This window comes from Rhipicephalus microplus, chromosome 3 (genome assembly GCF_043290135.1).
Source record: "Rhipicephalus microplus isolate Deutch F79 chromosome 3, USDA_Rmic, whole genome shotgun sequence".
Taxonomy (NCBI): domain Eukaryota; kingdom Metazoa; phylum Arthropoda; class Arachnida; order Ixodida; family Ixodidae; genus Rhipicephalus; species Rhipicephalus microplus.
In genome coordinates this window covers 5,787,418-5,915,000 of record NC_134702.1, presented here as the reverse complement: position 1 = coordinate 5,915,000, position 127,583 = coordinate 5,787,418, and the positions used below count along the sequence as shown (strand labels likewise).

The window sequence follows — 127,583 nt, the reverse complement described above, 5'->3', positions numbered from 1 at the left end:
CGTAGCCTATTCACTTGAGCGCGCTCGCTCACGTCAAGCAGTGTTCTTACTTTTATTCTTCGAGCACCTTAATTATGGTCACTTATCATCATCAGCAGCGAAATGATTAAAGCAACTAGCACGCTTCGCGTAACGCCGGCAAAACCACGAACAAAATAGAGAAATAGGAAGCAAGCGCCAAATGAAAAGAGAACGAAAGGGAAAGTATAATAATAATAGCTGCTGTTTTACATCACAAAATAAAGATATGATCATGAGAGTCGTCGCAGCGGAGAACTCCGGCAGTTTATACCATCTGGTGTTCTTCAACCTGCACTGACATAGCACACTGGCCTCTTCGCCTCCATCGAAATGCCGTCGCCAGAATCGAACCTGCAACCTTCGGTTAGCAGCCGAGCACCATGGCTCCACCACAAAAGGGGAAAATGGGAAGAGAAAGAGCAAGAAAGGAAGCAGCAAATAAACTGAGAAAAAACAGCGAAACCCGGAAAAGGCGAAAAATAAATACAGGAGGAAAAAATTCGCAGCGTATCCACTGAGTGAATGAGGATGAGTTGGTTGAAGCGTCCATCCGTCCGTCCAACTATCGGTCTGTCTGTCCATCCGTATGTCAGACAGACAGACGGACCGGCAGACAGGTACGGTCATGTACCAAGATATACAAGGGATGCACAGACCCGCTGTGATTCACCCCTTAAACGAGTAAACAGAATTGAAACAATGACGGCTGACCAGCTCCGTACTTCTTTCATGCTAGGCAACCATAGTGCAAGGCTTTTTTATTTGTTGATTTATTTACGAGATACCTGCGTCGCCTCGAGGGCATTATCGCAGATAAGACAGCTTTTGTGCCATGTTGGTACATGTTTTACAGTAATAACACGATAAGCGACAAAAGTATACAAAACAAGAGAGAGAGAGAGAATGAAATGAGGGAAAGGCAGGGAGGTTAACCAGAAAATGGAGCATCCGGTTGGCTACCCTGCACTAGGGGAAGGGGGAATGGGGAAGAAAGATGGGAAAGAAAGCGAAGAGGGAAATGGACGCGCGCAAAAAAAAAGGGGGGGGGGGCTGAGGTGTTATAGTCTATACAATAGGCCACTGCCACGCAAAAAGTGCAGTAAGGTCTTCACTGATTTTCTGTGAGCACACAAATCATGTCGCCTTTCAAGCACTGATTGTTTAGACAAAGGTCTGTCGTCAAGGCGAGCTAACGCAGCAGCTAGTTGCCGTCTTTGCACGCTGTAACGAGGGCAGTGACAGAGAACGTGCTCTATAGTTTCATCGCTGCCGCAATGACCGCAAGCAGCACTGTCTTCCCTGCCGATTCGGAAGGCGAAAGATTTGGTGAAGGCGACACCAAGCCATAGTCGGCAAAGCACCGTTGTCTCGAGTCGAGAGAGTCCAGACGGAGGCCGGAGTCGGCGAGACGTGTCCAGTCTATGCAGTCACGTGTGCCGTAAGCACTCGGCGTTCCACAGGGATTTTAATTCTGCATTAGCGATTTTTCGGATTGTAATTGCAGCATCAGTCCTTGAAAATGGTATAGATTTTTCTTCACCATCTTCGTGTGCTGATCGAGCAGCTGCATCGGCACGTTCGTTGCCCAATATGCCGCAGTGACTTGGAAGCCACTGAACGTGATTCTGTGTCCTTCGTCGAAGAGGTGGTGAAGCAGCTCTCTAATTTCCAGCTCTAGTTGTTCATGAGGTCCCGGGCGTAAGCGAATATCAAACACTGTAGTGCTGCCTTATAGTCCATAAACACGCTCCATTTCTTGGCTTCTTGGTGCTTAATGACTTTAACTGCGCTACGTAGAGCAGCAAGTTCCGCAGCTGTCGATGATGTCTGGTCGGATAACCGAAACTTCACCATTGTCGCTGTTGCAGGAAAGATCACCGACCCTGCAGACCCATCCACTTCAGTTGAAGCGTCAGTATTTAGATGAGTATGCCCACTGTACTTCTCATATAACAAGAGAAGAGAAAGCTCCTTTAGCACTGGAGACGAAAGCCGGGCTTTTGAGCCTATGCCTGGAACCGTGAGTTCAACATGTGCATAAGTCATACTCCATGGGGGAGTTGAAATTCTGGATGGAGTTGTATATCCCGTAGGAATGCGTGTGCGATATGACAAGAGTGTGGCGAAATGAGGCACGAGGTCGGTCTTCTGGCAGTGAAGCTAGATGATGCGCAGGGGCGCGAGTAAGATGCCTCACGTGTGCTCTGAGCACTTCCATTATGATATGCGTCTTGAGCGGGTAGTCATTAGCGATCTCTATTGTCTCAGCTGTTGATGAACATCGCGGTAGCCCCAGACAAACTCGCAGAGCCATAGCCTGGATGCTTTCGAGAGTCCGAATGCTGGTTCTACAGGTATTGGTCAACACAGGCAAACTGTAGCGCAAATAGCCAAGAAAAAGCGTCTTGTACAAGTGAATCATTGCATGTACTGAAGTCCCCCAGGTTTTTCCTCCAAGACACTTGAATAAGTTAGCGATTTCTGTCAGCCTCTTCATCAAGTGGGCCACATGTGGGCCCCAGCAGAGGTCTCTATCAATGAATTCGCCTAGAAATCTGTGCGTCCTGACATATGGTATGACTTGGCCGTCGATAGATATAGTGTATCGTCTCATTGGCTTTCAACTAAAAGCAATCAATGCGCATTTCGCTGGCGAGATTTTCAGACCCTGTTCCTTGAGGTGCACTGATACCAACGTCACAGCTTTCTGAAGTCTTGCGCGCACCTGAGGTCTTGTCAAGCGAGATGCCCAGACGCAGATGTCGTCAGCGTACATGAATAACTTGACCACACTTGGTAGTCGTTCTACAAGACCAATGAGAACGAGGTTGAAGAGGGTTGGACTCCAGACGCCACCTTGCGGAACTCCACGATGCGTTGGGTGTTGGGAGGTTGGACCATCTGCAGTGTTCACAAATAAGGTACGCCCTTGTAAATAACTGCGTGTCCAACAATACAGTTGTCCGCCTAGGCCCACTGACTCAATGGCTTCGAGGATGGCGTCATGAAGAACGTTGTCGTATGCTCCTTTTACGTCAAGGAACATGGCAGCAGATAGTCGTTTACATGCCTTTTGATGCTGGACATATGTGACGAGATCTATAACATTGTCGATCGAACATCGGTGACGGCGAAAACCAGCCATGGCGTTCGGATATATGTCATAGTATTCCAGGTACCATTCAAGCCTGGCCAAGATCATTCTCTCCATTACCTTTCCTACGCAATTTGAAAGTGCGATTGGTCGGTAAGAGGTAATGTCCAGGGGAGATTTGCCAGGCTTAAGAATCGGTACCAAGCGGTTAATCTTCTAATCTTGCAGAACGACACCAGCTTGCCAGGAATCATTAAGTTGTTAAGGAGTGCTTCTCGTGCCCGTTTACCAAGGTGGAACAGCATCCTGTATGAGATGTCATCCGGGCCAGTCGACGGCGACTTATTACATAAAACGAGCGCTGCATCGAGCTCCTGTGATGTAAACGACAGATCCATGCGCGGGTCCCATGAGTGAGGAACATGATTCAATGCATATAGGCTTGTTTAGAAAATTGAAATTGCTCCAGCCACAGTTCAAATAGAGTCCGACGTTTCGAGACCGACTCGGTCCCTTCCTCAGGGGGTGACTGTCTTGGTCATGGAAGTGTCGTCGCGTCGTGTTCTCTCACCACGGCTCCGGCTTTCCCTTTCCACCACGTTTCGGAGACCGTGAACGTACACGGTCTCGCTCGCTTGCTACCGCGGCCGAAAGACCGACCTCCGAGGGAGCTCTTGCAAGAGGCTCTTGCTCGAGTCTTGGCACATTCAGCATACGCCTGCCAACGTGAACCGCTCGCTGGGAACAATCCCTTCGGTGTACGTTCACGGTCTCCGAAACGTGGTGGAAAGGGAAAGCCGGAGCCGTGGTGAGAGAACACGACGCGACGACACTTCCATGACCAAGACAGTCACCCCCTGAGGAAGGGACCGAGTCGGTCTCGAAACGTCGGACTCTATTTGAACTGTGGTTGGAGCAATTTCAATTTTCTAAACTTTTCCACCCAGCCAGACAGATTGCTGTCAAAATGTTTACGTTTAAATATAGGCTTGTGTACGCTGTCTGGCCCACGGTCATAGCGCAGAAATCTTCTGCTACCTCCATTTCGTGCCGGCGATGAAAAAGTGCAAGAGCTTTGAAGGGAAAGGGCTGCTCTGGAACAGAACGTAGGCCTCGCACGATTCTCCATATCTGAGACAGTGGTTTATGAGGATCTAGCGACGTACAAAGTTTCCTCCATCGTTGGGTGTCTAATTTGTCGAGGCACCGTTGTATCTTCTTTTGGATGCGCCGGGCTGTTCGTAGATCGTCAGTGGAATTGGTGCGTCGGTATCGTTTTTCGGCACGACGGCGGATCGCACGAAGTCGCTCCAGCTCGAGGTCAAACTCAGAGTACTTCGAAGAGCATATTATTTTGCGCATAGCCGCATGTGCAGTTTCCTTAATAGCTTGCTGAAGGCCATTGGACAGGCGTTCTTCACAAGCATCCTCAAAACAAGGTTATCATCAAGGTTAACACGGCGAAAAAGACAATGGGCTAACATTTTCAACGGTAACAGACAACTCAAACACGGCAAGGGCTTAAACAACACTTCATTTATTAAATATTGATTGCTGGGCGACCTTTTGAAAACAACGGCACAAGAGAGAAAAAAGCGACAACGTATATTCCGTAGGCCTAGTATATGTGTTACACAGTGCCTAACAGGCCTGTAAGAAATTTCAAATAAACAAATAAACACCTATTATTACAAATGAAGCAGGCATCTTACGATTCCTCCAGCTATTTGATGCTAAAGGATGCTGGCGCCATTCAGAACAGCAGGGCGCCTGTAATCGTAGCATGCGTTCTTTGTGCAGCCGATATGGGTGTCGCGTAGCCTTCGGAAACATCGCGAGAACTCGAAATCGGTTATCTGCATCGATAATGACCTAATGACATGATAATGGCATCGAAGTAACTAGAAGAATAAGAATGGGGTGGAGCACATTTGGCAAGCACTCTCACATTATGACAGGTAGATTGCCACTATCCCTCAAGAGAAAGGTATATAACAGCATTATCTTGCCGGTACTTAGCTACGGAGCAGAAACCTGGAGACTTACAAAGAGGGTTCAGCTTAAATCGAGGACGACGCAGCGAGCAATGGAAAGAAAAATGGTAGGTGTAAGAGACAAGAAGAGAGCAGAGTGGATTAGGGAACAGACGGGGGTTAAGGATATCATAGTTGAAATCAAGAAGAGGAAATGTACATGGGCCGGGCATGTAGTGCGTAGACAGGATAACCGCTGGTCATTAAGGGTAACTGACTGGATTCCCAGAGAAGGGAAGCGGGTTAGGGGGAGACAGAAGGTTAGGTGGGCAGATGAGATTAAGAAGTTTGCGGGTATAAATTGGCAGCAGCAAGCACAGGACCGGGTTAACTGGCGGAACAAGGGAGAGAGAGGCCTTTGTCCTGCAGTGGACGTAGTCAGGCTGATAATGATGATGATGAATGACATTAAACGACTGTCTCATAACTTCTGTAAGACACGTAAGGCGAACACGGGGGAAGCTCTACTTTCCACTGAGATTTTAATAATGGCAACACCAACCTTGGCCACCAGCAAGACTAGACAACAACAACAAAAAGAACTATCGAAAAAAAAGCGTGCAGCACCCTATCTTGCGGGTATATATACACGCGTCAAGAGCGCAAGCAAGCGTGTTTTACACATATGGCTTATAATTATGGTTCCGTGTTTTCAGATAATTCCGAAAAAGTCCCATAAACACCCACTGGTAAAATGTAAAACTTTAACGCTTTAATGTTGCATCTCGAGTATCATGCTACAGCGATAGCTTTGTTGGTTTGAAATTGGAGTCATCGATCACTTATTCCATTAGGTATTTTGCTTCTGGAACTAACACTCTACTTGTCATGCCTTGGTAATACCACTTCGTCTCCAATTGCAGCAGTCAATGACTTCCTAATCACAGAACATCATCCCATTTTTACTAACCTTGCCAGAAATGTGCCTCAATGCAACAAAAGTTATTTAACTTCGACAGTGATAACTTTGTTAATGCGATAAGCGGGGTAGATTGGTCATCAGTGTGCGCCCAGTGTGACCCTGAAATGGCTCGAGATGATTGCCGCTCTCCATTTCTGAAAGCCATGTAGTCGTACACTTTAACTGTTAAATGAAAAAAAAAAAAACGCTAGGCCTGCGCGGTAGGCGTAGCAAAGTCACAGCGAAAGCTATAGAAGAGCGGCCTTTCAGAGCCTTTTCGAAACACTCATTGGGTACTTGCTTGGTACCCACTAGGGCATCAATAATAAACTTTTGGGCAGTAGGTCGGCATTCGCTAGGCTATTTTTTGTCATTCTTCTGAGAAGCACGGTATATCCGCTAAACACTTGCAAGGAATTTTGTGCCGATTGTCCATGCAGTGGCTGACGACGATGAGGAATTAACGCTGAAGTGGGTATGCGCCCCAGTTATTAGGGAAACAAGAACAAGCTTTTGTAATGGGTCGCAGCATTGGACGGCCCACTCATTACGCTATTCGCATGGTGCGACAACTGGTTGTTTTTCACTGTTGTAAAACGCTTTAAAAGTCGTATTAACGCGATTGCTTTCCAGACATCAAGCCTCTCTGAGGCAAGTTTGACAATAACTCACAAGCACCCGTGCAGCCAGAGAGGAAATTAGATTTGCAATAACAACGTTGCAGAAAAACAAAACTCCTGGCCCAGATGGCCTTAGTGGCGAATTTTACATAGCTTTTCAGGAACTTCTGATACCTTTCCTTGAGCAACTTTTTAAAGAGGCTTATGACCGTAGTGAACTTCCTCCTTCTTTCTATCAGAGCCGTACAACATTAATCCCAAAAAGTGCTGATCCTAACGCATTAAAGAGAGTTAACAAATACAGGCCTATATCGTTATGTAACGTTGACTACAAAATATTTGCTAAATTGTTGACAAATCGGCTACAGACAGTGATTACCAAATGTGTAGGTGACCACCAAACATGTGGAATTCGTGGTCGCTCTATACAGACAAACATTCATATTGCACGTTCAGTTCTTGAGTGTATAGATGGTAGCATGGACCAAGTAGCCCTACTTCAAATAGACCTTGCAAAAGCATTTGATAAGGTACAGCATGCTTTTTTGTTCCGGCTCCTAAGACACCTGCAATTGGGTGATGTACTATACAATGGTATCTCACTCTGTTATAAGAAGTGCACAACTAGGCTAATTGTAAATCACACACTTTCCAATATAATAGAGTTAAATTCATCTGTACGTCAGGGATGTCCGCTGTCACCTTTGCTTTTTGCAATTTATCTGGAATCATTATGTTTAAGTGTGCTATAAAGTTCAGCATAAGAGGCTACCGATATGATGCTGAGGAAGTTAAAGTTCTGGCTTATGCAGATGACATTTCCTTTTTTTTGCGCTGATAAACCCAGCGTTCAAGAAGCAGTCAACACTACTTTACGTTTCTGTGAAGTCGCTGGCGCCAGCATAAATTTTGATGAAAGTAGTGGATTCCGGCTAGGCATGTGGGCTACAACTCCTTCAGTCTTCGCAAATATTCATTGGAATGCGACTCCTATGAAATACCTTGGTGTGCCTCTCGTTAACTATCGTAACAGCGGCCCACACTGGACCACTGCGATAACTACGATCCGCCGAAAGGTGGCAACATGGCACGGACGGGAGCTTTCCATTTTTGCCAGAGCGAAAGCGTGCAATCTATTCCTTGTATCGAAGCTTATTTATATTCTGCAGGTGTTGCATTGCTCTCGGGTACACATTCAAGCCTTTCATAGGATATTTGCCTGCTTTATTTGGAGCTCTTCCTGGGAACCCATGAGAAGAGACAATCTTTTTCTTCCACTCGAAAAGGGTGGCCTCGGCCTTGTGCATTTGTTCGTGCGACAGTTGTTGCGATTTTTCTACCTCAAGGATGTGTGTCGCCCATTTCTATTAGCGGTTCTTCGTAACCGTCTATGTTACCACCTTCCTTTTATTCATGTCACAACAAGCGTTGCTAAGGAATTGCCGTTGCGGGGATTCCTAAAAGAAATTGTTCATACTGTCAGTTTTTTTGAAAGCCAGGTTTACCTTAGAGTATTTGTATACTATTGACAGAACAAATTTAACCGCTGCACTTGTGAATAACCTTTTCCCCGAACCTGTTTATCGAAAGCCATATTCGCTTCTGTCTAGTCACGATGTATTATTTCGCGTACGTAGAATGTGTATATCTCCTTCAGCCAAAACATTTTTCTTTAAACTGCACACTTCCACACTGCCGGTGAAAACGTGGCTGAATGAAAAATCAATATACGTACCATGGACAGTGAATTGTAGACTCTGCAACCAACCTGAGACTATAGAGCATTGTTTTATTCATTGTCTCGATGCTTTTTTATTTTTGGGACATTCTAAAAAGAACGTTAAGAAAAGAACTTCCGATCACAGCCCATGGTATTAGGTTCCTTCCGTTCAAAAAGAGTCTGACTGATAGTACTCCTAATGACTTGTTTGTGTTGTTGGGACTTTATTCATTATGGAAAAGTCGCATGATCGATAGACACGCCGAGCCACCACGGTCGACGAGATCTGTCTTCCGAGAAGCAGCTGCTCAAGTGCACAGTGTTGTCGAGACTTTTGACCCGGTTCCGGAGTGGCTTCCCGTTTTTGACGCTTGTGTGTGTTTGCCTGACTTCTGATGAAGTATGTTCTGTGCACTTTACTGGTGATAATTTCATTCATTAAAGAAAAAAAAGCACCCGTGTAGCTCAGTGGTAGAATACTAAGCTGGCACCCAGCGGACCCGGGTTCGAGCCCCACTGCGCCATTGGTGCTAAGTCATGCCTTCCTAAGGCAAGTTTGACAAGTTACAAGCACCAGGTAACTCAAATGTAGAATATTGGGCTGGTACCCTGCGGACTCGGGTTCAAGCGCCACTGTTTTTTTAAGTTATCTCATAACAGCTTTTTCTGTGAAAGGTGTAAATTCGTTGACAATCCCTGGATGAAAAATGGTTCGCTAGCCAGGTGGCTAAAAAAATATAACCTATACAAAAAAAACTAATAAACCAACATTGTAGTGTAAAGCTGCTGCAGTACTATAAAAACAACAATACTTTGCTGAACAATTTGCTAAAAAAATCTAAAAAGCTTACTACGAAAAGAAAATGTTCCATCAAGCTAACAACAAAAAGCCATGGCAACATTTCAAATAGTTCTCTGAACTCACCAAAGGGTAACGGCGCAATATATAAAGTATTCTCAGTATCCAGTATTGCAAATATGATAACCTATACCCCGACGCGGAGGGAGTTGAGGCTTCAGTGATTAGCAACCACGCGTTTAAACAACTCGCCGTTGCCGGACCTAATCGCAGAGGCCACAGAAGATATCCTCAACACCCTCCGTATCACGCTAGGTGACGCTGCGATGCAGTTTTTCGTGGAGTAACTGTACTATATGGTCTCCGTAGGGACCATATAGAGTTACTCTATTTTTTTGTAACGCCCTTATTCGCACGACACCCTCCTCAACTTCGGTTCTTTCCTCCTCCATACCCTCACTCAACGAGCCGAGCCTTCTCTCTCCCGATAGGACATATCCTCTCCCGAGCAGCCGCAGTGCGAGCGCTGCATTTCGCCAAGGCCCTGCGCCGTGCTCCCGACCGGGTTGCAGAAATTAGGTGCCTTTTCTCATCTTCTAACCACTACCACCATTTCGCCACTTTTATATCAAGAATGCGATGCCACGCCGATAACACGCGCAATGTTCGTGACGGCCCAAGAGGCGGCAGGGCAGACTGCGCAGCGCGGCGGCTCGGTTAAGAGAACGACGGTAATTAAAAATATATATATGGACCCCGTAGGGAACCTTGGTGGGATGCGAAGAAGCAGCGGTGCACACGGCGTTGACATGGTTGAAACGGGCGTCGACGCGGGTGCTGGAAAAACGGTTGAGCTCTGGAAGTTCCGGCGGGCGAGTCGGGTAACGGCAACCACGCGTGAAACTCATCGTCGGAACCTTGCCCGACGTTAACGACTCCTTGCAAGTGGCGCAGACGGCCAAGTCGGACGGGTCCGCGCCGAACTCGCGTCGAATCGCTTCGGTCGCCACCTCCAGCTGCTACTGGTTACGAACGGAACCGACGTTGGACAAACGGTTGTCGAACCACAGAGAGTCGCACGCGCGGCAACTGCAACCGAAGCTACGTTAGAGGAACTCTCGTCAGCCCTGGCATTGCTGGTGGCGTCGCGGACGGCTCTCGCCACTGTTATGCATGGGAGTCCACACCGTACGTCAATGCCTCTGCAAATGATATCTGTGTCAAAGCCAGCGATCGGGCCCACCTGACGCGATCAACTCAACGGCGTCATCAAGCGGCGGCGCCGGTCTGTCTTACGCAACGCACAGCGAGCTCCCTCAGCCCACGAGCCCGATGAAGCAATCGGCGCCTTCCAGTGTGGCAAGTCTTACGCAGTGCATGGAACATCACTCATCCTTGGGTGCAACCCCGCGCAGCAGCTCCGGATTTCATGATCATGACACAGCCCAGTGGCGGGTCCCCATTGGAGGATTCTGACATCACGGCCAGCGGCGTTTCTGGTTGGACGTTCGTGACGCAAAGATCCACCCGGCGCCAATAAAAAGCCAAGCGGCGCGTCGCTAGCAGTTAACCTATGCGTCAGAGAGAAGCCTCTCGTTGCTTGCCTTTTCGCTGTCGGCGAGGCCGGTGTCCTAATTTGTAAGCGGCGAGGTTCGTGGCGCCCTTCGTAACCTCGTCGGCGGCACGCTTCGTAACAGTGGAAGGCAGCTGCGGGATCAGCCGGCATCAGCGACATCGATGGGGTCAGTGCCTGATGTTTTCCCCTCAGTTCACCAGACTACTCTAGCTCAGGTTATAGCAGTTTAGAGAAGGTCTGTGTGAAGCATTAGTGAGTGAGCTTTGATTGTTTCAAGCCAAGTCGGAGCGCTTTGAAACCAAAGTTTATGCGGAGGGTGTAAACATGGTAGTGTTAAAAATTACTTGCGCGTCTTGCTAGTAGGCTTATAGTAAATACGGCAAGTATATTCTTAACAGGGCAAACAGCAAGAGGCTAGTGTGAACCATGGAGAACCTTAAAGTGAAGGAACTCATCGAAGTTTGTGAGGAACTTGGCATTACTTTGGGCCGTGCGAAACGAAAGCAAGCGATCCTTGAGATCATGAAGGATGAAGGAGTGTCGGCTGAGGAAGTCGATGAGGCCTGGACGAATATCAAAGCACCCGCGAGGGGGCTGAAAGGCGAGAAGTAGAAGTTCGCGAACGTGAAGAAGCTGAAAGACGAAAACGTCGCGAGCGTGAGGAGGCCGAGAGACAGGAGCTCCTCGAGTTGAAACGAATAGAATTGGCAATCCTACAGCGTTCGCGGTCGCCTAGCGTAGCTTCTGCGACGGTCCAAGTCAGCGGTCACAGAATTCAGGACCAACTGCCACCATTCGTAGTCCGCGAGGACATGGCGAAGTATCTCGTCAAGTTCGAACACGTATGTGAGCGAACTGTCTTGGAGCAGTCTCTTTGGGCGCAGAACCTGTAAGCTGTTCTTCCCGGTGAAGTGTCCGACGTGACAACGTGCTTGTCGAGGGAAGCGTTCGAGAGCTATGACGAGGTTATAGGGAAGTGCTCTTGAGACGTTATAGGTTGTCACCCGAGGCTTTCCGACAAAGGTCCGGTACGCAAAAAAGGGCAATGAGTATCACGTTGACTTCGCGTTTTGTCTTAAAGCCAATTTAATTGAATGACTCAAGGGCGAAGGTGTTTATGACGATCGCGATAAAGTGGTAGAATGCATTGCATTGGAGCAATTCTACCGCTGCTTTGAGGAGGATGTCAAGCTTTGGCTGCAGGACAAACTTGGTGAAGTACAGCTAAACAAGGCAGCAGAGTTAGCTGAGGAGTATTATACTCGCCGAAAGTTGCATAGCAGGGCAGTGCGAGTTGAAAAGGGTGAAAGGAAAGAGGGCTTTTAAAGAAACGTGATCAACGGGAACCCGCTCCGCACCGTAATTTCAAGAAAGACCCGTCTTTTACGAAGGACGCTGTCGGGGAAAGACAAAGAGAAGCGGAGAAATCAAGTGAGGTCCCTAAATAACGCACTAATACCACACGGCCGTTTGAATCACGGAAGCCACTAATCTGCTACAACTGTAATAAGGAAGGGCACATCGTAGTAACCTGTAAACAAAAGTTTGCTTTTTCAATGATCCGAGAATCGGAAAAGAACATGCGGTTGTTAGAGCAGTATCTCCAAGAAATTAGTGTGAATGGGAAAACGTGACGAGCACTTCGAGACTCAGCGGCAACCATGGACGTTGTCCATCTTTCGTTGGTGTCTCCAGTCGACTTTACAGGAGAATGCGCGTGGATCAGGCAAGTCGCCGAGGAGCAGAGTGCTTGCTTACCAATCTATATGCTTGTCATTGAAGGCCCGTTCGGTAAGCTTTGCACCGAAGCGGCTCTGTCTGCACCGCTTCCCGATAGTTTTCCTTATCTTTTTTTCTAATGACTCTAAAAGCTTCTCAAAGAGCAGGGTAAATAGTTCTTCCCCAACCTAGCGTACATGGCCCTCACGCGATCGCAAGCGCGGAAGCTATCGCAGGAACTTGATCTTGTTTAATGTGGTGAAGCACCACCTGCAAACGCTGCTGATCTGTGTGACCTTGGCGGCGAGTCGACGGAACCTCAGACAGGAAATTCTCCGTGTGGGTCATTTGAGCAGTCACTCGAGCAGCCCGTCGCCGAAGCGACTGGCGCGGCCTCTGTCGGCGGAGGAGACGACGTGGCGCCATTGAGTCGGAGCGAGAGGGGTGCAACGCTCCGCCTGTAGCGGAAAGTTGGAGTGAGCTGTTGAGGGTTGATCGAGAAACGACCATTCGAGAGCAGCGTGAGGACCTCTCGATTAAAGTGCTAATGGAAAGCGTAAACTTGGGAAAAAAGAAATGTTTTTTTTTCTTTCTTTTTTTGAGAAGGCAGGGCTCCTGTATCGGAGCTACACAAATGCGCAAGGTCGCAAGTATGAGCAGCTCTTGGTACCACATAGTTATCGTCGCCCAAAGTGGCCATTTACTGAGGTGGAGCATGATACTACAACAGCACAACTTTGACATTCACTACAAAAAAAAATGAAAGCTAAACGCTAATCTAGACGCACTGAGCCGTGCGTTTTAGTTAGTACCTTCTCCACCTTTCGGTCTTTCACTGGCGAGTCGGGGCGAAATTTTGTCTTCATCACGGCCTTAGCATAACGCTCTCGTCCAGAGTAATCTGAAAGGACCATCTTTATGTTGCATTTTATTTCCCTACATTGTTGTACGTGCAAAAATTTCAGTTCTCACTTTAACAGTCTTGTGTTCCACATGTGCTTCTTGATGTAGAGGGAACGAAATTCCGATAGACACGTAGCTGTGTATATGTTGTACTATACTTTGTCTGGTGTTCTGTCGGGTAACCGAGGGCACTTGCTTGTGTTGTGTGTTGTCTGATGTCGAACCGTTCTTAACAAGTTGCGGAACCATCGACAAGTGCTGAGGCCAAAAATCGTCAGAAGAGACGAGCGAAGCTGGCCGACAAGTTGTGGCGACAAGCAAGTGGAGCTGGGATCCATGCTCAAGAATGGGATGTGTTCACGGAACTGAGCCTGGAGCTACATTCTCCCCATGGCCCTGGAGGCAAACCTGGAGGGACCTGGCGAACGAGCGCGCCTGACATCCGAGCAACGTGGAAGCAGCTCGCCTTTCCGGCTCATTGTCTGGCGGCGGGGGTGCTGTTACGCCTGGGAGTCCGCACTGAACGCCAATGCCTTTGCAAAGGCAATCAGTGTCAAGGCCAGCGATCTAGCCCGCCTGACGCGATAAACTCAACGACGTCATCAAGCGGCGGCGCCGGTCTGTCTTACGCAACGCACAGCAAGCTCACTCAGCCCACGAGCCCGATGAAGCAATCGCCGCCTTCCAGTCTGGCGAGTCTTACGCAATGCGTGGCAACATCACTCGTCCTTGGGTGCAACCCCACGCAGTGGCTCCGGATTTGATGATCATGACGCAGCCAAGCTGCACTTCTGGTTGGACGTTGGTGACGCAAAGATCCACCCGGTGCCTATAAAAAAAGCCAAGCGGCGCGCCGCCAGCAGTTGACCTATGCGTCAGAGAGAAGCCGACGTGCGCGTCAGAGAAGACATCTCGGCTCTTCGAGCCCCTAAGCGGTCGGCCCCAGTGCCGATTTTGTAACGCCTCTATTTCTATGCTGTACATAAATCTCGCATTAACTTACCGTCGTCTTGTGCGCTCGTCCATCAGCTCTGCGCAGAAGCAGTCGCGAGCTGAGAAACGTACGCTACCAAACGGCTGGTGACCTTGGCGGCGGCGAGTTTCGGAGCAGTGGCACCTTCGGGACCGTGTTGGCGTCGCGCCTTCGTAACACCACGCGCGGACGCCATCGGCGTTACGACGACGAGACTCCTCCGGATCGACAGGCGGAGGGCGCGCGGCGCTTTAGAGACGTTGCCGACGATGGCAACGTCGAGGATTGACCAGCGTTGGTCTTTCACTGTCGGCGCTTCTGCTCGGCTGCCTTGGCTCGTCTCGTCGGTGTGGCCGACGCGTTGAAGACGCGCGCTGTCTTCATTCTCGAACGTGATCGGCATGCTTAACTCGTACCTTGTCGATGTCGTTGGTTTTACACAACCGACGCTCGCGTTCGGCTTCTTTGTCTCGTGTCTCGTTAGCGTTACAGGCACGACGTCGCCATTCGCGAACGTGATCGGCTTTGCTTACCCTCGCAACGCCAGCGACGGCCGAGTTAGGCCAAATACTTTCCGCGTATGTTTCGGCGGGCGAAGGAGCTTCACTTTCCGGCGCCCTCTACATCGCAGATAAACGAGCCGAAAGAGTACTCACTCGATGTGCGCTCGAACGTTGCGAGCAATTTAGAGGGTGAAGCAAGAGAGAGAAGTCACACGCGGCGAGCGCACGGCAGGCGAGGGAGAAAGCAAAGTCACCGCACACTGCGAGGGAAGCGAAGACCTACTTGGCATCACCCCAACACCTGCGGCGAGGAAAGCGCGGTGCGGCGCGTTGGCACGGAGACGCGGACGGACAACGTTACACAGGCTAGTCAGAAAGCTGATTCGCATCTAATATACAGGGTCTTCAGTTTTAGATGCGAAACAGCTGTTGGTCGGAGCTTGTCCCTTGTCCTTCGTTGTAACCACCCTGGTACTCGGAGCACCCCCTAGATGACTCTGCAGTAGAGAGCTCACTAAGGTGAGCTCTACGTTGTAGTGATCTCGCTCCACTGCGGCGCGTGCTCTGTCGTGATTAGCGACAGCTAGCGGCGCTGTGCAGCTCTGTATAAAAGCGCTAGCTTACTCCTCTCTCTCCCACACAAACAGCGTATAGTATATGACATGCATATCATGTAATTCATGACTGCACACGCCCATGGTGCGCTCACGGTCGTTTCACTAGTATGAATGGAGACATGAGCAAAGCGGCTGTGCGCGCAGCCATGAACGTCTACGGTAACGAATGAAGAGCGCCTCTTTACAGATGTTTAAGTCGATCCTTGGCTGCTCCGAATACTACTTAGGGTTTCTTTTGCGGGGAGATGTGTGCCATTCTATTTCGACGCTCCACCACGCGCTGCAAATCCCGCAAACTTTCGCGGCCGACTGTACCCTAGCTGGCCTATGAACATGTTTCTGTGCAACAGAATAACAATCTCCAACCAAGGTATCACCGCAAATTAGCACGGCAAACTTGTAGCGCACTGAGGACAGACAACACGGACGAAAAAAGTGAGGACAGGACGCTTCAGTCTTGATTTTCTCCGTATTAGTCCTTAGTCCACTGATACTTTCCCAATATATCTCTACCATAAGCCCATTCCCACATCCTTTCAAATCCACATCATTTACACCTCGTCCCTTTCCACCTCCGCACATAATATCGAAGTTATATACTACTTTTTATCACTACAATTCATTGCCAGTCACAGTCGCTATAAGAATGCCTGAAAGCTCCAGCAGACTAAACGTAATGCATATAACCAGACACGTAAACTTTATAACGTTCTCGCCGAAATAGTCATGCTTACTGGGTGTTCACGATTTCATGTATATGCGCGTTTACTTCGCATTCAGGGCTCCAACATGTATAAGTAAAAGATGGCGACTAATATTGACTGATCTTATCGACAAAAGTTATACACAAATATGTCGCTTAGTGTCGCCATATGTTGATGAAACGATATAATTATCATAATCCTTGCTCACTATTCCCCGGCAGGTATACAGCTATAAAACATTTCGACACTGTGACTTTGCTTATATGCTTGTAAAATTTGCGCGTAGGATCATTTAAGATGAGTTTTGCGGCTCTACCCGTAATACCGCGGTATATACGGGTAGATCACCACGACAACAAAATACAAGCGGTGGCTTGTACTAATTTCTAGACAATGCCAAGACTGGCGTTTCTGTTTGCTACCTGAAACATCCACAATCGAAAATGCAACCCTAGCAATGATGACGACGTTCAAGCAGCAGACTCCGCTTGTAGACCGCATCAAAAAATAAAAAAAAATGAAGAAAGAGAGAAAGTGAGCTGCGTTCTCTCCGCATAGCATACGACAAGCTCATGGTTGGCGACACACCGGGGGCAAGATGGGAAGCCCCGCGATCGGAACAAAAATCGAATTTGTCCCTGCTGCGTGGGCACATTTCCTGGGCTTCCCTCCCTATATCTGCTCTCAGTTGTGGAGGAAATGACGCTATGTCATGCGGCATAGTCTAGCATCTAATGAACGAGCGTGGTGTGGGAAAAACCGCGCTTTGGCGTCTATAAAAACGCCAGAAAAAAAACAGACACAAAAACGAGGATTCACGCCGAAGAGCGACTTCTATTCCACTCGACGTTCTCTTCTTAATTCTTCGTCTTTCCCAATGTCAGCCCCCTACGTGCGGTAGTACCAAACAATTTACAAATCGCACCAACCAGGCTTGCGAGGTGCGCACAATTCGGACAGCTCAAGAAAAAGTCTGAAAAAAATAGCTTAGCCTTCAAAAGTAGAAAGCGGTATCGGGCCCCGTACGCATCGCCTTAAACCGTGCTTAGCTGCATGCACACCGCAAATTCGGTACAGGACATCGAAGGGCACACACAGCTTCACGATAACAGCTCGAAAAAAAAAAAAAAAACACGGCCACGTACAAGCGGCGCTTGCCCCGTCTCTTTCCTGTCAGTGGCCATGTTGCTTTTTTTGACACGTTATTAACCTCAAGTAAGGACAACCAACTATCCCAGCCAGCTACTTTATTGAGCTGCACACACAGCACTTGTAAGCACTAACTCGCAACTGTCTTTACCGCAAAAGAAAATTTTCCTGCATATATATATATATGCACAGTCATCCTGCGTAAGAGCACTGCCTATCATAACCAGATGCACACAAAAATAGACATATCGCAAGAATGCAGATTAGACGTCCAATCTAAACATTAGCCGCCTGGAAAGGACGTCGAAAGACGAAAGTCTTCATTCTGGAAACGCTGCGTGAGATATGGCGCCGTCTGGCAGCAATGTGAACAAACGAAAGTTTTTGAGAGAACGCAGGGCCACTGGTAGGTGGCAGCACCAGGTCGTTTTAGTTAAAGGACCAGTCAACAGGCTCCGACTTCTTTTTTCACACATCCCCAAGCAAGCTCGGCAATTTGTAGAGTAGGCCGCAGCGATCATGTTTTCTGAATATTACACAGCTGCGCACCGTGCAAAGTCTCCATTTCGAAAAACAATCCCCGCGCTCTTTTCCTACGTATGCCAATGCTACTTCCACGCGCAGTGACGCCCCCCCCCCCCCTCCCCCGGCGATCAGCGACAAGACGCAGCACGTAGCTAGTCGATTGGTCTGAACCCGGTCTCAACAAAGAGTTGTGGAGTCAACGACAGTTCCTGTTCCCACCCACAGCTACGACAGAGCTATTCGATCATACGAGCGAAACTCCACATAGGCTCCATGTATCGAAATACGGACACGTCACTGATCCAGCTTTTGGGAGCGAGCCGATTGTCGCGCCACCTCTTGATCAGCACACCCACTATTAAACGCATTATTTGTGTTTTGTGCTGCTGCTCCCAAATGGCGCGACAGTCTGTTCCCGAAAAATCGAATTCTCGAATAATCGGGCCAACTTAATGTCCGGGTATTTGAACGCAGTTTTGATGCAAATCGTTGTCGGCTGCAAATCGAGCGACTGGGCTACGGAGAAGCATCGGCACGGTGTAAACAGCGAACCAGGCATCGCAGCAAGCGGAAGTGCGTTGCGACTGATCATGTTCGCCGATGGCGTCACTTTCTGACGTCTTTTCACGTTGCTGAAGTGGGCGGAGTCACGACGACGGGCTACACCTTCCCCTCTCTCTGAAGAAGAGTGGCGAGGCCATGAGAAAACTTTAAACCAGTTGAAAGCGATGTTTTAGCCCCTGTAACTTCCTTAATGTAGCACGTATTCACCAAGTTTTTTGCGGCAGCAAGTTCACGATGTGAAAGTGCGCATATTTATCTTTTTACCAATTTTTGGACCTTGGGGGTGTTTACTGGTCCTTTAAAGCCCCTGCATTTTCTTTTCTTTTTTTAGCTAAGCGTAGGAAACACCTGCTTTTTCGTTTATAGCATCGCATTGTCAGTGCAGAGTATTAAACCATTCGGTCTTTAGAATTAAGCATGTATGCATTTTTAAATGAAAAGACACCTACGTATTGATGTTGCGCCTCAAATATGCGTAATTTTTGCTTTTCGATTGACAAGGCTCGCAAGTATGAACACAGCCACGAGACATAGATGTGTGGGCTTTGAGCACGCGCTTCACCTTTCACCGGGTGGCTGAATCGTTGAAGACACCAACAGACAAACACAGACTGAGAGACAAAAAAATTTTCTATTGAAGTTCGCGTTCATATACGGACGCGTATAGGTTTTAATTACACCTGTGCGACTTCGCGCTTTCTGGTGGTTTAGCAACTTTAAACTGTCGACTCCTTTATAAACTTCCCACTCTTCGGCTATTCACTTGTTTTGACATCTGATGCCATACAGCGATTCTGCCAAACAGTATTACATCCGTTAGGAGAATCCACCCTCTGCATGGCATAAGCACTGGCGTGGCTCCGTGGTAGATTACCTGCTCGCCAAGCAGAAGGACTGGCCCCTTCCCAAACCAAACATTTGTCATATTTATTTATTTGTATGCATCTCGAATTGACACTCATAAACTAAGCCGATCGTTTGTTCACAACCGGCGTCGCCCATACCAAAATTTCCACGAAATGAACTATTCAACAGAATTGCGTTAAAGTACGGTTCATTTATTTGTCGCAGGAATCGAACACATGCTCTGGACGACTGTTGGCTTTGTCCACCAACGCAGCAGACTAGAATTGTTGGGAAAAAAAAAAAGCAATGGCGAATACCCCGCAGACTCAACACATTCCTCCGTGTAGCTATAGACACGAGATTAGAGGAGGTACTCTCGACATTCGCACGACCTACTTTTAGCCGAAACCGTAAGAACAGACATTCTCTACGTTCAGACAACTTTAAAAAATCACAGCATATCCACGGAGTGAATGATGATGAGTGGGGCGAAGCTTCGAAGGGTTTTATCGGCAAACCGTGAATCATCCGCTGGCCGCGTCCGTCCGTCGAGCCAGCTGTCTGTGTCTGTCTGTCTGTATGTCCATCCGTTTACCCGTGTGTCTGTCTGTCCATCCGTCCATCTTTGTGTATGTGCGTTGGTTTGTCTGTCCACTCATCTGTATGTATGTCGGTCTGTCTATCTGTTCATTCATCGCTCCGCATGTCCGTCCGTCCGTCCGTCCGTCCGTCCGTCCGTCCGTCTAGTGAACAATCCAAGTACCACCATCTCGCATTTTCCATCATATATTCATCATATACGAGTACTGCAATCCATTGGACATTGCAAGGACTAAAACGAGAGATGGCTACTACATACAGGAGACGCACGACCGGCGCCCTTAAGGAGCTTCACCCCTAAAACATGACTTTCCGCATCGGCCTTACAGACCATTAGATGAAGCGACCAGAAGTGTCTTTGGCTTACAACCAGTACGAGTTGTAGGGAACGGCGTTCCAGGAATTAGCTACTTTTTGGAGGAACGCCACCATTGCATTCAGGATGGGTCGGACTGTAACGGTAACTCGTTATGTTTTTTTTTAATTCACGAGCTTTGAGAAAAGCTGTAGAAGAAAGAAAAGAAAACTTGTCTGTCTTTATTGCTTTGCAAATCACGCGCTCTTCCCCGTCCAAACGGCCTCACCAGTCGTCCGCCAGGCGCCCACGCTGCTCCCACAGTGCTTGAACAGTGTAGCCCAGTGTGAACAGCAGCGCCTGCGCGGGCCTCGTCGTGGCCGGCGCGCAGTGCAGGAGGCGGCAGCCGTCCAAGTGGCGCCACAGCGCCTGCGTGTACACCGCCAAGCCGATCGCCGTGGCAGTAGCGCGGACCAGCGACGCGCCATCGTTGTCGCTGCCTGCCTCCCTCTGAGAACACACGATGGACGCAAAGAACAAAAATCAAAGTTGCAATGCGGCCTAGCCATTATGCGGCACGTGTTCTAACACAGTCTCGTGTGCGAATGCTTCGAACCGATTCGGAAAAAAAAAAGAACTTGGAACACACTTGCGCCTTCAAGAGTAGAACGCGACACCGCGCGCATCGCGTCGCTAGCCTGGCTTCGGTTCTCGCTTGACGCCTCGACCAAGCCGTAAGAAAACAAGCGCCTGCGCGCGTAACATTGGCCGCTTGGAACTATCCTCGAACGCATATTGCAAGCACCGTAGCGTACTGCCCACTGCGCCACAATTCGTCGCAAATCAGCGAAGCGCCCACTGCGCGTACGTAAGGCAACACGCGAACATACGTAGTTGCTCCCTTTGTTGATGCTTTTGCTTAGATGATCAATCATGAGTGAGCGCTATGTCACAGATGGGCCTTTAAAACATCCACTTTTTGCCCAATTCGCGTGTTTTGACGCTTGGCCCGATTCTACGCTTCTGCAACGCAATATTACAAGCGTTAAGGAGATTCTCCCACTTCGTGACATTCCTTGCGTGCGTGTGCGTGCGCGCGCGCGTGTGTGTTTCTCGAGAAGATTCGGGCAATGGCGTCGCTCTGTGGCTGAACACCGGTTTGCCGCTAAGAAGGCCTTGGTTCGATCCTCACTTGAACCGAGGGTTTTTATTAGTTTTTTTTTCATTGTTATTAGTTTTTTTCGGTCGCGGACAATGCTGTTTTTTGCTCACAACCAATGACACCGATACAGGAATTTCTCCGAAACGAGCTCCATATACGGCCGTCTTGTCGGGCATGTAGTCCCGTTAACAGAGGGAATACGGCGGCGTGGCAGGGGCGTAGATTGGCACACCACGTGGACTGCGTGACGAGCGGGTGGTTCAAAGCTGTCAATCTAACGGACTAAGCAATCATTCACCAACACCCGCCACCATCTAAGCAAAGTGTGCAGCCATGTTTCTGTGCCTATTGCCTTACAGCAGGCGCCCTAGGCGAGTTTACAAGGGCCACTGTCAAGGACACAGATGTTCCTTCACGGCGCGGTTAAGGTGCAGACCGAGAAGAAAACAAACTGCCAACAAGGTCCATATATCATGCAGAAAAAACTCTGTCGGCAATTTTCCGCTGAACGCCATCAGCACGCATGTATTTCACTACTGTCATGTCCGAAGCCGCCACATACCATGATAAACACACGTAGCTTGAGTTTAAAATCATGTCCATGGACACAAAAGAATATGATATTATACCAGCGGCACTTCTGTTAACACAACGCCCAGTTGAAACCAGTGTTCCGGCTTGTGATGCAGGACAACTGCAGTTTGAGTTATTTGGCCAGCATAAGCGTGTATGTCACTTTTTTAAATGCGAATCATTTCTTGGCGAACTTGGGCGACTTTGAGCATGCATATCTATCTATCTATCTATCTATCTATCTATCTATCTATCTATCTATCTATCTATCTATCTATCTATCTATCTATCTATCTATCTATCTATCTATCTATCTGTCTGTCTGTCTGTCTGGTCTATCTATCTATCTATCTATCTATCTATCTATCTATCTATCTATCTATCTATCTATCTATCTATCTATCTATCTAATCTAATCTATCTATCTATCTATCTATCTATCTCCCGTAGGCCGCGGGATCGAATCCCGGCTGCGGCGGCTGCATTTCCGATGGAGGCGGAAATATTGTAGGCCCGTGTGCTCAGATTTGGGTGCACGTTAAAGAACCCCAGGTGGTCGAAATTTCCGGAGCCCTCCACTACGGCGTCTCTCATAATCATATGGTGGTTTTGGTACGTTAAACCCCACATATCTATCCTATCCTATCTATCTATCTATCTATCTATCTATCTATCTATCTATCTACCTATCTACCTACCAACCTACCTACCTACCTACCTACCTACCTACCTACCTACCTACCTACCTACCTACCTACCTACCTACCATCTATCTATCTATCTATCTATCTATCTATCTATCTATCTATCTATCTATCTATCTATCTATCTATCTATCTATCTATCTATCTATCTATCTATACGACTATTACAGCGAAAGCCGTTATAAGATCACAACTCGGGTCTCACGCAGCGCCGTAGTTGTCTGCCGCCGCCGCCGGTGTCCGTACCCACATCGCGCGAAATTACCAAAAAAAAAAAAACCTAGTACCACTGACACAGAGGGGCTCAAACCCGGGTCCACTGGGCGCCAGCCCAGTATTCTACCACTGAGCGACGCCGGTGCTTGGGACTTGCTGGCAAACCTGCCTTAAGCAGGCTTGATGTCGGGAAAGCAATCGCGTTAATACGACTTATAAAGCGTTTTAAAACAGCGAAAGAACAAGCAGTCGTCGCACAATGCGAATAGCGTAACGAGAGGGTCATTCGATGCTCCTACCCATTACAGGCCCGCAGTGGTGGTCTAGTGGCTTAGGTAATCGGCTGCTGACCCACAGGTCACGGGATCGCGTTTCGGCTGCGGCGGCTGCATTTCCGATGGAGGTGAAAATGCTGTAGGCTCGTGTGCTCAGACTTGGGTGCACGTTGAAGAACCCCAGGTGGTTAAAGTTCCCGGATCCCTCCACTACGGCGTCTTTTGTCATATGGTGGCTTTGGGATGTTGAACCCCACATATCAATCAATCAACCCAACCCATTACAAACGCTTGTTTTTGTTCAGGAGGAGGAGGAATAAATGAGGAAGGACAGGGAGGTTAGACATGTTTTTGTTCAGCTATTAACTGCACCGCACACCCGCTTCAGGCCTCATTCCTCATCGTCGTCAGCCACTGCATGAACGATTAGCACTAAATACATGGCAATAGAGTTTAGCGGATACCACGCTTCTCAAAAGGATGACGAAAAATAGCATAGCGAATGACGGTCTACTACCCTAAAATTTTAATTACAAATGTCGTAGTGAGCATCGGGCAAGTTTGCTTGCAGCAGTTACCCAATGAGTGTAAAGAACAGGCTTTGAAAGGCCGTTCTTCTAGCCGTTGTGACTGTGCTGCGCCTTCCACGCAGGCCTGGCGTTTTTAGCTCTCCAAGCAGTTTCGATAATCGGATCTCTACCAAAATTCGTATGGTATAACATGACTGTAAGACGAGTATAAGCGACTAGTCACAACATGAAAACCATGACGTGTATGTCATAATTTACAGGTCATGTTGTTGCTCCTCTAGCGGTGGTTTCGTTCAGATCACATGTTGCAAAACCAGTATGGTATAGGACATGACTGCATGGCGAACATAAGTGACAGGCTTTAACGTGGAAATCATGACATGTATGTGATGTAAGTCATGATCACACGCCACGGTGATGTTGCGCTCGCGGTCGTTTCCATAGCTTCACATATGCCAAATTTCGTAATACGGGACGTGAATGAATTAAGAAGGTATATGAGTGGTTCAAGCATGATAATCATTATATGCGAATCGCGTAAAGCATGACTACATGCTACGCTCATAGCGAGCTCGCGGCCGTTTGGCTATGGCTTCACACATACCACATTTGGTATTACTTGACGTGAATGAACGATGAACACAAATGCCAGGCGCCAACAAGATAATCATGACATGGAAATCATGTACGGCATAATTTACGTCCGCCTCGTAACATTGTGCTGATTTTAATGTGACATATCAACCTTCCTCATTCGTGCTTCACATTTCATCGATTCCCACTGTACGCGCGATCTGTCATTTTTTTTTTCTTAGAGTGTGTAGACGCATATACAACAGGCATACATGTATGCTGGGATTCGTCCTTCCGTCAACACGGCAAATCACAATGTTAAAGAGTACGTTACATCCACATTGCGGCTTACTTGTGCACAGAAAGTGCTGGTAAAATTATATGCGTAGCTTGAATAAAAATGCGGGAGCCCTTTGGGACCTCCTTTAGAGGTGAGACCACCCTTGCGTTGCGGCGTCACTCACCAGAGAGCACAACCTGAGCAGAGCGGGCACCACGAGGACGACGCGCACCAAGACGCTGATCCAGAACAGAGGGCTCGTCAGCGCACCCATCGCAGACACCGTGCGAGACATAGCGCCTGCGTCAGAAACAACGCTCGGGTTTAATTACCGGGCCGAACTATACGCGGTAAGTTCAAGCGCTGTTTTTTTTTTTTTTTTTTGAAGCACAGTTGTGAAGGGCTTCACCATTTTCATGTGTCGGCGTGTTTGTGATTTTACGTATGGAAATGACTCGGCTTTCTTTTAAAAAAAATATGATCCGCTTTTGCACGAGGATATTGATGAAAGTTTGAAAGAGCGACCTGCTGAAAAGACGTTAGCGTTAGTCTTAGCCACTCACCCCTAACCAAGGTGCACCATTGGGATTGCCACGGTTCAAGTATTCGTCCTGTCAAATAAATAGAAACACTGAATACTAGCTATTCGAAAGTCAAATCGAATTATTCGATTCGAATTCAAAAGTCTAATATTCGCACACCACTAAAACTGCATTTATTAAAGATCGGGAGCCTCTTTTGGAATCCAGCTTGGGCCAGTGCAGCATTTGTGACGTTGGTTGCCTACTTCGCTTCGCCAAGCGGCGGGTGAGCAATACTTCCGTGCTCAAAAACTCAGTTCAGTATCGCAGTCAATCTCCGGAATATCGGCACAGCTCAACCCAGCCTCGAATAACATCGACAGCTTTTCTTTGTCAGCGCTAGAATAGATTGATTGATATGTGGGGTTTAACGTCCCAATACCACCATATGATTATGAAACACTCCGTAGTGGAAGGCTCCGTAAATTTCGACCACCTGGGGTTCTTTAACGTGCGCCCAAATCTGAGCACACGCAGCGCTAGAATAGAGTCACGTGTGCTATGTCTACCATAAGACGGGCTGCAATGTGGCATCAATGTAGACGTTGCACGAAGCAGCAAGCCGTATCGGTTTCGACGCCTCGCTCTCCTTTTTCTGAGGGGGGGGGGGGGAATAGGTGATCAAACTACTGTCGATTCACGAAGTGCACTGAACCCCTCTGACCGTAACAGGACTTTCAATACCGCCTGAAAACAGCAACAACCTAATATAGTAAAATGTACGCCGGAGTTCCACCTTATCGGTGTCAAAAACCACTCTTTATATGTTGTGAAATAATGCTTAAGACGCGAAAAGGGCTGGTCCTGTTTAGTTCTTCTCGTGTATCTTGCACTCCTGAGTACCAAAATTGATCAGTACAAACTCGCCCAAATATATGTGCTTCTAAACAGCAAATCAGACACCACTGTGAATACCTCGGCTATATTGCGATTGTGCGCTGCAAGGGGTACTTACAAGCGAAACGCTAACTTGCCACTTTCTCATGCGCCCTCTCCACATACAGAGGCACGTGCTCTCAGAGCTGCCAGCGGCTGCTGTATGACGTCATACAGCAGAGACCTGCTATTTGCCGATAGCTGACATAAACGAAAAGCGGCGTTTGGATCCGGTGCGACTATTTCCACGGGGCTTCCTTATCCTCCCTCAGACAAAGACCTCCCGAGAGCGCAGGCCTCAATCCTACTCTGCATACAAACTGACCCTATCACCAGCCTTCACAGATTGGCAGTTCTGACTAATGGAGACACCAAACAAAAGTAACGAGATATTCAAAATTCACCAGCTATCGAAGGTGACGTTTTGTGGAGATGCGGGTGATTTGCCCCCTTCAAGTTCGCTCTTTCCACCTCTTCCTCAGCCCTCAATATACGGAAACGCTACGCTCTATGAGGGCGAATGCGACTAGGAAAGCATACTCAGGTGTAGGCACCGAAAAAATAAATTGTCTCAGGCTATGACAACAACAGATCATTTTTTTTTTATTTGTCTGTTTAGGACCCGCCGAACTCCTCGCTCAACCCGAAGAACACTATACCCTCACACACTCCGTGTATAGTAGTAATCGGTGAATTTCGCTGCTCATACCCAACATTACCTACAGCTCGAAACTGACCACCGAAAAAAAGCAATCGTGCAATGTGATGAAAGCGACCAAGAATCCACCAATGGGCGAGATAAAGTTACCAAAATATTAGTGCACAGCTCTCTGCGGCATTTCCTCCTCTAAAGCGCATGCGGAGAAACCTCAACCAGTGGGCGCGCATTCCAGGCTGACGTCGGGAGTCGGACAACTGGTGACCATTGGCAACTGCTGGCCTTCGGAGAACATTGCCGAGTGCACGACCATCTCTCTAGTGGCGATTGGCTGCAACGCATTGGTAATCGGGGAGAGGCCCCTTCAATGGGCCATCCGAATCGAGAAGGCGCAAAGGAAGTACTCCGAAAGTGCCTTGCAGCAAAACGCTGAGACCAGAGACAAAGCAATGCTTCTCGGCAGCCGTGGCCGCGTCAAACGTAATGCACGCATTGGGCGTGGGATATACTTGCCAGCAGTCATGCCAGGAAGGCCGGAGAGCATCCCCAGAAGCGTTCCACTCCATGGCCTGCGGAACAAAACATGACACATGTACGAAACGGCGGCAGCAAGGGGAAGATGGAAGCTTGCGATGAAATCAGTAAACCGGGGTTGTGTGCTCCAGCCGACGTCGGCTGGAGCACACAACCCCAGTTCACTGATTTTTTTTTTCAAGTGCGAAACACCACGGCAAGTTATCTTTTCACCCACTTTTCTTTCTTCACATTTATATTACAATTCGGTCTAATAACTTCCCCTATACTTTCCTTGGCATTATTGTCTGTTAGATCTCATTATTTGTGTCGAAAACACGGAAAAATGAGCTCTTAAGTATACACTTCTGTCCCTTATTCATTAACGAGGGTCTCGTACTGGCAGACTTGGAGCCTTTAGGTTGTATACGAGAAACTATTGGTCACCCACTTTTCTTCACAATTACATTACAATTCGGTCTGATAGCTTCCCCTATACTCTCTTTGGCATTATTCTCCGTTACCTCTCATTATTATTGTGTTAACAATACGGAAAAACGAGCCCTTAAGTGTACACTTCTTTCCTTTATTCATTAACGAGGGTCTCGTACTGGCAGACTTGGTGCCTTTAGGTTATATACAAGGGACTATTGGTCAGCTGCCAGCTAGTTTAATAAGATCACGTGATACGTGACGCCAAACAGGCTCATAAAAAGTGTGTTACACTCGCCGCCATGGCTACTGATGGCGCTGACTGACACTCCCACGTTTAAATTCACATATATACCCACTAAAGTGGCTGGAGGGATAGCCGCCGTGATAGCGAGGGATAGCCGCCGTGGATATTCAACGTAAACCAGAAGAAAAATATACTTCAAGAATTTTCCATTCTTCGACCAACTAAATACGTTGATTCTGAAAGTAAATATCATTATGAATGACGAAGGGTTTATTTTTAGCGCGAAACACGATAACGTTCATTCGCCCGATGCAAGACTCTCGGGGCGTTTTCTCTCTGCTTCAGGAGCCTTCGACGACAAATCTCACACGTGGGGCGCTGCTATCGCATGCACCCTTGGTCCATCAAAAATGGCCCGCTCGTTTCATCCGAGGTTCAGCCGCATTCGTCGCCAGCGCTCGCAAGCTTTCACTAGCTCGCGGAACACACGATTCGTAAGGTCATGTTACCAGTGATGCCAATTTAGCGGATTCCCCGCTAAGTCTGGCGGATTTTATTTTATATTGACGGGGAAAAATCAGTCTAGCGGCTAGCGGATTTTCTGACGGGCCATTTTTGTACATAGCGGGTTTCTGGTGGATACCTCCTCACGCAGTGAACCGATTCAAAATCGCCCTGCAAGAAACCATTTCCGTGTTCTCTAAAAATGCGGAAATTGTTTAACTTCAGAGGCTCCTGTTCACTTGCTCCGCCTATCTCAGACAAACAAATCCGTGAGGTTTCAAAGCGGCGATCGCTTTCTAAGAAATAAATAACGGACGAGCTGCGATGCACCAATCTGTGGACTCTGTGCGCCCTCTGGTGTGAAGTTCACTCCTATAAGGACGCCTGCAGCTAAAACCCATTCGTTGAGCTGGCCGGATTTGCCATGTCTATGCTCGTGTTGCCGCATTCAAATGCCGAAGTAGAGAGGACATTTAGTCAGCTTAACATAGTAAAATCCAAGCTAAGAAACAAGCTGAAGCCGGAAACAACAAATGCCATCCTCGTCGTAAGAGCGGGATTGAAGCGACACCAGAAAAGTTGTTTTGATTACGAACTTCCCGCGGCAGTTGTTAGTGCAATCGGGACAACTACAACGTATGTGCAATCAAGTCACCTGTCTGGTCCCTCAACAAGTACCAGCGGTCCTGTAGAGATGGTGCCAGACGACAACAGCGGCGACAAAGACCTCGATGTGTTTTTCGTTGACCTGTGAGTTGTTTTTTTTTTTTCATCAGTGCGAACATTAATAACGTTTAGCCTCATCTGTGATGAGTTTCACCAATGACGACCACCGCAGCACTGAAGCCTCAAGTGTTTTAGTTAGACTCCTTGAAAGACTATTTTATATGTTATTTCAGCTCTCGTTTTGGGGAGCTTTTAGGAATGATAAAGGTATTTATCATACGAAATTGCAGTGTTTTTGAATAAAATAGGCCCTAGTGGGAAATTTAGCGGATATGTTTTAGAATCTAGCGGGATCTGGCGGATTTCTCATTGCTTTTTAGCGGATGTCTGACGCTCAGCGATGGCAACACTGCATGTTACTTAATTGGACTTTATGAGGAACGTGACGGCGATACTGACAGCAAGAACAAACGTAGCGTGTCCGTATCTATGCTATCACGAAAACAGAAAGAAACGCGTGGGTAGAAAAGATACATGCTATGCAACTGCTCAAGTTGTTATGGTCACGTATTTGCACACGAGAAAAAGCGCTCTACCGTATAGCGAATACCTTCTATTTATTCACGTGACTTCTCAGCCTAATAAACGTAATGAAACGCCTCTTTATTCTTCACAATGCTTGACTTCGCGTTTCATATATGTCTACGGAGCATGGACGATGGTATTTGACCGTAGGTTAAAGAGCTCTAGCAATGTTCAGTCTGCAGGCGCTCATAACATATTACCTAGGGCAGCAGATACATTTCATCCCGCTTGCGGAGAATATATTTTTTCGAAGCACAAAGCAAAACGCAAATGCTCACTGGCCACTTGGCTTGGGCTGAATCTCCAGCTTCCCAAATAAAAAGCATATTTAGGCAAACTAATTATTAAATATTTCTTAACTATCGCTACCCTTGCTTCCCTGCATCAGCCTGTCATGAATGCTCGTTCACGGAAAAAACAACTGCGTAAATGCGTGACCGTAAATGCGTAAATGCATTAGACACGAAATACTCCAATTAACATATAACCTGTCACTCAGGCCGACGGTGTATCTTGTGTAAGTTCATAACGTACGGTACGCAATACTTCATACGGTGTATCACAAATGCATCTTCTGATACACCGCCTGCCAAAGGTATTATCATAGAGGCGCAACATACCCAAAAAGTATCTAAGCTAGTTTCTATGATAAAAAGTTTCGGCGATATTGCACAGCCCTGCTACTACGTTGACAAGTCGGACCTTCCACGACCAAGCTGAAAAAAAAAACAATTAGCCTATTTTCTGCTATTGTTCGTTTCTACCGCACCTACAAAGCTTCGCGCGATTGGTGGTGCCCGTTTTCTCAGCAGTGAAGGGTGTTCATAAATCATGCTGCAAGAAAATCATGTATCAAAAGCACATAAACACACCGAACGCAAAACAATGGCAAATATGCTCAAGAAAACATAAATAACCCTGCCAGTTGATACACGATAGGAAAGGCAATTAGTGTCAATTTTTTTGTCACTCTCTGTTTATGGTAACATAACACCTGTGTTTATTTATTTCTGTTGAGCGTAGCGAGTTTACCGTATCGTTTTTTCGTCTTCCCTGCCTTACAAAGACAGAGCAATCGATTGCACGCAGCGAATGCAATACACCATGACACAGCCCAAAGGAAGCCGCTCCACGAGTAATTTTCGTATGGATAAGCTCAAGTTTCGCACGTTGTCACTTTGTTGGCTGTATCACACTGCTTCCACTGAAACACGGAGATTTGGCTGTCCGTGTGCATTGGCAGTAAAAAAAAAAAACTAAGCTGGTTTCTATAACCTCTCAGACAGTGTCATATATACTGATCATTTCATTCCCGAAACGCCCAACTGCACCGAGAGAGTTTGCAAATACGCTCGTACGTGAACTTATGGGTGATACGACAGGAGAAAAATTACCTTGAGCATCGATACATGGGACAAGCCAGATAATTAAAGAGCATATTGTCACGCACCAAGAGCCGTGAAGACAAAACAGGAACAGCGGGGCAGAAAGACACGAGCGTGTATCTTTAAACGAAGCGCTAACACACACTCCTTCTTCGTTCTCTTTTCCCTTTTCGGCTCGCTAGGGCTTGCCGGCTCACAACTCTAGGTGGCATTATTCCCCCCTCCCATTAGAGCATCGACTCGATGCTCATACACAAAATGACAGCAGGGCCCATAAGGGAATAAAAAGAAAGGGAGGAACAATACTTATAGTGCACAGGGCATATGCAGGTGCAAAAAAAAAAGAAAAATGTCTGTGGTTGGTCATAAGAAGAAAAAAAAACATTAATACAGTTCAAAGTTCGTTCGAGACCCTATGTACAACGAAAAAGAAATGTTTGCTGCCCTTGCACAATAAGGCGAGTATTACTGCGTAAAATAAGGTTTTAAGCGGACGACATGCACAATCTCTGTTCGTGGTGAGTGGCGCTGGGTCGTTGCCGAGCCTCCTTCTGGAATGACTTCGTAGTTGACCTCGTTCAACCGCCGTAATACTTTGTAGGGTCCGAAGTACTTGCTCAGGAGTTTCTCGCTGAGACCTCGCCGTCTAACAGGAGTCCAAACCCACACTTGGTCGCCAGGTTGATAGGTAACTGGTCGATGGTGGATGTTGTACCTTCGACAGTCTTTACAATGCTGCGATCTTATGTGCACGCGGGCTAGTTGACGTGCTTCTTCTGCTCGCTGAATGTAATCCTCGACATCAGGAGTTAGCAGCTCGTGCTGGTCGATGTCACAAGGAATCATGGCGTCTAGCATGGTTTGCACGTCTCGACCGTAAACGAGGCGGAAGGGTGCGAACCTTGTCGTTTCCTGGGTTGCGGTGTTATACGGAAACGTTACGTATGGCAGGATCTCGTCCCACGTTTTATGCTGCACATCCACGTACATATAAATCATGTCAGCCAGTGTTTTGTTTAGCCTTTCTGTCAAGCCGTTACTCTGGGGGTGGTATGCGGTTGTCTTACGGTGGTTCGTGTAACTGAGTTTGAAGATGTCGTCCAACAGTTTTGCCGTAAACGCTGTCCCTCGGTCAGTTATGATGACTCACGGGGCGCCGTACGAAGCACTATGTGGTGCATGAAAAACTGGGCGACTTCAGATGCTGTACCACGTGGCAGTGGCTTCGTTTCAGCGTAACGCGTCAAATAATCAGTTGCGACGATGATCCACTTGTTTCCAGAGTGAGACAAAGGAAACGGTCCAAGAAGGTCCATTCCAACTTGGTCAAACGGCGTACGCGGTGGGTCGATGGGTTGTAGGAGGCCTGCAGGCTTTACAGGTGGTGACTTGCGACGCTGACATTCGCGGCATCCTTTCACGTAGCGTTTCACACAAGCTGCAAGTTTTGGCCAGAAATATAGCTGTCGTACCCGGTCGAGCGTCCGTGAGTATCCCAGATGGCCGGATGTCGGCTCATCGTGGCAGGCTAATAGGATATCATCACGAAAGTCTTGAGGAACGACTAGAAGATAAGATCTGCTGCCGGTACCGGTGTTTTTCTTGTATAATATGCCGTGTCGTAAGCAAAATGACGGCCACGTACGGGAAAGTTGTCAAGGAACCGACACGGTGCTGCCTTCTAAATGGTCGATGATGGGCCTTAACTCGGGGTCCGCTCGTTGCTTACTGAGGAGGTCCGCCCCACTGAGAGTCCCCAGGAAGGCACTGTCGTCTTCTACAGCTGTATGGTCGGATTCTAGAGGTGCTCGTGATAGCGTGTCGGCGTCTTCATGCTTTCTACCCGACTTGTAGACGATGGTGACATCAAACTCCTGAAGTCGCAGACTCCATCGTGCTAATCGCCCAGAGGGGTCTCGGAGGTTAGCCAACCAACGTAAAGCGTGGTGATCCGTCACAAGTTTAAATGGGCGCCCATAGAGATAAGGCCTGAACTTTGTAATCGCCCATATTACCGCGAGACATTCTTTCTCTGACGTTGAATAGTTGGTTTCGGCACGTGATAAAGTGCGGCTCGCATAGGCGATCACACGTTCGGTCCCATCTTGTGTTTGCACCAAGATAGCTCCGAGACCAATGTTGCTTGCGTCAGTGCGCACCTCTGTGTCAGCGTCCTCATCGAAATGACCAAGCACAGGAGGGGAAGACAATCGATGTTGCAGTTCCGCAAAGGCAGTCGCTTGTTCGTCTGTCCACAGAAATGGGGTGTCGTCACGCGTAAGTCTGATGAGTGGCTCCGCAATCTTAGAGAAGTTTTCGATAAAGCGGCGATAGTATGCGCAGAGCCCCAGAAATCGTCGAAGACTTTTCTTGTCTGTCGGAGCTGGAAAAGCGGCCACAGCGGCAGTCTTCTCGGGATCGGGCTGAACGCCTGCAGCGCTCACAACATGACCCAGGAACTTCAGTTCTTTGTAGCCGAAATGGCACTTCTCAGGCTTGAGGGTAAGGTCAGCGGATCGTATAGCTTCAAGAACACTCCGAATGCGATGAAGGTGCTCGTCAAACGTTTTTGAAAAGACAACGACATCATCTAAATAGACGAGGCAACTTTTCCACTTGAGGTCAGCGAGAACGGTATCCATCAATCGTTGGAATGTGGCCGGAGCAGAACAGAGACCGAATGGGAGCACTCGGAATTCATACAGACCGCCAGGAGTTACAAAAGCAGTTTTTTCGCGGTCACGTTCATCAACTTCAATTTGCCAGTAACCACTTTTGAGGTCGATTGAGGAAAAGTACTTTGCTCGCCTCAGCCTGTCAACAGAATCATCCACTCGAGGCAACGGGTACACGTCTTTCTTTGTGACGTTATTCAGCTTCCTATAATCGACACAAAAGCGAAGTGTACCATCCTTCTTCTTTACAAGAACCACTGGCGATGACCAAGGGCTGCTCGATGGCTGTATTACACCGTCTTGAAGCATGTCCTTCACTTGCTTTTGAATCACGCGTCGTTCAGTTGGTGAAACTCGGTAAGGCTGTTGCCGTGTAGGGTGCGCGTCGCCGTAGGTGATAATACGGTGTTTGATAATCGATGTCTGACGGATCCTTGATGAACGAGCAAAGCAGGCGTGGAATTCTATCAACAAGTCGTTAAGCCTTCGTTTGTTTTCGTCAGAAAGCGTTGGATTTACGTCGACACACTGGAGAGGTGCTTCGGCATTATCGGTCGCCTCGAAAGCAAAACACTCAGTCACATTGGTTACTGGGTAGGCATAGGCGATGACAGTACCATTGAAAAGGTGTCGGCGCTCGTAGCTGAAGTTTGTAGCAAGAACCTCGCAGTGGCCAGCCTGGAGGTCTACTAGGCTTCGTGCTATACAGATACCCTGGGAAAAGAGTAAGGATCGATTGCTCTCCGCCACCATTTCAGCGTGTGCTGATTCATTACACGCCACTCGAACCATAACACTTGAGCGCGGTGGTATCATCACATCATCGTCAATTACACGCAGACATACTCGATCGTGGCTGGGATTATGCTCTGGTGTGGCGCTTTTTGTTGAAAATGTGATGAGGCGTTGTCGAATGCCGATGATAGCACAATGCTCCCCCAGGAAGTCTATGCCAATGATCAGGTCTCGAGAACACTGACGGAGAACGCTCAAGCTGACAACAAAGGTAGAATCACGAATCTGTATTCGTGCTGTGCAAACGCCGAGTGGCATGACGATGTGCCCGCCAGCAGTACGAATTGGCCTGAGGTTCCAAGGCACCGTGACTTTCTTCAGGAGAGCAGCCTGTTTTTCACTTATTATCGAAAAATCCGCACCCGTGTCAACTAAAGCACTGACTTTGCGACCGTCGAGCAGCACTGGAATGTCTAACGAGATCTTTGCGGAACCATCTGGTGTCGTCGTCGTCGGGGTATCGTCAGTTTCCGGAAGCGTCGGTAGGAGGCCTCGAGCTTGTCCAGTATGAGCGGCCTCGCCCCCGAAGGTCGCTGTGGTTAGTTTTCCCGGCGTGGACTGGGTGACCGACCCTGCGCCACGCTCGAATAGGTACGGCGATTAGGAGAAAATCGCCACGGTGACGGGGAGCGTGACTGGTGCAAGGACGACGAAGTTCCGCGCTGCTGAGCCACATACTCTTCAGTTTCAGGGGGCCGCTGACCGAACCTGGGTGGCGGTGAGTTCGTCGAAAATCCGCGTAGTCCAAGTTGCCGGTAAGAACAGTGTCGGTAAAGATGCCCAGCTTCGCCACAGTGGAAGCAGAGAGGACGTCTATCTGGCGCACGCCAGACGTCTGATTTCCGCGAAATCAGGCGAAGTGCGCTGTAATATGGCGCCGCTTGGACCGTCTGCAGCATGGCTGGGGCCACGGTGGGATGCGGGATTGCGGGTGTAATAGGTTGCCGCAAAGCTTGAGCATACGACATGCGGGGGAAGTCACTAGGTGGTTGATAATCCCGCATGAAAGGAGGTTCTCTTAAGGCATGCTGGACTTCATCTCGGACTACGCTGGACAACGAAGAGATAGTGGGCTGCGAGGGCACAGACAGCTTCTGGAGTTCTTCGCGGACGACTGAACGTATGATCTCTCGGAAGAAATCCATTTGACCACAGAAAGCTCCCAAGTAGTCCGTAGTTGAAGCGTTGACGTGCCGTTCGTATGACGGGGCCCGGTGCCTAAGAGTGCTTTCGATGGTGACGGCTTCTCTGAGAAATTCGGACACAGTCTTGGGAGGACTGCGCACAAGCCCACCGAAAAGCTGTTCTTTCACCCCGCGCATGAGGTACCGTACCTTCTTTTCTTCCGGCATGCCGGGGTCAGCTCGGTGGAAAAGACGCGTCATGTCCTCGACATACATCGCAACCCCTTCATTCGGCAGTTGTATGCAGGACTGCAGATCGCGCTCAGCTCTTTCCCGCCGGTCAGGGCTTGCATATGTCCCAAGAAGTCGGCGTTTGAAGTCTTCCCACGATGTAAGAATACCTGCCCGATTCTTATACCGTACACGTGCGCCGTCCAAAAGACTGAAATAGACGTGCCGCAGTTTGTCTGCGTCGTCCCACTGGTTGTGCACGGCAACGAACTCGTAATGAACGAGCCAATCTTCGACATCCTCAAGCGCAGTGCCATGAAAGGGATTTGGCGTTCGCGGTGTGAGTAAGGTGCAATGAAGCGGCGTTGTGCCGTTCGTACCGTTCGGGTTGGTGTCAGTAGGGCTGGTCGGAGCTGCCATGTTGTTTACGAGCAGTCCAAACTCAGGGGATTGCCCTCGGATTCTTCTGCTGGCGCGGTGCACAGGAGTAACCACCGGTACGGCGCTTGAGTTCTTGCTATGTGGAGGGGTACGGTGCATAGATTACCCAGCACGTCCACCAGTTTGTCACGCACCAAGAGCCGTGAAGACAAGACAGGAACAGCGGGGCAGAAAGACACGAGCGTGTATCTTTAAACGAAGCGCTAACACACACTCCTTCGTTCTCTTTTCCCTTTTCGGCTCGCTAGGGCTTGCCGGCTCACAACTCTAGGAGGCAATATTATTCTACTCGAGGAGCAACACATGGACAATTTCTTCCTTGTATTTTGCACGATAGGAGTTTCATCATTGCACACTTTCATTTATTTACTTATTTATTTATTTATCAATACTCCTACCCTAACATGGGGTTTTAGCGGGGAGGATATAAATATTACTATATTTACAAACTGCCAAACAAATAAGGAGAGAACAAGTGAGGTATGTACGTGCAAATGCAGGTGCTGATAGCCAACCATTTCTTTCATCTGCTGCATATGGGCGTTTATGGAAGCTTCGCTTGCAATGACCACTTATGTTGCAACAGGCCCAAATTATGCAAGTCAGTCGGACACTGCAGCACCCCAGCTGGCGTCGGGTATGCAGGCATGCTTTGCAGAAGAATTCTCCCGGCACTTTAAGGGCGAAGCTTTTCTTAGTCTAACCTTGCCCTATGTCAGGCGTAACCGGCGGTATCAGACAAACAGAAAGACAGACGGAGGGATGCACGGACGAGCAGATAGACGGACAAACAGACGGACAGACAGGTGGACAGAAAGACGGACAAACAGGTAGACAAACAGATATGCAGACGAACGCACAGACAGATAGACGGACATACGGACGGATAGACAAACAGACGGCCGGACACACAGATGGACGGAGAGAAAGAGGGACAAACAGACGGACAGACAGACAGACGCTTCGCCCCACTCATCATCATTCACTCCATGGATATGCTGCGATTTCTTTAGAAGTTGCCATACCTGCACAAGCACATCGCCTATCTTTTTGTGAGCCCCGATTACAGACACACGATCACCTATTGGACGACTGCGTTAGAACAGTCTTGTTCGAGCCACGTTGCTGAAAATAATGTAAGGAACTGCTCTCGTGGAACTCTCCTGCTTGAACTCGTTCCTAGACAAAGAAATACAAGGCGCGTCCGCGCCAGTTGGCAGCACGCCTCATTCGAAGCTCGTTGAGAGCGTTTAAGAAGGCCGCACACACACACACCGCTCCGGTGAGGCCAAGAGGAAGGAAACAAAAGCTAGGCAGGGCGAGATGTGCCGGGAGCGTAAAGAATAGAAGAGCGTAACATCCCGCGCGAACACCCTGGCGCACGTGTGCCCCGATACGATTGTATTGCGAGTCTTCTTCCCCCGGCGGCATAAAAAGAGGATCGAACATCATCGCCGGCCTCTCGGTGCCATCAGAAAGCGTTCACGAGTCGGTCCTGCTCGGTCGAACAGGTGAAGCAAAAACAGTCCGAACAGGATCCAATCGGGGCCCGGGGAGTCGAAATCACAGCCTGTCGACTTCCACGATAAGACGCGTTAAAAATGATGAACGATCGCGCACGACTTCAAACACAGTGATGTTTGGTACGGAACTCGGGGAAAGCAAATAAAAAGTCCGTTTCGAGTCGGAAAGACCGGTTGGCGAGCGACATATCGACAGCAGCACTGTCATTTCAGTTCCGAAATTGATGATGATATTTGCAGAAAAGGGTCCGTCTCTGGTGCTTCGACTACTCGGCCACAAGTGAGGACGAGCAAACGCGTCCAAAAACGGATTCCGAAAGGAAAGACCGCCATCGAGAAGTGAATATCAAGCGTTGCACATGAACGCACCGAAATCGTGGGGCATGCCGACGAAGGCCAGCTTTTTCAAATGCACAGGCTTCCAACGCTGTCACGATGTCGAGATTCTTAAACAAAGAACGTACTGAAAACGACCGGCAAAACCAACAATTAGGTCCTTTGCTTGAATGCTTGCAAGATTAAACGAGGAAATAAATACTCGCCGTGGCTGCGGCCAGGTTAACCAACCCTGGACCTCTCCGACGGTTAGAGAAAGCTTCAGTGGTCGATAGACATTCAACCTTTGCAAGCTTGCTCACCCTAAGGTGAGCAAGCTTCACACTTCGCCACTCACGCACATATAGGTTTGACGAAATTATTACTTCAACAAAAAGCCAAAGTACACGCGTTAGTACAAGTTGGCAGGCTAACGCTGCAGGAAGTGCAGGAAACAGCCATTTTCTCACTCGTTCATTCCTAGAAAGCCTATAGGAATGAACCCTTCTGACAAAGTCAATGCAAACAAAATTATGTACCCCCTCAAACGCAGTCTTGCGATACGCGAGAACGCATAGCGAATATAATTACGGACATATTGCACATCAATTCATCTGCCCGCTTATGCCTTTGTGCTCTCGTGATCATGGTCATGAAATACCAAAATTTTCATAGCATAAATGTGACAAGGACATGAATGACAGGTCATGAAATGAATAACATTACTTGCATGTCAGCCACATCATGACACAAATTACATAAACGATAATGCATTAGTCGGGAGGCTGTCGTTTTCGTTTCATTCACCCGATATACACCACAAAAGGCATGCGATCCTGTGATAAATTCCTTACATGAATTCCATGATATATCCTGAATTGAATGACATGTATCTTACGCGTGGTAAGCGATAATGTCATACATGACAAGACGCCGTCGCAGTCATTTCTTTAGATAGCTTTTCTCAACACGCGTGACTTATCATAAATGACGAGACATGATACAGTTGTCATGAAATGACATCTGTGTCATCTCGCTGACAAGGCAGAACGTAAACGTTTCGCCAAGTGGCCTTGTCCAACTACTTTGAACAATTGTCGCTGCTTTCACATTCATTTCTTCAGGTGTGATGACCACTCGGCATGTGCGACATAGCATAAATGACGCTACACGTACCTTATCTGCACGCCCAGAACCAAGGCTCGATGGCTAACGCGTGCGTAGTGTTGGTTAAGTTTAATGGCAGGGGCTGCATGGTTTTGACTAGCGTAACATTGGCTGCTTGCTAATTGTACCTAGCGATTCATTGATTTGATTTGATACGTGAGGTTTAACGTCCCACAATCACCATATGATAATGATAGACGCCGTAGTGGAGGGCTCCGGAAATTTCGACCACCTGGGGTTCTTTAACGTCCACCCAAATCTGAGGACACGGGCCTACAGCATTTTCTCCTCCATCGAAAATGCAGCCGCCGCAGCCGGCATTCGATCCCGCAACCTGCAGGTCAGCGGCCGAGTACCTTAGCGACTAGACCACCACGGCGGGGCAATTGTACCTAGCGCTTGCTAATGCTGAGTAGCTGTTAGCTGCCAGAATGTGTTGGCTAGGTGTTCGCATAAGTCGATTTGTCCGCTTGAGATGTTCGGAGACCTATTCCCCAGAGCTGCGATAGTTTTTCTAGCGTACAGTTGACGGTTTGTGAATTTTGTGCGGCACTTTTTCTTTTCTTTTTAGCGTGTTTTTTTTTCATGTCATAGGTGAAAAGTTTCCAAGCTCTACACAGGAATTATCAATTTATCAACGTGAATAAATCGGTCTAGCGATAGTCCCATAAAAGCATCGCTGTGTTTTACAAATGCGTACATGCGTGAGTGAGTGAGTGAGTGAGTGAGTGAGTGAGTGAGTGAGTGAGTGAGTGAGTGAGTGAGTGTGCAGCACGAGCAGACCACCCCTCACAGCACTGTGGGACAGCCATGCTGTACACAACTCGGGCCAGCACAAAACTTGGGTGTGGCCAACATCCACGCTGTACCTCAGAGCCCGCCATCTTCTCATCAAGCAATTCATTCGACCGTATACGCAGAGCACCAGTTCAGACCACGAGTGAAGCGCCAAATTCAGCTGACAACTTTCGAAGTAAAATATCGATTGGAGCAGCAGCCGACACATCCTGGCGCCCCCCGCGCTGCTATAGCGGGGGAGCAGCGCCGCGGTCGTCGGGGCGCCGATAAGCAGCGCCGTACTATTAACACCCACGTTCGATAGCGACCGGAAAAAAGCTTCCGATGTCGCTGCCGCGGAAACAATGGCCAGCCGCTCCCCCTCATAACCGTTGTGCGCCCTCCTCGGTCGCATCGTCGAATGGCCGCATGAATGAGGACTCCCCGAAGTTACGATCGGGCTGCGCAATCAGCACCATTCGCTGGACTGCGCGATATGAGCGAGGCATATACGCGAGTGCCTCGGAAGAATGCAACGCACACGTTTAAGCGGCACACGTACAACGGCGCAAAGAATGGCACGAGTGAAACACCGCAGGCGCTGGTTCAATCAGTCGAGCAGTCGCTACACGAAAAGGACACGGATGATCTTGTTTTGTTCTGCTTGTTTGTCTGTGTGTTCTGCAGTGCATCCCTTCACTCGCAGCACCTTTGAGTGGAGATTAAACGCATGCCATCCTGTGGATACTTGTGGAGTCACAGCATGTGTGCCAAACAAGTCCAGCGATAAATCCTCGAGTTGTAGCGGGGTAGTTCAACGTTTTGCTAGCACTACCAATTGCAGGGTCGTGGACACTTGCGACTTCAAAGCGAAATTGTCGACGTAAAAGGTGCCCTCACTGTCATAAACAGAAAAGCGCCTCACGTGATGAGCTGTGGATCAACTTTGGCAATTTTGTCAATAAAATGGAGGACAGAAAATGTGAGGGCAATGAGTGAGTGGTGGCACGCTAAATTGGAGGAACATGTTATTTCCCAGTGATGAAGAACGACACCCTCACTGCAAATTAACAAATTAAGGAAAAAAAATCACAGCATATCTACGGAGTGAATGATGATGAGTGGGGCGAAGCGTTCGTCCGTGCGTCCGTTCGTTCTTTTTTCCGTCCGTCCGTGAGTCCATCCCTCTGTCCGAGCCTCCATCCATCCGTGCGTCCGTCCGTCCGTCTGCCTGTCCGTCCGTCCGTCCGTCCACCTGTCTGTCTGTCTGTCTGTCTGTCCGTCCGCCTGTCTGTCCGTCCGTAAATCCGTCTGTCTGTCCGTCCGTACGTCCGTCTGTCTGTCCGTCGACACCTGCTGATGATTCATTGAACTAGGCAGTCCCAAACCACGACGAGCAGGGAGGAATAATCCCACGGCTACAGTGAACTCAAATATGATCTAGTGGCGTGACCGGCAGGCCACGTCTGCTGCCTCGGCGGTCCAAAACGACACGTATGGCCGCTAGGATGTCTCGCGGCGCCCCTGCGCCTCTTCGTGTCATGTGAGCGAGGCGAGCGCCAGCGGCGTCTTCTCTGGATAGCGCGGGCAGCGCGAGAGTCAATCTGTGCGTGTGCCAGAGGCGCGTTGGGGGCAGACAACTTGGACAGACGCACCTAGCATCGCAAAAGACGAAACGATAAGTGTTTCACCTGGTACTGTACTGTTATTTCCATAAACAGAGAATGCATAATTTTGAGATAAAAACAAGCATGTTTGTTTTCAAGTGTTGTAAAAAATAATGGAGTGCATCTTGGTGCCAAATCTGGAACACAATGACAGAGTGATGCGTACCCTGGTGGTTACATTTGTTCATGTTTCACTTCTACGCCATGGTCACAAAAACTTTTGCAATAACGTTTGCGTACGAAAAGATGAAGCAAGTGCTGATTTAATATAACTTCATATTACTTTGTTTTCCACTCGAAAAAGAAGCGTCGCGAATCTCAAGAACATGATCCATCAGAAGCAGATCCGAAGCCTATATCTTCCCATCAATCCCATGTGGGTACAAGCGCCGCTTAAGAAACCAGCGTAACGCCAGATTCCATGGCACTCTAGGTATTATTGTATGAAACTATATGGTCTGCCGGTTCTTTTCAGGTAGAGGCCTGAACTCTGGCGATAGACCTTGCTGCCTGCGACTAGCTCGCTGCTCAGGGTTGGCGTCGGTGTTTTCTTCGGCACTTGAGCTAGGTTCAAGGCTTGAAGGGGGCGTCCGTTACATTAAAGAAAATCGCGGGATTGAATCCCGGCTGCGGCGGCTGCATTTCCGATGAAGGCGGAAATGTTGTTGGCCCGTGTGCTCAGATTTGGGTCTTCGTTAAAGAACCCCAGGTGGTCGAAATTTCCGGAGCCCTCCACTACGGCGTCTCTCATAATCATATGGTGGTTTTGGGACGTAAAACCCCACATATAGATCAATCAAATCATCAAAACATTAAGAAACATCCCATCCACCAGATGTCGCGGTGTCGTAACGTGGACGAAGGGAGCAGGCTGGATGTTCAGATAAAAACTGTTTATTTGGGCCGAGCTTGTGGCCGGTAAAAGGAAAGTCACATTACAGCAACACAGCGGCACTAATAGCGGCAAACAGAACATCGGCCGTCAATCTACTCAGCAGCGGCGAAGCGCGTCGGCATTTATACATATCCCGTCAAATATTCCAGCTTTATCGCTGGTTGTCGCACAAGCTGAGGAACAATCTCAAGTGTTCGCGTCTTGCGCGCGATCCTAAAGGGTACTGACACAAAAACATTGAACTCGCGTTTTTCTGCTGCAATGTGTTGCCGGGGCCTGTTATTTATGACATGTCACATCGTTTGCTGCAGCAAGCGACAGATAATTATTTACAGGCCCCTCATTATTGATCAATTTCAGTTTCGGTTTGAGAGAGCTCCAAAGATTGGGTGCAACTGTCGCCACCTAACTTGTGCAGCTTTTGACAACGTCAGCACACAGAACTGTGACACACTTTCGCACGGTCCCCCTCAAGAATTACAGTCGAATAGGAAACGGGACTGCAATGTCGCCAAACACAGAATTTTCTAAGCCTGCGCCACGGCCACGCACTCGCAACCAGCCGCCGAGAAATATAAACTGTGGTAACAAACGCCGCAGAAGAAAAATGGCGGCTATGACGTCCTCATAACTTGTTTTGTTGACTGCAGCGTGGTGACGTGAGGGAAGTATGGGGTCGCCTAGGTGTCCCCTTCGATGGTGTCAATGACACGATGAAGTCGAGGTCTCGCGCAAACTTCAAAATTCCTTTAAAATACCTTTCCTGCTATATTCGCTGTTAATATTTTGCAGATGATATACGAATGTTTCTGGGTATCAACCCTACAGGCTATCTCGGCCGCGAAATTTTGTGACAGTGCCCCTTAAACAATGATCTACAATGAACAATGAACCATTTCGAACAATGAGGCGCTGTTTGCGCTGAGAATTCCTCACATATTTTGGGGGGCAAAAACCGAATGGAGCAAGAGTGAGAAAAAAGAAACGCGAGTGGCAATATTTATTAATTATATGGGGTCAAATACGTAGGGGAGTGCCTTGTACTCCCTCTCCACCAATTCTTCCGGGTGGTTCCAGATAAATGTATCTTATGTATTCATCTCTTTCAATAATAATGCCCTTGCTGGTTTGCAACCACTCATAACTCATATTTCAGGGTACTACATCAAAAGGCGCCCAGAAGAGACCCGATTACGTGAGATAATGATGTTAAAGAGCATTGACGCCATGATCTAAGAAGCTCATTCGACTTACGGACTCATGAGCCGACTCACTTGGACTCACTCAGACTCGGATCGAGCTGTGAGTCTGAGGCTGAGTGAGTCAGGGTGAATAATGTTTTGGTGAGTTTGAGTGCGAGTGAGTCCAGTTGAAGAAAATTTTCGGTCAGTTTAAGTCCGAGCGAGTCCTAAGCTCAAGATATATTTCATGAGTGAGTCTGAGCGAGCTGCACAATTTTTGCCGACCTATGGCTGCGCTATCTCTGCTCAGGTTAAAGAACGCCAGGTGGTCTAAATTTTCCGGAGCCCCCCACAATACAGCGAGGCACATCAAATCGGCGGTTTTGGCAGGCAATGCCACAGAAATCAAAATGTTAACAAAACGGAAACGCGCCAGCAAATCTAAAGCCTCACAACGACAGTACGTCCATACTCTCTGAGTTATTGCTTTGCGGCCACTACGCGACGTGACCGTCCGTGTACATTGAGACTACACCGACTGAGAAAAAAAAAATGGTTTTCGTCATCTTAGGAGAATGCGTAGGGACTCTGCGAATTGCGGGCTGTCGTAAGGCCTCGTGCGGCTTGGCGAAACGCTGGCAAAACGAGGTGTGGCATAGCCGTCGGTAGCGCGCCAAGGACGAGTTTTGTGCCCCTGTTATTCGAGTGCCTTGATGATCGATATTAAGTGCAGGGCACTGTGGGGTCCATAACATGCTCTCATCGCTAAATTGGTGATGCGCAGGCAAAACCACGTAGAAAATAGATAAAAAAAAAGACAGGGGAAAATTTATGGATAAAAATATGGATATAAATCAGAAAAAAAACTGGAAACGGTATAAAGAAATGAACGAAGAAAGAAAAGACAAAGAAAGCTTCGTACTTCCTTCAGGCTTGGCAGTGTGAAGCTGCCTTGCTTTTCCTTCACGTCCAACGCAAGCCTCTCAGCACACTCCATGGAGTTCATCGTACTTGCCGCTCATTTTACAAGAGCGCAGCAAATACGCGATGCACTGCTAAGAGACCGAGATGCATCCACCACGTTGAAAAAAAAAAAAAAAAAAAAGCCCGGCCACCTTGAATCTCAGTGATCTCAAAAAAACAGCGGAGGGGATCACGGCTGACTGGAGGAACCGCCCATCGTGGATACCGCTCACCGGAACACGGAACCGGCGGGCCCCGATTTCTTTTCTCGATCGCGTTTTACTTTCCGCTCAGAACTGCCAGCGTCACCCCCTCAGACCGTCTTACTCCATAACTGAATGCTTGGGAGAAATGGCTCGTAAACTCTGGTGGGGGGGGGGGGGGGGGGGGGGCGAGTTGTTTGACGAATGGGGATCCGAACACGTCCGCCTGGAACACGCACAAGATGCACCCTGCAGCTTCTGCACGCCCGCTCGAACAGGCTGACACCACTAGAGTCTCTGGATTCTCGCCATAATACCTAGAGTGAAATCTGGCGCCACCGTCTATGCGAATTTCCTAAGGGATGCCGTTGCCGCAATGGGAATCACGGCATATGTGTCCGCGAGGCTTGTGTTGGCTAGCGTTGAGCGAGGGTTCGCCTAAAAAGCGGATACGACTGCTGAAATAAACCATCTACAAAGCAAATTTTGAAATGGCAGCGCAAAGACACAGGGGGAAAAAGAAAGGCAGTGGAGATGAAGAGCGCTCTTTGTCTCCACCGATTTTCTTTTGCCCTGCATCTACGCGCTGTCCTTCAAAGTGGGTACAATGAACCAGCTTGCCCAAAGCTAAGTACTTCAAAAACAAAACTTCCATCAGCGTATCTTTTTAATGAGTACTGCGTTCTAGAATAAATGTCCGCTCACCTTTACGGCACAACCAAACAGCGAAAGAGAAAAACGGACGACAAACAGTAACTGGGTCAACGCTGACTTTGTCGTCCGCCTTTTAAGTTTAGCGACTAATTCTTACTTTGTACGTTTCATGAAATTATACATCGAAGCAAAAGTTAAACTTATATAAGACTCGTTTTAGTACAATAACAAAACACTGATACAGTAAAATCTCGGTTATGCGAATTTGGCTGTGTCACCATTATTATTGGTATAATACGATATTCGCATCTCCAGAAAACATGAAAAATTTGTCGCTAATAGAAAAAAAAAACAGGCGGGTATTTTCATTTATTGCGTCTCAGGGCCGCAACAGGGCCCGTAGCCAGGGAGGGAGAGGTTGCCCTGAGTGCCCCCACCTCCCCGAATGGAGGGCGTTGTTTTACGGATAATAAATAATGAAAATACGTGTTTCTAAAGGCCTTCAATTAACAAGTATCCTCCCACATGAGAAAGGCCAGGGCTGTGGCCGGGTTCCCGGAAAAAATTCCTGGCTACGACGCTGGCACCAACAACATGATTAATCACCCTGAATGACTGCCCGTAAAGGTTCCTAATGTCAACAATCATAGTAGTACTCGTAAATACGTCGCGTGTAATTAACGAAGTAGATTTGTTCTGATCCGTCACAGCTAGTGACTACTCCCAAACCTTAGTGAGCTATACCGCATGATATTAAAGTAGCGCGGCGAAAACTACTTAACAAGCTCCTTGCACGCGATAGATGCAAGCCGAACTAAAAAAAAAATTATTATTGCGATAGCACTTATATTGGCAGTCAGCTGGATTTTATCGCCTTTGTCGGCGTCGACGACTGCCGTCATTCACCGGGTTCATTCTATCGCGAGCGCTGGCGGACAACCAGACGATGGAGAAGAAGCGCGAGCAAGCACGAGAGAAGAAACAGGTTCCTCCGAGTAAGAGTAGGGTCTCAATGCCCGTGTAAAATCAAGTCTCTTTTAACTCCGTCGGCGGATTCGAGTCCTTCCAAGACATCCCCCACATCTTGGTGCCGATGGACCCGGGATTGACCAACCGACGACTACGAGTGGCCTGGAAGACATGAACAAGCTGAAGGCGATCCTTGAACAGCAGGATGAGGCCCTACTTTGAAATGACTCCACGACGCATGAGCAGCTCGACTCCATATACGAGAGGCTAAATACGAATAACAATGAGCTGAACAAGATCAACTCTGAATTGGAAGGTCTCATCTCAGACGACGACTTCGAAGCCGAGTACAATACAATTCTAGAATACGAGGACAACGCGCCGCGTATTCTGTCCGAGCTCATAACCAGGCAGAAACGCACTTCATGCGCACAAACAGAAGATGGATCGGTGACGGCTACTTGTACGATCGCTACACTATCTGAGAGGACGGAAGCCAAGCTAGCGGAGATCACGATGGCGTTCTTCGATGGGGATGTGTGTAAATGCACGGTGTTCTGGGAGCTGTTTGCCCAGCTTGTCCATAAAAACGCCACGCTGTGGTCATTCTCTCTTGAGCGCGGGTATCTCCCCTTCCCCTTTTCTCGTCCACGGTCTCGGGGCAGATCGTGGCACTGGCGACGAAAACGAGTACAGTCAACGAGCCGACCGACGCCATCGAGAGCGGCGAAACAGCGCCCCCGCCTCTGCCGCTGTATGGAAGGCTCGAGTTGTTTGAGGGTGACGGGTCTGCCTGGCCATTTTCAAGGAGCAAATGACACGCCCGAGGACAGCACGGCATTTTCTTGTCTCGCTGCAGAACTCAAGTGTTCAGCCTACCACTCGGCTTCCTAAAGTGGGCTACACCGCATATTAAGATGCTCAGTGAGCTGCTTACTACACTGGTGATTTATTTGTGGGGTTTAACGTCCCAAAACCACTATTTTATTATGAGAGACGCCGTAGTGGAGGGCTCCGGAAATTTTGACCACCTGGGGTTCTTTAACGTGCACCCAAATCTGAGTACACGGGCCTACAACATTTCCGCCTCCATCGGAAATGCAGCCGCCACAGCCGGGATTTGATCCCGCAACCTGCGGGTCAGCAACCGAGCACCTTAGCCACTAGACCACCACGGCGGGGCAAGCTGCTTACTACACTGCGCTCGCACTTCAGTCCGGCGTCGTCCAAGCAAATGAAGCGGTTCCGCTTCAACAGAGCAGCCAAGAAGAAGAGTCCCGTGCAAGTTAGTCGCTAAGCTACGAGGTTCGGCAAGTACCTGCGCTTTTGGGGACCAGCTGGACTCGCTGCTCCCGTACTGTTTTGTCTGCGGCATAGACAACCCTGCTATGCAGACACGTCACCTGGGATTGCCCGACCCCTCGCTGGAGAATGTAATGAAAGCAGCGCTGAGGATCGACGCTGCGACAAAGGTCGCCGACAAAATTGCGAGTGCGGCGACAACGGAAGCGGCGGTCAACTAGATGGTGATAAGGGGCGGTATCTGCAGTCGCTGCGGTGATGCCTACTTCTCCCTCACTGTGCCAGGTTTCTCATATGCAATGCTCTACATGCGGAAAAACGGGGCACCTTGCCCGAGTATGCCGAGCGGGAAAGCCGACTAGCGGACAGCAGCAGCAGCCTGTATCAAGCCCCGGTTCCTCTGAAGCCCGCGGACAGGGTAGGCGTCGCAAGTGGCAGCATGGACATGCTGCAGCAAGCTCTGTTGACGTTGCGAGGCCTTGCTCTCTCACCAAGATCGTCCGCTTCTTCTTTCGGTCCTCGTCCACCTTCCATAGGATGTCCGATTGCGGTGATATAGCTTGCATCAACGCGGCAGGAGAGTGTAAGCGCAGTACAACGAGGCTACCTCGAGCACAGCAGCACGCGTCGACGCAATGGAGAGAAGCAAAAAAAAAATGGCCCGGTATCTGCATGTAACCTGCAAACGTCGTCGAAAGACGATAGTCTTGCGTGTGGAGAGTGAACAATTAATTTGATGTTCTGCGCAAGAAAATCGGTGAATGGTATTCTGAAGGCGCTGCGTTATAGTGCCTCGGGCGTGCAGCGGAGACGAAAGAGCGCATCAAGTCACATCACACGTGAGACATCAGCGCCACCTGGCAGTCTTCTTGAAAAACGAAGCGCGTGGCTCCGAGACGGGTGTGCGCGCCTGTCTCAGAGTTGATGAGGTGAGGAACGCAAGGCGACGGGTAGGTGCCACCACCATCGCGTCTCAGCAAAGTGTTGGAAACACTCATCTTTTCGTGCAAGCGTTGCGTGGTCAGTGCAGCGTGATAAGCACTACGGTCCTTAAATTTACTCATGCAAGCATTTTCTAGTAAATGATGCACATGAAGAATACATAGGTGTTGTTATGGTGCATCAGACTTGCGTAATAATTGCTTATTAATTGACAATTGCACAAGTATGAATGCTAAACCTTGAGCAACATTGGTGGGCGCTGCGGATGGGGTCGGCCGTTTTAAATACCCGGTGCCGTAAAGAGTGAACAAACAGACAAATGTACAGACAGACAGACCAACATTTTTGCGTCGAAGGTCCCCAAGAAAGACTACCGTCTTTAAACAATCACAGCATAACCACGAGGTGATTGTGACGCGTGGGGCGAAACGAACGGACGGATGGACGCACGGACAGACGCACGAACGGAAGCACAGATGGATGGACGGACGCTTCGCCCCACTCATCGTCATTCACTCCGTGGATGTGCTGTGATACCATTTTCAATGAGATGCAACGCAATGCAACTGGCTACTACGACTACGACGACACGGGATATACGACCCACGGCGTAAGGGGCTTCGCTCCTAAAAAACCGTGACATCAAAGCTTTAGGATCGACCGGTTGAAAGCCGGTAACTTCAACCGGTCAATACAGTTGCGCGGCCAATCGAGTGTCTGCCTCAGCAGAATTTCGCCCATCATGGAGAATAGGTGTGAACCCACGAGTAGACGCGAAACGTCATCTTTTTTTACTTGTAGCACGAAAAAAATACATTCCCACTACGTGATTGCCGTTCCTCCGTTGCAACTAAAGCTCATTATTATCACTCTCAGACGAACACTATGGCTAACCACGGTTACAGGTAGCTAGCTACACGGCAGACATGACCACAGCTAAGCCTCCTAACCATGGCTATCGCAAACCAGAGATTCCACGACACACTGACACACATCGAAAAAAGAATATTTTAGATTTGATTGAGTACTTTATACTTTATTCCCATACCAACAAGTAGCCCTAAAGAAGCTTAGTTCTTTTTTTTAGGTGCATTATTTACAAAACAAAAATATCCATTTATCAACTTCGTTATGGAAACATATTTTGCTTCTTCGTCTCCGCAACAGCAGCTATGTTTCAGGTTATTGAACTCCTGAAGAAGCGAGGTTGATGTTGAAGTCCTTCACATAAACGCTTGCAAACGTATGCGGGAACAGAAAATGTTTATGCGTAATATTCTCCCCATGACCAGGCCATTTAAATATTTCTTAACTACTGAAAAAACTTGTGCACCTATTTTGGTAGTCCACGCACGCCATCGGAATGCGCCTTTTCCGCGTAAGCAATCGGTGCATGCACGCCAGCGCCGATGAGGCACACGCCATGATTTTTGGTGGCTAAAACGCAACGACAGGTGCGGGCAGTGAAATATATGGTGTCACAATCCCACATCCCCTCCCTCCGAAAATAAAAAAGGGGGTGGGCGCCAACGCAGGCCTGCTCGCACACCGCGGCTGATTGGAGGCCAAGCATCACCAGTTTAGTGATTATTTCTTTACGGATAGCGTGTATGACGAACCTCATAATGCTTAGAATGTCGCGTTGAGAAAAATGACTTCTTTTTGTGCCACTGAGTCAGAAGCCATCACATATAACTCTGCAGGAACCTAGTATCTGTACAAATGATTCTCCGTTAAACGAGAATTTCGGGTATATAATCCTTGTTGGATTTGAGAAGTTTCATGTGAAACATATCTCTGAGACTGAAAAAAAAAAGTTTATCGTGGTTTCCTGCAGCAAAGGCACATTGATTAAAATTTATGATTGAGGAATAGCGGCAGAGGTAACGCTCACTACTTTTTTTTTCAGTAATGCATTACCTTTTTGTCGGAGGCAACATAAGCAGTAAAGCGTTCCTTTTTTTATTACAGTAACGTGTAACACATTTATTGCTTTTTTTTCGGTAACGCGTAACACTAGGCTAGAGCCACGATCACCAAGCGAGACAGGGCGGAAACTACTACGCTCAACTGCCAAGATATTTAACCCCACAAGTTACTTCTACAAAATAAGAAGGCGCACTTACAGACGTCTTACAAACGCCCAATAGCGGAAATGAAAGCACAAAGTTCGACGAGCTGCTTTTTGCCATCATCGAAAGCGCTACAGGAGATCGCAAGGCAATGTCGGACGCGACCTTTTAGCAACGCTATCAATTACAGTGAACGCGCACTACAGACGTGGCTCGAAAGGCTGCAGTCAACGCTCTCGGCGTTCTGTTTGCACGACAGAAGCCTCTGCCGATGACGCTCAATTTACTCTATCTTTAGCGAGATTATTTCACTTGATCCCTTCGAACCTGCTGATATCGTCACTCCACTTTCATCAGCCCCTGACCAAGCGGTGTTTGTCCTACGCTTCTCTCTCTCGCTTAGTGCTGACCAGAATATCTCTGCTCATCCTCACCGTAACCAACTCAGCTATTATGCGGCCTCTTATGACACGCGTGTGATTTTTCGGTTCGTTCCACAACAGGTTGCGTGGTCGTTATTTCTTTTTTATCAATTAAGTTTCCTAGTTAGCCTTCAAGTTTCAGCCACATAGGTTTTAAAACTAGTCAAACTCTTAGTAGAGAGCAAAATTGCAAGGTTTTCATTCTTTCATAAGTCTTTTTTTTTTCATGTCCTGCGTAACTGTTCTCCGGTCAATCCAGCTGATCGCATCTCTCAACGTATCAGCCATGATGAAGCGGTGTACCCTCCCCGTGCCCGGACTGCCACGCATCTGCAATCATTCTTTGTGAAGACTGCCATCGACAGGAACAATCTTCCCTCAGACGTCTTCGTTCACATCAACCATGCTCACTTCAAGAACTCTGTTGAGTCACACTTAGTAAATACAAACTTGTTTGTTTCTCCCCCTCCTCATGTAAAACACTGTGCACAGGGTCCTTGAGCAATTTTCAATAAATAAATAAATAAATAAATAAATAAATAAATAAATAAATAAATAAATAAATAAATAAATAAACTCTAATATGTTAGAACTGGCTCTCAACACGACGCAGGATACAGGTACACAAAACGTTTATAAAATTTCAATATATACAAATCAGGCTAAGATTCAGTGGGCGGCAGGTGAGCAGCAAAACCAGTACTTCCAAGGGGACTCCCTCCCTAATCGTTACTGTCGTTGACGCATCTGCAAATTGACACCTTAAGCCCCGGAAACAATTCAGTGATCACAAAAAAAAAAGACAATTGGCAGATCCCACGTACAGTGGGAATCGATGATATGCGAAGCACGAATGATAAATGTTGATATGTCACTTTAAAATAAGCACAACGCTACGAAGTGGATGTAAATGATGCCGTACATGACTTCCGTGTCATGATTATCATGTTTGGATGTATCGTTTACCTTCGTCATCTATTTACGTCACGTGATACCAAATTCAGTTTATATGGAGCTAGCGAAACGGCTGCGGCACGCTATGAGCGTGGTATGTTGGCATGTTCTTACATGACACGCGGGTCAGGATTATCATGTTTGCACAAGTCATATAATTCTTCATCCATTGACGTCACGTAACACCAAATTTGGTATATGTGGAGCTAGCAAAATGGCCGCAACCGCATCATGAAGGGCCCAATATACTTCAATGTAGCGTGGACGCGCGCGCACGCTGGGCACAGTGACGCTACGTTAGCAAAACGCAAGCACTCTATATATAGTCTGACGCCAGGCGCGACCAGCGTCCGTCGGCGCAGCCCAGCGGCAACTGGTGCGAAATGCGACAAGCTGCATTTCACGCCGATGCGTTACCCAGACAACACTGCGTCTCCCTCTTTTCATGACGGAGGGACGCCGGGTACGCCGAAACACGCTTGCGTCAAAGCAACGCAGCGCGGCGTACTCCTGTGAGTATATGGCAGGACCGGCGCCTGGCGTGGCAATGCCGGCGTGGCACGACCAAGGAGGTTTAAAAAAAACTTCTGGAGTGGAAGCGCCTGCCCTCTGGTGACGCCGACGGCCGCCATGTTGCTGCAGGCAAAAAACGTGCCGTCGGTCGTTTGGGCCCCCGCCGTTCGCGCCACTGAACAACAGTTGTCGCGTTTGTCCCTCGTTCTTTTGTTCTGTGCGGATTTTGTGCAGTTCTAAAGAAAGTTGACACGATTCCGGACGTTATGGTGAGCTCGTGTGTCGCCTTCGGCTGCACTAATCGTGCGAAGCAGAAGCCAGGAATCACTTTTCACGTGTAAGTACGCGGGAAAAAGTTTTTTTTAAACATCCTTGGGCACGACGAAATGAACGCCGGCGAGCACGCGCACCGCGTCACGTCATTCCGTTCCGTCAGGAACTGACAGAGGTACCTGAAAGCATTACGCCTACAGTCTGTTGGGGACAGATGGGTAAGATTGATTTCGTGGGTGACGTTATCAAGAGCCCCTTTGATATCCAAGGCGAGGGTTACCTTATTGTATTGGCGCCTTGATTGTGGCATGTAGTCAAGTTCTCACATGATTATCATGTTTGCACCAGTCACATACCTTCGTGTTTCATTGGCGTCACGTTATACCAAATTTGGCCTATGTGAAGCTAGCGAAACGGCCGCGAGCGCATCTTCAGTGTGGCATGTAGTCATGTTGTTACATGACACGCATGTCGTGACTATAATGTTTGGATGTTTCATTTACCCATGCCGTCCGTTTGCGTGACGTAATACCGAGTTTGGTACAGTTTGGTACAGTCACATACCTCCGTCATCTATTCGCGTACTGTAATACCAAATTTGGTATATCTTACGCAAGCGAAACGGCCACGAGCGCATCATGAGCGTGGCATGTAGTCATGTTGTTACATGACACGCATCTCACGGTTTTCATGTTAGGGCCTGTGGATTGTGTTCGTCATGTAATTATGTCATACCATAGCAGTTTTGCAACACGCCATGTGAACGAAACCACCGCAAGAGCTGCAGGGCTATGAAATGTAAGTCATGACATTCATGACATACATGTCATGCTTTCCATGTTATGACTAGTCAAATATGTTCTTCTTACATTAATGTTACGCCATACCAAGTTTGGTATCGATACCATTATTGAAACGGCCAGAAGACCTAAAAGTCGTAAGCGGACGGACGGACGGACGGATAGCTCGCTGGATGGATGGATGGATTCAAGTCACCGAAGTTCGCTAAGAAATGTTTCGCATTACAAAAAAAGAATTCTGACGCTAGCTCTGGTCCTGGCAGATCTATGCATTGTTTAATAGCATCGAAATCTCGTTTATTCAATCATATTTATTTATTTATACATACTGTATGTTAATCCAAGAGAGATTAGAACAGGTGGATAATATCAGACAGTGATTCAGTACAGCCAAAAGATTAACAGGAAAAAACAAAAGAGAGGATCACACCATATCCACGGAGTGAATGAGTGAATGATGGTGAGTGGGACGAAGCGACCGTCAGTCCGTGCTTCCGTCCGTCCGTCCGTCCCCCCATCAGTCCATCTGTCTGTCCGTGCGTGCGTCCATTCATCCGTCTGTTTGTCTGTCCGTCCGTGTCTGTCCATCCGTCCGTCTAGTGAACACTCCAAGTACCGCCATCTCACATGTTTTCAAGATATATTCATGATATACAAGTACCATCATCCAGCGGACATTCTAAGGACTAAACGAGAAATGGCTGCTACAACTACGGCGACACGGGACGTACTACTTACGGCGTAAGGAGCTTTGCCTATAAAAGAGAACATGCAGGCACATTTTTCATAGTACAGACACATTGTTGTTCTTCGTAAATAAGAGCGAAAAAAAAATTACACATTTTACCATTTTCGAAGCTATCTAGTCGCCTTCTATTACACGATTCAGAAAGTATGTTCGAGTATTCGCTATTGGAAATGGAGGAGGGGAGGCAAATCAAATGACACGAGGCGGCGCAGTCTGTATCACCATCATCATCAGCGCGAACTGTATGCGGCAACGACGTTCCGGGTTAATTTCGGGTTAGCGCGTCTCGGCTGACCGGGTATATAGTATTGAGCCGCAGTGCACATAATTGCGAGCGGAGAAAATTGCGGCTTTTACGCTGCTCTTATGCGAAGTTGCAAAAATGGCCTATTGGTCAAAAAAATTAAAAGTACGTTGACGTAATCAACATTTGTTTATCGCTTTCATGATACTTTCGACAACTCTAAATTCCGTTGTTTCGCACGTTTTTACCGGACCCGGGAAAACCGAATTAACGAGCTTATAATGTGTGTGCGTGGGCGTGTGTGAAGGTGAGGGCATTACAGCTATTGAGCCGGGAAAGATGCTGGGTTCCATCCAATGTATGCAGAGAAAATTACGCAAAACAAGGGCTTCTCATGTCTTGGAATAGAAATGATTCTTCGTAGTGTGCAACATCACAGGCAAGTTGCACCTGATGTATATGAAACGGAGTGTAGTGAATGGTTGCTTCGAGGCGCAATGCCTTCATAAATAAGCAACGTAACAGGATGAGCTCGCCGAAGGTTGTTGACGTCATTGCTTTATACCTAAACCACATAGATATTGCTTGCGTCCGTCTTTAAAGCCCGCCTGTGGTTGCGAAGATGGCACGCCAAGTAATCAGGCTAGGACGCGTCTACGGGAGAAGGGCGGACCACACCTGGCAAAGACAGCGAACAAGATAAATTGCGAGGGCTAAAAGAAACGCACGCAAAAACGAAGAGAGGGGTGCTCGCAATTGCAGCCACGCATAATTAACTTAACGAGCCAACAAGGGCTGCTATGCAAATGGAAGCAGCTCTTCGATCGTGGCGATAGGAGCCTCGTAATATCCGGCATGACATGATTGCTGGCCGACGATGCACTGCAGCGTCTGGTTTGAGGACGTTACACGAAAAAGAACCACCCGCCTCAGCGTCAGGGGCGACCAGGGCATGTGATGCTTGTAAGCGCGCCGATGGTAGTGCACAGCAAAGACGTCATTTTATCACCTATAGAAACATACCGAAGATAGAGCAAATGACACAGCATCAGTACATTAAACGGATGGCTATAATTAATAAAAAAGAAAAGATTTGTCAAGTTGAATAGAGCTGTTACGAAATTGATCGTGAGCTTATATCTCCTCGAGGAAAAAAAAATTGACGGAGCTTCCACCATGCATGCACCGAAACTACGACGCTGAAAACGAATTCGGTGCATGCGATGCAGGGTGAGGTCGTTGATAGGCTTAGCTCAACGTTTACTCTCAGCGCAGAGAGCTCCGCGTTAAACACGGGCACGTCGACGTTGGCCTTCCATCGCATTTTCAGACTGTCGCGCCGCCTAGCGGAATTCAGGAGCGTCCTCTCGAGGATGATCGGTAGACAGACGCCCCCTTGTTGGGCTATGCTAGCCTCAGTGTCGACGAGTTATCAAGAAACGAACACAAAACACTTTATATGTTTCGTGCATCAGTACAGGATTGTCCGTGACGCGATAAATCTGATTCGTTCTTGCGAGACACGAAGTTCTCGTGAAAATACGTGGCAACTCGCGCTTCCCATTATATCCCGCAAAGTACACGTATCAGCTTCGCGAGATTTGATGCAGCCACGTTGAATAGTTAAATGTTATTGTCTGACATTTGCAGTTGAAAGTCGCCTTGCTTTGCGTGCGTATAGCATTCGTCCGTGTTTTTGTAGTGCACGAATCCCATAACATTCGTTGAACGCGGAAAGTATAGCCTACGCTCACGATTTGCTATTTCAAACCTTGGCCTACGCAGCGCGCCACTTCGATTTTTGCGTTCGTTCATACACGGCAGCACACTGCAAGCGATTCGCTTCTTGCCCGGTGTCAACGAATCGTCCTCCGCGCCCAAATAAACGTGGTGAGTGACGCGTTTTTGGTTTCAATGAAGTCGTTCAGCGGAAAGAATTCCTCAGATTAGGTAGGCTTCAGCGCAATTTAGACGAATATCATAGGAGACACACAAAACACCGACGAGCGCTCGTCAGTGTTCTATGGTCTTCGTCTAAATTGCGCTGAAGCCTATCCAATTAGGTACCAACTCGCCCAAGTCAAAATGCTTTCCTCAGATTACTTTCAGCAGTGGTGTTCAAAGAAACCATCTTGACGTCAAGTATTGTTCACTGGGCGTATAACGCACCGAGAGTGACAAGAACGATGAACGATCGCCTGCTAACTCACTAGCGGGCAATCATGAGTTAGCACTCCACGTCCCCGCGTGCGTTAAAGTTTTTTTAACGCTCGTGAGTGACTATAACTATACTTATTGTATATCAGCCTTCAGCATGCTCAAAATCAAAGCATAGGTTTTTGTACATGGCATGTAGGCCAGTTACAGTGTATACTACGGAGCGCCGCATGCCGCCAACACGCTCAAGCTCCACCGGCGAAGTGGAATGGTTAGAGCAATGAAACGTGCACTTACGACTACAGTCCACGCCTCTCTCATAACTTCTCCTGAACATCACCGGTGCCGTTCGAGCTTCGCTATTGCTCGACAAATTTTCAAAATTTCTACGTACAAAAAGCGTGCGCGTTTTTCGAATCGCGCCGATGGAACCTGCAACGTCCGAGTGCAGAGAATGGCGCACTAAAGTCTGAACGTGGCTGTGACACAAGCTACTTAAAGGGGTACTGACACAAAATTTTTCCCTTAACATTTTTGTTTGTTTTTTTTTGCGTCAATTGATGACCCAAACCCCCGAGAGCGCAGGAAACGTACCAATGAGCGTGAGTGCGCCTTGAAAAATTAATTACAGCCCAGACAACACTCGACGACCTGAGGTCGTCCTCATATGGTACAAACGTCCTCGGCAGTTTCAGGACGTCCTCATTTGGTCCTCTAGTCGACACTTGCAGGATTATCCCCAAAATGCCCCTTTGAGACCTTTTTAAGGACGAAGAATTGTCCTGATATCGTCTGCTCGAGGACGTTTTGAGGATATGCATGTTTCGTAGGTGCATGCAGCTTTCGCAATTCGTGTTTGGTTAATTTTCTGGCTGTTAACGAATAAGTCCACGGGATTTCGTATGCCTACTTTCGAGTCATAATAGTAAAGTACTTCTCGATCATTAAAATGAGATAGTTACACGAGGAAGCACTTCAAGCCAACACGAGAAAGACGTGTTCTTTTATTTATTATTTATTTATTTACTTTGTAAGTGATCGTAGGCCAAACTTTCTGCCTGCACGTTTTCGTTGGTCGTGATCTACCGCCGACGTGCATACGGAATTATATCGCACTGACTGTGGTCTGACCCGTTTCCCCAATGAACGCACGTGCGGCAGACCAAGTTTGGTGCGAGTATAAACGGTGTCGGCTCCAAAATGAATGCAGGCGTGAAAACTGTGAATAGCGAGCACGTTATTCTCGAGTGTCCAGTGTTGCAATGCCGCACGGTCCCATCGAGCAGACGACAACTGACCATGCTGACGACTGGGCTGGCCTAGGTTATCGTGAATAGAGCAGCATTGGAACTAGAACGCTGTGGGAAAACGAATGGGCGACTGAAGTTGTGGTGGTGCTAACAAAAAAAAAGCAGTACCTTAATGCGGTCACCATGCGCAGTCAAGGTGCTTTTAAATCTGGATGTCTACGACACTGTTTACCCATTTTAAAGTGACGCAACTATCATCATCATCATTATGGGCCTGCAGTAAGTCAAGTCGAGTCATTGGTCGAGTCAACATTCCAATACAACACTTCTCGCCATAGAGGAAGCTTCTCGCAGAAGCCCTCAAAGAATCGTAAGCATGCCAGGTGAGTGTCTTCTGTTAAATTTTCATATTGAAGTTGTAAGCCGCAAAGGTAAATAAATAAAAAAAGAGAGGACAGTTGATTTTCAGCCTCGCGCTGTATATCTTTACTGCTTATTCATGTATGTATGTACAAACCAACTGACTAGCCTAACAACGTGTTCTGGTGGTGGGTGTTCTTTGGTCTAGCCACCATTCTACTGTGCTCTGTGCTGTTCAAGATGGCTGAGAGCGCGGATCGCAAATTTCGGCGTGAAATTAATCGGCGCGTCAATGCTAGTTTTCAGCTTATTGACAGTGAGGCCGATGTCATAAATGACACGCGGTACGTTGACCGAGATTCCCGCAACGCCGAAAGAGAGAGCGACTTGCCCTCCGAGGCTTGTGCGGTCGACCTCGAAGACGGCCATCGTCGCCTTTGTGTTCATGACAGAGAACGGCCTTCGGCACACTCCTCGATCGTTCCAGAAACGGATGTGCCCCAAGGACACGTTTTGATTTCTGGCGACGCGTGCTACCCCAGCGGCTGCAGTGTTTCTGTGCCTCACGATCACACAGACTTCGAACGGCGTGCCTTCCATGACAGCAGCGCTGCGGCTTCGACTTCGGCGACCTCGCAGGTGAGGCAGAGGGATTCTTTCGAATTGGCACCGACTGGGAGTAACGAAGAGCAAGTTTGTGAACGCGGCAGTGTGGACAGCTTGCTGGCCTTTCGTGAGAGACTGCAAGCGTGGGCCTTACAATCTCGCGCATCGCACACTTCAGTTACATCGCTCTTGAGAGTACTACAGTCCCACGAATGCTTCAGCGCGCTCCCTTCAACTGCAAGGGCATTGTTACAGACGCCCTTGCAGTTGATTTAGTGTAGAGAACATGCCTCTTGATCACAGTGGAAATGAGGACTGTGTGTCACTTTGATGGCGATGAGCACGCTTTTACCCCATAAATGAAGAGTTATATTTTAAACATTTTTTTTTGCTTTCGTTGGGAAAGTGATAGTGGCATCACTTTGCTGCAAAAACTATGGCAACTGTTATATGTATGGTCTGGTCACACATTGTTTCAGTGCTTAAAACATTAAAGTATCTGTTTCTGCTTATTCTATTTTTCACAAATTCACTTAATAACCTAACTTTCAACAATTTTTCTGAACTTATTCCAAGTTTTTGTTGAAAACTAGGTTGTAAATATATGGGTACACTGAATCACAGCACGCAATGAAGGTGCTTCATCTCAGTGTCAACTCTGCATGCGTATTCAGGTCCTAAAAAGGCATCACTGAGCATGCTAACAAAATAACTGAAGCCATGTAGGCACAAATTTCTAAAACCGACAATAATGTGCAGAGAAGCCATAAACAACTGTGTGCTTGTTTTGCTGTGTTTAGTAGCACTTCTCATTTTCAATGTTATCTCAGCTTTTGCCATTTTATATGTTGCAATTCAGCGCTATTACTTCATGAACACGTCTTTACAGAATACGTGCGTCAACTCATGCGAATTTCGCAAACTATCCTGATGAGGCTAGAGCAGCTGGGACGACAGGTTGATGCCATGCAGCAGCACCTTTTCAACACAACAGTGAGGCTTCAAGATGAGACAAATGATGATGTGGTTTTGACACCGGTCAAGGATATTGACCAATTTCTAAGTCTTGAGGGGAGACTTGCTGCTGATGGCAACATTAAGCTAAAGCTTGTACGTCATTCATTATATTTTTCTATAATTTTTTTTTCTAGTCACTGCATTAAGCTACTCTTCTAAAAAAAATAATGACCTCAAAACTTTACAGATACAGCAGCTTGCTGGCCTTGGTGGCTCAACTTTTGGGGCAGCAGCCAGGAGGATGCTGGAGCTTCTGCTAAGCCTTGAGGTTGCTGTGCAGTTCAGCTGGGCAGGCCAAAAAGGCAAAAGGAAGTTTGTGGATCTAGGTGTCACAGATGTCATTTGCAGTGAGTAATTTGTTTCACAACACCATGTGCTGCAAGAGCCGTGTTTGAGTACAGACATTTCTAAGTCTGTTATCCACATTATCTTTCATTTGAAGTCAATAGCAAAAGAACAATCTTTTCATGAAAGCATTAAATTTTTTAGGATGCTTGCTAATTAAAATTATGTGCTTAAACGTGGAAAATTTTTAGCATGAAATATCTGTTGTCAGTAAGAAACCCTGCAGCTTCTTCAAGCACACTAGTATACTTGCATGGCACACATACGCAAGCATTCACTACTTGCAGAAGTTATTATCAGGTAGCACTACTAGGCATTCTTAACTGTAGTGGAAATCTTATGTACAGATGAAAACTAACAGATGGAAGCTCATAGTGATCACTGAGGATCTCTAAACAGGAATAAGTACCTAAGACAAGCTGGTCAACATTTTCATACATGGACGTATTTTCGTCAAAGGCGCCTCATCATTCTTTGCATGCTAGGTTTCAAAAAAGTTACAATGATGTCTTCTTCGTGGTGTTCTTCTTGTAATGCAACACATAGTGTCAATGTCAGTACTCTTGAAATTAACATGGGGAAGGATGGCAAGGACCTTTAATGATGATGTGCCCACCTATCAAAATGTCGATCATGCTGACTAGAGGTACTTCTTCAAACAACCTATGTAGCATTATATTAATGTATTATGTTTGTGTAATTCCTGTTTTATGAACTTTGTACTTTTTCAGAGGCCGTGAGGCGAAATTTTCCGGAAACAAAAAAAAATGACATCGAGTGTGTGATTAAAGTGTGGCTTCGGCATGCTGGGGAAAAGCTCCAGAAGCAGCGCTTAAGAACTTCTCGCACTCACCATGAGGGTGAGTTTTATTATCTGTGCTGTTGAAGCTATCATAACATATGATACTTTTGCTGTTATAGTTTAAATAATTTTCTTGCCTTACTCGAATTTTGATGTGTATGCAAGCATGAACTATATAAATCATTTTCACCATTATATAATGGCTAGTTCGTACCTGCACATTATGGTAATATAATTTTCATTTTATGCTTTCAAATCTGGCATGCTGTTATTGTCTTAATATTCTTATTGATACTCTAAATTCACTTGTGCTTCAAGATATGCTGCTTTCTATTACTACAGAATGTCTTCAAAGTGTCGCGTTGTCAAGCCCATCGGATGAAGACCTCTGAAGGCACAGGGCAAGAAGTCTCATCTAGTGAAAACTGCCAAGTTTCATTCCTGAAAATAAACATGTTTTCTGTGCATTGCTGTTTTTATTGCTATACTTGAAGAAATTGTTACTGAAACCTCACAGGCAGTGCTTTAAAGAGTGTGCATGTTCAGGCACTTTTGATTGATCAGTTGTCATTTCAGCGCTCCAAAAGAAGAATTAGAGCAACTTTTCGTAAGGTCTGATGAGTGCCTAGGTCTTGTATGCTTCGTCCTCAAAAAGTACTAGACTCATCATAATGTGCTCTTTTCTGGATGCCCTGAGGACGATCTGAGGCCGGACAAACGGACTGGTTTAGGACCACTTGAGGTTCATTTGAGGGCTTCCTCAGGTCATACTTTCGTACGGTGTAGGTCATCCTCAGGACAACCTCAGGTTGTCGGAGCGTTGTCTGGGAGCATGCTTTTAAAATCTAAATTAGGTTCCCAGAGCACCGTGAAGTCACGATGGGTGGATTGATATGGCTGTACCCTTTAGATCGAGTGGCGGGTAAAGCCACCTAGCCGTAATACTTACACTCGACGACAACTTTTTGTGGCAGCACAGCCAACGATACGAAGCCCTAGCACGCCCTTTTTTTTTTTTTTACTATGCTTCTGCATGTATTCCACGAATGCTAAATTTTGTATACTGCGTAGCATAGTGAGAAATATAAGCAGAAAAGTTGTAAATATTATGTTCGAGATTGTTCGCATTATTATTAGAAAGGATCATCCGTGTAGGGTTCTCGTTTTTTGCTGTTTCTAGTTTTCTGGTGCCATTTCACCATTTCCCATGCCCCGGTAAACAGCGGTGGCGTTGCTCTGTTGCAGCAAGTTCACATCGAAGCTTGTGACCGAGCATGAGTGCGTGTTCATTAGGTAATCTGTATTCATCGAGCAGGGAGAAACGAAGACGGTGGTGCGTCGTGAAATATTTTGTTTTCCGCAAGTGCAATCGCCGAGAATTTGTGTGTGAGTGATACCATCAACAAAGTGGGACTCTAATTGCTATAGCCACCTCGAAAGTGACACCGGCTACCTGCCAGTATTCAGCAACACCAGCGCTGCTTGGAAGAAAAAGTGTGATTGGAAACCGTATACGTAAAACCAAATGACCCTTTTCCTAAATCACATTGCATACGTGGTCAGCCTAATATTATTGATGTTATAACACTGAAGATCGCGTACCGTAACACCGCTCCCGTCGGCCTCTACGGAGGGAGTCGTTCCTTTCGCTTTGCCTGGGTAACAGGCGCGTTCATGTGTATTATACCTTGTGTACTGTACAAAAACGGCGTTCTTGATCGAGTAAAGATTGCGTTTAATTCTCGCGGATTTACGAACGTCCGACGCCCGCTCATGACCGATCGGTGCCAAGATTTATGTTGCGCATTGTTGCCTTCGGGTTCCATAAAAAATATAACGTGAGCGTCTCCATGAAGTTCTTGTATCTCTAAAAGAAGGTAAACAATGATGCGGACAAATATGCACAGAAATTCAGGAAACGTTTGCTTGCTTCGCGTTGTTCCAATCGCCCTGTACCTGCTCGGCCGCACTTTTTTTTCTGAAATAAATGCGAACGCTTCAAAGAAGCTTCGCGTTATTCGCCTCAAAAATGAACATTCTGTTTAGTTCTTCCCATTTAAATGTAAGATTTATTGCACGGTGGTCGTGCGAAAAATTACATGTTGGATGCGCTTGTGAAACCGAAGCCTAAATCGCACGAAAACGGCAGAAGCTTCACTCACGTAGCTTTGGATGTGCTGCCACAGACAGTTGTCACCGAGTATAGTCCGTGCGACTAAGTATAAGCAGCGCCACCGCACGGTAGTATGTGCACGTGCAAGTTTTCGTGTCACTTCTCTGACCGTTTGCTTCGTCTGCTGCACACCGCACGTGTGGCAACTGTTGCGGCAGCGGCGCACAACGTTGGGGTGCCATCACTCTTAAAGGGGTCCTGCGGAACGCGAATGAGTCACGCACCCGGCTCAGTCCCACGTAGGGACCGGCACGCCGAGCCTGCCGGCCACCTCGTGGGCCCACTTGACCCTGAAACACTTTTTTGAGTAACCATGTCATTATTTCACTGGAAAAGTGTATTACCTCACAAATTGAACGCCGCAAATATATTAAGAATCCGTCCAGTACGAGCGGAGTTACACAGATTTGTCGCATGTTGCTATTGCATTCTCTCTTCTCTCGTCCCGACGACAACGCTGGAAGCTGAGCAGGGAGCGATAGGAGGGGCAAACAAAAAACGTCACTCACGCCCTGTGACCTTGAGCATTTCTTTATCTTTTTTTTCTTTAAATACGCGGTGTTTTCAGTGAGATCACGCGTGGGCAAGTGACGGCCCCTCGCGGCGACCTCTGCAACAACCGAGTGCACCACGTTCAAATCGGCCAATGGCTAATAGATGAGATGGGCGTACTAGGCTTATTTTCCGTGATTTGTAAAGAGAAGAGAAAGCTATTTTTAGCTGACCGATGATTCATTGTGAATTGCAGGCAGCGTTCTGCGCTATAATATTTGGTTCGCGTGGTGTCGGGAGCCTGTTGCGCCTAGGAGTCCACACCAAAAGTCAATGCCTCTGCAAAGGCAATCTGTGTCAAGGCCAGCAATCGAGCCCGCCTGACACGATCAACTCAGCGACGTCATCACGCGGCGGCGCCGGTCTGTCTTACGCAACGCGTAGCGAGCTCCCTCAGCCCGTCGAAGCAATCGGCGCCTTCCGGTCTGGCAAGTCTTACGCAATGCGTGGCAAACCACTAGGAACACAGAAGCTCGTTGAAAAATACACCTTACTCCCATTTAGCGTCACATTGCGTTTCGTGCAAGTGCCAACCTCTGTTTGAGAATACAATTGTTCTGTTCCGGCATCCTCATCAAACTACGCGCGAAATTTCTGAAGCCTATCATATTTCCAGGAATGCGGACCAATGTATAAGTCATCCTTCCTTATCACTACTTGACTGTGAATTCAGCTACCTAGATAACCCGTAGACATGTGCCTTGATTACACGCTTCGCATGCTGCCCTTGATTTCGTCATAATCTTTTTTGACATGCGCATTTTGTGTTTATATATGTCCTTCCGATGTGGAAAATAAATCAGTTGATAGTTGAGTGCTCGTGTTGTGTGGTTCCTCGCTTCGTCCTTTGTGTTTTCTCTGCGCTCCCAGTTCGCTGAACGAAGAAAACCACTAGTCCTTGGGTACAACCCCGCGCAGCGGCTCCGGATTTGATTATCATTACGCGACCCAGTGGCGGGTCCCCATTGGAGGATTCTGACATCACGGCCAGTGGCGCTTCAGGTTGGACGTTGGTGACGAAAAAGGTCCTCTCGGTGCCTGTAAAAAAAGCCAAGCGGCGTGTCGCCAGCAGTTGACCTAGGCGTCAAAGAGAAGCCGATGTATGCTTGCGAGATGAGACATCTCGGTTCTTCGAGTCCCTAAGCTGTCGGCCCCAGTTCCGAATATATAATGCCTCTATTTCTATGCTGTACATAAACCTTGCGTTAACTCACCATCGTCTCGTCCGCTCGTCTATTAGCTCTGCGCAGAAGCAGTCGCGGGCTGAGTAACACACGATACGAAACGGCTGGTGACCTTGGCGGCGGAGTTCAGAGCGGTGGCGCCTTCGGGACCGTGTTGGCGTCGCGCCTTCTAACAGTGGTGGCAGCGGTGGGATCGGCCGGTGTCAGCGACATCGATGCGGTGAGCGCCTGATGTTTTCCCCTCAGTTCACCAGACTACTCTAGCTCAGGTTATAGTAGTTTAGAGAAGGGCTGTGTGAAGCGTTAGAGTGAGCTTTAATCGCTTCAAGCCACGTCGGAGCACTTTGAAACCAAAGTTAATGCGGAGGTTGTAAACACAGCAGGGTTGAAAATTGCTTGCGCGTCTTGCTAGTAGACTTATAGTGGGTACGGCAAGTACATTCTTAACAGGGGCAAACAGCAAGAGGCTAGTGTGAACGATGGAGAACCTTAAGGTAGAGGAACTCATCGAAATTTGTGAGGAACTCGGCATTACTTTGGGCCGTGCGAAACGAAAGCAAGAGATCCTTGAGATCATGAAGGATGAGGGAGTGTCGGCTGAGGAAGTCGATGAGGCCTGAGCGGATATAAAAGCACGCCGCGAGGAGGCTGAAAGGCGAGAAGCTCGCGAACGTGAAGAAGCTGAACGGCGAGAACTTCGTGATGAGACCGCGAGACAGGAGCGCATTGAGTTGAAACAAATAGAATTGGCAATCCTACAGTGTTCGCAGGCACCTAGCGTAGCTTCTGCGACAGTTCAGGTCAGCGGTCAGAGAATTCACGACCAACTGCCACCGCCCATAGTGGGCGAGGACATGGCGAAGTATCTCGTCAAGTTTGAGCACGTCTGTGAGCGAAATGCTTTGGAGCGGTCTCTTTGGGCGTAGAACCTGTTAGCTCTTCTTCCCGGCGAAGTGTCCGACGTGATAACGTGCTTGTCGAGGGAAGCGTTTGCGAGCTATGACGAGGTTAAGGAAGTGCTCTCGAGACGTTATAAAGTGTCACCCGAGGCTTTCAGGCAAAGGTTCCGGTATGCTAAAAAGGGGAATAAGGCACACGTTGACTTCGCGTTTCGTCTTAAAGCCGATTTAATTGAATGGCTCAAGGGCGAAGGTGTTTATGACGATCGCGATGAAGTGGTAGAATGCATTGCATTGGAGCAATTCTACCGCTGCATCGAGGATGTCAAGCTTTGGCTGCAGGGCAAACTTGGTGAAGTACAGCTAAACAAGGCAGCAGAGTTAGCTGAGGAGTATTATACTCGCCGAAAGTTGCATAGCAGGGCAGCGCGTGTTGAAACGCATGAATGGAAAGAGGGCTTCTCAAAGAAACCTGATCAACGTAAAGCCGCTCCGCGCCGTAATTTCAGGAAGGACCCGTCTCTTACGAAGGTCACTGTCGGGGAAAGGCAAACGGAAGCGAAGAAATCGAGTGAGGTTCCTAAACAACGCACTGATACCACACGGGCGTTTGAACCACGGAAGCCACTAATCTGCTACAACTGCAAAAAGGAAGGGCTCGTCGTGGTAAACTGTAAGCAAAAGTTTGCTTTCTCAACAATCGGAGAATCGGAAAAGAACATGCGGTTGTTAGAGCAGTATCTCCAAAAAATTAGTGTGAATGGGAAAACGTGTCGAGCACTTCGAGACTCAGCGGATACCATGGACGTTGTCCATCTTTCGCTGGTGTCTCCAGACGACTTTACAGGAAAATGCGCGTGGATCAGGCAAGTCACCGAGGAGCAGAGTGCTTGCTTACCAATCGCTACGGTTGTCATTGAAGGCCCATTTGGTAAGCTTCGCACCAAAGCGGCTGTGTCTGCCGCGCTTCCCGATCATTTTCCTTATTTTTTCTCTAACAACTCAGAGCAGCTTCTCAAAGAGCAGGGTAAATCGTTCTTCCCCAACTTAGCGTACATGGCCCTCACGCAATCGCAAGCGCGGAAGCTTTCGCAGAAGCTTGATCTTGTTCAATGTGGTGAACCATCAAGTGACTTTGGCGGCGAGTCGACGGAACCCCAGAGAAGAAATTCTCCGTGTGAGTCATGTGAGCAGTCACTCGAGCGGCCCGTCGCCGAAGCGACTGGCGCGGTTTCCGTAGCAGGGGGAGACGACATGGCGCCATTGAGTCAGAGCGAGAGGGGTGCAACGCTCTCGCCTGTAGCGGAAAGTTCCAGTAAGCTGTCGAGGGTTGATCGAGAAACGCTCATTCGAGAGCAGCGTGAGGACCTCTCGATTAAAGCGCTAATGGAAAGCGTAAACTTGGGGGGGGGGGGGGGGAAGAATGTTTCTTTTTTTTTTTTTGAGAAAGCAGGGCTCCTGTATCGGAGCTACACCAATGTGCAAGGTCGCGAGTGTGAGCATCTCTTGGTGCCACAAAAGTATCGTCGCCAACTATTGAAACTGGCACATGAAGATGCGTGGGCAGGGCCTCTTAGTATAAAGAAGACCAAGGCTAGAGTTTCCTTTGAGTTTTATAGGCCAAAATGCTGAAAGGATATCGAAGACTTTGTACGCTAATGCGACACTTGTCAGAGAGCGGGGAAATCCACAGACAAGTGGAAGGCACACATGAAGCTTGTGCCCATTATCACAGCACCTTTTCGGTGCCTAATAATTGCTATCATCGGGCCATCGCCAGAGTCAAGGCAAGGTTGTCGGTACATCCTGGCGGTCCTCTACGTAGCCACAAAATTTCCGGAAGCGATACCACGTAAGGAGCTCAATTCCCCTCATGTCGTGGATGCACTGCTATCTATATTTGCACGCGTCGGATTTGCTTCTGAAATCCAATGCGACAATAGCAGTGTCTTTACCAGCTGCCTTACCTCTACCTTTTTGAATAAATGCGGAATAAAACTAGTGCACAGCTCGATCCATCACCCGCAATCTAATCCGGTAGAGCGTGTGCATTCTGTTCTGAAACGCATACTGAGAGCTCTTTGCTACGAGCACGAATGCGACTGGGAAGCGTGTATTCCTCCCGCTATGTTCGCTTTGAGATCAGCTCCTCATGAGAGCACTGGTTTTATCCCTGCAGAGCTTGTGTATGGCAGGAGTTTGAGAACACCATTGCGAATGCTACGCGAGTCCTGGGAGGGATTCGATGAGGACCCTAATGTAGTTGCGTATGTTCTAGACCTCCTGCAGAGGCTTGGAAAAATGAAAGATCTTGTGGAAAGCCACATAAAGGCTGCACAATTGTTGTCGAAGGAGTACTACAACAAATCGGTGAAGAAGCGCGCTTTTGAAGTAGGAAGACAGGTAATGCTGCTGCGGCCGTACAAAAAGAACAAGCTTGAGGTTCATTAGGAAGGGCCCGCCAAAGTAATATCGAAGCTTCCTGACACCAATTATGAAGTGAAATTAGGAAGGCGGCCGAACAAAATTTACCACAGTAACTTGATGAAACCATACGCTCAACGTCAAGCGGTCGTAATTCTGCTTTTGAATGCTTCAGAGGAAGAGGGAGCAGAAATTTTGACCTCTAGTGATGTAATCGAAAGGGAACTTGATGAAACCATACGTTGAATGTCAAGTGGTCATAATTCTGCTTTTGAATGCTTCAGAGGAAGAGGGAGCAAAAATTTTGATCTCTAGTGATGTAATCGAAAGGGGATCGGAGGTAATCTTGGAGCAGTTGAACCTGGAGTCTAGGTTAAGTGAAGTCCAAAAGGAGGACCTTAGAAGGATTGCTTCCGAGTTTAAAGACGTGTTTTCGGACCGTCTTGAAAGCACGACGGTGATTGAACACGATATCGAGCTAACTTGTGAGGAGCCAATCCGTAGCAAGCCGTATCGATGTTCCCTTGTGCAAAAGCATATCATGAAAGACGAGATCGATAAAATGCTGAAGTTGGGAGTCATAGTACCGGGTGAGAGTGACTATACATCCCCTTCAATATTAATTCAAGTGCCGAAAAAAGATCCGAGGCCATGCATCGATTATCGGCGTCTTAACGCCATAACACGAGACCAAACTTACTCGATACCAAACGTAGAGGAGAGGGTATAAACTGTGTCACAGTCTAACTATATTTCCACGTTAGACCTTGTGCGAGGGTATTGGCAAGTCCCCATTACGGAGCACGCTAGCCGCTATGCCACATTTGTTTCTCCATTCGGCACGTATCGTCAACTTAAGCTAAGCTTTGGATTGAAAAAATGCGTCTTTTTGTTTTTCAGGTTTAATGGACCGCATTCTTCATGGCCTCTCTGAGTTCGCTCTGCCTTATCTTGACGATGTTGCCATCTGATCAAACAACTGGGAAGAAGATGTCAAGCATTTACGCGTTGCGCTGAAAAGGTTGAAAGAAGCTGGTCTTACCGTGAAACCTACTAAATGTCACCTAGGGTGCGGCGAGGTGTCTCACCTGAGACACGTTGTGGGGCGTCGCCGGCGTAGACCTTCAGAAATTAAGGTAGCCGCCGTCGTGAACTATCCACGACAAACCACAAAATCTAAGATAAGGGCATTCTTGGGCCTAGCTGGATACTATCAGCATTACGTGCAAAACTACTCTAGCATTGCCAGCCCTCTGACTGACGCACTTCAAAAGTCCAAGCCGATTAAAGTAGTATGGGACTCAGAAGAGGAGAATGCGTTTTGCAAGCTGAAACAGGCCCTAAGCGAAAAGCCCGTTCTCATGGCACCCGATTTCTCTAAGAGATTTGTCATTCAATGCGAGGCGAGTGATCGCGACATGGGAGCCTTATTGTGCCAGGAAGACAGTGCTGGAAACGAAAGGCCAGTTTTGTATTTAAGTCGAAAACTTAGCTGCAGGGAAGAGGCATACAGTACCTCTGAAAAGGAATGCGCTTGCCTCGTGTGGGCCGTTCAAAAGCTAGCCGGTTATGTTTCCGCTTCGAGGTTTGTGGTCGAAACAGACCACTGTCTTCTAACCTGGTTAAATAACATGTCGCCTAAAAGTGGCCGGTTGCTGCGGTGGAGCATGATACTCCAACAGCACAACTTTGACGTAGTGTACTTACAACATCGCGGCGCTCTCGGACACCCGCTTCGAAGTGATTTCGGCGTAGTTGTTGAAAGACTCACTTTGTTCGCAGCAAACGACTGCAGTGGTTTCGATTGCCTTCAGTTAGCTTCAATGACCGAGTATTACGGATAAGTTGGCGTAGTTTTTGGAATAGCTTCCCATTTCGAACGCATCTAGGCCTAACTAAACGATCAACGTAAACGAATCGGCAACAGAAATGTTCTCGCGTTTGGTGCGTGGTTCATATTTATTTACTTTTATTATTACTAAAATAAACTTGTAACAATGCTTCGCGCGGTGACACAGGCAGACATTCTAGTTTTCTTTTCCACTGTTCCTACTTCTCAACCCCCCTTCCCCAATAGGTGGCGCCATCATCCCAGCTGGGGCACGTAAACAACGTAAACGCTATCACGCTAACAGTAACTATAACTGTCTGGTAACTGTCTATTCTCCAGCTACACGTGCTCGGCTCACTGCCATCGTTTCGCAGCCACTTCTCGAGTTTTTTTTTTATCAATCGAAGTTCTGTATTCACCCAATTTCTGTGGTGCACATTCATTCATAACGATGATAGTTTTTTTTTCTGATAGGGCACACATACGTCCTCTGTGGCATGCAACGTTTTTAGATGGTGGCATGTACATACATGCCTGCTTGTTGGGCTTACCTTGTTACTCAGTCGAGAGCAGCGGGATTCACCCAATTTCTATGGCACACATTCATTCATGATGACGATCATTTTTTCTGATAGGGCATACATACCTCTGTGGCACGTACTTACTTGCCTGTTTGTTGGGCTAACCTTCATACTCTTTTATGGCTCAGTCGAGAGAAGCAGGATTCACTCAGTTTCCGTGGTGCACATTCATTCATGATGATGATAGTTCTTTCTGATATGGACACATACCTCTGCGGCATGTATGTAAATGCCTATTTGTTGGGATAACCTTGTTACCCTTTAGCTGCTCAGTTGAGAGCAATGGGATTCACTCGATTTTTGTGGTGCACATTCATTCATGGTGATGATAGCTTTTTAGTAAGGTGTGAACAAGGTACGATTTTTTAACCGGCTTCTTAGTTAAAACACCATTCACGACCTGTCAACTATGAGCAGAGTCAAAAGCGCCATTTGTCAGATGGCCATTCATTGACGTGAAGAACGAGTCCGATATGCCTTGTGAACGAGATGAAAGTGGAATATGCCAGTGTCGATTCTCTAGTAATTGTCTGTTTGCGCTTACTCACAATTCATGGATGCAAACCAATTTACCCACCGACATGTTTCAGGAACGTGCAGATAAGATTTTTCAACTTTCTTAACCAGGTTACAATTACAAGATTACGCGAGCTGCAGGTGGGAATTATATGAGTTACCTAATTGCGCTTGCAGGATCTTGAAACACTTTGCCTTTTTCGCTTCGCTCAGAGCCGATTTCAGGTCACTAGGATGCCGAGACTGAGAGATAACAGGCTGTTACAGTTTAACTGGCTTAGCAGAATAGTGGGATCGAAACGAGCATGCGCAGCACGGTAAATGAACCAGATTGCTTACCGTACGCACGCTATTTTAGATGCGACGCCACTTATAGCGGGGGCTGTGTACGTTTCCCCTGCGCATACGCGTCCCCTCCCCCTCTATTTCCTACACTCCTCCTCTCTCAGCAGAGTCGGCAGCGAAGGCAACGAACCACTTCCACAGTACACACAATCACTTCGTATCCATTGATTGTCGATCTTGTGCCGTTCCATGTTTCTGTGAGACAGAGGCCATCTGCTTTGGTTAGCACAGGATGAGGTTCTATGTTTTTCCGGTGTGCGTTGAGGGACTGGCTGTTTAGCAGTGCTATAGTCATGGTCAATGGTAGCGTTCACGACAGCGGTCACCGGCATCGAGAGAAGGTCACCGCCATTGTTAGTCAAGTATAGGTTCTGCATGTTGATGGACCTGCTTAAGGCGACGTAAACAAGTTGCTGTGGGTGCCGTTCACCCTCGCCCCACTGCTTCGCATCCACACATGGTTCCCTTTAGCGGAAGATGGAATTTGCGTGGTTTGCATAGTGTATGTAAAACATAGCGGCAATTTTGAACGGCCGCTTCGAACTGACTTTAGCGTTGGTGGGGACTAATCCACTTCTTTCGTAGCAAACAGCATTGTACATTGGCTTCGCTTGCCTTCAGGTCTACCCTCCGCTCGGACACGTCACCATCTCAACTTGGAGCATGTAAATGCTATCACGCTGAAATAAAACACGCTGTCTGCAACAAAGGTTTATGGAACAGTAACGCTATTTTCTTGACACTCGCAATCATGCTAAACTATAACTGTCTAATAGCTTGCGCACACCACCCCGCAGTCCATGAACACTCGGTCTCCCTTTCCCATTCCTAGTCTATGCATACCTCTCATGCGCTTCTCGCGACGGCAATACCTGTGCCTGGACAAGAGATTAAGTACAGCTGAAAAATGTCATTTATTGATCGGGAAATGAATCGGGCAACACACAATCGACCCCCAGCCCTTACCAGCCGATAAGTAGGTGTCCGCGCACCAGATAACCCCAAAAATAGGCAGGACTGTTGACACGACTGTTTCAAGCTGTCCGCCCACTGGCGTCACCAGATTGCTCCAAGGATAGACAAGGTTGCCGACACGACTGTTTAAAGTTGGTGATAGCCAGACTGCTCAAGGCACTTACTGACCCAGAAAATTAAGTGATACTGTGACAATGAGTCACAATACTATTAATTTGTCAATTGACAAATAATCTGCCGTTTTGTCATAAACTTGGATAAATATATGTAACGTGCGTGTGAACGTAGCTCCGAGGGCTTACCTAGTCAACCAACCCGATTCTAACGCGCACCCGGTTTTTGTGACTGAACAAAAATAAGAGAGACTAAGCACTGAATCTCATGCGCACCCCTTGTTGACCGAAAAAAAAATAAAACATAATTAACTGCATGCCCGTTTCTAATGTATACGCGATTTCTCTGAACGAACAAAATGTGCAAAGATGTTATATCTTCAGGTGGGAATGGGCTGTTTACTTACCACACTTCATTCACTACAGGTGTCAGGCAGCTCCTTATCGATCAACATCGAACCTCAACATCTCGTTTTCAATGCCGTCTATGGCATTCGAAATTACACAACGCACAATGACAGCACGGGATCGATTGCAAATCGATCCTGTGCTCTAATTCTGCGTTGGTGTCATTCTGATGCAGTTACGGTGCAGTGTTGGTCTGTACGCAAATCCAATACGCATGAAAGTTTAGGACCTATTTTTTCCGGAAAAAAAAAAGGTGTGCGCTGGAATTGGGTAAATACGGTATTATCATTTATAAAGAAAGTCCTTTAAAAAATGCTACTTGTGTATTGCCCATTCAGGGAAGTTTCTACGCTATTCTTTGAACCAAATCTTTTTATCTTATTGTGCATGCAACAGCAGCTAGAAGCAGAGATTACCAGCAGAAGTGGTTCTGCCTGCACTAGCCGCGATAACAAGCATGAATCATGCATAGATACAAAAAAAATGGAAAGCACTTACTCTGGGTGATTAGACTGTACAGCCATACAAAGAGTCTCATGAATCTTCGTCTCATAGGGGCCCAGTCGCATTAATAGCAGGGATATTAAAAGAACCAATGCCGCATCACTTATAATACCTGTGAAAGCAGAGAAAGAAGTGAAAAGATAAAAAACACACTGTCTATCTGACCCATGAATAAATCAGTTATAGAATTATGCTTTTCATTTCCACACTCCAGGATAGACAATGCACTGATACTAATTGCCACCGTTTTACGACAAGTCCATGACATGGTATCCGTATGCATTTTCTTGTGGCTTTAGCAACAAATGGTGGTTGTCTATTTTGCCTTTACTAATTTTATAAACAATACATATGAACTCCTATGATTGGGATGTAAAAACATTGCAAAAAATAAAAAAAAGGACAGAGGAAGAGACAACACCTTTGATACAGCCGTCATGTCAGGTTAATGTCAATTGTATTTAAGTGCCACGCGTTGAAGTTAATTTATGTAGCAGTGTCCAGCGCTACCAGCCTCACAAGCCCTACATCTCAGTTTATCGCTTCTGGTGTTGCTAATACCAGAGTCCTTCAAGGTAACACCCATGTTGCTCTTAGCGCGGTCATGCAACCGCAAATAACTGGTTTCAGAGTGAAATGTTGTCCACGCCCAGATAAACATGGTGAGTGACGTGATGTTGGTGTTGTCGAAGTCGTTCAGCAGAGGGAATTCCTCAGGTTGCTTTCAGCTGTGATGTTGACAAAAACCATCTTGACAACAAGGATTTTCACTGGTCTTAGAAGGTTGTCAACGCACCGAAAGTGACAGTGACAATGAATGATCAGTTGCTAACCCAAGAGTAGCAAGTTGCACTTGACGTTGGTTAGAGCAATTAAACGTGCAGTTTCAACTACAATCCCCGCCTCTCTGCTAGCTTCTCCTGTACTTCACCGATACTTTCCGAATGGCACCGTTGTTTAGCGAATTTTCACAAATGTGACATTGCAAAAAGCATACGTGTGTATTCTTATTGATATTCTTGTTTCGATCGTGCTGCTGGAACCTGCAACATTTGTGGCAGTCTGAGCATAGTTGTGACACAAGCAAAACTAAATGGGAGCTTAAATGCTTGTGTTTCGTTGAAGAACCAACTCCATGTTCCTGACAGTGCAAGTAATGACGACTCCATAATATGTTTGCAAACCATCGCCATGTTAAACACACGTTCCCGTGCGGCCTACTACTGTGGCAAACCAGTCAGGCAGGCTTGGTACATATTATACCTTGGAGTGCCGTTCAGTTCATACATCAATTCTAGTTCCTGCAATTTTCTGTAGCCCGCACAGGATTTCGCAAAACGTCGTTCATGCACGATAACGGAGCTGAAATATAACTTTTCACACCGAGGTAAATAACCAGGTGGTGAGCTTCCATGATTTAAAGAAGTATTTTGGTCTCATACATTTCAGTGCAGCTCATGGCTTTATCCAGTGAAAATGGCACGGTCCGTATATCTGCACGAACAATCTGTTCTTATGATGGCAAACGGGTTGACTCTCCTACGGGCGACATCTTCAATCTTACAACGCTCCATCTATAGTTCGTGGGCATTGCGAATAGTTAAGGACAACTTCTCAACTCACTTGTAAGGCACGTTTAACGAGCTAAAGTAACAACGGCGCGCGTTCGTTGGTCCGGCGAATACACTGGATATCTATCAGCGGGACAACGCAACTTCATGACTGAAAAAATGGTTCATGTGCCGTTGCTACACACTCTGATTGGGACCTATAGGATGTGCTTTGAAAGCCATGTGCACCACCATTTGTGGTGCGGTGGGCGTGCAAAGTTGAGAATCGTATAGCAGACAGCAGCTTTTCATTGCTTTGACAGTTATGGTGGCAAATGCGCCCGTGGCCGGCGCGTTGGTTCTTTGAGCAGGATTTTAAGATATCGTAGGGAGACATTCTTCTGCAATGCCACTATGAATAAATGGGAAAACCTGCACGAAAGCAATCACGTTTTCCACTTAAGTGAGCGCCTTGCTGCTCCTCATCAATATACTGACAGCAACTGCGTGCGTCAGGTGTGTTTACTGCAAGATGCTTGCTCCGTAACTGTCACGACAAGCTGTCATTTTTTTACACTTGGAATATTATTGCGACGTGTTCACTACACGCGTACTTGTAAGATACCTAGAGTATTTAAAAATATCCACTGTCATTCGCTGTGAAAATCATAGTGAGTGGCCGGCGGCATGCTCGTTTATTACAGCTTCGTGTTACAGTGATTGTCAGCTGCCGAGTATCACGAATGATTTTGCTTGAAGTTGTCGCGGCATCATGCTTGCTCATCACGATCATGGTCTTTACCTCAGCACTCGTGCAGCTATGCTAAGCTTGAGGTGCGGGCACAAGAGGCAGTTGCACAAGAGATACAGTCTTTGGTCCAAAGTGGAGTGCTAGTTTCTACTCAGCAAAGCAACTGGGCAACGCCCCTGGTAGTAGTTCCAAAACCAAATGGTAAGGTCCACATTTGGGGTGATTACAAGGTGACTATGAATCCTCGCCTATGGACTGACCATTAACTGCTACCTGTAATGGAAGATATCTTCGTAACCTTGCATGGATGTAAATACTTCATGGTATTGAACCTCGCTACTGATTACCAGCAACTACAGCTAAACCAGTCTTCCAAGTCACTTGTCACAGTAAACACGCACATAGGACTTTTCAGGTACACGTGACTATCGTACGGAATTACCAGTGCCCCGGCAATTTTTTAAGCAGTCATGGATGAAGTACTCAAGGTTTCGGATACTATGTCATGCTATCTCTATGACGTCATTATAGGGGGACAAATACTGAGAGAGTGTTACAAAAAAGTGGAATGCGTACTAGTAAGTTTCAAGGATCGAGGAATCAAACTGTGCAAAAAAAAGTACAAGTCTTTTTAAAGATCAGCAACTTATCTTGGTCATGTTATCGACGAAAGAGGCGTCACGCCTTCCAAAGAGAAGCTGCGCACAATTAAAGAAGCACCAATACCTAAAAACAGGCAAGAGCGCCTATCCTACTTTGGGCTGTTAAACTTTTACAGCTGGAAGCAACGAACCTCAAGGATCACTCTGCTTGCTTTTGCAATGCTCGTCCTCTATACCTAGCCTTTTATGGTCACATCGGCCCACGTGTTGCTTTTGCCTCGGTTTTCTCGCCTGTCTCGTGCGTCATTGGTGGAATCTGCACGGATTTCCTGCACGGTCTACCCAAGTCAATATTCGGCGCTTCGCAGCTGCCTGGTTGATTGTTCCCGGATAAGAGGGACGGCGAAATCGACTTGACATGATTGGGCAGCGGTATTCACGACTGGAAGCAGCGAACTTCAAGAATCACTCTGCTTGCTTTTGCAGGTTAGTACCGCTACTAGTTGTAAAGTAGTACAGTTTACCATTTTTTCGGTGACCGCCGCTGCTGCAAGTGCTCATATATGGCTATTGTTTGTGCTGGACACCATGCCTTCTTGTGCTGAGCTTGCAAAAAGAATTTATGAGGTGGAAGCTTTGTTCAAAGATCAGCCGGACGATGTTGTCTCTGATTTTTTGAAAAAATGTTCAATAAGGCTGTCGTCAGAAGTTAACATTGTTGAAATGAAACGGGAAATGGAGGCATTAACCAAAAGTGTCAACATGCTTAACTCCTTGGTTGAAGAAGTTTGAGCTCAGAATGTTGATCTGACTGCAGACAACAATATTTGGACACAACAAGCCCGTCCTTGCTATGCCGGTGACACACGTGCAGCATTGGGCCTTATTACTGGTCGCCTACAACTACCAGTGGGTATACCACAAAGCAAGTGATATTGCAAACACCGACGCACTGTCAAGGTTACTGCTTTCTGAGCAGGGGGAGCAATAGGAGGACGTGCACGTCTTTTCCGTGTTAGATGAAGTTCCGCTGTCCGCGAGCCAGATCAGATTTGAAATGCGGAAGGACAAGGTGCTCTCCACAGTCCCGTTATTCACAACAAACGGGTGGCCATCAAGTGTGACATGCGAAGCGTTAACGGCCTATTTTAGGTGGCACAGTGAACTTTCCGTGGAGCAGGAGTGTGTAACGTGGGGAAACCAGGTGGTTGTGCCAGAGTCCTTGCGAAAAAATGTTCTGTCAATGCTGCATCAAGGTCGACCCGGCATGACATGAATGAAAAGGTTATCGCGAAGCCACGTATGGTGGCCCGGCTTAACTCAAGACATCGTGCAAACGTTGACTGCCTGCGTTACCTGTCCTGTTATCTTGGGGATGGCCTGCACGCAGGTGACAACACGTACATGCCGACTGTGTCTACCGTGATCAACAGTGGTTTCTAGTATTGGTGTATGCTCATTCGAAGTGGCTGGAAGTTTTTGCGATGAACACAACGAACAGTCAAAAGATGGTGCAAATGCTGCACACGGTGTTTGCCGCCTATGGTTTACTGGAAGAAATAGTAATGGACAATGGTCCCCAGTTCACTTCGGCCTGCTCTGAGATCTTTTTTAAACGAAATGGAATCCACCATACAAAGACGCCTCTTCACCATCCTGCCTCGAATGGCACTACTGAGCATTGAGTGCAAACGTTAAAGCGAAATCTTCTGAAACAAGTTTTAGAGGAAAAACAAACTGGCAAACAGCGGTCACTTCAGCATCGTATTGATCCATTCCTCTTTACGCACAGAAATACACCGACCAGAACCACAGGGGAAACGCCATTCCAGCTGTTCCTATCATGGAAGCCTCGGACACGGCTCAGCCTTCTGCACCCCGAACTTTAACAACGAATGCAAGAAAAGTTAGACAGGAGTAATGATACGACAAACCAAGCTTGAGGAAAATAGCGAGAATTTGGGGAAGGAGAGTCTGTTTTTGTGAATGGCTTAAGGCTGGGTGAGAAAGAATGGCTGGCAGCAATCATGTTTCGGCGCGTGAGTATTTCCACCTACTTGGTCCATACGGGAAACGAAGAGCGGTATGTTCATGCAGACAACCTACGACCTGACATTCTACCGGAGAAGTCGACGCCTGATAGTTGGCTGACTGAAACCTATGACGAACTAGACACAGCACCCTTAGTGGTACCAACACGGGTGCCCGCAGTTATGGACGCGGGTGTCGGGGACCTCCCATCAGAGCCTGCATCAGAAATGGTCCAGCGAAACTCCAGTCAACAGCAGGTGCCTATTTCTCCCATCCAGGCACAACAGCAAGAAACTGGAACACATCTTCCACAAGGCCAGTCCCCTCCTCCGTTGCGTCACAGTGATAGAGAGAGGCGACCCCCCGATCGCTGCGTTCCGTCGCACTGTGTGAACTCTCGCAAAAAGAGGAAGGAGTGTTGTGTCAGTGCACGTGCGCCAGGGCGTGTGCGTGAGTACAACGCAGTGCGAGTGACAAAGCACACACGTGCGACTGAACTGACGTCATTACTATCGCAATTACTGCCAGTATAAAAGGCAGCCAACCTATGGTAGCACTCATTCTTTCTTTGTACTTGCTACTGTTAATAAACCCTTGTTAATGTGCAAGGCCCAGCATTGTGCCATGCTTACTGAGGTCACAACAGATAGGTTATCACAAAGCTCATCTGGCGAGCTCATTACTGCGTGCTGGAAAACACTGCCGGCACAGCGTCTGTACTTTGGGCTTGATAAGGTATTGCAGCTGGCCCGGCCCGCCCGATAAAAAATTACACCATCTCCCGCTAAATAAAACCATGTCTAGATGAAAAGCAGAGGACGCTAATGCTTAGACTGGTGGCAGCGTTAATGTTTGCGCTAATCGTGACATTCCACAGAAGAAAAATCTGGGGAGAGAGAGAGAAATAACATTTATTTGTACATCCGGCGTGTAAGAAGTCCCCGGCCTCGCAGGGCGCAGATGTTCCCTATCTTAAGATTACGGCTATTAGAGTTCGATAATCTCAGAACCTAGACCTCGAGGATGTTGTGCTTCGACTAGGCGACAATTACTCAGGTGCCTCCACGCCTGTTAGACGGGTCGTCAGCTCCTTTTCTCCGTTGCTTCCCCATAACCTCCTCAAGCCGCTGGATGGCCTTAAAGCTGGGGAGGCGCAAAGCACGCAGTGATGGGATGGTAATTCCTACTGAAACATGCTAATCCCTGCTAATGGGCAATGAGAGACAGAAAACTCCGATTGGGCATAGACACCCGCAGTCCACTTTCAGTTAATGCGCACGCTACGAATTTTTCTTGTTAAACAACACACAGGAGAAATCTCCCACTGGCACTACCTTGAAGGCCAAGATCCAGTGCCTATATATAAGAGGTGGCCAGTGAACAATTGTGCAGTGCAAGCACTCCATTTCACAACTCGGGAAACTATCAGATGCTGCCTGTGTCAGCGTTGTGAGGCGAGAGAGGTTGAGTGTGAAAGAAAGAGGGGGAGGAGACAGGCATGCGCAATGGGGTTTTAAATGTCGTGGGGAGAGATGTTTTGAGGAGAGAGAGGGGAGAGAGTGTAGGCTATTTCTCTTTATAGCAGACACTGCCTGTGTCAGCATTGCAAGGCGATAGAGAGGGGAACATAGGAAATTAGAGTGGTAGAGAGAGTAGGTGCATGCGTGGTGGTGTGCAGACGCCAACGAATTAAGCTCGGTCATAAGATTGCAACCATAAGAACAAAGTAGCCTGGCCCAGGCCCGTGATAAGAAGACGTCGGCCTACCCAAGCCCGGCCCACGAGCCCGGTCGGGCTGGAACTTTCAGGCTACCCAGGCTCGTGTTCTCACGCTCTAAGAGAAACTGCTTTTGGGAAACTAGAATGCCGAAACAGAATGACAGTGTCGTCAGCGTATTGAAATATGCGAATAGGTACACCCGAGCCGTGGCATGGTTATTAACATACAAGTAGAAAATTGTCTTAATAGTGATCCCTGGGGCATTCCAGATTTCATAGAGGTTACATTGCTGCGGTACTGTCCTGTGGATACTAACTGCTGTTATGAGCAACACCTGGGGAGAGGACTGAGCGGCGTTCTTTGATCCTCACACAAATCATTGAAGAGCTACCGGCCTATATTCGCCGTGTATTGTCCTTCCTAGCTGAGGCGCAGTGCTGTCAGATGCAGTAAACATCTTCCCGAGACGACCGCAATGATTTCCTCAAACGCAACATCTTTATTTCAAGAGACAGCGGCGTCAGCCGCAACTCGCTCTGCTAATTGAGCGAGTAGTTCAGCGGACCCTTTTGAGCTTTGTTACGGCGGCCCCTTATGATGCACCTGTCGTCTGTGCGGGGGATCCCTCACCCAGCGGCTCTCAAACGAAAAGGAAGAGCCACGTTGGTGCCAAGTTGCAGGGCAGTGGCCACGCCTCAATAGTGGGCATTTACATGGCAGGTGTGGGCGTCACCCTCTCAAGTTGTGTGTGACATGTGATTGGAGAGTGCAATCTGCACCCATTTCCTCATATAGGGATCTGGGGAAAATATACCCTTTATAGAACCACCAAGCTCATTCGAAGGATTGCCATGTACAGAATGTAAATAAACCCTCTGTTAAGTTCACCTTTCTCCTGTCTCAGCATCTTCATCCCGGATCGCAGATGGTGGGATAAGACTCAGCGACAGAGGTCAGCCCAAAGCCCTAGCCCTGGAATTCGGTGGGACTGACGCAGTGTACCACGACCGCACCGTATGGGATGAGTGCCTAGCTTTGTACTTGAGATGTATCGAGTCTTTTAGCCTGAATCATTAAAAGATAGACATAACCAGCAACTGTCCAGACATTGTGGTTTTTATCTCATCACAGAGCAGTACTCGATAAATATCTCAGCAAGCTAGGATAAGCAGGATAGCTCAGATAATTCGGTTGGAACATGTGTGAGTTCTGCGGGAGTTTTAAGGGTACGTTGCGGGAGGGTTTTGGGATGTTGGGGAGAGCAGAGAAGTGAAAAGGTAGAGAGGGAGGTTGACCACGTGGGACTGCTTTTGTGGTTAAGCTCTTGGTTTCCACTGTAGGATTTGCCATGCTTCAATTTCTCCAGACCCAGAATTGAAACTAGTGAGTTTGTGTTTTATCACAGCTGAGCCAAAGCGGAGTAGTCGCGACGGACATGATGAGATTGACACGAGATGACCTGCTAAACTTGAGTTGTGATCTTGACCTAGAATTTGACGATGGTATGCCTGCATCTCAACTCCGTGAAGTAAAAGTAACAGGGAAGATATCGAGTACTTTGGCATTTGTACTTAATTGAACAGGAACGAATCGAGAAAGAGAGGATAAGCGTTGAAAAACACAGGAAGGCAATGCAAGATATAGAGGAGGAGATTGAAAAAGTAGAACGCTAGTTTGATATGAAACAGAGGAGGGGTCAATCTGTAGAGGCAGCGCACGAGAGGTGTGAGGAACAGTTGAGTGCTGCGCAAATCGGAGCCGTGGAGAAGGCTAGCTCCTACCAGAGTAGCATCAGGTTCAAGACTGAACTGAGATTAACAGCCGCAAAAGTCACTATGGTAAGAGGAGAGGCCACCCAAGGCCAGATTAACTGCTTTAAGGAGCTGTGCCAGGGAAATTCGAGTAAAACTGCTGAAATAGTTGTAGACGATCTGGCACAGACACAAAGTAAGGGTGTCCTGGCGGTGAATCTTCCGTGTGCTGACCAATGAGATTTCGATTTGCTAGGCAAGAACACTAGTGTTAAGGCAGGAGAGCGTACAGTGTAGAGAAGACTCTACAGTTGTGGAGAGCTCCTAGGTATGTGAGCTCAATTCACGTGAAAGTATCCCACCGGTGGACCCTGCATGCGGTGTTCAAGAGAATTTTGACCCGCTAATCAGGAACACCGAAGTGCTAGCAGGAGATGGAGCAATAGCCGAGATTTGTGAGTACCATGCAGCTGAAGGCAGCTCCCTAGAATGCGAGCTAAGTTCTTCAGAAGAAAACAGCTACAGTGTTACGAGATGCGTTAAGCTGTCCGACAGTCTAGCGAGTGAAGAAAAAAGTGGCTTGTGCGTATATTGCTTAGACTCTGCGGACCAGGCGGCTAACGAAACCAGTGAGAGTGCTGGAGATCAAGAGGCGCGAGCGGCAGACTCAGAAATGCACCCGAAGAAGAGGCATAAACAGAAGAGGTATTGTAGAGCAAAGAGTGCGACAAAGAGTACCCGCTTGACAAAGGCAGTAAACGTTTCAGCATAGTAAGCCAAGTGAGGCCTTTGTCATCTACGTCGAAGTTGGTTTTGCATGCGTCCGGGCCATAAAAAAAAAGAAAAAAAGCGTGTTGTATGAAAATTCAAACAAAAGGAAAGGGACAGTCAGCCTCCGGTCATTCTATCCATGGCATGTTTGATGGAGCATGGGAGTGCAAGGTCGCTGGCTCGCAAGAAGTAGCCGAACGAGCGGAAGAGTGCAGGTCACCAGCAAGGAGCTTGGTGAGGTTCAGAGGCGAAGCGAATGGGTTCTGCCATTGTTTTACTTCCTGTTTACCAAAAAAAGCCCACAGGGCATGACCACCATGCATTCATCTGAAAAATGAGTGATAGTGGTAAGCATTTGGAAAGGCTCAGTAGCGGAATTCATGATTTTGTTTTGAAATTTCGCTTTGACTATTTACTTTGATTTTGTAACATGTTCTTGTAAGTGTTTCGGCTACTAGTCAATGTTTAGGTAGCAAGTGCGAGGTTTTGTTTACTTCTTAAGCTTTTTATGCTTTCTTTTTTATTGTAAGCATTGTGTGGTCGCATAACTGTGGTATTGCGGTTTCGGTTCCGGTTTTGTAACTGGTTGGCTGGCCTCTCGGGGGCGTCGTACACATGTACATATAGTGATGCTTGTGTTTATAAAAAGAGTTCCTGCATGGCTACCGGCTGTTGCATACTTCTTGTCGGCCGGCGCTTCAGCACCGTGCCCTGTGTTCTTCGTGCCGCGCGTCCACAGCACGATATTACATTTTGGCAATGAGGATCTTCAATCCACGAGCATCAGGCGATAAGGTGGGCATCCAGCCTTCTTTCTCGTGCTGTCGACTCAGCACCAGTGCAAGCTGTTCCACCGGTACTGCATTTCCTGCATCCATTTCTACTTTTCTATGCTTTTCGTGCCAGTCGAGTCACGGGGCCAATCTACGCGCGCGTTTCCTGAACTGCCTTTTCAACGCTCTCTTCGGAAATCATGAATGCGGCTATCCCTCCACCTTCGTTTTTTCAGTGCCCCGGTGTACCGCCTATTCCATGGAAGCAGTGGTGTTCTGTGTTACAGGTCTACATCGACGCCACTGCCAGGGACGCCACACCGAAGCACAAGAAGGCCCTGCTCCTCAACGCTTTGCGCGTCGAGGTACTCAACACCTACCTGCGTGCCGCCGAAGATTAGTAGCAGCCGGGAGCCGACTGGCCAACTCAGGAGACGACCCCGAATGTGTACGGCGCAGCTCTTGAGCAGCTTAATGAACTGTTCGACCCTCAACCGGACACGGCGTGTCTGCACGCCCACTTCAAAGCCCTGCGTCAGGAACCAGAACAGTCGGCGGTGGAATTCACTCAGGAATTACGCCGAGTAGCCAAGCTTTGTGAATTCAGTGCAGCAAATCGGCGCAGCGGGTGATACCTTCGCTTTCGACTAGATCTTCTCTGGCATTGCATCGCCGCACCTCCAAAGAATTTTTTTCAAGATGGGGAGAACTTCTCCCTACAGGAGGCGCTCGACGTAGCGGGAGAGGAGGCTCACGCGGGTGCCTGTTACCACTGCGGCTCGACGTGGCATTGGGCCAACTCCGCCGTTTACCCTGCCACGAGCCGGGCGTGTTTGCGGTGCGGATGTCGTGGACTTTTCCCACTGGTCTGCCGCACTACTACTGAGTCAACCGGTCATACTTCAACCTCATGTGCAGAGATGATTCCAGCCTAGAATGAGAGCGTGCTCGCTTGTGCGGCAACTGGTAGCGACCCAGCTGGCCGTGCTCCTGAGGCACCTGCTCCTGCCGTATGTCCTGTATTTGAGCATATCCTGACTCAACACGCTTCGACTGGTAGTACTGCTGCGAGGATGGCAGTTCCGGTCGGGTCTGCTGATGCTGACCGTACTTTACATGCATCAGCTGACCATCCTTCGGTTGTGCCTGCTGCTGCTTCCGCCCCAGCTGTGCGTCTTTCGGCTTGTGGCGACCTCTGGTATGCTGTTTCTGTGCTCGATCCGCTGGAGGTGCATCCGTCGAGCGTGCTGGCTAAGATTCAAGAAGCGGTCCCTGTTCTCTGTGCTGCGACGGTGCTACCACTAGTCACGTCTGCACCGGCCGCGCCAGTTTCTGTTCTGTGCACGGCACCTGCATCGGTGGCGCCGAGCTGTGTCCTGTCTGAGCTTCAGCGCCTACTTGTTCCTACCCCTAGTGTGCTAGAAGTCACTGGGTCTATTCTCTCGCTCCACCAGACTGCTTCGAGCGGCGACAGTCCAGCTGCCTTCTGTGGAAATGGCACCGGTACCGGCGTAGGCACGGTAGACACAAACAGGACAGTGACTATGCAGACATCCCCTCTCAAGGGAGGGGATGATAGGTTGGTGTATTGCCTTTGTGTATACTGTACATTTCTTTATGCTGCTATGCTGCGCAATTTATTGTTCTGTATATACGGTACATTTTCATTCTTACTTTGCCTTTGTTACATGTTAGGACTCCGCATGCAGTTAATTTCAAGGGGGAGATGATGTGGTATTGGGGTATCGGTTCCGGTTTTGGAACCGGTTGGCTGGCACCTAGAGACGTTGTACATATGTATATATAGGGATGCTTGTGTATATAAAAATAGTTCCTGCTTGGCTACCGGCTGCTGCGTACTTCTTGACGGCCGAGGCTTCAGCGCCGTGCCCTGTGTTCTCCATGTGGCCGCACGATACTACAATAATGACACTCATCGAAGCATGCAACAGGGTAAATACGAGTAGGTGAATAAGAGCGACATCAAGAGCTGATTATGCTTGAGCGCGGAGGAGCACAGGATACTCCTTGCGAGTTTTTTTAGTGTCCACGCAAAAGTATTTTTTTTTTTGATAATTTAATGTTTTGTTTGCATGTGTCCGGTGTGGACACAATGAAAGTTAGTTCATTAGTTTAAGTGTATGTTTAATGTGAGTGGTAACTGCAAGGAAGAGCAGAGTGTTCAATTTGCAAGAAAAAAACTTCGGGACTTCGCCAAGAGCAACCGCACTGACAACGCCCGCTTTTCAGTGCGTTTTAACAAACTTCACCTACAAGGCAAGGTTTACCAGTTTGACCCAGCCAGTGGCTCGGTGGTTCAGGCGTCCTCAGACCCCGAACGATCTGCTAAATGATGTTTAGCGTCACAAAATCAGCGCCCTTCACCCATTGACTCATTTTCGATGCTTTTGGCTAACTTCCGTAGCCTATACCATAAGACTGACATCTTAAAAGCCATCATGCACACGTGCTCTGCAGAAATCATAATCGGTACCGAAACGTGGCTGTCTGAGGACGTCACAAGCAGCGAACTTTCGTTACCATCGTCACTCGTCATCTTCCGCAAAGATAGAACCGGCTCCCGAGGTGGTGGTGTGGTTGTTGCGATAAACGAATTATACCACCCCTCTCCAATTTCAGTGGACACACCTCTCGAAATAGTCTGGGCATCATGTCACATTGGTCATGTTGCTTGCGTCATTGGCGCTTGTTATCGACCCCCCGACAGCAATTCAGAGTTTCCAGAACTTCTTGGTGATGCCATTGAACAAGTTACACAGAAATTTCCTAATTCGCTTTTATTCTTAGGTGGTGACTTTAATTATCCAGAAATAGATTGGTCCACCCTGTCTGCCCTTCATGACAATAATCGATCTGAATGTGTTCGATTTCTTCAGCTGCTCCTTTATCACAATTTAACACAACTTGTACATAAACCTACGCGGAAGGATCGGGTTTTAGACTTGGTCCTAACTAACAGCCCCGAAATCTGTAGCACACGCGTGCTAGAAGAAATCAGTGATCACAGGGTTGTCCATTGCTTGGTTTCACTTCCTACTGCAAGGAAATCAAAAATTAAAAAACAGTTGCTGAACTATGCGCGTACCGACATAACAAAAATGAACAGTATGCTACACACTTTCGCAGCGGAATTTTACGAATACTTTGACGACCGTACAACTAATGAAAACTGGTGTTTGTTCCGGGATAAACTTAAAGAAATTGAAGCTACCTGTGTTCCTAAACTAACAATAAGTTCTAGATCAGATGATCCATGGTTCACGCGAGACGTAAAACGCGCCCTGAACAAGAAGAAAAGGGTTTACAGAAAAGCAAGTCGCTCGAACTGTCCCCAAGATTGGGAAGCTTACGAAAACATTTCAGCTGAAACACACAGCATCATTTTTCAAGCGAAAGATAAATTCGTTAACGAAACGCTACCTAACCTCATGAAAACGGACCCTAAAAAATTTTGGAATATCGTGAACCCCGAAAGCACCCACTCAACAGCAGTATTAATGAGGGAAGACGGCAGCACCTTATCGGTAGAACACTCCGCTGAAAAATTCAACAAACACTTCACCACGGTATTCACTGACGAACTTCCACTGAATGATTCTCTTTCACTGTCACAACTGCCCATTGAATACCCTTTTCCAGCAATCCTAATAACAGAGCACGGTGTAGCTAGCGTTATCAGTCGACTTCCCCTTAAAACCAGTCCCGGCCCCGATGGCATCAGCGCCAAACTACTTAAATTAACCTGTCAACATTCAGCTAAGTTGCTTGCATTCATTTTCCAGCAATCCCTTGACTCTGGTTGTATACCAGATGACTGGAAATTGGCTAATGTGGTACCCATCTTTAAGTCTGGTAACAGCAATCACCCCAACAACTATAGGCCGATTTCACTCACGTCCATTTCGTGTAAGTTACTAGAGCACATCATACACTCCCAGGTCATGCGTCACCTCAACCGTAACAATTTACTTCTTCAAACCCAACATGGTTTTCGAGAAAAATTATCATGTCAGACTCAACTTTTCGAACTCGTGACAGACCTGCACACAACTCTTCATATGTCCATCTGCATCGACGCGCTTTTCATAGACTTTTCTAAGGCTTTTGATCGTGTTCCCCATAAACGGCTAATGTTAAAAATACGTCACCTCAGCCTCGACCAGAAAACGACTGCATGGATACAAGAATTTCTAAACAACAGGTCTCAGTCAGTTAAACTTAACAACTACATATCTCATCCTACCCGAGTAAGATCTGGTGTGCCACAAGGCAGTGTGCTGGGTCCTCTTCTCTTTTTAGTATACATTAATGACATTGCATCTAACATAAGTTCATCAATTCGTCTTTTCGCGGACGATTGCGTTGTTTATAGGAAAATAACTTGCACAGATGACGTTGCAGAACTACAACAGGATCTTACCAGGTTAGGGGAATGGTGCAGCAAATGGCAAATGGAAATTAATGTCGAAAAAACCAAGCACTTAATGTTTACTAATATCACTTCTGCATGCTATAGCTCTTATAAAATAAACGATTCGATAATAGAAAAAGTCACGTCATTTAAGTATCTGGGCGTAATACTCACTTCAGATCTAAGCTGGACTGCTCACATAGAGTATACTACTAATAAGGCTCTCAAGAAACTCGGCCTCCTTAAACGTCGCTTGCATTTCACTAATAAGGACACAAGACTGCGCGCTTTCAATTCATTGATTCGGCCATCCCTAGAATACGCTTCAATCATATGGCATCCTCACCAAATCGGTCTTACTAACATGCTCGAAATGGTACAGAATAAAGCTGCTCGGTTCATCTCATCATCCTACTCGCGTTACATAAGTGTTTCTTTACTAAAATCGGACCTTGGCCTTACCACACTTGCCATGCGCAGGCGACTTACTCGACTATCGTTCTTTCACTCACTTTATCACAGCAACTCATCCTTCGCCCAGTCTCGTATCTTTCCAGCCCCTCATACTTCATCCCGCCTTGATCATGCGCACAAGGTGGCCCCCATTTTTGCTAGGACCAAGAAGTTTCAAAATTCGTCATTATCATTATGCATAATCGAGTGGAATTCTCTTCCACCTAACATCGCCGAAATAACAGATCCTTCCATATTCAACTCTATGCTTCAGGGCTATTTGCATAGTGAAAAACATGGCTGACCTGTGTCTGATTGCCCTCGTTTCGTCTGCTGTTTTTGCTCCCGATACTTATTCAGTGTTCTTCGATGTAATTTTCTTAAGTGTTTTCATTATTATTGTACTAATGAATATGTACTCGATTAATGTTGGTGAACGTACTTGACTTGATGCTGTGATTCGATTTACTCGCTGTTTCCTTTTTATTGTTACTTTTTGGTATTCTGTTTTCCGTTCATGTTGCTTGAAATGTATGTATTCACTTAAATCCCCCCTATGTAATGCCCAATTGGGCCTTTAGGGTATTGAAATAAATAAATAAATAAAATAAATTAGTAGTTCATCTATGCAGGAGCACTATTACGTGCATTGATTGATATGTGGGGTTTAACGTCCCAAAACCACTATATGATCACTATTACGTGCAATTGTGAACATGAAATGTGGATGTTCCAGGTGCTGGTGCAGCAAAACAATTATCTCTTCGTCAGCTCAAGGGAAGCTGATACTAGCTTCGGCGGCACAAAATTTTGGGGACCAAAGGATAACGTAAAGCGGAAGATTTTTGTTTATGAGTATGAGGCTTGGTAGGCTTACAGCAGATTAATGACGCTGGCATGCAAATATGCCAGGAAGAGCGCATTACTTGAGAGGTCATTTTCTTGAAAGCAGTTTCATGGGAAGCTTTATTCTCAAATCAGAATGGGGAGCTTCGTCGAAAGCTTAGAGAAACGTTCCAATTGCTGCTTTGTATTTAGTTATAGAAGGTTGTTTTTTTAGATGATTTTTGGACTTGATGTGTATCTGTGTGGGCAGGGCGGTTTCCCGTGCCTGTGGGCAGGACGGTTTCCGTGCCAGAGTATGTATGCGTATTCCCAGAAGGAAAGCAATGAGGAATGAGCGGGAGAGTCCTTGGCTGGGCATCATCAGCAGTGAGCTGGAGGACGCCACTAAACAATGGCACTTTGGGCAAGCAGTACGGCTTGTCACCCTCAGGTTGAGTCTCTCGCCAGTGGACAAGCTGTTACGACCAGCGCCTGGGTAGACGACGGAGCGGCGTTCTTTGATCTTCACACAAGTCGTCAAAGAGATACCGGTCTATGTTCGCCGTGTATTGTTCTTTCTAGCTGGAAAGCGAGGCGCCGTGCCGTAAGATGCAGTAAACAGTTCCCCGAGATGACCACAATGGTTTCCGCGGACACATCTTCTTCGGAAAGGACAGCGGCGTCAGCCGAAACTTGCCCCGCTAATTGAGCGAGCAGTTCGGCAGACTCTTTTGAGCTTTGTTGCAGTGACCCCTTTTGATGCATCCTGTTGTAGCGCCCTCGTTTTGGTGGCGCGCAAAGCAGGGAACGGGCGCCCGCAAACAGAGAAAAATAAAGATGGCGCATGGTAGTAGCACGTGAGGCAAAAACTCACTTACTCTGCTGGCATTGACTGTCATACAGGCGTCTCTTTCCTTCGCTCCTACGGCTTAAGCCTACAAGTGGTGCCCTAGGACTACGAGTATGACTGATCCGAACGCGCCCTCAGCTGAACAAGCCTCACGTGTGCAGGATGTCACGGCGGTGCAACTGTGTCTCCCATCTTTCTGGCCCCAGAACCCGCCAACTTGGTCCGACCAGGTCGAGACACAATTCTCGCTGTATCGGATCGCTTCGAAAGGGCACGCTACTGCCACATCGCCACAGTCCGTCCTCCTGATGTTGCCAGTGAGCTTTCTGACGTCCTCTCCAACCCCTTCCTCACCGTTCGGAAAAATCTTGGCGAGTTTCACAGAATTAACCAAATCATGCAATCTCACTCAGTCGCCTAGACACACGGTGACACACTACATCGTCACACATGGTCCACCAGTAGCCGCTCGACTGCGCCGCCTGTTTAAGGACTGCCTAATGATTGCCAAACATGAGTTCTGTGGAAATTCTCAGGGTCACTTGGGACGATCGCATGCTGCAGCTCGGCATTATACGCCCGTCATCAAGTGCATGGGCTTCCCTGCTGCATTTGGTGCCAAGGCGTGATCCCGGTGACCAGCATCCTTGTGGAGACTATCGAGCGTTGAATGCCAAGACTGTCCATGACAGCTATCCCTTACCTCACATCCACGATTGGACGACTGCCCTATTTCCGAGAAAGTGGACCTTGTTAAGGCGTACCACCATATTTCCGTCGAGCCCACTGACATACCGAAGACCGCCATCACTACACCTTTTGGTTTGTTTGAATACATGCGGGTGCCTTTTGGACTGTGCAATTCGGCTCAGACCTTTCAGCGGTTCATTTCAGAGGATACACGAGGCCTCCCTACTGTGTTTGCGTACCTTGATGATGTCCTCGTCACCAGCCGGATACCTCAAGAGAATGAGCAGCATCTCCGTGCTTTCTTTCAATGCCTACAGCAGTACGGTCTGGTTGTGAATGCCCCAAAGTGTATTTTCGGTGCATCCAAGCTCGAGTTTCTAGGCCATCATATATCATCAAAAGGTATACGCCCTCTGCGGTCCCACGTCAGCGCAATCCAGGAGTATCCTCAGCCTACAACAGTGCGCCAGTTACGCCAATTCCTGGGACTTGTCAATTACTCCAGGCGTTTTATACCACACTGCGCAGAACTGCTTCAACCACTCATCGACCTGCTTCGTTCACTCACCGGCCCGTCCTCTGCCATTCCTTGGTCGCCAGAAGCAATGGGCTGCCTTTACTGCCCTCAAGCAAGTGGTCGCAAACGCTGTGCTTCTTATTCATCCGCGCAACAACGCCCCTACTCAGCTGATGGTAGATGCATCCAGTGTGGCCATTGGAGCTGCCTTGCAACAGTGCACTAACTTTGAGTGGAGACCCTTCTCCTTTTACTCTCTGAAGTTACTTGCTGCTGAGACCCGCTACAGCGTCTTCGGCCGGGAGCTACTAGCTATCTACTCCGCGATACAGCACTTTCGCCATTTTCTGGTGCTCGTTTTACGTGCTGACAGATCATAAGCCACTGGCACATGTTTTTCACACAAACTCATCCAAGTACGCGCCCCGTGAACTCTGCCATCTCGCTTATATCTTGGAATTCACGACTGATATCCGCCACGTGAAAAGCGTCAACAACACCGCTGTGGATGCCCTTTCTCGTATAGCCGCGGTTGACTCTCCATCTCTAACCATCGACTGGACCTTATTCTACTCCGCGCAGTAGAATGATGAAAAGCTCACCGCTTTTTAGAAGACCCCTCGTTCCCTCTGCCTACACCTAGTGCCACATTCATTATCAACTGAGCCATTGTGGTGCGATGTCTCAGCTGAATTTCCGCGCCCTTTTGTTCCTGCTTCATTAAATTGCACCATTTTCCGCTCCTTACAGGACATCTGCCACCCCGGCATTCGGGCTACTCAGCGTCTTCTCACCCAGTGCTATGTGTGGCCGGATATCAACGGTGATGTGCAAGCTTGGACGGGAACGTGCCTCCCCTGCCAGATAATAAAGGTGTCCCGTCACAACAAGACGCCTCCCCAAACTTTCCTTCCACCCAGCTATCGTTTCGACCATGTACATGTAGACATTCTGGGCTCTCTACCAATGTCTCAGGGATACCGTTACATACTTACCATGGTCGATCGTTTCACACCCTGGCCAGAGGCTGTTCCCATTTAAGATATAACCGCCCGGACAATGGCTTGCACTTTCATTTCTACGTGGGTATCTCATTTTGGATGTCCTGGCACCGTGACAACAGACCGTAGACACCAACTCGAGTCCACGCTGTTTACTTGCCTTTATCGCATTCTCGGAGCCAAACATTGCCGTACCACTGCGTATCATCCCTGCGCCAACGGCATGGTGGAACGTCTTCACCGACAACTAAAGACCGCCCCGACCACACACCTCGATAGGACCACCTGCGTTGATGCCTTGCCAATGGCACTTCTAGGTTTACGGGCCGTTATCCGGGCGGACCTACAATGCTCAGCCGCAGAGCTGTTGTATGGAAGTTCTCTGAGACTCCCCGAAGATTTCTTCATATCAACGCAGCTACCAACCCAACTGCAAGAACTTCTACACTGCCTCATGGGCTCCGTGCAAAATCTTCAGCCCACACTACCCCAACCTTCCGACAACAAGACAATAATTGTCCATCCGGATCTGGCCACAGCAACACATGTTTTCGTGCGCCACGACGCGGTCAAACCTCCTTTTACACCAGCCTACGACGGACCATTCCATGTCCTTAACCGCATTCAAAAAACCGCCACTCTTCTTTAGAACGGCCGCAAAGAGACGGTCAGCTTGAACCGACTTAAGCCGGCGTACCTGGAGACCGCCATAGAAAGCTTTTCATCTACGTCTGGTCTTTCTTTAGACTGCCAAAAGCATGTAACATTTTGACTTTCAGTCTACACGGGGGGCCCTGTAGCGACGTCGTTTGGGCGGCGCACAAAGCAGCAAGCGCGCACCCGCAAACGGAGAAAAATAAAGACAGCGCTTGGCAGTGACACGCGAGGAGAAGGCTCGCTTACCCTGCTGGCGTCGATTGTCATTCAGGCGCCTATTTCCTTCGCTCCTACGGTGTAAGCCTACACTGTCATCTGTGCGGGGGACCCTTCACCCGGCGGCACTCACGCGAGAAGGAAGAGCCACGCTGGTGCCACATTGCAGCACAGTTACCACGCCTCCATAGTTTACGTTTACCTGGGTGTGTGTGGGCGTCACTCTCTCAAGTAGTGTATGACATGTGATTGGACTGTGCAATCTGCACCTATTCCCCAATTTAGTGATCTGGGCAAAGCGTACCTTCATAATGAGCCACCCAGCTCATTCGAAGGCTCACCATGTACAGAATGTAAATAAACCCTCTGTTAAGTTCACCCTCCTCCTGCCTCGGCATCCTCATCCCGGATCTCCAGTGCCTGCAAAGGCCAGTCGCAACCCTGCCTTCTATCGTCTAAATTTTAGCGAGTAATTTTGAAAAGGTCCTTGAAATCCAGTAAATGAAAGTTTTGTTAATAGTAGACTATGACACACAATATCAAAAGCTTTGTTAACACCAACAAATAGAGCACAACCTGGTTAGCCTCGAAAGCAAAATTTATAAGGTTTGGAATATACCAATATAAAACCTGGTATAAACCTGTGCGATGCAGGTTTTAAATTGTTGTTTGGAGAGAAAACCTCAGAGCTAAGAAATGACAAAGCCGTTTAAAGTAAGAAAAGAAAAGTAGAAACGTTAAGCATAATTAAGGGGAAAAAAAGGATAAAGTTGCAATGTACACACACCGAGTCTAAGCTGACAAACTAAAACATGTCTTATAAGTTGTCCAGCTATAATGTTTCTGAAAATTAACAGTCACCGGTGGCGTTGATGGTGGCCGTGGCTTGAGGCGGCGGACGTTGGCGATGGCTCAGCAGCTGGTGTCACGCGCTGACCAGAACGTCGATGCTTGGCAGAAGACGAGGTAGCCCTTGCCCTAGCAAGAACTGCAGCTGCTTACCAAAGCTGGCTCATTCCAAGGAGGTGATCACCACCCAGAAGGTTCCGCCCTCTACGGGCGGTTCGGGACGGGAGTCGAAGCCCGGACACCTGAGACGTAACCTTGAATAGCCACGGCTGGAACGGACACTTGGGACGTGACGTTGAACAGTCACGGCCGGAACTCTGGAAGGCCGTGTACCTCCGAGTACACCATGGGCAGCTGGAGCGCCTGGCCTTGCCTGACTTCACGCGTTTGGGTCCGGAACCTGACACCGCAGTCGCGCGACACCCAGGATCTTCACTCCAGCCTGCTCGATCTTGTTCTGCCCTCAACTCATCTTTGACTGCCCTCCTCTTCTTCGCCCTCGTGCCTTGGCCGCGCAACCTTTTGCGTGAACTTTCTCTTCCTTATGGCGGGCCGCAGTTTCATGCGTGACGTTTCGTGCCGACGTCATCGTCTTTCTGCCGCACAATCGAGAGGCACCGCTGCCATCACCTCCGAGCACGTTGTACATAACACCATGGTGCCACCACACTTCACAGACACCGCCATGTCACTTTACTACACCACAACCTGGTATAAAACCTGGTATACCAAGTATAAAACCATATTTCGCATTTGATGTAACGTTACTGGCTTAAAGATATGTGAACATAGCTTCCAATATGTTTTTCCCGTATTTGAAAGATGCAAGGTAAAATGGTGATAGGGCGGTAATCCTTTTGCTTATTTCATGCAGCCCTCTATGACAGGCGTACCACTAAGGCCTTATTTGTTTCTGTGGGGATAATTCCGGGGTCAACAATATGGTTCCCCAATTTTAGTAACACACACTTAACAGCATTAAAATTTCTGTGTAACTCGTCTACTAAAGTTCCATCAATGCCACGTTGTTTCTTAAATTTTAAGTCAGAAAAGATTGATTTAAGATTACATTCTGAGATAGAAGAAAGATGCACAGATTTGTGTGCACTGTATTTAGGGTACATATTTCTAAGTGTGGTTTAACAATACCAGAGGCACATGAATGAAGTTGATAACCAGCAACAGAATACGACAGAATGCAACCGGCGGAACCATCGATTTTAGTCAGCACAATTATGCCACAAATAGACACGAAAAAAGGGATCAGTGCACAAAAATTATTACGATGTTTCGGATGGTGAATTAACATGGATGGCTGTGAAGGCATTATTAGAAGTTGAAATGAAGTTATGGGCTTCTGAAAAGTTACCTGTATGGGACCATGGATCAGCGTGACAGCAGGTGCATCCGGCAGCTAGTGCTGCCCCGTTTATACAGTCCGTCACATTTATAATACACTCTGGGCAACGCCCCTTTGATCAACACGCAATAGCATCAAGATCGGGCGAAGCCCCTTGAGCTTATCGTGCGTAGCGCACGAGTGAGGCGCGATACGATACATTACCAAATGAGGCTGTGTGGGAAATTACCATATATATAAAAGTTTCTTGAGATCCATTAGAGTACTGTACTGATTCGGATGAAAGCAGAGCTTTCTGCCTTTTTCGCCAGCATCTTTTCATTGCATGTCCACAAAAATTTACATTATTTTTCTTTTCCACTCAGATGAACTTGACGAAACAAATCCCAATTAGCAAGTGTCAAATTATCATTGAAACGTGGGCGAGGATGGATTTATACGATCCAACACAAGTTTTGGAAGATATTTGTGAGCATCCAACAATTTTTGTTTGATTACAATGGTGTGTGCTAGAAAAACGATAGCCGGGATGCTATCCATGTGAGAACAAATGCACCATCTGAAGATTGAATCTTTATATCCGACTTCCCTGCCACTTTGCCAAGTATAGACATGAGGTTCTCGTTACGTTCGACTAGCAAACCATGCATCTCAAAATTGCATCTTCTGGTCCCTTTTAGCTTTTGTATTTTTGTAGTGATTGCTTCTAAGCATTGGTGCTTTGCTTTCTATAAACCTATACACTGTAAAGCTCTATATAAAAAAATCAGCAGTATGTGCTTTACCTGCTTTTTGAGTGCCTTCTTTCATACCAACGTTTTCTTGATTCTGCAGAGTTTATAATCATTTTGTTGTTGTACTTTTACCAGATGTGAAATCGCCCACTAACAGTAATAACTACAACAACTGCCCACTAACAGTAACAACAACAAAAGCAGCAATAAAGCAACAATACCGCTCCTCCTTATGCAACTGCAATAGACTGCAGTGACACATTATTGACCGCCTTCATACCTCAGTACCCTGGTTACCTCAGTAAATGATCACACTCAAGTTATCAAAGCATTAAACTAATCTTTGTTTAATTATCCATGTGGTATGGCCTTTCAAACAAAGACTACGTATATTACCAGCACTGGGAAGAGATACTCAGAGGAGTATTGCAGAATACAGACATTGAAATACATGTACTGTAACGCTGAAATACAGATATTCTGTTACATTTGTCTTTGACGTAGCGGGATATTTCCAAAATATTGTTTCACAAAGATGAAAAAGTATTCCAGAACACAGTTACGGAGATACAGACACATGAGTACAAATACTAGAATACTTGTTTGATTTCAAGAATACTAATGCTCCAAAGAAACATTCATTAGGCACAAGATAATATTGTGAATAATTTTTCACCGCATCGAAAATTGCAAATCAAGCATATCGCTCGAATCACTAAGAAATACCAGTGAATGAAGAAAAAATAGACATTTATTCTAGACACAAAACCTCTGTTGTTGAGATGGCTGTCGCACTTAGGCAAAAGCAGCTTCTCAAGCAGGCAGTTATTTAGACAATGGTTCAGCCTAAACGCAAGACTTGTGGATTGACATGCCGCCAAGAAATGATAAGGATGCGGCACCTTCCGTGAAAGACAGACATTCGTCGGTAGTGCATGACAATGCTGCTTTCGCTATTCTGCCGTTACAGCGTTGAGTGTTTAACCAGATCGGTTATCCTGTGAGTGTGGATATCTCCTTCGTCACCTCCCACAGCGTCGGTGACCAGCTTTTGCTTGGCTTAGCACAAAGGTCTTCCTTTCACCCTTAGAAACAAGTCAACTAATTTCTGATGAAAACGGTAACGAGACACCCCGTGCCTTGAAGAATATTGCAATATAATCGACACATCTTAAAGTATTCCGCTACTGAGATAGAAATAGTATATAGTAGAATCTCGATGATACGATTACAGTTGATGCGAACTTCCCGATGATACAAATCTTAAGGTTGCTTCGGATGAGTTATATTATATGAAATCCGCCGTGATGAGGTGCTGTACGAATGGTTTCCCTAGCCCCCGCGGGTAATACAAACGCGCGACTGGCCACTGCACAAGAACGGCGCAACGCGACTTGTCTGTGGGAGGGAGGCCCATTCACACTTCGCCTCGAAGAGAGTGAATGCGGTAAATTCCCTCAGTTCGCTGTCTAAGTGGCCGAAAAAACGTGCCACGAGGCTGACGTGAAAAAATTGCTTCGAGACCAATTTTTTCGCCACACAATAGGAGATCGCCATTTTGCTTCATGGCTTTGACTACACCAACTGCTCTAGCTCTCAAACCACGGGATGTTAACAACCAGCCGCTAATTCCACATGGCGGCAAAGGCGTCGGCGAAATTGCGAACTATTCGCGCAGCACGACAAAGCTCACAGCCATGACAAGGACACGTTCATCGAGAGCCTGGTTTAGATTGCGTTAGCTGCGAACACCGGAAGTAGATGAAGGTGCTGCAGCAGCGAGTCAGCAGGCCCCAACATGTCTTGTTTTTGCACTGCCGGCTGAATCCGTAGCCGCTGCTGCCTAGAAACATAGGCCGGTGCTTCCACTCGGGTCGTTTCTTCTGGCGTATCCCCCGAATCGTTTGTTAAGAAATAACCTGGTAACTCGTTTGTTTTCTGTGCTTTGCATGGATAACTCTGTAAGAATGTTAATGCTCAGGAAATGGGCAAAATTGAATGAATTCTCAAGCGGCAAAGACAACGACGGCAGCGGCGACATATTCTACGGGCGCAGACGTGATTTTGCAGCTGCACGAGCGTTTTCGCTTCAATTTTCCAGTGTGAATTCTCCAGGGCTGATTTTTTTTTTGTGTGAACTTCGCGGTGCATTTTTCCGGCGGCGAAGAGAGTGAACTTCCAACAAGTTTCACTGCTTTCACTCCCTTTGATGCCAAGTGTGAACATGCCTTAAACGCCAGCAGCATGCGTGAGGAAACCGCAGAACATTATCAAGAGGCAATACAAGCAGCAAAGTTCAAAAGAACATCATGGTCTTTTTTTCAGCAAGTAGTTAACCCCAATAAAGCTTTTGTTCATCTTCATGATCACCTTCAACTTTTTTTCGTTCATACGAATTCGGGATGATACTGTAGCGACGTGACGGCATCTGACGTAGACATGCCGTTGTCGCTGGTTTATTGAAAGGACGAAAGCGCACAGGTAATGAAGGACGAAAGTGAGATGCGAAGTAGAGTATAGCGACCGTGGTGACCAGCCAGCCAGAAGCATATCAACGTTCCAGGAGCCACGAGCCACCAGCACTCGATAAGGGCTCCTCGCCTAGCATGTTACGCAATAAAAAGGGAATGTAAAAGATGTAAGAAGAACATATAAACACTATGTACATGTGCGGCAGTTCTAAATGTGTACACTGGGAAGTACGAATGTCGTCAGGGTGGAAGGCGTACAGAGCAGTCCGACAGTTCCAATGGGCAGCACTGGGAACCACGCAGCGGATGAGGACCTCGATGATTGTGCCTCGCTAGCAGCAGGAAGCAAAGCAGAGGAAATCGTTGGAAATGCTAGTGGTGGATGAGGTGCGAACGCCGTAGTGAACGCCGTAGTGTACCACCAATCGTGCGTTGAGGCTTTTTGAGCGCCGGCAACAGTGTGTCTCTCGACAACGCGATGTGTGTTTTGGGCGGAGCAGGAGTCGTGTGCTGTGCGTAGACGTGACGCTGCCTCTCCCGACTTGATAATGAGAAGTGGCTGTCCACAACACTGGATAGTGTCGCTGTTATGGGTTGGCAACATAGCGTGGGGCTTGGCTTGTCGAAAAGATCCGAGGAAATAATCGCAAGCAAATCTTGAAAACTCTGGTTGCCTTTTGAGGCATTGGAGGAGAATTCGTTATTGGGAAGACTGTTTTCGAGCGATTGTGTGCTAGGTGCCGATGTGTTGCAAATCCGATGCCATGCAGTGCGAGAGCGGGCTCAGGGTCTGTGGTTTAATTGGTGTGGAGGGCTTTCACAGGTGTTGGTACAGGCGTGCACTCCGCAAGCGAATGAGCATGCTTGGCTGGGGTCGTCGAATTGCCTAGGAAAGAGAGTGCAGTGGAGCAGGTTTCGGCAGCGAATTCGACGGTGCACGGGGTAGCGGCTGGAATTGAATTTATAACCGAGAGAGGTGGCAAAACCTGCACACCGAATGCAAGAGCCATGAACTGCAGGGCTGCGGGCCTCTCAAATGACGGGTCAATTGGCACAGAAGGAATCACCTGTGTGACCAGTTGTTGCCGGCAGAGAGTGGTCTGGACTGGCTGTAATGCGGGAGGCGTGCCAGAAGGTGATGAGCCATGTGCCGCGGTGTCGCTTTGAGGAAAAGGATGGTGTTTGATGCCGCGAAAATGGTGCATGGCATCTCACAGGTTGTCGTAAGGGCGAGGGCTCCACCAGAAGAAGGTGAGGCAGCGTTTGAGTTCATGTGGAAGATGATATTCTAATACCTCATACATGAACTCTTGGATCCAGATGTTTTTGCGCTCCAAGGCCACCGCAAACTCTTCGAACCATGACTCTAGACGAGAGGTCCGGAATGTCTAGGCGAGAGGTCCGGAATGGTGGCAGTGGTGGGTCGAATTGCAGCTGCGAGGCTTGCGCTGGCTGGAACATAGCCGCGGACCTCGACGGCAGTTGTGCAGCGCCGGTCGCTTGTCTGTGTGTCCGCGGTTACCAATTAGTAGCGACGTGATGGCGTCCGATGTAGACGTTCCGCTGTCGCTGAATTAATGAAAGGAGGAAGGTGTACAAGTGATGAAGGGCGGAAGCAAGATGACGAAGTAGAGCAGTGGCCGTGGCGTCCAGCCAGCCAGAAGCATATCAACGTTCTAGGAGCCACGAGGCACCGGCGCTTGTCATATTTTTCTCTCGCCGGCTGGCCCCCACTATCGTTACGCTACAACACGAATATTTTCCGTGTTCCCTTTTCATTCTTATCATCAAGATTCTACTGAATTTTAAAAATATCTCAATACAGAAATACAGATACTCCAAAGTATCTGTATGGCACCATTACGATTCTCTTGTATCACAATACTCTCCAACTTTGCTTGTCGTACCCAGGATGGGTCATTAACTCTATGTTCATAAAAACTTGTGACATATTAAAAAGCATATTACAAAAGACGTAAGACTGCTTACCCGAGTCCACATACAGGCAGGTGACATGAGCTAGAACAGTAAGTACAAGAAATGCTGCCAGAAACCTGCAACAAGAAGATTTCAAAAATAACAGCATATTACTACAGCACTGCTTTTAGAGCAAAATGTTAGCTTACCAGTGCGAACCACGTGTGCACGTACATAACTGAAGCACTAAAGAGCAATATTTTGCAACCACATTTCTTATAACAGCAAACAACTCTACCTGAAAAGAAGAAAATAAATGGAAATTTTACAGGATTGCTTTTCTTTATAAGACACAATATTAATGAGAACTAACAGACAATACTGCCACGAAAAGTATAGGGGATAACAGGCAGCACATTATCATAACATTGCTCATTTCAAACCAATCATCATTGAGGCAATCATCCAAAACAGAAAATTATGAGAATTTCAGGTTATACATCTCATACCAGGATTTCCGCTGCTAATGCCTAGTATTTGTACATTATGATGTTTTTCCCGACTACAGCGACTGATACAGAAGAGCAAAATGTGACATTATTCTTATATTTTTGTCACTAAATCAGGTTTTGAGTGGATTATGAGGCATTGTAACATAGTGCACGAGATCCAAGCTACCACATTTTTCTCAAACCCCGAGCCTCCACCAATAATTTTACGGGTAGGTTATTTAATTAATCGGAGTACTGGTTGAACAAAATAGTACCAGTCCAACAACAAACAACAACCTTCGTCGTCTTTTTCTTTCATGCAGCAAGGCTGCGGCGACTGTTCTGTATCAATATGTCTACACTCCAGCTCACTATTTTCATGGAAGAGGAATCCGTATACACACAAATTCAGTCACGGATGTTTTTCTTAAATATAGGCTTAACGATTCAAATGAACGTCATAGCACATTTTTAATGAGCAGCATTACAAACAAGTGCTACAGAAAAAAGGGAATGCTCTATAGATTACTTCAAACAGCATCTTAAAAGGATAAAATTCTTTACTCTATAATGGGCTAGAAGACAGTCACTCACAGTCCAGGTAGCACAATATACAGTGACCTGTGTGTTTTTGTTTTGTTTTTTTTTTTCTTGTTGCTCAAAAACAATATTCTGCTTTGCTGTAGTGCAGCTGCTCTTGTTGAAATCTTGCACCATCATCACTTACATTGGTCTGCATTTTTATCAGAACATTTGTTTTCTTTGGTTGCCTGGCTTGTAGCAAATAAACCACCTCATCAACAGAGAAGTCAGCCTCTTCACAGACTTGTCTGGCAACAACTAGGAACAGGTCAAACAACAATGCCAATCTTTTTGTGAATAATGCGAGCCACTAATTCTGTTTTCATGGATCTTATTTTAACAATATTACTTTAAAAAATCAAGTCACTCTATATGCAGACAGTCCTGCATCAGGAGAGGAGCACAAGTTCTTGCACAGCTCTCCTTTGTTGCTCGCATCATAATCATCAGTCTGACTACTTCCAATGCAGGACAAAGGCCTCTTCCACGATATGACAATCAACCCAGTCTTGTGCTTTCCATTGCCATGTTATACCTGCAAACTTCTTGATCTTATTGGTCCACCTAACTTTCCGACTCTCCTTCGTGCATTTGCCTTCTCTGAGAATCCAGTCAGTTACTCTTAATGACCAGGGGTTAGCCTGCCTACGTGCTACGTGTCCGGCTTATGTCTATTTCTTTTTCTTGATTTCAACTATGATATCCTTAACCCTCATTTGTTCCCTGACCCACTCTGCTCTTTTCTTCTGTCTTATGGTTACACCTACAATTTTCCTTTTTATCGCTCGCTGTGCCGTCCTCAACTCAAGCTGAACCCTCTTTGTAAGCCTCCAGGTTTCTCCTCCGTATGTAAGTACTGGTAAGATGCAGTTGTTATATACCTTCCTTTTGAGGGTTTGTGGCAGATTACCATCATGATTTAAGAATTCTTGCCGAATGTGATCCACCCCATCCTTATTCTTCTACTTATTTCACTTTCATGGTTCGGCTCCGTGGTTACTACCAGTCCTAAGTAGACATATTCTTTTATAACTTCCAGCGCCTCTCCACCTATCGCAAAGTGCTGTTTTCTGCCGAGACTGTTGCACATTACTTTAGTTTTAAGCATATTAATTTTCAGACCTACTTTTCTGCTTTCCGTGTCCAGCTCTGTAATCATGAGCTGCGATTCGTCCCCTGAGGTACTCATCAAGGCAATGTCATCAGCGAATCGCAGGTTATTAAGATACTATTCATTAACTCTTATCCCTAACTTTTCCCTGTCTAGGGTCCTGAATACCTTCTGTATGATATGAATAGCATTGTAGAGATCGTGTCTTCCTGCCGTACGCCCTTCTTTATCGAGATTCTGTGATGTTCAATATGAAGAACTATGTTGGCTGTTTATTTCTTCCAGCATGCTTATGTTGGGTTCTTCGGTGCTCCGACTCCTTAGTGCCTGCATTACTGCTGATGTCTCGACCGAGTCAAACTCCTTCTTGTAATCTATAAAAACCATGTATAGGGGTTCGTTGTATTGAGTGCATTTCTCTATTACCTGATTGAATATGGTCTATTGAATGAATATGGTCTGTTGTGGAGTAGCCTGGACGAAATCTTGCTTGGTCCTTTGGTTGATTGAACTTTAATGTTGCTTTAATTATATTTGCTATTACTTTTGTAAATAGTTTGCAGAGAACGGACAGTAAGCTGATCGGCCTGTAATTTTTCAAGTCATTGACATCTCTGTTCTTGTGGATGAAGATGATGTTGGCTTTCTTCCAAGATTCTGGAACCCTTCCCGTCAAGAGACACTTCGTATATAAGGTGGCCAGTTTTTTTAATACAATTTCTCCACCCTCTTTCAGGAGGTTCATTGTTACCTTATCTTCAGCCGAATATTTATGAACAAATGTACATCTCGAACAATGTTAAACAATGTCCGTAATAGTATACAAAGCTGGAACACTTTATTTTTGTCTTCAGAAGTGTCCTGTCAAATAGACCATGAAATGCTGATGTACATATGAAGTTCGTTACCTGAAAGTAACTACATTAGTGGCATTATGAGAAGAAGGCAAGCAAGAAAGTGACGGTTATTCCTTGGGCATAACATAAATCAAGAAGGATGTCAGTACTTTAGCTTTTTACAAAGTCAGTAGCGCTGACACATTCCTACCTTGTGTGAGATTCTTGAAGAATGTTTAGCAGCAAGAAAATAGAAGAAATCCAGCTGGCTATAGCAAAGGACAGCACAAGAACCTGCACAAGTATAAGGTAAGCTTCTTTTTTTTTCTGCAAGTTAACATCATGGTATCAACACTTGACAGGTTGTTCAATCAAGATTCATCTTAGAACTGAGTTGTACAGTGCAACGTGCAACACCAAAGGCGTACCTATATACCATTTCTGTTGTACCTTGCTCTACCCAAGTCAATTCAAAGACTTCATTATGTTCACTCTATCAACAATATTCAAGTAACTGTTCGCACTGTGTCATTTATAACAAACAACAAAATTTAATGCATAATGAAAACTTGACACTGTGGGACTGATTTACAAGGGCACTTTAGACAAATAATTAGTTAAAATGGATTGTTGAAACAGCATTCCACAAACCTTTTAGAGCTTATTTCGTGCCAAAAAATGGTTAGTTTAAAAAATAAATTGCTTCACTGGTCCACATCCCGTTAACGCGATTCAAACCCTTCGCCCCCAATAAAAGCCTTAATTGCCTTTCTGCTTGTGCAAGCTTTCTGAAGCAAGACAATTACAAAAAAACCCACTGCAAAGCCCCATTCATCAATATTATCGATATCGTGTCTAGGCTTTAGTCACAAAAATGCATCTCCAACGTGCCCAGATTTCCACTTTTGTAAACATTAAATTGAATTTAAAAACAAGCAGCAATCAATTTATCACAGATTTAAAAAGGATACTAAATAACAAAACGTTTTTCATGCATTAGTAAAGTACAATTTCACAATCCCGAAAACGCCACTATTACCAGGATGCGATGCTTCGTAAGCAACAAAACGCACGAAAAAAAAATTCAGGTGGAGGCGCCACCTTGAGATTCCTGCACCAAACACCCTGACGTCACAAATCTTGAAGACGTCTACTGCATTCTGCATAGGGCCTAATAAATAAAAATGAAATGCATTGTCATCTGTGGGTGCCATAGACACAGCATAATAAGTTTCAGAAAGCCGATGTCACAAAAAACAAGAAAGACACATTTTTAAGTTTTTGAAATTCCATACCAAGACTTCGACACAAAATTTAAATATGAAACTTCAACCTTTTCCATAAATAATGAACTTATGATAGTAAAACATAAGCACTAGAGTTCTCAGAAAGTAGTTTGTTTATCTAAACCAAGCCATTTGTTTCTCTTTAGTGCAAATAATTGACTTATGATAGTGAAAAAACATATAGCGTAGGAGTTCTCAAAGGGCATTTTGTCAATCTAAACCAAACCATTTTTTCTCTTTAGATAACCATAACAATGTGTTGCGTGTACAGCAAATGTACATGCAATGTATTGTTCTTTGATAGTCAGTATACTTGTGACATTAAAGCGATAGTGTAAGCACACAGAATAATGTGCTCTATGGCTGTTTCATTGCCCACAACACAATCCAGCTAATGATAGTGACATTGATGGTGCAGAAGAATCCACAAGAACAACTGAGGATGAAAGGGAAGAAAGATGGTAACAATGGCTCTTTTAACCAGCTGGGTAGTCTGACTGTTTCCTCTATTTAGAGCACATCATTCTTTATGCCCGTTTCAATGAAACAACATGCCCATAAAGTTGCTGCAGGTAATGTAATAAAAATACTTACTTTGCAAATCCCTGGCTGGTTGTCGATTCCCGCTTGCGTCTGCACATTGCACCAGCGAACAAAGCTGAGCATATGGAGCACTTCTATTACGATGAAGAAAGGATCAAGGAGAGCCAGAAGAGTCAGGTTCGTTTGACAGGCCCAGGGTGGAATGTATACAAGTGGAAAGACCAGGGCTGACATTGTAACCATGAGCTCCAGAAAAGGAATGCATTGTTTCTGCAAGTGCATGAGTGCATCGTAATTAGAACTATATAGCAGACACTCTAGCACTGCACAATAGCACTGATATCATGTACTAAAGGCTACAAACTACAAGCAAGACTCTTGTCCCCAGAGGCTTACTCTGCTTTGAGAAGTCACAGATGTGCGAGAAATGCACTTTTATGGAAGGAGCAGGCACTTGACAAGGCATCTGAGAGAGGGCATGTTTATGACGTCTTACTTTGGAGATTGACACTGGCTGTTATTTGGAGATGAATTTGAGGGTCAAATTGAAAAGAAAAAGGTAGGCATTAAATCATACTCAGTTTGTCACAAAAACCTTTCAATTTTACAGGACCCACAAACAAGTTCTGAAACTACAAACATTCACTGCATTGTTCTTTTAATACATTTTCTTAGCTTCCTATACTTTTAGTGCGTTTCATGGTGCTAAACGGGTAACCCACATCGTATAACTTGAGCGCAAGCTCTTGATTTGTCTATAAACAAGATATACCAGCGTTTGTTTTCTAGACCTCATTGATTGATTGATATGTGGGGTTTGAGGTCTCAAAAACACCGCATGATTACGAGAGACGCCGTAGTGGAGGGCTCTTGATCTTTTGACCACCTGGGTTTTTTTTAACGTACACCCAAATCTGAGCACGTGGGCCTACAACATTTTTGCCTCAATCAAAAATGCAGCGGCCGCAGCCGGGACTAGATCCCTCAACCTGCAGGTCAGCAGTCGAGTACCTTAGTCACTAGACCACTACGACGGGGCGATGTTTCCAAGACCTGCAGTGTTGGTACTCTTCATACACCAGAACAAGGGTACACCCTTAAAGGGACATTAAAGTCAACTATTAAGACGATGTTGATTGTTCAAATGGCGGTCCAGAAACCTCGTAGTGTTACTTTTGTGCCAAGGAAGGGCCTGTTTTGAAATAAAATTACGTTTTAGTGCTCCGCGTCGGGTTAGCGCACTTCAAATTACCTGCTGCTTGAAGAAGCGAACCGACCGGACCGTTTCACGTCACTGTTGTTGTGCACAACGTTGCCCGGCTCAACTGCACTAGTAGCAGCAGACCGAAAGCAGCAGGAGCCACAGCAGCAGCAACGGCCATTGATCGATTTCCCCGCCATTGGCTTCGAGATTGCAGATGCTTTTGCTTGAACTGCGCCCCGCTAGATGGCACCACTTGTCCCGTGTAACCGTGCCAAAATAGAATTTTTGAACCACTCGCGCCATCTACCATAGCAACGTCCGGCGGTTATTTTTTCCATGATTCAAACAGAAATGAACAAGCAGCATTTTATTGCTCCTCTTGAAGCACAGAACGTTATTTAGTGCAGTTAGATGGATTACTAGTGATTAATTGTAGGCGGTTCGTCTGATGTCATCGGGATCATTTTGAAGATGTCCTCCTGCAGTGCTTGTGTTCTTCAGCATTTACTTTAATTTCTGGGTAAGTAGGGCACTGTTGTTGATTATATTGCCGTTTTAGATGTTGTCATACATTCAGCTTTCACTCTGACGTAAATTGTTATTTGACTTTAGTGTCCCTATAAATACTTGTTTAATTGTGAAGTTTTCATTGTCCAGCCACTGCTATTGACATTACCATGACAAGTCAACATGGTCTCCGAAATCACCTTTGAGAGTTGCTGTATGATGATTCATCAAACACTGTTTACATTGACTGTATTCAAATGGTAGAGCTGCGGCAAGTATGCTATGAGTTGCTGTCCCAACGTACCTGAGACCTACGTCACATTGTGTAGGCACTTCATTGTGAAAAAGCCCTCTTGATATGAAAACCAGAAGTGTTTCTTTAAGGTGATGGCTTTAAAAATATATTCACTGTTTAGGTATGAAAAACTGGGCAAGTTGTTATGAATTCCTAAGCTGTTTGTTTGTTTGCCTTCTTTCTTCACGTCCTTGTCTATTGTGTTCGCACTGAGACACTTTCCACAATGTATTCAATGTGTTCTGATGAACCACAATATACAGCATAGGGTTCTCGGCACCAGCATTTCTGTTTAGAGCAAAAAAAATATATATATATTTATATATAATGATTTTTGGTGTTCAACGTGACAGAACCACGAGTTGGTGATGAGGCCTATCATAGTGGAGGGCTCAGTAAATGGGCTTCTAAAATTTCACCTCTATCGAAATGTGACCACTGTAGGCAGGAACAGCAGCCGAGCATTAAAACCACTGTACCAATGCAGCAAACAGCAAAGAACATTATGAAAGTTCTTGAAATTCATGTCAGTACTCCTTTAGGCAACAGCATGACCAAAATAATTCAATATATCATTGATGGGTACTCCTAATTGTATGAAAGACCCCGTTATTGTGGATTCATGCTACAAGTGGGTGGGTGTTGATTGTGCTTTTAAACAAAATATAAGTGGACCAGAAAGCTGTCTTGGATCCCACATATGATGTGGCCACCAGTAAACTAATAATGTATCAATAGGTTCAGGCAGCATTTCATCGTATGAATTTGGGATACCCAAATATTCCTATAACAACTGTAATACATTCCTTCTCGAGATACTTGCTTCATGTAACGGCCTAATGAGCTTGTATATACTGAACTCTTCAAATGAGTGCTTTTTTCATAGCAATGATTGAAAATTAGTAAAGAAATATTGTTAGTGTAGCAAGGAGGTATGCCGCCCTGGAGCACTAATATAAATAGCAAGCGCCTATCTCAAGCTGTTTATGCCAAGACTATAATTGTTTTTCACCTCACTGCCTCCTATAGACAAATCCAAGAAAACAGTGATCAGGGGTTGCTTTAAAGGAACATTGAAAGGGTTTTAGAATTGAATCGAGCTTCGTGTTTAGGAATGACCAACATTATTGTCGATAATCTCAAAATTTCTTCACGGTTTTAGCAGCAAGAGCTTTAGAATGCGAAACAAAAGCTTATCTTGCTCCATCCCCGCGAGTGCACTGAAAGTGTGAGCGCGGAAACATACATAATCTTCGTTTTTCTCTGGCCCGGAGACATTCTTCCTTCTGGTGCAAGGTTCGGTCGCTCACAAGGAGTGTTTAGCCTGTGGTTTAGCTGCGCGTCGCTTACACTCAGCCCCAGGCAGATGTAGCGTCTCGAGACAGTTTAGGTACGGTAGTGCAGGGGTCTTCATAGATTTTGCGTTCACTTTTCCGAACTCTCACATCGCTTTTCCGATTCAGCAGGGATCAAACTGTCCTTACATGCTCCTAAGTCACTTTTGTTCTTATAAAAAGTCTTTCAGCTTCTGTTTAAAGGATAAAACTGAGAAACCGGCCACTGAACCTTGCTCTAAATGTACCTGAACAAGCCACCTATAGAGGTATGGCTCAACCTCTATTGGTAGTAATGGCTCAACAATGTACCGTTGTCACGTTGTAACTACAATATAGTTACGATAAACCAAATTGCCCAAATCAAGCTCTTGTAGTTTGTTTAACTAATTTTTACTTTCAGCAATTTTTTGAGAAAAAAAAAACTGTTTAGATATAGACTTGAAGCAGAAACGACAGTGCTTTGCAAAAGTTTCGAGTAGGAACTTTTGCAAAGTAAAAGTAGGAAAACAGTCATTTGGAGCCCTGTAACAGTATATGTGAGACTATTCTCTGCAGATTATCATTACTGTGTGAACAAGAAATGTGGCTCTAACACACACATGAGAGAATACCAACAGGTGCCAGAACAGCATTTCACACAGAAAATACCACGTGTTCACTTCACCACTTTAAACAGGAAGCGATATTGGGAAGGCATTAGCACCCAAAGCGAACATGGTGAGTATAGTTTTTGCATGTTACACGACTCTGTATATATGCTAAACGCATTATTCATGATGCAATGCTTGAAATGTGCATGAAAGACAGAGAAAAGAGTCGAGGGAGCTCTTTCTTCCATCTTTTTTTCATGTTTCAAGCATTGTGTAAGCAAGAGAATGCTAAAGGAACATCAGCATCAACTTGCCTAGGAACAAGTTCTAAACTCTGTCTGCTTCGGTGAGAAAAATTTCATTGGTGAAAAAAGGGAGGTGCCCCGCCACGTTTTCCAAAAGCTCTTTCACTCTAGAATATGATAGAGCAAAATAGGTGTTTTTTCGTCCCGGAACAATAGTCATCATCCGGCTTCCTTGTACTTTTTTTTTTTGAAAACCCGGCGATGGCCACTTATTAAGAAAGCTATGTCACATTTATAACATGCATGTCTTTCCCGACTTGAAAGTGCCAGACGCGCGGCGATAGTGCAAAGAAAGGAACTCAAGATAGACGATCATTGTTGTGGGAGGAAAAGACGCCTTTTTTTACTCGACCGTTCCGTGGAATGCTAGGTTTTTCGAACCAGACAAGGAACTTCTGCAGTAGGACTGCATAGTGCAGAACCAACTTGCCAAAAGCTTCCCTTTACTACCATTGCAGATGAAAAACACTCATTTGCTGTGTGAAAGGCCAAAACTGTGAACCTTTGCGCAGTTGGTGCAATTCAACTTGGCACAACGAGATGCATATAGGTTGGATTGTAGTGAAATGGTGCAGCTGGACTGCCATTGTATTGGTAATCATCTCCAACATGCTGTGCATACCCGATTGTTAGCAGAACAAGTCAAAAGAATGGTCAAAATTTGCTTCTAAAGGGTTGTGATTGAGTAGATTAAGAAGACTATCAAATGGAACAAGGTGCAGTTCTTTCTAATTGATATTGCAAACTTTTAGTTCTGTAAACACCAATCTAACTTGTTCTTTTGATGTGCTTTTGTTGTCACCTTGAATTTACAATGACACACTTCACACTTTTCAGTAAATGCTTGAACCTGACAAAAGAAGTTAACGAGTATCCAATGGTGAAATCTACAGGCACGTCGAGCAGGCTCATAGCCGGGGGGGGGGGGGGGGGGCAGGCTTTTTCCACGAAATTACGGTGAAGGCGGCTATTTTACCAAGGCCAAATAATAAAAAAAAAAGACGTTTTTTAGTGCCTTCAACAAGTGCCCCCCCCCCAATCCCTGAAAAATATTCCTGGCTACGGGCATCACGTCAAGGCACACCTGAATGCCGACTTTATGAATCACTAGTTCTGCACTACACGTCAGTGTAGAAGTGGCGATAAGTCTAACAGCAAAAACAAACCTTCTTCACCACTTTTACACGATTACAGCACATGTTTGGAGTAACACTATGGCTTGCGTGAATCAGTGCTAAAAAATTAATTCTTTACAAAATTACATACCAAAATAATTTCTAAGATTCTGCACCTCGACATGATTATGAGGCACCGGATCAATTTTGACATCATCGAGTTTTTTTATGTTTTTTTTAATAAGCAGCTGTTCGTATATTCCCCCCCCCCCCCCCCTATAACGAAATGCCATCGCCGAGCCCGGAAATCGAACCCGTGTTCTTGAGCTTAGCAGCGAAACACAGCAGCTGTTAGGCTACAGGTTGTCACATTTTCTCGTTACGCAGAATAAAATGCTTAGTTTTTTCTTTGAAAACTGGTTCACCATGATTGCTTCTTTTCAGGTAGTGGCGGTAGCCAGCTCAAGTGCTCGTAATTACAGCAGGACTTATTACAGCAGGTGAAACAATTAGTAACACACACAACTCGTACCCTGTCACCAACGTTCTGTATCAAAAGCTTGGCGTTTACAAACTACACACTCGTGCAGCTAACAACAATCCTGGCCTGCTCTTCCGCGCCGGATTCGCTACCTATGCAGTCACACCACATTTGAATTGTCGTTTAACATGTTAATTGTCAACGTGAAATAACAAACAAAACAATAAATACAACTTGTAGTCTCACTATTAAGCGCGGAATCAATTTTCTTGCAACCAGGGAGGCTGTTACGGCGACGGACAGCGACGAAAACGCTTGTGCACCAAAAGCCACGCCGCACACTGGCAATATGACCAACCAAGCGAACGAAAACAACGCTGACACTGCGTTTAGCATGACAAATAATAGAGCGGCTAGGCACATAGCGACTCCTCATTAGTTCAATAAACCGCAACCTGCTTCTTTTACCAAATCTAAAACGAACCGCCACACTTATTGCAGGGTAGCTAACATTAGCGTTGGTCGTCCGCCAGACTTGGCGACTTGATCATTACGTTGATTACAGGTGGCGAATTCGCTTTTGAAATCGCTTTTAGGTATGATAGGTTTGTTAGGCATAATACGTACAGTCAGCCGAAAAAGTTTGCGGACCACGTGAGCAGATCTGCTGTTGAGGGCGTGAAAGCGCCTAACCCGCTGAATATTTTGAGATTACACTCACTTAGCATCTTGGAGGACATGCTCTGATGCCTTTCACAAAGACAGTGCCAGCGGCGACAAGGGAGGCACACACCCATAGATTTAATATGGACATACCCATAAGACCAATGAGGACAAAAATTGTACGCGAATTATACGCGATTCTGGGGGCAGTTGTAAAATGAATAGAAAAGTACTTTTTTATTATCGTTTACACTCAAGTAGTTTTTTTTTTTTCGAACAAATAATAACTCAGAATATTGTTTATATAATTTGGAGCTGCGTATAAAATGAAATAGCTGTTAAAAAGTCACAGCTTTGCCGCAAAGGCGAAGCAATGAACACGACAGCAACAAATTGGAAGATCACGCGCGGAATGGCAAGCAGATTGAAACGTGTGCCGCGTTTCTGACGTAACAGATTTGCTCAATCACTCATGCAGCCCGAGCAACGTCCACACACGGAACTGCAGCATAGTACGTAAGATTAGCACAATCGTTACTGCGTCACTAAATGCAAGACGGGAGGTGATTGTACGTGCTAGCGCCGATCGCATGTAAAATGATGAAAAGCGTTCGCACAAACTTCGTATGCTTCTTGGTTCACGTTGAGTTGTCTTGTCGCGCACACCACCCTTTCAAAATGCTATGTACGACCGTGGTCTCTTTCAGTCACGTCGAAAACGTGTCTGCTGCGGCATAATTTGTCTCCTTTCTCTTCGTTCGAGGCTTTAAAAGCCCTGCGCTCTTCACTTTCTTGAAGCTTGCGCGCTTTCTAACACCAGTAGCTATCGCGCGCACGGACGTCACTTAATAACTTAGTGGCCACTCGCAGCGCTGGTGGTGCACTAAGTACGTAGACAGTCTATGCAGGCAGCTTAGAAGACAGCACTGAGCTATCGAGCTCATGTTGTCCGAGAAATGGAATACGTTTGAACGGCTTCGACGACGATAACGACCGACGACGACGATGATGATGATGGTGTGCCGTTCCTTTTATAACAGGTCGCCGCGTGTGTGGCGGCTTGGCAATAAAAAAGCATAAAAAACCCCAGCTAAGGAGGGAAAAGGGGGAGAAAATTGAACGATTAAGGAGGACGTGAGAGACGACCTACTCTTAAAAAAAAAGGAGATAGAGAGAGTAGGGAGGGAGAAGTCTGTTCACTTCGCGACCCTCTGAAAAGATAACATTCTTCATCTTTCCAAGCGGCGCTTAAGTGCGCTCTACCGCTCCTCTGTTCATCTCCCCTTGTTCACCCTCGAAACCCAGTACGACATGCAACGGAGTGTCTCCTCTACATTGGGGTTTGATTTCATTGCACTGCACTACAATGTGTTAGATTGTTTCATCCGCCCACTCACAGACTCTACACTACACATCCCGCTGATCACTATCAATAGTCCGCTGGTACTCCAAGGTGCGCAGGGCCCCAGCTCACGACTAGAGGAGCAGGCTGCTTCCAAGGCTGTTGTCATATATGGCAACTGCGCCAATAGTACGCTTGTGTTGTCCATATAAGGTCATAGAGCTCTTGCCCTCGATCCCCTGCAGCTACAGCTCCTCTTCCGTCTCCTGGACACGGTCGCGCACATCCTTCACATATTTCTGCCATGTGTCCGCCTGTATAGGTGCCGTAAAAAAGCCATATTTCCGCTCAAGGCGGTATATTCGGTTTGACCAGTTCGTGCGCATACACGTCGCTGAGAGGTAGTCAAAGACCTGTCGGGTGAGTCGCTCTTTCCTCATAAAAGGCAAGCGGCCACGGTAGGTCAGTTCGCTTGCCGACTCCCGTGCCTCGAAGGTGGACCACCCGAGGTCTCCTTGAACAGCCTCAATAGCTTCTGCACCATGCGACCCCAAAGTAGTGCGGCCGACCTCTCGCTGTCGTCGTTCCAGCCATTCCCTGGTCGCATAAGACAGACAGACAACTGCGTTGCAGAAAGTCAGTGCCGGCACATGCACAATACATGTCGCAAACCAGCAGATATCTGTTGAATCCCCCATATGCTTCTGCGCCGGGGAACAGGCCCGCAGGACCATCCGTCTATTTCCTCGTGTTCCCTATAAATGTCGCCTCCTGCACACAGAATCACTCCGAGGTACTTGTACGATGAGGCCACCCCCCGCCCTCCCCGCGCCTGTCCAGACAGCGTCGGGGTATCGTTGCCCAGTGTCACACCCACCACCTGTACTACAGTCGTCTTCTAGGCGTTATAGCGAAGCACCAGCTTTTCGACTTCCGCTGCACAGATGTTGAGTAGTGCCACAGAACAGTAGTGACTGCATGTCTCGGTGATCTCTGTGACAAGGCACCACCACCTCGCGTCGAGAAGAAAAATCTAAAATGAACAAACGTACTAACTGTTGTATTTTCTGGCTTATTTCGTGTTGAACTCTGAAGAAAAATTAAACATTACTCACAATGAGCGCCTGTAGAAGCATCTGCTTGTGGGCAGACAACCATTCCGGCGAGATCCGATCTATCTGAGCATAGAGTTATCTGAGCGATTCACTGAGCCACCAGCTTGTTTGAACAGCAAAGTAGCCTGCATCGTATTTGTCTACGATGCGGTCTTCTCGGAGCTGTGTATTTTGTCGGCTACGTAGAATTAGAATGAGACTTAAGATGGCCGCCGTCCATTTAGCTGTCTGTTTCATCTCCATGGTCTATTCAGCTGTCTACGGAGAGTATTGGAACACACCCGAAGGTCCCTAGTTCTAGGGCTTTATGGCGCACTAAAGCCCCCTGACCTTGGGAAAGTACCGCCATCCACTGTACTCGCCGCCGCGCACTCGACCTCCTCGCTCCCCTTGGCGTCCTCCCGGTCTCCGACGCTTTTTCTGCACGGTGATTGATCTCCTCCGAGGTTGGCCTTGGAGACACGTGGATCTTGCACTTTGCTTGTTTTTCTTTTTCGCTCGCACCATTTTTCGCTGACGCTCTGCGTAACAAACGTAGCGCGCGATTTGTTTTCTGTGGTTTGTGCGGGCGCTAAGCCGTGCTGTTGCGCGTATGACTGCAACAACCGCAGTGAAAATGTTTGCGCAACATATGATACCCAAGATAAACGCGATGGCTTGTGCAAGCAGCAGTGGCTGCACAACATCGGCCGAGAAAACTTCATTGCGACAAAGAACAGTGTACTTTGCGAGGTAAAGCGCCTTTCTTATTGCTCGTATCAAAGTATAACCGAATGCTGCATTTGAAATATTGTTTCTGCCTGCTCATCAACATACGTGCTTTTAGGGCGAACGCCGTGGTTCGTATGTCCCGTGTCGTCGTAGTAGCCGCATTGCATTGGATGTAAATAAAAACGGTGTCACAGCATATTCAAGGAGTGAATGATGATAAGTGGGACGAAGCGTCCAACAGTCCGTCTGTCTGTGCATCCGTCCGTGCGTACGCTCACCCCACTTGTCATCATTCGCCTCGTAGATTATACTGATTTTTTTTTTTTGCTAGGATATTTGTGCGTTGCTTCAAACTGGAGTTGTCATCAATATGCTGAATTCATTTGTTAGAAACAAGAAGCAAGTTGAATCGTCTAACGTTTTTATACAAAATTATGCCAAGGAAAGTTGCCTTGAATATACCTTGTTGCATTCAGCCAGCCACTGCTAGGAATACCCGCCCTAAATATTATCGATTTTTAGCACCCATATTTACACGAACTAATGCTTACAAATACAGTTATTTTCCCAGAACAGTTGATGAATGCAATTCACTGCCTTATGAGATTTTTTCGGCTGACAATTTCGCCATGTCACTGAAACGTTGTCTACTTGGTGATTAGAGTGTTCAAATGTGTTATAAATTTTGTTGCTATTTCACAGACATATGACCTCTGTTAGCATATGGATACATGATTTTTTTTTCTTTTTGCTGTTACAAATCACTTGATGTTTCTTATGCCCCTCCTGCCTGAGCCAAAATGCTGCTTCGTTAGTGAAGTTTGTGATGTGGAGCAGACGACGGAAGACGCGGACGTCTGAGTCACTGCGGAATGCATTTATTAGGTCCCTAACAATACCGTTACGACGTATGCCTCGAGGTAAGTCTCATTCTGCTGACATAAATTAAGCCACGTACTATATCGATGTGCTGCGCTGACGTTTACGAAAACTATATAATTGTTGTTTTGATGTGGTATCCAGCAGTAGCAGCCATATATTGTCATGTGGAAACGTTTGCAGCGTGCTAAAAAATAAATGAAAACTAAAGTTATACGATCATGGCACTAAAATGACCGAGAAGTTCTAGAGTCACGTCTTTCGTGCCGCGGGACTATGATCCGATGAATTCACCACGAAGCAGCATGCTGAGCGCTTTACCAAAGGGAGTCAAGTTCAAGTGCTCACCTCGTTTATTTATTTATTTATTTTTCGGCTCTCGTGCCATGCTTGCTCTATCGTTCGGGAACGCGGCTGTATTCACCGGCTGCGACAAGCTGGGAAACTGATACAGCTTTACACGTGGAGAGCGTCTCTTGTTGTTGCCTGCATTGTTGTGGCAGCCTACAACATAATACTTCGGACCTCACCAACGCTTCCGTGGGGCCGCTTCTACCATCGTGGAAAGGCAACTTCGCACAACGAGCTAAGCAGACGGCACGGCGCCGAAGTTGTCCGCACCGACTGCAGGACGTGTTCCACGCGTGTTGCACGCGCTCCCATGTCGGAATGAATGCGTGGTTGAACGAAAGGGAAAAAAGGCACTAGGTCTGTTCCATTCACCTGCACCATTCGAAACCGGTTCACGGCTGTGCACACGAAGTTCAGAAATCGTGCAGCGTGAGTTAAGCGGTGCAGGCATAGCGCGACACCCTAAGCGAATGACTATGTGCTGACAAAGTGCAGCCCTTATTTCTGTTGGCTTAATTAACGCCATTCAACTAATGCTGCCTGATGGCACACCGCACATGCGGACATTTATTTATGAGGCGCAAACATCGCGGCAAAACACACCGCATTAGTAAGGCGGGTACGACGCCTAAGCGCTGCGTCGTCTGCACAGCTGCACGCACGGCTGCACCAAGCCGTCACCGTCAGCGTAGGAGGTGCAGAAAAATCGTGAACCAGTGCGGCACCTCTTCTGCTCCTTTTGAAACCAATGGTAGGGTTCCGAGGTCATCAATGCTGCACCGCTGAAACAAATGGCAGGGTGCAGCACCTTGTGAACTGGTTCACGTGGTGCGGGCGAATCCAATGGACCCACTATCTTCTGCGGGGGGAGTGGAGAAAAGAGATTTGGAGTAGGTAGAAGGAGAAGGTTTTGAAGAATGTAACGGTTATGGATGATAGAGAGAAAGCGGATAGGGGTCGATGGCAGGGCAGCCCAAGTCGTAAGACTGGGAAGTGTGGGGCTGCAGGTGACATCAAGTGATCCTACAGCTTAAATGAAAGCCCCGTGGAATCCAAGTATTCCAGGAGGCTCTTTAAGGCTGGTCCCTGGCAAGTTGCCGGGAAAAGCCAAACACACCGACTCACCTGCGCCTTCTCCTTCGCCTACCCTGAAGTTTTCCGGAGCTCGCCGCCTGAGCCAGGCGTGGCGTTGTCGTCGCTCCGCAAGCTTTAACCGACGTGTCTAGTTTCTTGGAACCTTGATCTACTGTAATCAAAACAATGTGATACGACGCATATACGCATCCATTGCACAAGCTCGGAACACCACCTGCGACATTCGACTTGGCATCAGACGATTTGCTGGTGCTCGTTTTTCCAGCTCTGCCCTGTGAGAAGCAACCTCGTTTGTCAGAGTGGGGAGCTGGTTCACGGGTTCCTGCGTTTCGGTGAGAATAGACCAACATGATAGCCGCCAGGAAGAGTTTGTCCTCTAGTTTGTACTATCCTTACAGAGAATTTTGTTGCGCGCACTTGAGCAGTATCGGTCTCCGAGAATAGTCCCACCGCGGTGGTCAAGTGGCTAATACCCCTGTCGCACGTGGTAACTTAAGTGCACTTTGAGCAAGTGTACTTACGCTCACGAAGTGTCATATTGGCGGTTCGCTGCTACAAGAGAAATCGAAGTGTACTTTGAGAAAGATAGCAGTGGCAATTGAGGGATTTTCGCACAACATACATTTGTTATTTTTGCGCCTGTGTCTCACCGTCGGAACACGTTGTCTTCGTGGAAGCAGTACATGTGGCACACGCCATCTTAAATGACTAGAGAACACCTAACCAACACAAATGTGCCTGGAAGTAAACACCGCGACAGACGCAGTTGTTGCATATTTCTCTATGGTTATTGCACAGCCTGTGCTTACTGCCCGACGGCGAGAGTAGCGAGGTTTTTTGTTGAATTATGACTTGTTTTAATAGACAGCAGTATTGCTCATAACAAAAGCAATAGTTTAAAAAGAGTACGAGCGCGACTTTAGGAAACAGCGTATGTCTGTACAAGTCAATGGTACCGAGGCTACATGCTTCATCGCAGCCATCTCAGCGAAGTCTCAGAACACCTACCAGTTCGACGTTAGCAAAAACACTTGCCGGCAAGTGACACTAAAACTGTCTCGTGTGACAGCGCGCAAATGACACTCGCGGCGAAGTATACTCGCTCAAAGTGGACTTAAGTTGACACGTGTGACAGGGGTATAAGGTACTCGGCTGCTGACCCGCAGGTCGCGGGATCGAATCCCGGCTGCGGCGGCTGCATTTTCGATGGAGGCGAAAATGCTGTAGGCCCGTGTGCTCAGATTTGGGTGCACGTTAAAGAACCCCACGAGGTCGAAATTTCCGGTGCCCTCCACTACGGCGTCTTTCAAATCATATGGTTGTTTTGGGACGTTAAACCCCACATATCTATGATCGGTCTCTGATAAAATCCCTCCAAAGATGTGCCAGGGTATCTTTCCGTGCTCTTGTGGCAAGCATCCACATCTCATGCGGGTGTGAAGCACGTATACGTTTAAACAAACTTTGAAACCATAGATACTTCAAGAAGGAGCAGTGGCAGGCACATCTAGTCATCTCGAACCCTGATGTTCTTTAACGTGCACAGAAATCTGAGCACACGGGGCCTACAACATTTCCGCCTCCATCGGAAATGCAGCCGCCGCAGCTGGGATTCGATCCCGCGACCTGCGGGTCAGCAGCCGAGTACCGTAGCCACTAGACCACCGTGGCGGGGCTTCTTTTGTGGTAGGCGGCCAGATATACTGAAGCAACAGCGCAGCTGGTTGGCTGCACACATTCAGCAGCAGCAGTAGTCGTAGAAAAGTTTTGTGTCTTGTCAGGAATGATGCAAAAAAGTCATTACCACGTCACATCACAGATGTCATGTGACAATCACTACATAAGATCATCCTTAGTCAAAATGGGCCGATCACAGAGGCCCTGCAAAACCAGAAGTGCAGAACAATGCCTCCAAATGCAAGTACTTTTGTTTTCAAGTCATCTTAAGCAACGAGTTACCATTGATCTTTTTGTTCACTTTGCTGGTGAAGTCCCAAAAGGTGGAGCCCTCAGTCAGAGTCCTTATTTGCTGCTGCTATCTGGCTTGCCCGATAAATCAAAACCAGTCACATACCACACACTGGTTCTCCAGTTGGGAAAACAGCAAGATTACTAGCACGAAACACCACACAAAAATGGGACAATCAAATGAGAGTATACAAAGTGTATGTGTATGATTCATCATCACACACAGTACTCCATCATGCTGTCCTATTTTCCCCCACTGTTTCAGCTTTTTTACCGAATGACCCGTCTACAACTAGGAAGAGCACCATTTTCCCATGACGACATCAGGCAAAGCCTTAAGATATAGAGCCTTGCCGAGTTCCTGGACTAACTGGCGCTTGCTTAGGCAATGCAAGGAAACCATTTTCCTCCCTCCATTGTGGGGCCGACCCTGAAGCTACCGCACAACTAGAGCTGAACCCCCTTTTCAAATGAAGCTAGTGTAGAAACATCCATGATTTAGCCAAACGCAATCCACCGAAATACAACTGAATGGTTGACACCCTCCATTTCATATTAGGCACAGCGCTATTTCACTCATTTTTCAGAGTGCACTGCTTTCAACTAATGCTTTCTGATCACAGCATACCTGCCAAGTTCAAGGATTCTGAATCCGTGATTTTAGCAGTGGGGGGGGGGAGGGGGGGAGCTGAATTATTTCTTCTATTTGTAGGGGAAATCATCCATGTAGTCATGTTGATGCATTACACGCATGTCGTGGTTATGTTTGGATGTCATTTACCTATGTCGTCGGCTCTCGTCGCGTAATACAGAGTTTGGTACATGTGAAGCTAGTGAAACGGCCGCGAGCGCATCATGAGTGTAGCATGTAGTCATTCTGTTACATGACACGCATCTCATGATTATCATGCTCGCACCAGTCAAATACCTTCGTCATCCAATCACGTACCGTAATACCAAGTTCGGTATTGTTATGCCAGCGAGTCCTCGTCAAACGTCCGTGCCTCTGAAAAAGGCAATCTGGGTCAAGGCCAGCCCGCAGTCCGCCTGGCGCGATCAACTCGACGGCGTGAACACGCGCGGCGCCTCTCTGGCCCACGTGCATTGAGTCAGCTGCGCACGTGACAGCGAGCCGGCGTCCTCGTGTCTGGTGGTCTGACGCATGGCGCGGCGACCCCATTGGAGGAGTCTGCCCTGACGACCAGCGGCGCTTCTGATTGGACATTTTGGTTGGACCCGGTGCAAATAAAAGAAGCCCTGCGGCGTGTCGCGATCAGCGGTCTTAGGCGAAAAGTTGACCTATGTATTAGAGAGGAGAGCTCGGCTCTTCGAGTCTCTGTCGGCCCCAGTGCCGAAATTGTAACGCCTCTGTATATATGCTGTACATAAACCTTGTTTAACTCACCGTCGTCTCGTCCGCTCGTCTTATCAGCTCTGCGCAGAAGCAGTCGCGGGCTGAGAAACATACGCTACCAAACGGCTGGTGACCTTCCCGGCGGAGTTGAAAACAGTGGCGCCTTCGGGGCCGTGTTGGCGTCCCCGTCTTTCGCAACAGTGGTTGGCAGCTGCGGGATCGACCGGCGTCAGCGACATCGATGCGGTGAGTGCCTGATGTTTTCCCCTCAGTTCACCAGACTACTCTAGCTCAGGTTGTAGTAGTTTAGAGAAGGGCTGTGTGAAGCATTGAAGGGAGCTTTGATCGTTTCAAGCCAAGTCGAAGCGCTTTGAAACCAAAGTTAAAGCGGAGGGGGTAAACACGGGAGTGTGCAAATTTGCTTGCGCGTCTTGCTAGTAGGCTTATAGTGGGTACGGCAAGTAGATTCTTAACAGGGGCAAACAGCAAGAGGCTAGTGTGAACGATGGAGAACCTTAAAGTGAAGGAACTCATCGAAATTTGTGAGGAACTCGGCATTACTTTGGGCCGTGCGAAACGAAAGCAAGCGATCCTTGAGATCATGAAGGATGAGGGAGTGTCGGCTGAGGAAGTCGATGAGGCCTGGGTGGATATCAAAGCACGCCGCGAGGAGGCTGAAAAGCGAGAAGCTCGCGAACGTGAAGAAAGGCGAGAAGCTCGCGAACGTGAAGAGGCTGAAAGGCGAGAAGCTCGCGAACGTGAAGAAAGGCGAGAAGCTCGCGAACGTGAAGAGGCTGAAAGGCGAGAAGCTCGCGAACGTGAAGAAGCTGAAAGGCGAGAACGTCGCGAGCGCGAGGAGGCCGAGAGACAGGAGCGCCTCGAGATGAAACGAATAGAATTGGCAATCCTACAGTGTTCGCAGGCGCCTAGCGCAGCTTCTCCGACGATTCAGGTCAGCGGTATTAGAATTCGGGATCAACTGCCACCGTTCGTAGTAGGCGAGGACATGGCGAAGTATCTCGTCAAGTTTGAACACGTCTGTGAGCGAAATGCTTTGGAGCAGTCTCTTTGGGCGCGGAACCTGCTAGCTCTTCTTCCCGGCGAAGTGTCCGACGCGATAACTTGCTTGTCGAGGGAAGCGTTTGAGAGCTATGACGAGGTTAAGGAAGTGCTCTTGAGACGTTATAAGTTGTCACCCGAGGCTTTCAGGCAAAGGTTCCGGTATGCTAAAAAGGGGAATGAGTCACACGTTGACTTCGCGTTTCGTCTTAAAGCCGATTTGATTGAATGGCTCAAGGGCGAAGGTGTTTATGACGACCGCGATAAAGTGGTGGAATGCGTTGCATTGGAGCAATTCTACCGCTGCATCGAGGAGGATGTCAAACTTTGGCTGCAGGACAAACTTGGTGAAGTACAGCTAAACAAGGCAGCAGAGTTAGCTGAGGAGTATTATACTCGCCGAAAGTTGCATAGCAGGGCAGTGCGCGTTGAAAAGGATGAAAGAAAAGAGGGCTTTTCAAAGAAACCTGATCAACGGAAACCCGCTCCGCACCGTAATTTCAAAAAGGACCCGTCTCTTACGAAGGACACTGTAGAGGAAGGGAAAACAGAAGCGGAAAAATCGAGTGAGGTTTCTAAACAACGCACTGATACCACACGGGCGTTTGAATCACGGAAGCCACTAATCTGCTACAACTGCAAAAAGGAAGGGCACATCGCGATAAACTGTAAGCAAAAGTTTGCTTTTGCAACAATTAGAGAATCGGAAAAGAACATGCGGTTGATTGGAGCCGTATATCCAAGAAATTAGTGTGAATGGGAAAGCGTGTCGAGCACTTAGAGACTCCGCGGCAACCATGGATGTTGTCCATCCTTCATTGGTGTCTCCGGACGACTTTACAGGAGAATGCGCGGGGATCAACTGCCACCGTTCGTAGTAGGCGAGGACATGGCGAAGTATCTCGTCAAGTTTGAACACGTCTGTGAGCGAAATGCTTTGGAGCAGTCTCTTTGGGCGCGGAACCTGCTAGCTCTTCTTCCCGGCGAAGTGTCCGACGCGATAACTTGCTTGTCGAGGGAAGCGTTTGAGAGCTATGACGAGGTTAAGGAAGGATCAGGCAAGTCGCCGAGGAGCAGATTGCTTGCTTACCAATCGCCACGGTTGTCATTGAAGGCCCGTTCGGTAAACTTCGCACCGAAGCGGCTGTGTCTGCCGCGCTTCCCGATCGTTTTCCTTATCTCTTCTCCAACAACTCAGAGCAGCTTCTCAAAGAGCAGGGTAAATCGTTCTTCCCCAACTTAGCGTACATGGCCCTCACGCGATCGCAAGCGCGGAAGCTCTCGCAAGAGCTTGACCTTGTTCAAAGCGGTGAACTCTCAAGTGACCTTGTCGGCGGGTCGAGGGAACCTCAGAGAGGAAACTTTCCGCGTGAGTCATGTGAGCAGTCGCGCGAGCGGCCCGTCGCCGGACCGACCGGCGCGGTTTCCGTAGAAACGGGAGACGACCTGGCGCCATTGGATCAGAGGGAGAGGGCTGCAACGCTCTCGCCTGTAGCGGAAAGTTGGAGTGAGCTGTCGAGGGTTGATCGAGAAACGCTCATCCGAGAGCAGCGTGAGGACCTCTCGATTAAAGCGCTAATGGAAAGCGTAAACTTAGAAAAAAAGAAAAAGAATGTTTCTTTTTTTGAGAAAGCGGGGCTTTTGTATCGGAGCTACACAAATGCGCAAGGTCGCAAGTATGAGCAGCTCTTAGTGCCACAAAAGTATCGTCGCCAACTATTGGAACTGGCGCATGAAAACGCATGGGCAGGGCATCTCGACATAAAAAAAAGCAAGGCTAGAGTTTCCCTTCAGTTTTATTGGCCGAAATGCTGGAAGGATATCGAAGACTTTGTGCGCTCATGCGACACTTGTCAGAGAGCGGGGAAATCCACGGACAAGTGGAAGGCACCCATGAAGCTTGTGCCGATTATCACAGAACCTTTTCGGCGCCTAGTAATTGATATAGTCGGGCCATTGCCAGAATCAAGGCAAGGTTGTCGGTACATCCTGACGGCTCTCTGTGTAGCCACAAAATTTCCGGAAGCGATACCCCTTAAGGAGCTCAATTCCCCTCATGTCGTGGATGCGCTGCTATCCATTTTTGCACGCGTCGGATTTCCTTCTGAAATCCAATGCGACAATGGTAGTGTCTTCACCAGCTGCCTTACCTCTACCTTTATGGATAAATGTGGAATAAAAGTAGTGCACAGCTCGATCCATCACCCGCAATATAATCCGGTAGAGCGTATGCATTCCGTTCTGAAACGGATACTGAGAGCTCTCTGCTACGAGCACAAATGCGACTGGGAAGCGTGTATTCCTCCCGCTATGTTCGCTTTAAGATCAGCTCCTCATGAGAGCACTGGTTATAGCCCTGCAGAACTTGTGTATGGCAGGAGTTTGAGAACACCATTGCAAATGCTACGCGAGTCCTGGGAGGGATTCGATGAGGACCCTAATGTAGTTGCGTATGTTCTAGACCTCCTTCAGAGGCTTGGAAAAACGAAAGATCTTGTGGAAAGCCACATGAAGGCTGCACAAGTATTGTCGAAGGAGTACTACGACAAATCGGCGAAGAAGCGCACATTTGAAGTTGGTAGTCAAGTAATGCTGCTGCGGCCGTCCAAAAAGAACAAGCTTGAGGTTCATTGGGAAGGGCCTGCCAAAGTAATATCGAAGCTTTCTGATACCAATTATGAAGTGAAATTAGGAAGGCGGCCGAACAAAATTTACCACAGTAACTTGATGAAACCATACGTTCAACGTCAAGCGGTCGTAAATCTGCTGTTGAATGCTGCAGAGGAAGAGGGAGAAGAAATTTTGAATTCTAGTGATGTAATCGAAGGGGGATCGGAGGTAATCTTGGAGCAGTTGAACCTAGAGCCTAGGTTAAGTGAAGTCCAGAAGGAGGACCTGAGAAGGATTGTTTCCGAGTTTCAAGACGTGTTTTCGGACCGTCCCGGAAACACGACGGTGATCGAGCACGATATCGAGCTAACTTGTGAGGAGCCAATCCGTAGCAAGCCGTATCGTTGTTCCCCCGTGCAAAAGCAGATCATGAAAGAGGAGATCGATAAAATGCTGGAGTTGGGAGTCATAGTACCGGGCGAGAGTGACTATACATCCCCTCTAATATTGGTTCAGGTGCCAGGAAAAGATCCGAGGCCATGCATCGATTACCGGCGTCTTAACGCAATAACTCGAGACCAAACTTACCCGATACCAAACCTAGAGGAGAGGGTGGAAACTGTGTCACAGTCCAGCTATATTTCCACGTTAGACCTCGTGCGAGGGTATTGGCAAGTCCCCCTTACAGAGCGTGCCAGCCGCTATGCCACATTTGTTTCTCCATTTGGAACGTATCGCCCACTTAAGCTGAGCTTTGGATTGAAAAATGCACCCTTTTGTTTTTCAGGCTTAATGGACCGCGTTCTTAAAGGCCTCTCCGAGTTCGCTCTGCCGTATATTGACGATGTCGCCATCTTCTCCAACAACTGGGAAGAACATGTCGAGCATCTACGCGTCGTGCTGAACAGGTTGAGAAAGGCTGGCCTTACCGTGAAACCTACTAAATGTCGCCTAGGGTGTGGCGAGGTGTCTTACCTGGGGCACGTTGTGGGGCGTGGCCGGCGTAGACCTTCAGAAATTAAGGTAGCCGCTGTCGTGAACTATCCACGACCAACCACAAAATCAGAGATAAGGGCATTCTTGGGCCTGGCTGGATACTATCAGCATTACGTGCAAAATTACTTTAGCATTGCCAGCCCTCTCACTGACGCGCTTCGAAAGTCCGAGCCGGTTAAAGTAGTATGGGACTCAGAAAAGGAGACTGCGTTTTGCCAGCTAAAACAGGCCCTAAGCGAAAAGCCTGTTCTCATGGCACCCGATTTCTCTAAGAGATTTGTGATTCAATGCGACGCGAGTGATCGCGGCATGGGAGCTGTATTGTGCCAGGAGGACGGTGCTGGTATCGAAAGGCCAGTTTTGTATTTAAGTCGAAAACTCAGCGGCAGGGAAGAGGCGTACAGTACCTCTGAAAAGGAATGCGCTTGCCTCGTGTGGGCCGTTCAAAAGCTAGCTTGTTATGTCTCCGGTTCGAGGTTTGTGGTTGAAACGGACCACTGTCCTCTAACCTGGTTAAATAACATGTCGCCTAAAAGTGGCCGGTTACTGAGGTGGAGCATGATACTCCAACAGCACAACTTTGACGTTCGCTACAAAAAAGGAAGGCTAAACGCTAATGCAGACGCATTGAGCCGTGCGTTTAGTTAGTACCTTCTCAACCTTTCGGTTTCTCGCTGGCGATTCGGGGCAAAATTTTGACCTCATCACGACCTGGGCTGAGCGCTCTCGTTCAGAGTGATCTCAAGGGGCCAACTTTGTGGTATTCTAATTCGTTACGTTGTTGTACGTGGGAAAAAAAAAATTGAGTTGTCATTTTAAGAGTCTTGTGTCCCACATGTGCCTCTTGATGTAGAGGGAACAAAATTCCGATAGACACGTAGATAGGTAGATGTTGTACTATACTTTGTCTGGTGTTCTGTCGGGTGACCGAAGGCACTTGCGTGTGTCGTGTGTTGTCTGTTGTCGATCCGTTCTTGGCAAGTTGCAGAACCATCGACAAGTGCTGAAACCGAAGATGGTCAGAAGAGACGAGTGAAGCTGGTCGACAAGTTGTGGCGACAAGCCAGTGGAGCTGGGATCCGTCGTCAAAAATGGGATGTGTTCCCGGAACAGTTTGGAGCTGTATTCTCCCCATGGCCCTGGAGGCGAACCTGGAGGGACCTGGCGAACGAGCGCACCTGACATCCGAGCCCCGTGGAAGCAGCTCGTCTTTCCGGTGCATTGTCTGGCGGCGGGGGTGCTGTTATGCCAGCGAGTCCTCGTCAAACGTCCGTGCCTCTGAAAAAGGCAATCTGGGTCAAGGCCAGCCCGCAGTCCGCCTGGCGCGATCAACTCGACGGCGTGAACACGCGCGGCGCCTCTCTGGCCCACGTGCATTGAGTCAGCTGCGCACGTGACAGCGAGCCGGCGTCCTCGTGTCTGGTGGTCTGACGCATGGCGCGGCGACCCCATTGGAGGAGTCTGCCCTGACGACCAGCGGCGCTTCTGATTGGACATTTTGGTTGGACCCGGTGCAAATAAAAGAAGCCCTGCGGCGTGTCGCGATCAGCGGTCTTAGGCGAAAAGTTGACCTATGTATTAGAGAGGAGAGCTCGGCTCTTCGAGTCTCTGTCGGCCCCAGTGCCGAAATTGTAACGCCTCTGTATATATGCTGTACATAAACCTTGTTTAACTCACCGTCGTCTCGTCCGCTCGTCTTATCAGCTCTGCGCAGAAGCAGTCGCGGGCTGAGAAACATACGCTACCAAACGGCTGGTGACCTTCCCGGCGGAGTTGAAAACAGTGGCGCCTTCGGGGCCGTGTTGGCGTCCCCGTCTTTCGCAACAGTATATGTCACCCTAGCGAAACAGCCGCGAGCGCATCATGAGTGCGGCATCTGTCCGTGTTACATGACACGCATGTCATGATTTTCATGTTAGGGTCTGTCGCTTGTGTTCAGCATGCAATCATGTCATACCATACCAGTTTTGCAACGTGTCATGTGAGCGAAACCATGGCAACAGCAGCAAGACCATGAAATGT

General features: G+C 47.2%; 2 protein-coding genes across 3 annotated transcripts; one reads left to right on the top strand and one right to left on the bottom strand.

Moving 5' to 3' along the window:
• Nucleotides 1-20,384: 20,384 nt before the first annotated feature.
• On the bottom strand, nt 20,385-111,930 carry LOC119183548 (uncharacterized). 2 transcript variants are annotated; one of them, XM_075888806.1, is made up of 9 exons: nt 111,665-111,930; nt 105,636-105,854; nt 103,967-104,049; nt 100,808-100,872; nt 73,809-73,926; nt 27,104-27,159; nt 25,039-25,086; nt 24,660-24,775; nt 20,385-20,672 (listed from the first exon to the last, which is right to left on the bottom strand). In XM_075888806.1, the coding sequence occupies exons 1-9, from the start codon at nt 111,839-111,841 to the stop codon at nt 20,448-20,450; spliced, it is 1,107 nt and encodes a 368-aa protein (XP_075744921.1). In that variant the 5' UTR covers nt 111,842-111,930; the 3' UTR covers nt 20,385-20,447. The 2 variants fall into 2 exon arrangements, with proteins under 2 accessions (XP_075744921.1, XP_075744922.1); XM_075888807.1 differs by lacking the exon at nt 25,039-25,086 and having other exon boundaries at nt 111,665-111,929.
• Nucleotides 59,830-61,776, top strand: LOC119178688 (uncharacterized). Its single transcript, XM_037429919.2, has 4 exons — nt 59,830-60,255; nt 60,350-60,509; nt 61,239-61,367; nt 61,652-61,776. The coding sequence occupies exons 1-4, from the start codon at nt 60,052-60,054 to the stop codon at nt 61,699-61,701; spliced, it is 543 nt and encodes a 180-aa protein (XP_037285816.2). The 5' UTR covers nt 59,830-60,051; the 3' UTR covers nt 61,702-61,776.
• Nucleotides 111,931-127,583: the final 15,653 nt, after the last annotated feature.

What these genes read in the sequence shown, in the direction of transcription:
- LOC119178688 (XM_037429919.2), top strand. Translation starts at nt 60,052, where the DNA reads ATGCGAATTTCGCAAACTATCCTGATGAGGCTAGAGCAGCTGGGACGA. An exon ending in GCAACATTAAGCTAAAGCTT is followed by an intron (nt 60,256 to 60,349) that starts GTACGTCATTCA and finishes AAAACTTTACAG; the next exon opens with ATACAGCAGCTTGCTGGCCT. An exon ending in TGTCACAGATGTCATTTGCA is followed by an intron (nt 60,510 to 61,238) that starts GTGAGTAATTTG and finishes GTACTTTTTCAG; the next exon opens with AGGCCGTGAGGCGAAATTTT.
- LOC119183548 (XM_075888806.1), bottom strand. Translation starts at nt 111,841, where the DNA reads ATGTGCCTAGCCGCTCTATTATTTGTCATGCTAAACGCAGTGTCAGCG. An exon ending in GTACAGTCTAATCACCCAGA is followed by an intron (nt 27,160 to 73,808) that starts GTAAGTGCTTTC and finishes TTTGTTCCGCAG; the next exon opens with GCCATGGAGTGGAACGCTTC. An exon ending in TGCTCAGGTTGTGCTCTCTG is followed by an intron (nt 20,673 to 24,659) that starts GTGAGTGACGCC and finishes GTGTGTTCTCAG; the next exon opens with AGGGAGGCAGGCAGCGACAA.